The 144,179-nt window shown below is 43.1% G+C and overlaps 4 protein-coding genes across 6 annotated transcripts in view; 1 reads left to right on the plus strand and 3 right to left on the minus strand.

Moving 5' to 3' along the window:
• Nucleotides 1-12,659: 12,659 nt before the first annotated feature.
• BTBD17 (BTB domain containing 17) lies at nt 12,660-22,015 on the plus strand. Its single transcript, XM_075846247.1, has 3 exons — nt 12,660-12,783; nt 18,176-18,452; nt 19,646-22,015. The coding sequence occupies exons 1-3, from the start codon at nt 12,699-12,701 to the stop codon at nt 20,724-20,726; spliced, it is 1,443 nt and encodes a 480-aa protein (XP_075702362.1). The 5' UTR covers nt 12,660-12,698; the 3' UTR covers nt 20,727-22,015.
• Nucleotides 21,766-74,270, minus strand: KIF19 (kinesin family member 19). Its single transcript, XM_075846246.1, has 20 exons — nt 73,942-74,270; nt 65,734-65,814; nt 58,667-58,777; nt 39,724-39,811; nt 38,014-38,150; nt 35,615-35,740; nt 35,052-35,246; nt 33,499-33,645; nt 33,238-33,360; nt 32,140-32,296; nt 31,870-32,044; nt 31,593-31,791; nt 30,326-30,596; nt 29,217-29,338; nt 28,871-29,040; nt 28,201-28,306; nt 26,850-26,934; nt 25,468-25,865; nt 25,027-25,177; nt 21,766-24,367 (listed from the first exon to the last, which is right to left on the minus strand). The coding sequence occupies exons 1-20, from the start codon at nt 73,978-73,980 to the stop codon at nt 24,204-24,206; spliced, it is 3,045 nt and encodes a 1,014-aa protein (XP_075702361.1). The 5' UTR covers nt 73,981-74,270; the 3' UTR covers nt 21,766-24,203.
• A 17,643-nt stretch (nt 74,271-91,913) lies between these two features.
• Nucleotides 91,914-115,239, minus strand: DNAI2 (dynein axonemal intermediate chain 2). Of its 2 annotated transcripts, none has more exons than XM_075845464.1 (14): nt 115,163-115,239; nt 105,816-106,003; nt 101,076-101,237; nt 98,722-98,843; nt 98,104-98,246; nt 97,895-98,008; nt 97,137-97,276; nt 96,669-96,791; nt 96,080-96,303; nt 94,080-94,215; nt 93,791-93,937; nt 92,777-93,013; nt 92,293-92,331; nt 91,914-92,049 (listed from the first exon to the last, which is right to left on the minus strand). In XM_075845464.1, exons 2-14 carry the CDS (start codon nt 105,996-105,998, stop codon nt 92,044-92,046), a joined length of 1,776 nt encoding a protein of 591 aa, XP_075701579.1. In that variant the 5' UTR covers nt 105,999-106,003; nt 115,163-115,239; the 3' UTR covers nt 91,914-92,043. The 2 variants fall into 2 exon arrangements, with proteins under 2 accessions (XP_075701579.1, XP_075701578.1); XM_075845463.1 differs by lacking the exon at nt 115,163-115,239 and adding an exon at nt 106,788-106,872.
• Nucleotides 115,240-119,826: 4,587 nt separating this feature from the next.
• TTYH2 (tweety family member 2) overlaps nt 119,827-144,179 on the minus strand; it is a 68,277-nt gene continuing 43,924 nt past the window's right edge. For both annotated transcript variants that reach the window (XM_075845297.1, XM_075845298.1), the window contains exons 3-14: nt 140,196-140,307; nt 137,480-137,700; nt 136,442-136,537; nt 131,480-131,552; nt 127,771-127,840; nt 127,621-127,676; nt 127,448-127,540; nt 126,508-126,600; nt 126,187-126,329; nt 125,311-125,496; nt 124,646-124,724; nt 119,827-120,701 (exon numbers count right to left, since the gene is read on the minus strand). In XM_075845297.1, coding sequence (XP_075701412.1) covers nt 120,621-120,701; nt 124,646-124,724; nt 125,311-125,496; nt 126,187-126,329; nt 126,508-126,600; nt 127,448-127,540; nt 127,621-127,676; nt 127,771-127,840; nt 131,480-131,552; nt 136,442-136,537; nt 137,480-137,700; nt 140,196-140,307 — 1,303 coding nt within the window. In that variant the 3' untranslated portion in view covers nt 119,827-120,620. The remainder of the gene's footprint in view (nt 120,702-124,645; nt 124,725-125,310; nt 125,497-126,186; nt 126,330-126,507; nt 126,601-127,447; nt 127,541-127,620; nt 127,677-127,770; nt 127,841-131,479; nt 131,553-136,441; nt 136,538-137,479; nt 137,701-140,195; nt 140,308-144,179) is intronic.

Consider the following 144,179-nt stretch of genomic DNA (forward strand, 5'->3'; position numbering starts at 1 on the left):
TGTAGAGCTCCTGCGTATGAAACATGGAGGGAACACTGGGGTCAATGGTGGTTTTCTTTCTTTTATTTAACCCTACAAAAACTACTGTTGACCACATTCTTTCACCCAGGGCAAATATCTCGATACCCTGGCCGAGGCAGAGTGGCAACAGGACTGCTATAAGTCGTGTGATGACAGCGGTCCTGGCACTGAACTACTTCCTGATACTCAATCACAGTGTTTTACCTGCAATCATCACTAGGGGGAGTCGACTCCTTACAGATTTTTACTAGCTGTAAAAAATACATATGCAGTGAGCACCCCCTAGTGGTGGCAGAAGGCAGAAGGAATTTTACAATGTAACTTTAAGGCTGTGTAAATTTAAATAGGGCATTCGAAGCTTCGCAACTCAGATACATATAAAGATATTATGAAATTATGGGGGGGCGGGCATTAAAAATTCTACATTTGACTGAGCTTGGTGTGTGGGACCCATACTGATTTTTGCAATCGAGCCCAGTGTACACCTGAGCCAATATCTTGGCTTCCTGGACCAATAGGAGAATGACATGGAAGAAAGACGGATATCTTGGTTACTTTGCAATCAGGGCCGGCCCTGCTGAAGGGGGTGCCACTAATGTCCTGTCACCCGAGGCTAGCGACGTGAAGATTTTTAATATTATATTATTTATAAAGTACTGTATTCAGGAGTAGCGTACGAGGTTAGAATATCTAGATTTTTTTTATTTTATGATACTACAATTGATTACGATGTCTGTTTATATTCCTATTTATTTCTCTTATTTTTTTTTTTAAGCATCTACTGCCATCTAGTGGTAATATGTATATTATCATATTATAAGATTTTATAAGACTTGTCTAACTGGGTCACAGTAGTGGGGGTCTGGCAGCTAGGCTCCCCAATAATGTTGAGAACATAAGAGACCCAGCTCTGATTTCCAGGGAGAGGTGACCAAAACATGTTTATTATAAAAAAAATAAAAAATATCTTTAATTATTTAACCCCTTACGGGCCAGACATTTCTTGTTTTTTCACCATGGCATTCCGGATTGTAAAACTTTTTTTTTTATGAATGACTGAATGAGGGGTACAAGCAAAAAAATAAAATAAAATAAATCTTATTTTTTTTTATCCTGCTCATTGCTGTCCTAAGTTGAGTGTGTATGTATATATTTCAAGTATAGGTTCTTCCGCACATGTGGATAGTCATGCAGTTATTTTACCTTATTTTATTTTTTATAATGTATTTGTTGTGGGGGTTATTTATTCATTTTTTGGTCCCACAACGGGACTTTAGATTTTGTGCCTGGTGTCTATAAGGGCACACTACAAATATGCTGCAATAATCTTACATGATTGATCGCAGCACTGAAGGGGTGAACTGGCGGGATCAGAGTTTTTTCCGATGCTGGCAGTTGCAGCAGGAGTGGGGCCGCGTATTACAGACCTACAACTTTTTTTGGGTCCATTACAGTCCTGAAAAAATTGGGACTGTTGGCAAATATATTTTTTATGCCTCTGCACCAGCCTAGGAGACATAAGGGACATATAGTCCTCCTGGTTCAGAGAAGAGGGGGGGGGGGGCACTGGCCTCTATAACGTCCATATGCCCCAATGAGCGGTTTGCCAGGCAACCTCTTTAAAGCAGCTCTTCAGGGTTAGGACCCCAAAACTGCACCCCATATATCAGATTCCTGTAACCCTATGAGTATGTTGGGGTGTCAGGTGATTTCTGCGGATTGAAGCATTGCCTTGTATATCTCTTATCTGACCAGAACAGTGGGTTGGCAGGATGCCAGTCTCACCAGCTGGCATCTATGAGTAAGAACGACAGTGGAGCACTTGCATAGAGATATAGAGAGCAGCTGTCTGCTTTGGGTTGCGATGCTGTTTCTGGCATTGCAAACGCTGCCCGCAGGAGAGCCACATCTGACAGTGCCTGATCAATGGAACGCAGGGCACTCAGCACAAGAGGGCAACAGAGGACGCAGCCGTTAACCCCTTCATGGCACAGAACAACTAGAAATCTGAGAATTTGATGGTGGGGGCTACAATATGTATGAAAAAGTCATTTCATAAAGGGATTGTATGAGATTTATTTCCCCCAGTAATAGAACCACTCTTGTCTGGTATTGCAGTATTTACTTAAATGAGGGCTGAGCTGCAATACCAGACTCAGCCCAAAATCAAGAGTGGCGTTCTAGGACGTAAATATAAAAATGCTTAAAAACAGCCTACACACATACGTAAAGTGAATACATACAGCTACACACATACAACTATAGACATGGATACCAGGGGTGGGCGGTTAATTGCATTTTGGGAGGCACAATAATAACAAGTTGCCTCAAACATGAAAGCATAAAAGCGATATCCTGAACTCCACCCCTTCATCCGATTACTGTACATTGTGTACCAGCGAAAATTGCGCTGGCACTGAACAAGCAGGGAATTCAGGGAGATTTACGCTCTGAAGCCGGTAGAATAGTGAGTGCAGCTCTGGAGTATAATACTGGATGTAACTCCGTATCAGTACAGGATAAGTAATGTAATGTATATACACAGTGACTCCACCAGCAGAATAGTGAGTGCAGCTCTGGAGTATAATATAGGATATAACTCAGGATCAGTACAGGATAAGTAATGTAATGCATGTATACAGTGACTCCACCAGCAGAATAGTGAGTGCAGCTCTGGAGTATAATACAGGATGTAACTCAGGATCAGTACAGGATAAGAAATGTAATGTATGTACACAGTGACTCCACCACCAGAATAGTGGGTGCAGCTCTGGAGTATAATACAGGCTGTAACTCGGGATCAGTACAGGATAAGTAATGTAATGTGTGTACACAGTGACTCCACCAGCAGAATAGTGAGTGCAGCTCTGGAGTATAATACAGGATGTAACTCAGGATCAGTACAGGATAAGTAATGTATGTACACAGTGACTCCACCAGCAGAATAGTGAGTGCAGCTCTGGAGTATAATACAGGATGTAACTCAGGATCAGTACAGGATAAGTAATGTTATTAATGTACATAGAATAGAAGGGGCCCTATAACAAGCATTTCGATGGGTCCTGACTGTGCAGATTGTTCACACCCCCATTTGAGGAATTAAGGACATTGCAGACAGTGCCAACAAGAATGCGTTTATGTCTTCAAAACAACGGAACCCTTGCACAACTGAGACTAACGGAAACCATTGGCACCGGATCTGTCACCATTGAAATCAATGGTGATGGAAACGGAAACCTATGGTTTCTGTTTGTGTATGTCAGGGCTCCGTTCCGATGGAAAGCTCAGACGGAACGTAGCCCTAGCGCAGATGTGAACGAAGCCTAAGAAGTATGTAGGGTCCTTCAGTGAATACTCTCTTTGAAATACTGTCCTGCTCATGTAGGGGAAATTGATTACATTTTCACGCCTTGCTGGAGAGCAGAGTTAATAGCAGAGCAAATATCTGCTGTTCTGTGACATTCCCCCTGGCAAGAGACATGGGACGCCACCCCTGAGCCCGCTGCTGGCTCTGTCTGTATGAGGAGAGTTCAGTCCCAGGAGAGGATGATCCTGAGCTGACCCAGACTGTCCCCCTGGGGTGTGAGCTCCATCTGCTGCTGCGTCCTATGTGCAGCTGTGCCCCCCTATAACCGTGCCATCACATACGCCTTTATAATGCACTTATAGGCATCAATAAATTGACATGTTCATGGCCGCTGCTCTGTGTCATTCATTATACATACATCATGGGGTGAAGTTGCGGCCATCAGGGGCATAGCTCATAAGTGACAATTTTTGAGAAGAGACATCAGGGAGATTTTGAAAAGTGCCGCAAGAAGCTAATTTTTTTTTCTCTTATTCCTTACCTATTTATATAGGACACATGCACCAAAGTATTGCATCATAATCGCGAATAGTGAATGTGGCCCCCCCCCCCCCCCCGCACTCTTCATCACACCCCAAAGTGGATATACACCCTTAAACACAGACCCAAGACCCCTTTATACAGACACCAGATCCCTAAATAGACACAGGTCCCTAAATGCAAACCCCTAGAACCGCTAAATAAATACTGATTCTAGACCAGACCCCCTAAATAAATACAGACCTTTTCAATACAGACCCCAGACCTGTTATCACAGATCTCAGACCAGACATACTCCTCTTTCCCCGATCCTGCAGTCCTCCTCACTTCTGGGCACCGCTGCAAACAACGTCCTAATGCCCCCTCCGGTGTCAGGACGTTGTCTGCAGAGGTGCCTGCAAGTGAAGAGGACTGCAAGATCGGAGAGGGGGGGGGGGGGGTACATTTTAGAGGACATCTGTGAGATTTGTCTGCTCTTCCACTAAAGGGGGTGCAGAGGTAGCAGTTGCACCCGAGCCCAAAGGCCACTCTGCCACATAGGAGGCACCAGCAAGGCCAGCATTAGGGGGGGCAAACTGGTCAATTGCCCAGGGCCTCCATTCTCTCAGGGCGCCCTGGCCACTATAGCAGCTGTAAGGGACCCACAGGATGAGGGGGCCCATGCCGACCTGGCACATACCATTTATGGGCCGGGCGGCACAGGCCCCCTCATGCCCGGCGGGCTGTGTGTAGCGCTATCTACAAGGGGCGACAGTGTGTGGCGCTATCTAAAAGAGGGAGCAGTGTGGCGCTATCTAAAAGGGCGAGCTGTGTGTGGCGCTATCTACAGAGGACATTATTACAGTGGGGGCACAAGGAGGGCACAGTTACGGATAGGGCACTTTTATTGTGTCGAGCACTGAGGGATCATTATTACTATCTAGGGCACTGTGGATTATGAGTTTGTTTAGAAGATGGGGTATAGGAGGGGAGGATGCTGGAAAACAACATGTCTGTGTGTCAAATTCTGCAGAGACGAGTCATGGCTGGAATAAGTCGTCACAGCGGTCTGGGCTGGATGGAGAAAAAAAGGGAAAGCGAACGAATCTAATCAGAGAAAACATCATCTGTGAGTCACTAGATATAAAATGTGCTGTAATTTCTTATATCGTCTGCAGAGCTCCAGTGTATAACTGCCATCTACCACTATATGGTCATTATATAGTGGTAATATTGGTCTTTGTATATTGGTTTTTATTCAGTAACACTATGGGGTATTAGTCAGTAACAGTATGGAAGTATTATTTAGTCACTCTGTGGTTATGGTGTGGTGGTATTATTCAGTAACAGTATGGAAGTATTATTTAGTCACTCTGTGGTTATGGTGTGGTGGTATTATTCAGTAACAGTATGGTGGTATTATTCAGTCACTATGTGGTTATGGTATGGAGGTATTATTCAGTAACAGTATGGGGGTATTATTCAGTCACTATGTGGTTATGGTGTGGTGGTATTCAGTAACAGTATGGGGGTATTATTCAGTCACTATGTGGTTATGGTGTGGTGGTATTCAGTAACAGTATGGGGGTATTATTAATTCATTATGTGGTTATGGTGTGGTGGTATTATTCAGTAACAGTATGGGGGTATTATTCAGTCACTATGTGGTTATGGTGTGGTGGTATTCAGTAACAGTATGGGGGTATTATTCAGTCACTATGTGGTTATGGTGTGGTGGTATTCAGTAACAGTATGGGGGTATTATTCAGTCACTATGTGGTTATGGTGTGGTGGTATTCAGTAACAGTATGGGGGTATTATTCAGTCACTATGTGGTTATGGTGTGGAGGTATTATTCAGTAACAGTATGGCGGTATTATTCAGTCACTATGTGGTTATGGTTTGGAGGTATTATTCAGTAACAGTATGGGGGTATTATTAATTCACTATGTGGTTATGGTGTGGTGGTATTATTCAGTAACAGTATGGGGGTATTATTCAGTCACTATGTGGTTATGGTGTGGTGGTATTATTCAGTAACAGTATGGGGGTATTATTCAGTCACTGGTTATGATGTGGCGGTATTATTCAGTAACAGTATGGTGGTATTATTCAGTCACAATCTGGTTATGGTGGGGCGGTATTATTTTGGCCTTATATTGTGTTATTATTGGTAATATTGGTCTTATAATAGTGAGTTGTGTTCAGTAACACTATGGGGGTATTATTTCATCTAGTATAGTGGTATGATTTAATAACTGGTATATGTATATAGATAATTGTTTTGTGTGAGAGGGGGGACGTATGCTTTGGGGCTTACAACACTCCTGGATGCGCTAGAAATCACATCGCCTTCTGAATTGACAGCATTATTGATACAGTAATTCAGCATTCGGGGCCCCACTTTTACTTGGGCACCAGTATTATACATGGCACATGGTAGGTAGTTGTATAAACTAATTTTGCATGGAGAAAAGAAAGTGACCACTGCTGTGCACACCATTCATGCAAAGGCTCTGATAGTGTTCAGGGGCATAGCTATAGGGGGTCCACAGGAAGTAGTCGCACCCAGGCCCCTCTGCCACATAAGTAGACACCATTATTTTAAATTTCTCATGTTAGGTGGTGCCCCTGGTACATATTTTGGACTGTGGCCCAGTGGCTTTAACTTAAGCCTCTGAGAGTAGTTGTCAAGTTTTCAGCCCCATCCAGTTATAGTAGTTCTCCCCTTTTATACAATCCCTACAACGTCACTTGACAATAAGTTGATCACAAAGTGACCTCCTGCTGGGACCCCCAGCGATCAGCTGTAATCTTTGGAGAAACCTGGTTGTAAGTGTTCAGTTTCTCTGCAGCGCCACCACAGGAGAAACTAAGCATTACACAGTGTCCATTCACATCAATAGGTTGTCTGCGTAATGCAGGACAGTACAGGTCCTCTCTACTCTGGCCAAGAAATGAGGATCCTGAACATAAGACCCGCATTTATTAGCTCACAATTTCCTAATAGGGTGTATGAAACTGGGCTTTCTAAAGAAACACTCCAGGGTAAACCGATACACTTTGTTATGAGGTTTAACGAACACCATAAAGAGAATCCCTGTGTCATGCTCCACTCCCTCAGGGCATAACACAGTGGATCAGGTTTCCCAGAGTGTTCCTTTAAAGGGGGGGTTTATGGAATATACGCAGGAGAATTGAAAACGGTGATCCCAGCCGGCCGCTGAATCTCGGCGGATAATGACTGGAGAGGTGGCCATTCTTGCTCCGCTGTTTCAGTATCTCCCACAGAAGTGAATGGAGAGAGCTGCGCGCATGCACGGCCCCTCTCTCCATTCATTCTCCGTCTGGATGCAGAGGCCGTGGATATTCCTGTTAATATGCCAAGAATGTCTGAGATAGGAATACCCCTTTAAGCCACTAGCCATGGTGGATGCTGATCTGCTATTTATGACCTTTATTATCAATTGCATTTTAGCTCTACTCCATTAGGACCAGGGGCAGATTGGGAGCTTAAAGTGGCCCTGGAAAAAAATCTAAAAGTGGCCTCATGTTGTGGGTGGGGCCAGCACAAGTAGGCGGAGTCAGCAAACCGTTCAATGGGCCATATGTAGTTGATACTGCACTTTAAGTGCTGATGCCCCCTATAACTTCTGAAGTTACAGAAACAGCGTAGCTCGCTGACATTGCGGCTCCAGCACTGGACACCGGAAACGTAAGTATAAGAATTTCTTTGCTTTTTTATGTGTTACTAATTATTAATTTTTTTGTGTTTTTTTACAGGTTAGGTGGCTAAACTACTTCGGATTCGAGGACTACTTACGGCGTCTTTTTTAATTCTCAATAAAGTGGTTAACAAGCGTTGTGTCTGTTTTTTATTTCAATAAAATATTTTTTTTAGCGTTCATTACTAAGGCGGGGCTTAGTGTTAGCCGGTGGAAAGGCCAACACTAACCCCCATTATTACCCCAGTATCCACCGCTGCCAGGTGTACTGGGAAGAGCCGGGTATGATCCAGTACCTAACCATCTACAGTGATGGTCGGGCACTGGCGTGGGCCGCAGGCTAGTGTTAGAAGGCTGGAAAAGCCCAAAAATCGTGGCCCTTCCCACCCTGGTAAAGCTAGCCTGCTGCTATGTTGTATCTGGCTAGTTCTGAAAAATGGGGTTGACCCCATGTCATTTTTTTCTGATTATACATTTACATACATTTTTCATAGCCAGCCAGATACAACGCAGCAGCAGGCTAGCATTACCATGGTGTTTGGGCTTTCCCAGCCTAATAATACCAGCATGCGGCCGCCCCATTACACAACCATCACTACAGATGGTCGGGTACTGGATCGTACACAGCTCTTTTGGTACCCCTGGTGGCGATGGGTACCGGGGTAATAATGGAGGGGTGTTAGTGTTAGCCTCTGCACCAGCTAACACTAAGCCCTACTTAGTAATGGATGCGGTCAATGACACAGCGACCATTACTAAGGCGGTAGTAATATAGTTAAAAACAGAGAGATATAAAAAAAAAACACATTTTATTGAAATAAAAAACACCCACACAACCCTCGTTAACCATTTCATTGTGAATAGAAAAAACGCCGCCTTTGAAGTAGTCCAACAACTCAACCAGTCAAAAAACACAAAAAAGAAATAATCAGTAACACATAAAAGCAAAACAATTATTAGGGCATGGCCCCACGTGGCGGTTTTCCTCCGCAACTGTCCGCATCAATGCCGCACAGAATCTGCGTTGCAGATTCTGTGGCGGATCTGCCCAAAATGTGCAGTAAATTGATGCGGACTAGCTGCTGCGTATTGCGGTGAAAGTGCTTCCCTTCTCTCTATCAGTGCAGGATAGAGAGAAGGGACAGCACTTTCCCTAGTGAAAGTAAAAGAATTTCATACTTACCGGCCGTTGTCTTGGTGACGCGTCCCTCTTTCGGCATCCAGCCCGACCTCCCTGGATGACGCGGCAGTCCATGTGACCGCTGCAGCCTGTGATTGGCCTGTGATTGGCTGCAGCCTGTGATTGGCCTGTGATTGGCTGCAGCCGTCACTTAGACTGAAACGTCATCCTGGGAAGCTGGACTGGAGAAAGAAGCAGGGAGTTCTCGGTAAGTATGAACTTCTATTTTTTTTTACAGGTTGCTGTATATTGGGATCGGTAGTCACTGTCCAGGGTGCTGAAACAGTTACTGCCGATCGCTTAACTCTTTCAGCACCCTGGACAGTGACTATTTACTGACGTCGCCTAGCAACGCTCCCGTAATTCCGGGAGCCCCATTGACTTCCTCAGTCTGGCTGTAGACCTAGAAATACATAGGTCCAGCCAGAATGAAGAAATGTCATGTTAAAAAACCAATACGCTCCGCAGCACACATAACATGTGCATGACATCTGCGGACTTCAATGGAGATTCTAAATTCCGCAATGAAGTCAATGGAGAACTTCCGCAATGAGTCCGCAACCAGTCCGCCACTGCTCCGCAACATCCATTGTATGCTGCGGACACCAAATTCCGCACCGCAGCCTATGCTCCGCAGCGGAATTTTCAGCCTCGTCTAAACGAAGCCTACTAAAAAGAAGTGGAAGGCAATGGAGAAACGGGTCCGCTGCGGATTAACGCTGCGGAGTGTCCGCAGCGGAATTCAAGAGCAATTCCGCCACGTGGGGCTTTGCCCTTATACTTCCCTGTCCTGGAGCGATGGGAAACTTCTGACATCACTGCCCATATATGGATAGTGATGTCAGGAGCAGCGCTAGAGTCCCCGAGCAGAGTGCTAGTGCAGGCTCTGACCCGGGACTACGGTCCAGGGAAAGCTCCTGACGTCACTGTCTATATATGGACAGTCATGTCATCTCACTGAGCTACGCTGCTTCCATAATTCCCATAGTAGTGAATAGCAGTTACGGAAGCAACATAGCATGCGCGCTACGCTTTTTCCGTAACTACTATTCAGTTCTATGGGACTTACACAAACAACGTAGCTCAGCGAGTTACGCTGATTTCATAACTCCCGACCATATAGTCAGGAAGTGGCCGGTGGCCTGTGTACTATCCGTATATAGATATATGCCTGGACATTAAAGTTTAACTCCTTAATGACCGCCCACCGTCTTTTGACGGCAGGCGGTGCATGTCCTTTGTCTACAGCGACGTATTTTGGAGTCACTGTAGAAGAGGCTGATGAGCTCTCCTGTGTAACTTACAGCTCCTGATCTTAGAGAAGCCTCCTGAACACAGCTGGGAAAACATTCGGACAAGATCAAAGGGAACTCCCCGCTTTGATCTCGTCATCGGAAACCTGGTGGCAGGATCAAACACCAGGGAATCCCTCTGCAGTCAGCCCTGGGGACCTACAAGGACCCCAGGGCTGTCTGTTCCATTTGCTTGCTATTCGGGCAGACTATGTGCTGCCCGATCAGCAGCCTGTGTCATAGTGACACAGTGTAATGTATTAGCATACAGGAGTATGCTAATACATTACAAGTAAAAAATAACGTTAGAAATAAAGTTATCCCATAATGGGATTTTAAAAAAAGTAACAAAGAAATAAATAAATAATAATTTAAAAAAAGTAAAAATAAATAAATAATTATTTTGAATAAAATATATTTTGTTGCCCCGACATTAAAAACAAAAAACCTACATATATTAGGCATCTAAACAACTGCAATAAGATGAAGAATTAATCTAATGGGTTATTTAGTGTGAAACCTAAACGGAATAAAAAATAAAGAAAACCTATGCCGAGAATCGTTTTTTCTTATATTCACGCCGTAAAAATAATAATTTTCTACCTCCAAACTAAAGTAATGTTAAATAAAAACAAAATACACACATTTTTTTACAATAATCATTAAAATAAGTCTCGATACATAAAATATACACATTCAGTATCGTCGCAACCGTAATAACACATTATTAGCGTCATTCATGTTTACGCGGTTATAAAATAAAATAAAATCTGCTTTCTATCACTTATTAATGTGAGGCGCGAGGTGTGATGATGAATTTTGAACCTCCATGTGCCTCACATTAATAGTAATTAACCCCATCATGTACCTCAAAAAATTAACCCAATGTTGTCCATTATGACTGAGGAGCATGATGGGGTTAATTACTATTAATGTGAGGCACATGGAGGTTCAAAATTCATCATCACACCTCGTGCCTCACATCAGAAAATGGAAGAACTTTTTTTTATTATTATTGCTGGCAAAAGTATCGTTTTAGTATCGAGAATCGCAATCTAAACGAAGTATCGGTATCAAAGTCCAAATTCTGGTATCGTCGCATCCCTAATATATATATATATATATATAAACACACACATACACACATATACTCCTGTCTGCTGTGTAAATAGCTGGGGCCAAACATGATGTTCTCCTCACAGGCAGCGTGTGGCTGGCGGCATTATATGACGTCACATGTGACGTATAATGCAGCCGCCCGGGGCGAACGCGCTCTGCCTGTGCAGGAGACCGCAGTGCACACACCGCTCCCGTCCCCTGCGCTGCTCCTGCTGATTAATACATGTTACAGGCCTCACTGGCCCCGGCCAAGCCCGCTCCTGGTTCAGTACCTACATACCGTACAGTAGAGCAGCCCCTGCTCAGTGGAGTGGCCGGCCCACTGGGAAAATCCCCGGCAACCTACATGGCCAATCCGCCCCTGATTAGGACCCAGCTATGGTCAGTGACTCCAACGTAACTGCATTGCCTATTGGAGTCTGAGGTAGTCTGAAATCCACCTACTGTTTAATCAGCGGCTTAAACGGCTACTCTGCCTACCCCCCTGCTTTACACTGCAGATCTGCTTTTTCAGATTGGCTGCTGCATATAAGCACAAGCTCAGCAGGAAATCGGTGCATGGAGAACCCCTTATCCCAATGTCCCAGGAAGCAGTCGCTGATGAGAGGGTGTGAACCATGGACTGCTTTAACATTCACCCCCCCCCCCCCATATAGAATGCAGCATACTGATTGATAACCAGGTTTTATTACCATGTACTATTTTATCTGTCCTCCCATAATCCCCCGCACAGCAGCCCAGTTCCAGACACTCTCCTCTCTGGACTGCACCTACAGCACTCTTCATCCGGATACTCTCTGCTCACGAATAGAATGCAATAATTACAGTGAAGACTGACACAGCAGACAAAATGGAGTGGGTGGGGTTACTTTGCATTAGGAAGAAAGTTTATATGCCATTTGGGATCTGTGGAAAACCATATGACAACCCTCACTGGAATTTAATGGCTTCCATTAGTGGTGGTCACCGAGCACCCATATGGTGGACTGCGATAACGCAAGATCTCAGTTATCCGAGGCATCTCCCTACGGAAACTGTGTTAGTAGCAAGAGCTTGAACGTTTAAACTAATGTCATTTTATGAGCACAAAAATCCAATCTATTGTTCTCTGTTATCAGCCTTTTCAGACTAGGACGAGGCTTCAATGGGATTACGGACAGGAAATCCAGAAAAATACCTGCCCCCTCCCTCTATGATCTCTACTTATCCCCAGTGCTGAGAATATCTGTATACATAGGTGTGAATGAATGGGGTTAGTACGCCTTTAAAGGGACTCTCTTAGGACTGTGTCTCTTTAATACAAATGAGTCTTAATCTCCCCAAAGGGGGTGAAAAGATTCTGTTATATTCATTGTATCCCATGAGAGGATGGGAGAATGGAACTTTCATGGAATCCTGAACACGAACATTGGTTACCATGACAACGGGAAGACGCACCAATGACTGACAAGTGACAACCCGAGAGGACCGGCATGCTATATAAATAGGGAGAGCCCCGTTCCCTGGCAGAAAATGAGCAGAGGGGAAGTGTCAGGATGGAGAGGGGCATTCTCCTTGTCCTAGGAGGGACGTGCTTGGCCCTGACCCTGGTACCATTGAATTTTATTGCAGCGGAAGCAGGTAAGAGAATTGTACTCCTTCCTTATCATATGGCTTGGGGAACTAGAAGTCTCAGCAATCCAAGGCAATGGTCCCGACTCAGTCACATGCCATTTGGACTGTTCTATAACCACGTAATGTTTTATTCATGTGAATAACTTTGTAAAAAATAAATAAATAGGTTGATATATATAGTTAAAGCAATTAAAAATTATTCTGTTTTTGGTTAAAAAAACACATTATTTTTGTTTAGATTTTTTTAACTAAGAATTTTTTGTTTCTTTTCGAATCAGGTTTTTTACTTTTTTCTGTTTTTTTTTTTAATAAATATTTCTTTAAAGTGTTTTTGTTTTATTAGATGTTTTACTTGTTTTCTGTTTTTTATTAATATTTTTTTAAGTTTGAAGCAATCGAAGATTATTCTCGGTTTGTGGTTTAAATAAAAAATTTTGTATTGATTTTTTCTACTTCCTTTTTTGTAATCTTGTTTTCTTTTTTTATAAAAATTTTTGTACCTTACCTTATTTTTTTCAGCTATTTTTTTTCTCATTTTTTTAATATTAGAAATATTTCTTTACTTTTTCATGTTTATAAATATTTTTTCTGTTCTATTTGAAATCGGTATGTTCTTTTTATTAATTTGCCTTAGTCATTACGTGTATATATATATATATATATATATATACACACACACACACACACACACACACACACACACACACACACACACAGAATTCAAAGGCTCATATACATATATATTTATCTCAGAAAATGTGCCCAATTTTTTCTTTTTTAGACTGTTGCAATATTATAATGTAATGTATCATTTTACATATATATATATATATATATGCGGTAAATAAAAAAATAAAATGGTGTAGATGTACGACAGGCCAGACCTCCCGTGTGACAATTTGGAAAAACGTAACTATCAGTCCCTCACACCGGTCCCTGTGGGGCTCACATATCGATTATCATTAGATAATGCCTGTTTTGGTGGCGCACTGTTTTCACTCTCTTTGGCAGGGAAGGAGTTAAGAGGAGGGTTAATCCCATCACCAGCGCATTGTGCCATCCTTCCGCCAGTCTGAATGGAATCTTAGGACAGGCCTGATGGGCGGCTACAAAGTTTGTGTTGCCTTCTGTGAATAGATCCTGAATAAGTCTTTGTACGATGTCCAGTTGACTCCTAAAGCCAAATTGTAAAGGAGCGGAACAAGGGGAGAGGAGTGGTGGGCAGGGGGAGGGGGGGGGGGGGGGGTGCCCGTTCCACCACCACCACGGAGATGGACTGATTGAATGAATTCGGTAACTGGGTTGGAAATCTCTTTTGTGCTGTCACTTACGAGATGTAAATGAGTTTCTGGCAGAGACGGAGCTGAGAGAGGATTGTGCGGCCGGAGATATTCAGCCCTGGGAACATAGTGGTGACGGGGCGGCTTCCTCCTTTTTAGAGGGCAGTAGAAGGGGCATGGAGTCTAAAAATAATCAGTTGTCTCATTTCTAGGTATATGCAGTAGGGATTATTTTGTCTGTCTGAATACGGTCTGAGAAAAGGCAGACTATAATGATCCTCAATGAGAAGACCGACAAGAGGTCAGTGGTTGATCGGCTGAGAGGGATCAACTGATCGGCTCACCCACACCAATAAGGAGTATGGGGGAGGGGGCATTTATTGGCTAGCGATTAGCATAGCACTTTTGGGGTATCTTATAAACTCTAAACAATGAATGATGTCATTTAACCCTATAACTGTCTGACATGTAACCAGCCTGCGGCTCTCTAGTTGTTGCAGAACTACAACTCCCAGCGTGCCCTGACATCCATACTAATAAACCTGTGTTCCAGGTCTAACACTAGTTTTGCCCAAGGAACCCTAAAAAAAGGTCCAGAACCAGACAAGGAACCCTTACCTTATAGTCATCTCCAAGACCCCTATTTTGCGGTGGTACCGGCAGCGTACATGGTCACTATATGGCCTATGTTATTACCATGGGGCAAAATATATAGCACAGGGCAGGACGCTTCTTGCAGGTTATGTGTTTCCCGAGGCAGCTGTGGGTTACTTGGATAAGGAACAACACACCAGAAACCTATCTGATAAACGAGGTAAACAGAGTAAACCAGGGGCGTACACAGGAATTTGTCAGGGGTGGGAGTTTTATGGGTAAGGTTATGCATATACATCGTGCACACTCATCTACACATACTTTATAGACACAGTCAGTGCTCATAATAAAGTGAATAAAAGATAACCGCCATACAGAGCACATAGACAAAGCTGCCACACTGTACACATAACTTATGCCACTATACAGTGCTGCCATACTGTACACATAACTAATGCCACTATACAGTGCTGCCCTACTGTACACATAACTAATGCCATTATACAGTGCTGCCCTACTGTACACATAACTAATGCCACCATACAGTGCTGCCCTACTGTACACATAACTAATGCCACCATACAGTGCTGCCCTACTGTACACATAACTAATGCCACCATACAGTGCTGCCCTACTGTACACATAACTAATGCCACCATACAGTGCTGCCCTACTGTACACATAACTAATGCCACCATACAGTGCTGCCCTACTGTACACATAACTAATGCCACCATACAGTGCTGCCCTACTGTACACATAACTAATGCCACTATACAGTGCTGCCCTACTGTACACATAACTAATGCCACCATACAGTGCTGCCCTACTGTACACATAACCAATGCCACCATACAGTGCTGCCCTACTGTACACATAACCGATGCCACCATACAGTGCTGCCCTACTGTACACATAACCGATGCCACCATACAGTGCTGCCCTACTGTACACATAACCGATGCCACCATACAGTGCTGCCCTACTGTACACATAACCGATGCCACCATACAGTGCTGCCCTACTGTACACATAACCGATGCCACCACAGTGCTGCCCTACTGTACACAACTAATGCCACCATACAGTGCTGCCCTACTGTACACATAACCGATGCCACCATACAGTGCTGCCCTACTGTACACATAACCGATGCCACCATACAGTGCTGCCCTACTGTACACAACTAATGCCACCATACAGTGCTGCCCTACTGTACACATAACTAATGCCACCATACAGTGCTGCCCTACTGTACACATAACTAATGCCACCATACAGTGCTGCCCTACTGTACACATAACTAATGCCACTATACAGTGCTGCCCTACTGTACACATAACTAATGCCACCATACAGTGCTGCCCTACTGTACACATAACTAATGCCACCATACAGTGCTGCCCTACTGTACACAACTAATGCCACCATACAGTGCTGCCCTACTGTACACATAACTAATGCCACCATACAGTGCTGCCCTACTGTACACATAACTAATGCCACTATACAGTGCTGCCCTACTGTACACATAACTAATGCCACCATACAGTGCTGCCCTACTGTACACATAACTAATGCCACTATACAGTGCTGCCCTACTGTACACATAACTAATGCCACTATACAGTGCTGCCCTACTGTACACATAACTAATGCCACTATACAGTGCTGCCCTACTGTACACATAACTAATGCCACCATACAGTGCTGCCCTACTGTACACAACCAATGCCACCATACAGTGCTGCCCTACTGTACACATAACTAATGCCACCATACAGTGCTGCCCTACTGTACACATAACTAATGCCACCATACAGTGCTGCCCTACTGTACACAACTAATGCCACTATACAGTACTATAGTACAGTATGGCTTCCGTTTGTCTCTTGTGCACTGGACCCATCATTTTGCCGGAAGTAATAGTGTAGTCGTCTATGCTATTTCTTCTCTGTTGCTTCTGGCAAAACGACGGGTCCAATGCACAAAAGAGACAAACGGAAATCATGGGCATCGGCTCCGTCACCATTGAAATCAATGGTGATGGAAACGCAAACCTCTGGTTTCCATCGGTGTCAGTTTGTGGCTGCTCAGGGTCCGGTTCTGATGGAAAGCTCCAATGGAACACCAGAACGGGACCCCAACGCAGATGTGAATGAAGGTGGTCAGCACATATATATTCCGCATCTTTGTAATATATTGTGATAACATTTTGGGCTGTTTTCATTTACTTTTTCAGTTCATTTAGTATTCCAAAAAATAAACAAATCATCCATTGCTTACTGGAAACCATCAAAAAGCAGGAGCTAGTTGCTGCTCACAGATCTGATTATGACTGTATATAGCTTATCTTAATAGCATATGGATACTGCTGGTCATTAACACATTCTTATCCAAATAATCTCTAGTGAGCACTGCATCCCCTTTATTATTGACTCAGGCACAGCACCATACATTCAGTTGTGGTTGTGCCTGGTACTGCAGCTCAGTCCCACACACTTGAATGGGACAGAGCTGCTGTGAGCTACAGTACCTTCAAGGGGTTTTCTATTTTGGACTACCCCTTGCTGTGTATCACACCATTCGGAACAACCGCCATTACCTAATGTTATGAACTACTCACAGTGTGAAAACATTTTTATAGGACCACTCCAGGCAAAATTGATACACTGTGTAATGCATAGTGCAAGGACTGAGGGGGCGGAGCATGACACAAGGATTCTCTCTTTGATGGTCTTTGAATTCCTGTGCCATGTGACACCCACTTAGGGCCTGCAATAGGCATAATATGTTGTATCCGTTTTGCCTGGAGTGTACCTTTTATTAATACCGATAGGGTTTGTTTTTGGGGTGGCAATCTGAGAAATTGCCCTGCACCCTGTTTTGTAGGGACCCCGAAGGATGGAAACCCCAGGAGCAAACTAAAACCAGCCTCATTTAGCCGTATATTGTGGTATTATTCAGGAATTTAATTGTAGTATTATTTGGAACTATATGGCAGTATTATATGGCCTCTTGAAGGGACAATTATTTGGAAAGTGCATGTTACTTGGGCAGTATATGGTGGTATTATGTGGACTGCATTTGGAGTATTATTTTTGTACTATATGGCAATATTATCAGATCTCTTATTTGGGTACTTCACACTATTTGGCACTATATGGTGGTATTATTAGGGATTGATATGGGTATTGTCTTGGCACAATGATAAGGTCTCTTTAAGGGAGTATTAGTTGGCTACTGCATATTATTTTAGCACTATATGGTAAATTATGTGGACTTTGTATAGAGTATTAACTTGGCACTATATGGCGGTATTACAGGGATAACTTGGTACAAAATAAACTATAAATAGCCAATGGGGGGTCCCCACTTGTTGGGCTCCATTCTCTATTTAACTGGCCCCGATCACCCACCGTGGCTCTTGGCCTCCTGGTAGGCCATCCTTACTTTCTTAGGTGGTTTATGGAAGGGTAATTCCTTTAAAGGCACAGAACCTAAATATTTTCTTCCTCCTGCAGCTCACAAATCCGATGCAGGCAGTGATGCAGGAACCACTCTCATTAATCATTCCTCCATGGTCATCCAACGCTTGCAGGAGCTGCTCCAGAACGGCAACTCCAGTGACAGCACTTTACGTATACGCACCACCAACTCGGATGAGGTAAAGATCATCCACACTCATCAGCTGCTGCTTATCCTACAAAGTGATGTCTTTGAAGCACTCTTAGGGAACCAAAGTGTGGTGACCCTACTAGAGCCGCCGGAATCTGCTGTTCTTTTTGAGAAATTCATAAGGTAAATTTTTAAGTACTTTAATAAAATATATACAGTGATAAATTGAAACTACTATGGGAACAAAGAGACGGAAACCATCAACAAGCTGCTGTTGACAGATCAGATTCTTATTTAGTCTCTCAATGTGGTAATTTGAGTCTATGAGGGTATGTTCACATGGTCAGTATTTGCCTATGGCAAATCCAACGTGTATTTTACAAGAGGCTGACACTTGGATTTTTGTTGCAGATGTGCTGCGGATCCGACAACTATTGGCCCCATTGTTATTTAATGGGCTAATCCGTGGCTTTTCCGTGCGGTAAATTGAGCATGCTGCAAATTCTGCACAGATTTTTCTGCTGAATGTGAATGGGGAATTAAACACTATTCACTAGCATTGAATTTCGAATGCGAGTGGATTTAATGAGGGTTTAGGTGTGGAATCTGCAACTAAATCCTGAACATGTGAATCCAGCCTAAAAATGTTTTGCTATGAATAGACAGTCTGATTAGCTCATTAGCAGGGGTCGGATTGACATTATACGACCTCCTCTACACATAAAATACCTAATACGGGTTTCAGATATTGATATGTTAAAGGGGTTCTCCGTTTTGGACAATCCCTACTTGTTAGAAGGTTCGCTCGACAATAAGCAGATGGCAAAGTGTCCTCCTGTTGGGACCCAAATTGATCTGTTGTAAGTTTTTTGAAAACCTGTCAGTAAGTGATCAGTTTGCCTACAGCACCACTACAGGTGAAACCAAGTATTACACATTGCCCATACAAATCAATGGGTTGTCTGTGTAATGCAGGACAGAAAAGGTCCTCCAGAGCGAGAGATGCTCCTTTTAACGGTTCTCCACTCTGGCCAAGAGATGAGGATCTTGAACAGAGGACCCCCTTTGCTAACTCAAAATTCCATAAAAGGCTGTTTTCAAATGGAGTTTTCTAAACTGGACAACCCCTTTAAGTAGACAAATTGGATTTTCATGTCTTAATGAGCCAGGCCGTCCTATGTAGTCACACAAGCCATATATTTTTTAATGAAAATAAAGCCATAATAGGATCCATCAATAGGATCCACAATACTTGCTGATGGTTTCCAGGCCCCAACTAATAAACTCTATGTTAATCTACCTGAGAGAGGACAGTCAACAGTAAATCGTGATAAGCTAGAATAAAGGTAACACACGTGTTCATGTCTCTCTTTTAGGTATTTTTATTGTGGAGAAATCTCAGTCCAGTTAAATCAAGCCATACCACTGCATCGTTTGGCCAGCAAGTACCACGTCTCAGCGCTACAGAAAGGTGTCGCAGATTATATGAAAACCCATCTTGCCAGTGAGTCATCTCAAGGCCACGTAGTAAGTTGGTACCATTACGCGTTAGGGATTGATGATGAAACATTGCAGGAAAGCTGCCTGAAGTTTTTGGCCTGGAACCTTTCCACTGTGATGAGTAGCAACGAGTGGGTGACCGTGAGCGATGACCTCATTGTTTCCCTTCTACAAAGATCTGACTTGGTGTTGCAAAGCGAGTTAGAATTATATGCTTCTGTTGAAGAATGGGTGAATAGGAACAACCCAGAGGTTTCCATAATTGAGAAGGTTCTGAGGTCTATCAGGTACCCCATGATTCCTCCAAGTCAACTTTTTCAAATTCAGAAGCAGTCAATGTTGTTGACGTCCTACCAAAAGGTTGTCCAGGATCTCCTGTTTCAAGCCTTCCAGTTTCACTCCGCTTCCCCTCTACATCTTGCAAAGTATTTTGATGTCAACTGTAGCATGTTCATTCCTCGGAATTATCTATCCTCATCCTGGGGCTCCCAATGGATCATTAACAACCCTGCCAGGGACGATCGAAGCCTCAGCTTTCAAACTCAACTAGGCCCAAGCAATCATGACACCAGTAAGAAAATTACCTGGAATGCACTCTTCTCTCCACGTTGGCTTCCAGTCAGCCTCCGACCGGTCTACTCAGAGTCCGTGTCTAGTGCTTCTCAATCAAACCGTCTAGAAGAGGGAAGGCCACGGCTGGTGGTCACATCTGCCATGAGTGGAATAGATTTTGCTGGAGTGACTTTCCAGAAAACTGTACTGGTTGGAGTAAGAAGACATCAAGGCAAGGTATTTGTCAAGCACGTCTACAGTGTCCACCAGAGCACCGATGAAGTGTCGGACTTCTTGGCTCATGCTGATCTGCAGAAACGGACCTCAGAGTATCTGATCGACAACTCCCTTCATTTCCATATTATCATCAAGCCTATATACCATTCTTTAATCAAGGCCAAGTGATATGGATTTTTGATAGTAATCACCTAATCTCGGGCAATGATGCTCAGTGCAGAACCCAGACATTACCATGGACCTTTCCTTTTACAAAAACTTGGATCTCTCTCCAACATGGTTGACTAAGATCTACTCTATTTAATCCACACCTCAGCATCACCAGGTCTCAACTGCATTGATTTCTGAAGTTGCCACCACTATACAGACTCCAGTTGATCTTGGACCAAACACTGCGAGGTGTACATCTAAGATATATTGTGTTGGATTTTAACCAACTATATTGTGGAGCTACCCAACTGCTTAATACAGTTGTGGTAAAAATGATAGATGTTTTAAGGTTCACATACCCTTCCACGTGTTTGGTCTGGCCCGATTACACCAGTGAATTTAGTGCACCTACTTACTGCCATTGAAAAATGTTTTTGGTGGGAAGAGCTGAGACCTCCACCGAGTCATAGGACGGCATGAACCATAGTCTTTTAACAGTCCCATAGATTTCAATGGGAGATGATCTTCATTCAGAGCTATAAACATTTCCGGGTGAAGCCAACAGAAATCAAAAGTGGCACGGCACTCACCAGAGCACCATAGCTCCTGTATCCTACTGATCAGTGGAGGCCTCAGCTCATAGACCCTCACCGATATGACATGTCAGATGATGTATAAAGGTACATTTTTAAGATAAAAGGATAAAATGTTGGCCTATAGACCAGTGGTCTCCAACCGGTGGCCCTCAAACTGTTGCGAAACTACAAATATCAGCCTGTCCTGACAGCAACAGTCTGTCAGGGCAGGCTGGGAGTTGTGGTTTTGCTACAGATGGAGAGCTACAGGTTGGAGGTCAGGGCATTCTTGGAGTTGCAATTTTGCAATGGCTGGAGAGTCGCAGGTCTGCTGTAGACCAATTATTTTAATATGATATTGCTTTAAGTTCCCTTGATACAGACACTGAACCAGAAGGGGCTGCTGTGAAGTATGAGGACTTGCTGCCTCAGAATACCAGCCAGCAGAAGCTCAGCAAAAAATGCAGCCTGGACTCCAATGATGTCATTGAGATTATTTTATTCCAATTTAATTTATATAAAAAGACAGTCAACAAAAAAAATCAGTACAAAGAATACAAAGTTCTGATCCAGACACTGAAGAAAAAAAAACAAAACTTTTGGAACCCTTTTGTCTCCTCGCACTAGAGAGGACAATAAAAGTGCTCGACATGTAAGGATGTTCGGTCTTGGATAATGTAGTTCCTGTTTATGGGTTTTAATGGGTTTATAATAAAACGCATTGGTTTACAATGGTGTGAAATTCTTTAACATAATAATTTAGAGTTTAATACATTTTAATAAATAATTTCCCTGGTGGTCTAGTGGAGCTTAGAGGTTAATATTAATATCATTTATGGTGAAAAAGTTAATCTTAAAGGGGTTAATGTGGTGAAGAAGTTGATGTCCTGGTGGAACCAGTACACTAGTGTATTACACAGTGAGGACGGACAGCGGGGTGTTCCAGCAGTAGGACTAAACTGGAAACCAATTAGTATCTTGGTGTAAGGGGGTTAGGGGTTAATATTAAAACCACAGTTTGTCTAGCTTGATGTACAGCCTAAACCATAATATCCCTGTGGATATCGGTGGTTTAGGGATTCATATGAATACTCCTGGTGGTGTAGGGTGGTTTAAAGGACCACATGGACATTTTTTGTGGATTTGGGATTGAGATTTTTGTCACAAAGTTGTATTGGAAGTTCTTATTGATAAACCATACCAATTGGAGTACATGCCACCATATTAAGATGTTTGGCCCCTTCCTAGGCCAAAAATGTATCAGCTGGCCACTTGTATACCTTCATACCCAGGCATTAATAGGGTGGTTTAGGGTTTATAATCCATAAAATCCCTGGTGGTATAGGTTGGTTTAAAGGTAAATATTAATATCCCTGGTGGTTTAGGGGCAAATTCATTATTTCCCCAGTGGCCTAGGGTGGTTTAGGAACTAATATGAATATCCTTGATAGTTTAGGGTGGTTTAGGGGCTAATCCTTAATGTCCCTGGTGGCCTAGGGTGGTTTAGGGGCTAATTCATAATTTCCCTGGTGGCCTAGGGTGGTTTAGGGGCCAATTCATCATTTCCCTGGTGGGCCAGGGTGGTTTAGGGGCCAATTCTTCATTTCCCTAGTGGCCTAGGATGGTTTAGGGGCTAATTCATAATTTCCCTGGTGGCCTAGGGTGGTTTAGGGGCCAATTCATCATTTCCCCGGTGGCCGTGTGTGGTTTAGGGGCCAATTCACCATTTCCCTGGTGGCCTAGGGTGGTTTGGGAACGAATATTAATATCCTTGGTAGTATAGGGTGGTTTAGGGGCTAATCCTAAAATGTCCCTTGTGGTTTAGGCCTGGGATTTAGGGTACAGGCTCCAGGTGACCAGGCCTAACAATGCCAATTCTGACATTGTATTGTAAGTCCTCATTGTCACACCATACCTAAAGCAGTACATGCCACCATAGCCCTTTTCCCCGGCACATATTCACCAGCTTTCCACTTAAAAACCTTCATCTTTAATTTCAATGACGCAACAGGTGTATGTAAAAAAGACCAAAAATAAATAGACTGTATAGGAGTGAATTCAACCTCCCGATTATTATTGTAAATCATTGTTTCAGTGTCGACATATAGAAACTTTGACTTAACAGTAGACGTTTCACAGCAAAGTTATAGTTAATTTGCATAGTACCAAGGTTTCATAGACCCTGTAGAGGTATCCAGCCCATTTAATGGTTGCCCACACTATACACAATAGTTTAATTGTCATCTCCTCAGGCCTCAGCCCATTGCATATATGAGATGAAATGCTCAACAGCATCATCTTGAGATCGCGTGCTCGCCAACACATTGGCACGGAGAAGGAAAAAGTTGCTTCTTGTGTTAATACCATAATGCCCATTAGTACTTGTGTCCAATGTATCCAATGTGCTGGATAGTTCCGAACTGACGGAATACAGCAATCCATGTGGAATAATCCAGGTCATAATACAAAAAAAAACAAAAAACGCACAAAGTTTACACTAAATCTACAAAAAACGAGAATTTGATAAATTGTAGAAGGTTTTTTGTGGGTTTTTTTAAATACATTTTTTACTTTGCCTGGAAACTATAGTGATATCCAATGAGAAGCAGGCACTCTATGGAACAGAATAGTCGGTCAATTCTACATAGCAGCAAGTAAGAGTCTCCACTGGTACCCAAGTGGCATTTGGGTATTTCGGAAATCTGTATCCCCATAGACAAGAGACGTAATACGGTTCTGCCAGGGTAAGGATTTATGAAAATACCTTTGTTGAATGCAAGATTTCCATACTGGTGAAAAAATGCCCATCTCTCACTTTAACCTTCGGCAAAGTTCACCAGTGGTCAAAAATTTCCAAAGCTGGTATATATTGGGGCAATGCTCATCGGTCCATTGGCCCTAGAGGAACGTTCCAACTTTTTTAATATTTCCGTACCCGTATCTCCTTTCCATTGATGCCACCAGCGTTTCCAGTGTTGTAGTTGAATCTTGGCCGCTGGTTGGTGGGAATTTGCTTCTTGGTATTGCCAGGCTGGTTGTGTTGGGATCCTGCTCCTTGATGGTCTCCAGCTTTAGCCATATTTCCTGCGTAGGTTACAAAGAATGTTGTGAGAATACATGGCATATTAATTGCATATGTCATTAACTTCTGATCAATGGGGGAAAACTGATGGGACCCTAATTATCTTAAGAATGGAGGCCTTCATACCAGGCAAAGAAAAGCCCAATTAAAGAGTACACACAAGACCTGTCTAGACCCCTCTCCACTAATCATGTTCTTCTTAAACCTTGCTGCCAGATCACACAAGTTCCATCTACTTGGACCCACGGGTAGCTGAGGGGGCCCACATATTGCCCTTTTGTGACAATGCAGAAGATGAAGACCAGTAGTGGACCCACAGATGAAGAAGTCAGTAGAGCACATTACTCTCCAATAAATTTTCTACCAATTGTTCGGCCAAGAGCTCTGGTTCATAGAGGGGAGTCCTGAGGGGGAGCCCACTCTATTACATCCATGTGCCCAAATACGGCAAAAGGACAGGTGTGTCCTTACGGGACAACCCCTTTAACGGACATTGTGTAGCTTGACACCGTGATGTAACTAGGGATAGATTAAATCGCTAAGGCACAACATGTAGATTTTTTAAGTCATTCAACGGCTTTCTTGTCATATTGAGTAGGAGTTCAGTCGGAGCCACCGCTTTCCCTGGGATGTCTCTATATGGACTTGATGTGACACCCACCAGCCTGGTTCTGAGGAAGCTTGACCTGTGCTATAGGCAACACAATTTTCCCGCGACTGTTGATGTTCTGAGGGATGTTACTCTGGATCTTGTGGTCCGAGTTGCTCTCGAGGGCTCGGTGTCGAGAAGGATGGTTCTTTGGTCGCACCAGCTACACAAACAAAAGCGGCAATAAGTTAAAAGGTCATGTGGTTGCAAAGTGGGAATTGCCCAAGGTCCTTATATCCTAGGAGGCCAGCTACAGGATGGGACGCTCAGAAGCAACTCAAATTTACCATTGACCCCTAGACCACCAGGGATTTGGCAAAAAATTTTTGCTCAAGGACCCTTTTCTATAAAAGCAGCACTGTCACTTCGGATGATAATTTGGGCTCGAAAGAGTAGGATTATTTTTGGTATCTGATTGGAATTGTTTAATATAGGAATTTTGTATGTCCTTACCCCTTGGCCAGTGACCTCAAATGACCTTGACCTCTTTTTTCTGCGCTTAACTTCTAACGACTCCTCCCTTTTCTCCAGTTTCTGCGCTCCTTTCTTTTGTGCTTGGTTCCAAAGTCCTGGTGAATCTCTCCGTTGGTTGCCTCCTCTTCCTACGGCTATTATCTCACCAGTGCTGGTGGAGAGGTTGTCTTCACTGGCTGCGTGGTGGAGTGGAGAACTTGGTATTTGCTGATCTCTGAAAGGATTGTCCTCACTCTCGCTCAGAGAATGGACCGACAAGTTGCTCCTCTCTTTCATAGGTTGAAGTAGTTGTGGGCGGTCATTTTCAATAACTCGGTAGCGTCTCCGGGCCGCCTTCACAGAAATGCTTTTAATGCTGCTTAGAATCTCCTTTTTCTCTGATTTAAAAAAAAAAAAAAATCTAAAAGTTTCATCAACAGGTCACCACCAAACACCCCCTCCTCCATCATCATGAAATCAAGAAAGCCATAGACATTGTCAGCTTTACATTTTTTTAAATCAAACAAGGTCTTGTAATATCCTAGAATTCGTACATCCCCGTGGCCATACCCAGAGGTTTAGTTTAAAGTTTTGCCCCCCAACCCGAAACGGTCACGTCATTTAGTAAACAACTGCCCTCTAATATGCCTGGCCACGTCTCTCGGCCGATGACGACATGTTCCAGCATTTCTTTTTGATTGGCGAGAGGAGGGTGGTAAGAGCTGCATGTGACGGCCAGAAAACAGAGACATGGATGGTGGGGAACTATTCACTGTCTGGTCACATCGAGGATACTTATGTCGTAACCCACAGAAAGGGGGAGACCAAGCTGAAATTTTAAGATTTCAACCTGGACCAGGTCATCAGTGGTCAATACAAGATGGTAGGTTACTATAAATGGCATCTGTTGAAGTTTTTGGTGGTAAGGTGGAGGGCTTGGGTCTAATAGGATCTCTAGCACTGGACACCAGAGGTATGTCTCGGGTCTTTTGCCTGGTGTATAGCGCATTGTGGGCCGAGTGGTTGCAGGAGTCACGTGTTCTTGTTACAGCGCCACACCTGTTTATGTGTTGTGTTTGGTTTTGGCAGCTCCATTAAAAGTAAATGAGCTGTAATACTACATACAACCTGTGGGCAGGAGTGGCACTGTTTTTAAGACGAAAACAGCCATGTTTTTCAATTCCTGTACAACCCCTCTAATGTAGGGTACAGGGTGGAGATTGTGATTTAGGGGTTAATGTGCAGAATGCGGTTATAAGGACTCTGGGGAGGCCAGGTGCTTTTATGTTATTTCCTCTTGGTCATTGTAGGAACTGTACTTTGCGGTAAGTTTGTGTGGTGGCGTTATATAGACCACTAATCCCCAATCTGGTGCCTCTTACCTTTCCGTGTTAATGCAACCTTGTCACTGTTGTCAGGAGAGGAGTTTATGTGGGTGCTTCTTACTAGAGTATCACGTGGAAAAGACTGAAAAACAATCAAAGAATCAGAAGAATAATGTGTAACCAAAAGTTTTATCATTGGAATCACAGATACATTTAATAATTCCCCTAATAGGCCTTAAAGGGATTGTTCACTGTGGACAATTTTATTTTGTTAGAAAGGTTCCCCATTGATGAGATTATTTAACTGCTGGATCAGCCAGTGATCATCTGGCAGCAAGTGTTACATTTCCCTGCAGTGCCACCGCAGGGGAAGTTAGGCATTACATGGTGTCCATTGATATCATTGAGCTGTCTGTGTAATCCATGAATGTGCCGCATCCGCCAGAGAAAGAGACGCTCTTTGTAATCACTCTTGCTATTAGATGAGGGCCCTTAATGGGGGTCCTCCCTCTAATGAGGTTTCAAAACTAGACTACCCCTTTAAATCGTGACTGTCGTAACTTTAATGATTCGAGAAACATTTCTAAAGTTAAAATGTTTTAGAAATAAGTTTCAAGGCTTTTTTTTTTCATTCTGAGTGTCCCTCCCATTATGCCTCAGGTTTAAGTTTAGACTTTTTAACCTGGGAGGAGCTTTTCCCTACATGTATTTTGGTCTCTCCATTGAAAAATTAAATGTTACTAAGTTAGCATTAAAGGGCTAGCATATCCACAAGGATTACGCTGGGGACTCCACCAGTAAGTAAAATGGCAGTCCCATAACCGCTAATTGCTGATGCAAATCAGCCGCTTGTAGCGTTGGTTAAGCTAGCTCCTCTCCTTTGGAGTCTATTTAAGTTACGACAAGAGCCAAGCAAGCAGCTCGCAATGCAGTAGACGGACGCAAATAGAGGTTAGGAGACCCCCTTTTAACTACCTATCAGGCATTTATGTCATGTCAATACAACCCCTGTTCTTATGTTATAGAGGGGTACCCCTGCTTGGAAGCCCCTTGAGGCAGAGCCACTCACTAAGACAAGCTCCGGCACGGATGTACCTGGTCCATTCATGTATTAGATGGTCAACCCGTCATTTGAATGGCTGCCTCAAATACTTAATTTGGCTGGACAATATTTCCTCGGTCCTCGTAAATCTGACCACATTTTTTAATCCCATAATGAACGGTGCCAGAGGTGTCTGGGAGACTCTAATCCCCCATCTATTATAATATCAGGTGAGTTTGGCCGAGCCAACCATGCGTGTTAAACGGTGGAACCTGACGTGTAGTAATCGAATGTCTATTGCCTACTAAGAAAATAACCCGGATGCCTCTTGAACATAAATGAGCAACGGCAAAAGTTATTACCGACCTCTTTGCGGACCATCCCATTCACGTGTATCGGAGGTGGAGTCACCACTGTGGAGTTTTTAAAGTGCCGAGCACGGGGACTGGTTTTAAACACTTTATTTGCATCACTGGTGAGAAAGAGAAGACATGAAATAAAGGATTACATTTCTTCACCTCCAATAAGAAATAGTATCTTGAACAGATGCCGCAAATACAAAAACTCACTACAAAAACTGGCCAATGAGGGATACATATCTACCATATAATAGGGACTGTTACTTTAAAAGTGGTCCCATGATGAGGTCATCATATCATATAGATAACAAGAGATTACCATGGACGTTACTGTTTCTTCAAGGATTTGTCCACTTTTTTTCAACTTAGATTAATTGTCCCCCTCGAATAAGCGAATGACAAATTGGTGGACTCTGACTGCTCTAGGTTACCTAGCAGGAACCATTAACACCATTGGGTCCTACTCAAAGAAAGACCAGCAGAGCATCAACTTAAAATGTACCATGCTCTACTGACTACTTCAAGGAGTCCAATCACTGGGCTCTATCTCCTACAGAAGGGGGATCGGAGAGTGCCTCCAGTTGCTGGTCCTTTGGGCAATAGTTGACTGCCCAACCAAATCTAGTAAAAATTAAGGAAGAAACAATCAGATCTGTGGCATATATTGAGTGTCCAACCTCTCAGTCTCGGACAGAAGTCGAGGAAGTATTCTCCTGTAGGACTCCCTATTATTCAGATTTCTGTTGTCTGATCCAAACGTTCGGACACTCTCTTGGTCGGAGTCTGGTTCCTGGGACGTCTCTTCCGCTGTGATCTGAGGAATTTTCGGCAAAGAGTTCTGGCTATCCTGCAGAGACAACATTACAAGATGTTATGGAAGAAGAAACTTTAGATCTCTTGGCTCTACATTACCAGTGGTGGATTGTTTAGGTAGAAGGAAGGTAACTCCAGACTCAGATTTGATGCCCTTGGGTCTTCACCAAAACAACTTCCTATAGAAGAACATGATTTAGACTTACTTACTTTTAGGGCCATAACAGAAGTTCTGTCAATTATGGTTATTCGGTCCAAAGTGCCGTCTTCCAGTTCTCGCAAGTAAAGCTCATACAAGTCTTCCAGACGGGGAGGAACAGTCAGGTTGTGATCTACAAGTAGTTCAAAGATAAAAGAAGAATATTTTAGGGAAAAATTATCAACCCAATAAGAACAAGCCACATAGCAAGGTGGCAAGTAAGTTTTGGAACCTATGGGAAATTTAATTTAGTCAAGCAATTGGCCGCCTTGAAAATCGCTAGATATTTCTATTTTCGAGGCAATTGGATAGATTTAGGGACGAGGGATTGGGTGCTCAGTCAAAGGAGCCATAAGTTGGACCAAGTCTCCCTAGCACGGCAGGTAGAGTACGGAGGAGGTGGTGAGTTAGGAAAATGACAAAAGCCGTATGGCCTTCGGTGATGGGAAGTCTATGGGGTGGTGGGATAGTGTCTTCCCCGGAGTAAGGTGTGTTGTAGGTGGTTCGGCGGGAAAAGGTGTAGGTTCAAGAATTAAAGGATAGCGTAAGGGGTGGAGTGTGAAGAGGGTTTGAAGGAAGGTCAGTACTCACTTTGGTACGGAAGACCATGGTGAGTTAACTACTAGCTACACGTCAAGGTGAACTCGCACATAGGGGGACACTAGGCTGTGCAGCAGGTCCCCAGGATATGTAGGGCCTGGTCAGTCACAAAGACCAGACGAAAGCCGGCAACTGCCCAGTTGGGTTAGTTGCAGCAGGCGGGCATAAGGGCCTGGTTCAAGGTTTTGGGAGATAATAGCAGGAAGTCGCCAGCCCGGAGAGAGTTGAGTTGCGACATACAATGTATTTAGAGTGTTTTCTGTTTAAAGAAAGATAGCGCATGCCACAATTTTGCCAAATGAAGACTGTGGGAGTGTGTTCATTTACTGGGGTAAGGGGACAAAAGTCTCTAAGGTTAGAGCACTCCTAATGTCACTTCCGTTCCCCAGTGAAGTAAAAGAAAAGACTGACCCACCGTTATCCCTAGTAGTCCATGTTTAGCTTTGGTTGGCCAAAAGACAACCTACAATTTGAGGGGAAGGTCCTTCATACGTATTTGGAACCTAATGGAAGTCCTTACCAGAAATGATCCGTCTCTGCTGCTTGATGATCTCATCACATAGACACCGATGTTGTTCAAATTTCTGCACCATGTAGTTCTTCTGCCGTATCATGTTGTCCTTGAGCAACGCGTGGGACTGCATCTCTGTATTTTCAATCTCCAGTTCATGGACTTTACACAAGAGGCTTAAGACCTCCCTCTGCTCCTCAGAGCTAATTCTCTTTGGTAAAATTTCCTCCAGTCTTCTCGCTCGTTGACGGATTTCCTTAAATCGCTTCTCCAACTCCATCTGGAGAAGACATGATAGAACCTGAAGGACAGACACCATGCCAACACACACAGAATATGGAGCATTATAATAGTCCTTATATACAACTTCTACCCTAAAGATCAGAGTAGGGATCATATACAAGTCAATAAACTTGCCATATAGTTCCTTCATTTTTTTTTTTTAACTCCATTGCTTATACAGAGCCCGCAGGTCCTCCTGCTCCCCAGCTGTGGTCTGTATAAATCTACACAGAGTATCTCTACTGCTTCCATAGTTTTTCCTAATTTCACACCACCAATAAGCTCTTGTAGGTTGCCCGTCATTGTAAAGATTTAAAGGGTATGTACACTTTGCAACCATTTTTTTTTTCGGCTACAATGCCGTAAACAAAAAATACGCAACTTTGCAAAGTCTTCCGTTTTGTGTTTACAGCTCTAATGCAGGCCTATATGTTACCATGACTAGAGACTACAAACAAACCCTCTGTGTAATGTGACCCTGCAGTCACGTGTTATTTTCCTTTATCTAAAAAGGAGACAGAGGAGTGGAGTTGGTTGCGAAGCGTACACATCCACAGCGTGCAGGACGATCGGTCATTTATAGAAGGCCGATTTACTGCGGTTAGTAAATTATTCCTACTTGTAACTACTCTTTTTTAACATGAGGTTACCATTAAAATGTAATACTTTGCTTTACTTATGCTTTACAATCTTGATTTATATCTTGTACTCCAGTCACATCCAAAGCTACATTCAAACTACTGGTCTCTTGTTTGCTCTCAAGTTGCAGAAACTCACATCTCATTTCAGGTCCTTTTCTGGGCAATGCGCCACTGTGGTGCAATGTGGGAAATGTACAGTACAATGTACAGGGTTAGGGGTGTGTCTGTCAGCGCAATGCTGACAGATTCCAGGTGCCAATCAGCGAATTTTCAATGTACCTCCAAATATGACTGGAGTGGAGGGCACTCACTGATCAAATATTTAGTAACTAAATTGATGCTTATACTGATACCTTCTGGCGGCGTAGCTTGCTTTGATCTACTACCAACACGTGAATGTTCTCTCTGGCCGTCGTCACCTCTGGTGGTTCCATGATGTCAGACTGGTCATCTCCCGTGTCGGAGTCCTTCTCGCTATCGTCTTTGCCATAGGATTCCCTCCTCAGCTCTTCTCGCCACTTGCGGACTCGACGTGTCTTTTCTTGCTCCCAGCTGTAACCATAAGATGAGATCAAGTCTTTGCTTGTGGCATATAAAACTAGTTAGAAGTAGGTACAATGCTTCACCTACTCGGCAATGATGAGGAAATGGCGGGAAGTCTCCATCTGTATTTCCACGTGGTTGTTCTCCAGGTCCATTAGCTGTTTGCGGATGTCCATCTGTTCCCTAAAAGCCTTTATCAGCTGTTCCCTGAGCTGGTCCATCTCCCGTCTGTCATAGGGCAATGTATGGAGCTGAACCTCGGCTGGTAGACATAAAATCAGATGTTTTAGGGTGGCTCTAAGGTTTGACGTCAACTTATTACTTAGATTTACCTGCCCAAAAGATGACAAGAATTACCTTGGATGTTGCGAATATCGCTCCTCTCATTCCTCATCTGCTTCAAGCCCTGCTCATCAATCTTCTCCTTGAGTCTCTTGATCTCGTTTCTCAGGTCTGATATGATACTGGTGTACTGGGCGATGTGATAGGAGACATTGAGAAGGTTGCGTTTCACCTGGTGGATAGAGGAAGAACCAGTATTTATTGTATCTATATCAACCGATGCTCCATCTTGGAGTAATTTTAACCATTATATAAGAGACCTGTATCATGACATATTTCCCAAGCTCAGTTCCTTGGATCCGTAGTGTTTTTTTAGAAACTGGTGGGAGGTTCCTCCCGATGACATGGTCATTATCACTGTCAGAATACTTACCTGTCCCCGATCCATCACTACCTGAGCCTTCAGAAGAAAGCCACAGCTCAGGTCCACACCAAGTTTTGGAAGAGGTTGCAGAGGTCATGGATGACGTCTTCGGGAACCCAGAAGATACAGTAAATTTTTGCCCTTTTTTTACAAGTCCTGTGGTGGTGTGTTTCTAGAGTTTCCGATTATCTTGGATGAACTTCTTGCTACTGACCCCGCTTGACCCTGACCTTGGTCTTGTCACTTAACTCTGGTCCAGCAGTGTCTCCTATCCAAGTAATATGCCTGACCAATCTGTAAGAGCCACTCCAAAATGCCAGCTACAGCGGTCTACCTCCAGCCACCAGTCTTTCCATCCAATCCTGGCATATTGACCTACTGTGTCTACTACTGGGGTGTCTTCTTGGGCAGGCGAGATCTAGCTAGGAGTCACTACTCTTGTCCTTCAGATCTTGGCTCCTCTCAATTACTCTAGGGTTTGGGTACTTTATAGAACTGAAAAAAGGTCAGATGACAATTGCAGAATACAGGTGAATGGGCTGTGGCAATGCCCACCAGTGCATTGTTACAGTACCTGAGTGTGTATAACCTACGAACAACGACTAAAAGGCAAAATTGGAAGGAAATTAGATTTTCCCATCACCAAATTACATAGATAATTTCCACCCATGGAGCAATTCCAGAAATAGGTACTGGTTCCAAACAATATCCACCATTTCGGCCTTTAAAGTGGGTACTCCTATACATACCCGCGTCTTGATATTTTTGGCACGGTCAGCGTAGGTGAGAGTATTCCGGGACTCCTCGAAGGCACTGCTGGCCGGACTAATATGAGCGATCATCACAGTGCGGCTATTCCCACCCAGAGAATCCTGAAGACAAAAACGAGTGTGAGTAAGGGGATACATCGGAATCTAAAGTTTATTTTGGACCTCAGAGCTGACAATCTAGATGGAAGAGAAGACACTGCTGATCAATAACAGTTGATTGGTTTGTTGAATGGACTATACCTTCAGAAGTCTGGTCAGCTTGCTGTCTCTGTAGTTGACGTACTTATTTCCCCCTCTTTCACTGAGGGCATTGATACAATTGCCTAGGGCCAGCAGGGAGCGGTTGATGTGAGCGCCTTCCTTCATCCGCTGACCCCGGTTCTGAGTCTGCAGTAGAAAAATTAAATGTAGTTTGGTTATAAATCAGCAAAATCATGGGAGGTTCTAGGACGGTCACTGATAATAGGAGAGGGGGGGCTGGCTCTACTGTGGGGGCACTGTAAATAGCACTATTATGGGGTCACTGTAGCGTGCACTGTTACAGGGTCGTTGTGGCTGGCACGGTTATTGGATCGCTGTAGCTGGCACGGTTATGGAATCAGTGTAGCTAGTACTATCATTGGCTAGTACTATCAATGATCGCAACAGTACTATGGCACTGTTGCAATGATTGTTATGGGCGCAGTGCTGGCTCTGTGGTGATGGCACTGTGACAGGCATAGTTATGGCAGCACTGAGGCTCTCACTGTTAGGGGGGGTACTGTAGAGGCCGGCTCAGTTCCGGGGGCACTGCGGCCGGCTCAGTTCCGGGGGCACTGCGGCCGGCTCAGCTCCGGGGGCACTGCGGACGGCTCAGCTCCGGGGGCACTGCGGACGGCTCAGCTCCGGGGGCACTGCGGACGGCTCAGCTCCGGGGGCACTGCGGACGGCTCAGCTCCGGGGGCACTGCGGACGGCTCAGCTACGGGGGCACTGCGGACGGCTCAGCTACGGGGGCACTGCGGGGAACACTTATGGGAACACTGTCACTGTTACGGGGGCTTCACGTCCAGCGCTAAATAATTTGCCATGGTGCACATTTCATGCCATCTTTCCTGCCTCCAAAACTTGTGACATATAATTAATTGGCTTTCTAAGAAACGTGTTTGTGTAGATGTAGATAGACATGAGACCAGAACCAATAAAAACGTATATATTCTGTGCAAAAACGTTACAAAACATATTATTTCTATAGTAATAAAACAATACAGGCCTAATACACTCACACAGCGCAAAGTAATACTGCCTAGACCCACCAGGTGGCGCTGTATAACCGTGTAATTCACATCACTATGGTCAGGGTTAGACGGATCAGGGAGAGTGTCAATCCTGAGGAAGGTGTCCGGTTTCTAATAAAAGGGCACGTCCATTAAAAACTTGTTACAGAGGAACAGGGAACAAATTCTCTAAAGCCTTTTGTCCGTGAGGGATGTTATGCTACAATGTGATATTAATAGGCGCGCTCTCCCCATAGTCATATAACACATTTATGCAGCGCCGCTTTGTATGTAAATTTATTCATAAAATCAGTCGCCCAATGGGAAAATAATTAACATACATGGAATCCATGATATGAGGAATGGTCTGGTTAACATATGTAGATCAGGCATCTATATAGGCCGAGTATTTTGGGATTTTGCTCCCTACTCTTTATGGGATATGCGGTTTATTATACTATGTACACGATTGTTTGCGATTTTATTACATTGGTTACAGTGTGATCCTAGGACTTTGGATTACTCGAGCACACGTTACCTGCGAAGCCCTCTCTGACCCGGCCAGGTCTATCATGAAGAGTCGTCCCACGCGGACCTCCTGTGTGATGTTCTTGATACGGTTCTTCTGCCGGACAGTCACCTGGAGGATGGCGTGAGAGCGGGATGAGGTTTTATTGGCCGCAGTGGGTTCCTGGGTCCTCTGCTTGTTTCCTTTCATTAGCAGCTGCATGATCTAGATGGACAAGAAGATATAAGTCCTCCATTGTCTGTAAGGACTTCCCAGTATAGAAGTGCAAAAAGGGGCAATTGGCATGGGCCTCTAATATCTGGGCCAGAGTGATTGCCACATCATGAGAAATTGCTATACATTAACCACATTCCCTATGGCACGATTATATGGGCACCGTATGGTGGCATTATTTTGGAGTGATCTTTTTGTTGCTCTACAGAGGTATTTTCTGACATACAGGGATATTATTTGCGCACTGGATGGCACGGAGGAAGGGGACCCTCATAATATATTGCCCAAAGTCCCCTATGGGCCTTTATGGGTGCTGCTTATATAAAACTAGAACCAAATAAAATGTATCATCATGGCACCTCTTTGGCGTTGATGGTGGACACCTCGGTAATCCCAGCAACTTGAATTACTCCCTTTGAGTCCTCTCGTAGGTCCAGGTAGCCCAGCGCTGGGTTCAGTAAGTCTCGGATCATTTCATTGTAGATCTGTAAAATGAACAAGATGGTTTGACGCAACCAGGGAATACAGCAGCCATTGGATTTACAGTTTTCGTCCCTTGTCACCCAGCTTTGCCAGACTCCAGAGTGGTAAATGTGCCTCGTTAAGCAGTTATTTTTTTGCACATGGCATGGCACATCAGGACACTAGGAAAGTAGGATGACAACCCGCGTAATAGCTGTAATGGCAGAAAAAGATATAACAGAGAAATGGGAACAAATGTTTGTGTGTGTGTATGTATGTATGTATGTATGTATTTCTGTATGTATATGTGTGTATTTCTGTATATATGTATGTGTGTGTATTTCTGTATGTATGTATATATGTGTGTGTGTATTTCTGTATGTATGTATGTATGTATGTGTGTGTGTATTTCTGTATATATGTGTGTGTGTATTTCTGTATGTATGTATGTATGTATGTATGTATGTATGTATGTATGTATGTATGTGTGTGTGTGTGTGTATTTCTGTATATATGTGTGTGTGTACTTCTGTATGTATGTATGTATGTATGTATGTATGTGTGTATTTCTGTATATATGTGTATATATATATATATATATATATATATATACACACATATATATATATATGTATGCATGTATGTGTATTTATATATGTGTGTATGTATGTATATATATTTATGTATATATGTATGTATTTCTGTATGTATGTTTGTGTGTGTTTCTGTATGTATGTATATATGTATGTGTTTCTGTATGTATATATTATGTATGTATGTATGTATGTAATGTATGTATGTATGTATGTATGTATCCTCAAATCCTCCAAAATACGAGACCGCACACCTGGATAGTGAAAAAAGTGGATTTATTCATCACATGCAACATTTCAGCCCTACTCCATGGGGCCTTCCTCATGCTTGTACCCCATGGAGTAGGGCTGAAACGTCACATGTGGTGAATAAATCCACTTTTTTCACTATCAATGTGTGCGGTCCCGTATTTTGGGGGATTTGACATTATATATATATATATATATATAGATGTATATGCGGAGACAGGGGTATACAAATTCTGCTATGGGGGTTCATTGGTGGTGGTCCCTGATGGTGGCTTTTTAGAAGCGATAGATGAAAACTGACGGTCAATATCCTCCTGGTGACAGTGTCTTCAGATGATGTCCTGCTTGGCAGTCATACATGAGTGACACTATATGGCAGCTGAGTGGTAACCTGATCCGCCATCTATGTCATTTACTTCTCACTTTACACCAATTTCTTGCGGTTTCCCAGCTCCCTGTTTGTCTTCTTGGTTGCTCCAGACTATGTAATGTGTAAATATTGCACAGGCCATAATGTCATCGCCGCCACACGAGATGAAGCACATGCGAGGCCTGTCCTATCCATCACCATGGGAATTATCTGTCCTACTCACATGGAGGATGCAGCCAAACAAGTGTTATCAGCGCTTGTCCTGTAACAAGAGGCGCAGGAAGGAGGGCAGATTGCAGCTATGGAGGCTTTATCTGGGTAAATCTAATCCCCACCACTCTCGATGTGAACGGCCTGTCCTTACTACTACAGTACATTATGTTATGTACAGAGCATACATCCTGATGGAACAGGTGCCAAGCCTTAAAGGACATAGCAACACAGCATCATTACAGAACCTACAGCCTGAAGGGGCACTTAGGGCGCTCCCGAATACAGGTACCCCAGGAGCCAGCGAAAGCCACCCAGTATTATTCAAGAATTGAAATGTAGACATTTTTGGAAACTACATAGCAGTATTATGCAGGATGTATGTGTCAGTATCCCGGCACTATATGGCAGTATTATGTGGGCTGTATATGTCAGTAGTATCTCGGCACCATATGGCAGTATTATGTGGGCTGTATATGTCAGTAGTATCTCGGCACCATATGGCAGTATTATGTTGGCACCATATGGCAGTATTATGTTGGCACTATATGGCAGTATTATGTGGGCTGTATATGTCAGCAGTATCTCGTCACTATATGGCAGTATTATGTGGGCTGTATATGTCAGTAGTATCTCGGCACCATATGGCAGTATTATGTTGGCACTATATGGCAGTATTATGTTCGCACTATATGGCAGTATTATGTGGGCTGTATATGTCAGCAGTATCTCGTCACTATATGGCAGTATTATGTGGGCTGTATATGTCAGTAGTATCTCGGCACCATATGGCAGTATTATGCGGGATGTATAGATCAGTAATATCTCGGCACTATATGACAGTATTATGTGGGCTGTATATGTCACCACTAACCTCTAAATAGGACATGAGGACCTCATACTCCATATCATCACTGGTCTCCTCAATGGCTTTAAAGAGATCATTCAAGGTCCTGATATATATTCCAGGTTCCCGGTCTGTGCCCAGCATAGTGTAGGTCTTGCCACAGCCTTATGCAAAAGTAATTGAACCGTGATTATTAAATGGACAAGAGAATTAACAAAAAAAAAAAAACACATCAGGAACTCAACAAATGGAGATTGGAAGACATCAGATCACCTCGGACAGTGCTAAATATAATCGCTAATCAACCTTTTTCGGTCTCAGTAGAGTTATAAGTTATAAAAGGGCATACATATCATAGCATTTCCCACTGCATCTGCAATGGGGCTTGTTGCCAACAAAAGTTGGCCCCATCACCATTGTACTGGGGGCCCTATCTCCACAAGCACCACAATGTTACCAATAAGGAAGGAGGAACCAACCAACGCAAGGGTCATCCCACCCTTCTCTCCTACAAAGGATGGAGGAGAATACGCCAGCAAGTGCTATGACCTCCACTTCCAGGCAACGGCATATGTACCATAAAAGTAGACCACGAACTTGCTATGGGGCCCTTGGAGAGATGGGGCCCAGCCCTGGTTGTTCCATATATTTTTCTATTGCTTTTAGGTCTTGAGAAGCAGTGCAAGACTCCCCTCTCCAGACAAACTTCTCGTTATCAAACAAAGGCTTGTGGAATTGCCCCAAGGGGTATGGTAAGGGCATAAATTAAGGGGAAAACCATAGTCCCATCTATACTCTGTGGGAAAACTGGGCCCCCTCTCGTCCAGGTACACACCGCTCCCAGGATATTGGGTTTGGTTATGTTCAGTACCAGACGGGGCAATGGGGCTTCTTGTCCACTATATGTGCCCACATATATTTTTATCTAAAATGTGCTCAATAGCAGTATAGCCCACATTATGGCTGCACTGCAATGTATGGGTGTCGCTGCTTTGGGTTCCTCAAAGGGGCCCCAAATCAATTTGGCCCATCTCCCATCCCAATCGTCTGTCTTACACTGTACAAGCTCTACCTCTCCACTTCTTACCTACAAGGCTTGGAGGAACAGATGAACAAGTCTTCAGCATGGGGGATTGCATTGCCATCACCCAGCACGGGGAAGGAAGCCCAGTGGTGTAGCTATAAGGGGTGTGGCAGCAAGTGATCACAATTGGACCCTTACTTCTGGGGGCCCATAAATGCCCAATGGCTTGTTGTAAGCAGCATGGCGGCATTATTTTATATACAGATTATTACTAAATGTTAGCTCCTTATTGGGCCCAGTTTTCACACTTCATGCTTTGAATTTTGAGGGCCCCATTTTCATTTTCGCCGTGCGGCCCCAAATCCCCTATGTATGGCCCCGGCATAGAATATTTGACAGTATAAATTGGGTTTCTGCAGTGGACTATTGTACGAGACAGACAGTTTCCCTGTTCAGTGCAAAAATATGGATCCCGCAGGAATCGGTATCGTCTGTCTTGTTGCCTTAGTAACAGAAGATGCAGGTTATCTCGGAGAAAACAACGTGTTCACACATGAATAAGCTTCTTGTTTAACCTCACCTGTGCCAACCGAGCGATATCGCATTATGCTGGATGGTAAACATTGTGTGCTATACCATAGATTCACTAAGCAAAGCTAGAAGCGAACCAGGAATGGGGCACCGCGTGCCTCTAAGCAAATTCAAACACTCACCAGTGGGGCCATAGGCAAACACAGTGGCATTGTAACCCGAGATGACTCCTTCAATCAACCCTTTGGTGGTGAGACGGTACACCGTGTCCTATCAGAGAGTAAAACAATGGATTAATAGCTGATCTTCAAGCCGATCTTCCATTTCTGAAGGTGGCCATAAGCTTTATATAGAATTCGGCTGGCTCCTCTCATCTCCTGCAGGAACAAAGGATCGGGCATGTCAAAATCAAATCCAACGTCTGGCATCGGGGGAGTCGGGGAGACCTCCATACACAGGAGACAGTCCTGCCGAAATTGGGCCCCTTTATTTATATCAGTTTCTTCCCTTGAAGGTTTTCAACAAGACAGCCGGTGGCAACAGGACATGTCCGCCATCACAGCTCCCATAGAGGTAGTCACTCAGTTTTTCCAGAATACCAAATGGCTAAGATAGGGAATAACAATGAATTGCTGGATAAATAGGAAGATTTGCCATTGTGGAGTCAATGAAAGCTGAGCAGCAACCCCTGTGGGAGCTGTAATGGCGGCCATCAGTGACTTCTCTAGAACCGGGCCTAAAGTGTCAAAGATTTTTGGGGCGATAGTCACTTTTAACTGTATACAGTTTGAAACTACAATGTGGGCAAGGTAGCGGTTGTCTCCCTCCCCCGCCGTCATCCTCATCTGTACCTGGCACAGGCTGGCGCGATTACATCATTGCGCCAGCCTGCATCATGCTCCAAAGCACACAAGCCTGGGAAGAGACGGCCTGCGGCACACCCAGAAGAGGGATACTACGCGAGATCGGGGGGTTAAGAAGATGCAAGGCACTATCGGTCAGGCAATATATCTCTTTTGAGGAGCACTATTTGTCGGGCAATATATCCCTTTTAAGCCACTGCAAAACTCTATATCCCTTTAGGGCACGATCTGTTGGGCACTATATCCCATTTGGGGGCACTATATAAGCCTTAGGACCTGTGCCCATGACCTTTAATATCCTAGCATCGTCCCTGGCAGCCATATTGGTGGTCATCCAGCTTTTCCAGAAACAAATATAACAAAAAAATGTCTAAATTGAAAATAAAGAAAAAAGGACGGGCCAAGTACTTAAAGGAGATTTCATATGGTATCTTGGCATTATATTAACAATCAGCCTGAATACTTCAGGCATAAGGAAGCAATCTCATGGCAATTATGTGCTTAAGATATTATCATAGCTTATCCAGTTTGTATGTAAGGACCATTAACACTCGCTAGAAACTCCCAGAGCAAAGCATAGAGTGATATTTGCCAGGGCTTTCTAATTACAACGCTTCAGAAATTATGATTTACAAGGACATACAGCTGAATGGAAAATAATATATATATATATATGTATATATATATATATATATATATATATATATATATATATATATATACACACACATACACACACACACACACACACACCTTATATTTTAATCCCCCCAAAAATTAAAAATTTGTTTTTTCATGGTTATTATTCATTCATGCAAATTTTGCCACTAGAGAGAGCACGTGTGAAATGTTTCCCATTGAAAGTATAGGACAAGATCAAAAGGCCATGTGGTGAAAAATTAGTTGTCATAAATTAAAGTTATGGCCATAGTCACAGACAATGTACAGGAGATCTACAGTGACGATCTAGAACTAGTGGAAATTAATGTCACCAATCTGAAAATTTATCGGACCTGTTCAATTATTATTGCGTGTTAATCACCAATGCATTTATGGTTAGCAGATTATGAATTTCCTATATGGAGGCAATTTCTATAATTAGATATGATAATCCCAATTGTATTGGATTATTAGATTAGATTATTAAAGAGCTAGGAAAAAGTCTTAAAGAAGTTGTCCACTTTTGACAATCCCTTTCTGAAAATCAGATGAGCACAGGTGTCCCGCTGCTGTACCCCCAGCAATCCGCTGCAATCTGCGAAGGAACCAGCAATAATATAAAACAAGATTAGGTTTAGAAAACCATACCCAATAGAAAACCCAACAATAAATGCGATATCAATATCACACGGTGCCAATTCTGAAAGATATATATGTAAAACAAAAAAGAAAAACTATATCAGAAATATAACCAGGCACTCTTGGGTCATTGAAAAATTATGAAATTTTATTTATTATTAAAACTCCAATTATTTAGAGAATATAAATGTATTCACACAATTTAAAACATTTTTGTCTCCTGGCCAGGAAAAGGTTACATACAGATACAAAATATACTAATAAGTAGGAAGCATAGATGTACACCTTGTTTTCCCCACAAATCGGGGTAAATGGCAAGAAAATAGATCCCAGAAAAAATCGCTAGGTTGAATTCACACCTGCGTTTTTTTCCCTTTGCACATACTTATGTGTATTTCCTCCAAAAAATGACAGCAATTCTTGTCAAAAGAGCGTGTAGTAGATTTATGAGGAAGGCCTTCCCATATATGAAAGAAGCATACCCCTATAAAAATAAAGCTGTCATTCAGTAAGGGGTTTGTATTTTTTATTTGTGTGTGGCTCTCATTCCTCCCTTTCAAGGATCAATCTTGCCTCAGGGATCAGGGGTAATAGACAGTCTATTTCTTAGACCATTACGGTCAAAATATATTCCTCCCGATCCTTATAATAATCACAGAGAGCTCCGTTCTTAATGATTTTATACTGCTTTTACCTTTAAACATGCACAAAGAGACGTGGAAGAGCAGCAGGCACAATTTGAAGCTCCAATGCCTCTCACCAGGTGGTATTCAGGTGAGATTCCGCCCATAAGCTCATACCTTCCTTCAAGCCTTTAGGATTGAGTTCTTCAATATAGGCTTTATTACGTCTCCGACATGCAAGGTTGCTCCACAGAAACATGTAGAGGTATTAGATCCAAAAGAAAGAGGGGCCCACACTTTCAAAAAGGTGATTTTCCAAACCATATAGTATCCATATAGTATCCTTTTTCGTGCGATGTTCCCAACACGGCCAGGGATTCACAAGGCAGAGTCTCGACGTCACTACCCGCCTTGCTTGATTAGGTCAGCTGACGCGTTTCATCCCTTATCGGGATTTCCTCAGAGCTGTCTTAGCAAGTCCAGCCAGATTCAGTGCATTTATAGGGTCCAACGTGCTTTCATTGGATCTATAGTTGGGAATAAAATATCCTGTACCGAAGGTCTATACTATTGCAAGATTACCCTCGTATTCCTTCAACGAAGTGACAACAATAATTTTCTTTCTACATCAAAAAATATATGTTAAGGAAAAAACTGACAATCAATTAGTTCGATATTAATGAACATTTTAATCCCTATATAGATCGTGCATAATCAGTAATGTCCCTCATACGCTAATATATATGTGAAACTCGAGTTTTGGAGAAAATTACTTCCTGCCTAAATAAAGTTAAATAATATTACCCAAGTTATACATTTCATATTTCACATATTTTTTGAGATGTTAAATACAAATATTTTTCCTTTTAATAAAAGAAAAAAGAGAAAAAGAAAAACTTTTCTTTCCATATTTTTACATAGAGAGACATAGATACGAAGAGCTTTTAAATATTACATTTTTGTTTATTACATTTTTATTTAGTCAAGATATTCAAGCCCGTTTTTTTGCAAATAACCCATAAATATAGTTCCATTATATGAGTAAATTCTCAATTTTATGACAAAAAATATGGGTGGAGTTCGTTGAGCCCTCCCGGGACAGCAGGGAGGGGGCTCATACCCAAAAGGGCAACAAAGTCCCAAGTCCCCACTAACCCCGGAAGGAACACGAAAAACCCCCACACCTCCAAAAGTCTAAGGAGACATCAAGGGACAAAGTGTCAATCAACGTACACAACGTATTTTAATCCCTGTATAGATGGAGGACAGTCCATGGTGTGCCCTCACATGGAAATACATATGGATCTCTAGTGTAGGAGAGAGTTGTTTACTACCTGAATATACTTTAATGCCATTACAAAAATTGTACATTTTATATTGCAAATTTTTACAAAGAGATATATATGGGTAAAGTCAATAAGCATTTCATACTGAGTATCCAAATACTTATGCCAGTTATTCTATATGAAGTTTCCTTGAGCCATTGCTCCATAGGTATGATTCCACTCCATCTATGAATTATCAATTCGATGACCGAAGAACATGCGGACGGAATCAAACCAACGTTCCAGGGAAGGCAGGGAGGGGGCTCTTATACCTGGAGGGGCAACAGAACCCGGGTCCCCACCAATCCTGGGAGGCAAGCATATAATTCCCCACACATTCAATCATCAAGGAACAGGATAAATGAACAATCCATAAAAAATCAAAGTATGTACTTAGATGGAATGAAGTTCTCTATTAACCCCCACTACCCATTAATCCTCGGATATGTCACTTATGTACTCCTCCTCATATGAAGAAACTCCTTAGTACGAGGGGAACAAAAGGGAAGATAAGTCATTTATCTGAAAAGTGGCCTGTTCTATATTTATGAGCAAAACCCACCCCATCAGTTTTGCCTTTTGGCCCTCAAATTGATTATTCCAAGAGATATTCCATACTTCTTGTTAATCGATGAGAATTACCGAGTATGGATCCAGTCAATCATGCGCCCCCTAGGATCAAAAAATTTTTTTCATATCTTTTTATCACATCATGGGATATATATGAAATGGGAGGGGGCCGGAGGAGACCTCTAAAGACGCTGGAAAACAGCCATCCCAGAGGAGGTCCACATGCTACCTCCCAAATGGAAAATTAAAGAAACATATTGAATTTTATTTCATTGTTTAATCCTCTAGGGTTTAGGGTACCCAGTGTATAGATCCACATGGTCTCCTTCTGTAAAAGTATACGATTGCGATCACCTCCTCTTCTATCCCCAAACAGTTGGTAGATCCCCATGAATTTTAGGCCCGCAGGTGATTGCTCATGGTGTGTTTTAAAATGTGCTGCCAATGGATTTTTTATATCTCCCTTTGAAATATCCAAAATGTGTTCATTTATGCGTATGTGCAGTTCTCGTTTGGTTTTCCCAATATATTGTTTTCCACAAGGGCAGATAATCGAGTACACAACCATCGTGGAACGGCAGTTAATATAATTAAGGACTTTAAATTCCCTTTTGTGTTCACTATCCGAGAAAGTATTTGACTTCAGCACGTATTTACAACATCTACACGAACCACACATGAACATTCCCTTGGGGCGTTTTTGTAGCCATGCCTCATTTTCTGGAGTTCTTCTCTTGAACTCCGAGCTGACTAGTATGTCTCTCAATGTAGGGGCCTTCCTGGGAACCATACTCGGTGTATCTCCAACTATTTGATTAATTTTTTGGTCCAAAGTTAAATGTGGCCAGTTTTTTATCATCAAGTTACGCAAAATTTCCCAATGGGACCCATATCTTGAAATGAATCTAACTCTCTTGTCCTCATTATTCCTTTTATTTCTTTGAAGGATTTCCTGTCTATTATGTCTTAATGCCCTATTGTATCCCTTCTTGATTAACTTCTTGGGGTACCCCCTATTCTCAAAACGAGACGATAGGTCTTCTGCTTCATTCTTAAAGTCCTTTAATTCCGAACAGTTACGCCGAATTCTAAGGAATTCACTTATTGGGATCCCCCTAATCTGAGATACAGGATGGTGACTACTTGCTGCTAATAGGGTATTACCCGATGTTGGTTTCCGATATGTAGTTGTTTTCAATTTGTTTTCCACCTTATAGATGTTAAGATCTAGGAAACTAATAGTATCTTTACTATGAGTGAATGTCAAAAAGATATTTAAGTTATTTATATTCAAATCCTTGATGAACTCTTCCAGTGATTCAAGGGAACCCCTCCAACACAACAGGATATCATCCATGTATCTAAGCCAAGTTCGGGCACACTTCCTAAAGAGGGGGTGAGGGTACACAATAAATTCCTCCCACCACCCCAGATGTAGGCAGGCATACGATGGTGCACAAGAGGACCCCATAGCTGTTCCATGTGTCTGGCGATAATACTTGCCATCAAAGGAAAAACAATTATGATTTAAAATGAACTCTAACATTTCTATAATAAATTCGTTCTGATGGGCCCAATCACCCCCCCTCCTCTCCAAAAAGTGTGCAGCTGCTCTTAAGCCAATGTCATGTGGGATCGAAGTATACAATGATTCTACATCTAATCCAACAAGAAGAAAATCCTCATCGATTCTCAGATTATAAATTTTGTTAAGGAGATCTCCTGTATCCAATACAAAAGAAGGAAGTGTACGGACAAAGGGTTTTAGTTTCTCATCTATGTATTTTCCAAGGTGATCTGTCGGGCCATCACAGCCCGAAATAATGGGTCTGCCCGGGGGAGTATTCCTGTCCTTGTGCACCTTTGGAAGTACATACATAGTGGGCATTCGTGGCTCTCTCACCTCCAGATATTGTAATTCATGTTTGTTTATCAGACCCTCATCTAACGCAAATAACAGCTTCCTATTCAATATCTCAGCTATATTGGTCAATGGATTATCTTTTAGAAGGATATACGCATCGGTATCTAGCTGTCTTTTAATCTCACCGACATAGTCCTCCTCCTTGAGAAGTACAACATTTCCCCCTTTATCACTGGGTTTTATCACGATGTTTTTGAAATTTTGCAATTCCTTCAGAGCCTTTCGTTCCCTTTTTGTTAGGTTGTCCTCACACAGGAGGGAGGACCAGTCGATGAGACCAATGTCCCTAAGCATTGCCTCCAGAAAGGCATGTGTGCATCTATTTGAATAAACGCTAGGCATTGTACTGCTTTTTTTACGTAGTCCTGTATATTCTGGAATGAGATCCACTAGATCTCCTATGCCTTCATTTGAATCCCCACATGGATTACTCTCCCTCCATAATTCATTTAAGTCCACCAATGTGTTTAGATCCGATAGTTCCAAATTGGATACTATATCGCATCCAGTTGTCTCACGCTGTGATGATAAATCTATGTCTTTGTTTCCATTCTCCCCCTCCTTCTTTTCCCCATGCCAAAGTCTCAAAATAATTTTTCTCAAAAAGAGGTGGAGATCTTTGCAAATTTCAAACTCCTTTCCAGGAGTGACGGGTGAGAAACCCAAACCCCGATTTAAGAGGGAAATATGGTCTATTGAGAGGGGGAGATCTGTCAGATTTATTATGTTATTTTGATTATCTTCTATCTTCCCCTGCGTTGTCTTGTATTGGGTCCTCCTTTTTTCTCTACTATTCTTTCCTCTCCGTATTTTCCTTTGTTTCGATCTCCTAAAAAAGATACCTTTGATTGTGTCTCCTCCATTCTGGAAAATTTTCCCATTTCAGTATCACTAGATGGGTCACTAGTTGTTTCTCCATCTGTTGACATAAACGTATTCCTTCTTATCCGAGGTCTACGTCTATTTTGTCCTTCCTTATTCATTGAGAAGGAGAAGATTTGTTTTTGTTCAAAATCAAAGGTATCCCTTTGGAATTTTTTTCTCTTTCGGGTAGATATTTCCCGAAGTTCCCTTTCCACCTCTTTTTTAAGGCTATCATTTAATTTTTGGAAATCTGGGTCATTACAAAAGGCATCTAATTTTTTCACGCTCTCTTCAATTTCGATAGTGAGCGAGCCCAACATAATTTTCTCCTCCTCTATTAATAAATCCATCAAATTTTTTGAATGCCTTAAGCATTCCTCATCCCATTTCTCCAGAAATAATTCTCTTTTGAAATGTGACGCTGGAGTTGTGCGTCTGCGTAAACCTCTTGGTGTTATATTTGATGTTTTATAGGCTTCTAAGCTCTGAATATCCCATTTACGTCTCAGATGACTTAATATTAATTTACGATGATTTTTAAAGAGGCCATATATGTCTCTCCTTAAGTCCTCTATATTTTTATTTAACTCACAATTTAGTAATGCAGCAATCTGTGCATCTACCTCCGTATCCAGGCAATATGCCATTATGAGGGCACACCACTGACTGTACGTCCCCAAATGAAAATAAAGAAAAACAAAATCTATTATCAAGGGTAAGCAAGAAAAGTTGGAGGGAAAAAAGAAAAACACCCTCCTATAAACTTATATAAAACAAGATTAGGTTTAGAAAACCATACCCAATAGAAAACCCAACAATAAATGCGATATCAATATCACACGGTGCCAATTCTGAAAGATATATATGTAAAACAAAAAAGAAAAACTATATCAGAAATATAACCAGGCACTCTTGGGTCATTGAAAAATTATGAAATTTTATTTATTATTAAAACTCCAATTATTTAGAGAATATAAATGTATTCACACAATTTAAAACATTTTTGTCTCCTGGCCAGGAAAAGGTTACATACAGATACAAAATATACTAATAAGTAGGAAGCATAGATGTACACCTTGTTTTCCCCACAAATCGGGGTAAATGGCAAGAAAATAGATCCCAGAAAAAATCGCTAGGTTGAATTCACACCTGCGTTTTTTTCCCTTTGCACATACTTATGTGTATTTCCTCCAAAAAATGACAGCAATTCTTGTCAAAAGAGCGTGTAGTAGATTTATGAGGAAGGCCTTCCCATATATGAAAGAAGCATACCCCTATAAAAATAAAACTGTCATTCAGTAAGGGGTTTGTATTTTTTATTTGTGTGTGGCTCTCATTCCTCCCTTTCAAGGATCAATCTTGCCTCAGGGATCAGGGGTAATAGACAGTCTATTTCTTAGACCATTACGGTCAAAATATATTCCTCCCGATCCTTATAATAATCACAGAGAGCTCCGTTCTTAATGATTTTATACTGCTTTTACCTTTAAACATGCACAAAGAGACGTGGAAGAGCAGCAGGCACAATTTGAAGCTCCAATGCCTCTCACCAGGTGGTATTCAGGTGAGATTCCGCCCATAAGCTCATACCTTCCTTCAAGCCTTTAGGATTGAGTTCTTCAATATAGGCTTTATTACGTCTCCGACATGCAAGGTTGCTCCACAGAAACATGTAGAGGTATTAGATCCAAAAGAAAGAGGGGCCCACACTTTCAAAAAGGTGATTTTCCAAACCATATAGTATCCATATAGTATCCTTTTTCGTGCGATGTTCCCAACACGGCCAGGGATTCACAAGGCAGAGTCTCGACGTCACTACCCGCCTTGCTTGATTAGGTCAGCTGACGCGTTTCATCCCTTATCGGGATTTCCTCAGAGCTGTCTTAGCAAGTCCAGCCAGATTCAGTGCATTTATAGGGTCCAACGTGCTTTCATTGGATCTATAGTTGGGAATAAAATATCCTGTACCGAAGGTCTATACTATTGCAAGATTACCCTCGTATTCCTTCAACGAAGTGACAACAATAATTTTCTTTCTACATCAAAAAATATATGTTAAGGAAAAAACTGACAATCAATTAGTTCGATATTAATGAACATTTTAATCCCTATATAGATCGTGCATAATCAGTAATGTCCCTCATACGCTAATATATATGTGAAACTCGAGTTTTGGAGAAAATTACTTCCTGCCTAAATAAAGTTAAATAATATTACCCAAGTTATACATTTCATATTTCACATATTTTTTGAGATGTTAAATACAAATATTTTTCCTTTTAATAAAAGAAAAAAGAGAAAAAGAAAAACTTTTCTTTCCATATTTTTACATAGAGAGACATAGATACGAAGAGCTTTTAAATATTACATTTTTGTTTATTACATTTTTATTTAGTCAAGATATTCAAGCCCGTTTTTTTGCAAATAACCCATAAATATAGTTCCATTATATGAGTAAATTCTCAATTTTATGACAAAAAATATGGGTGGAGTTCGTTGAGCCCTCCCGGGACAGCAGGGAGGGGGCTCATACCCAAAAGGGCAACAAAGTCCCAAGTCCCCACTAACCCCGGAAGGAACACGAAAAACCCCCACACCTCCAAAAGTCTAAGGAGACATCAAGGGACAAAGTGTCAATCAACGTACACAACGTATTTTAATCCCTGTATAGATGGAGGACAGTCCATGGTGTGCCCTCACATGGAAATACATATGGATCTCTAGTGTAGGAGAGAGTTGTTTACTACCTGAATATACTTTAATGCCATTACAAAAATTGTACATTTTATATTGCAAATTTTTACAAAGAGATATATATGGGTAAAGTCAATAAGCATTTCATACTGAGTATCCAAATACTTATGCCAGTTATTCTATATGAAGTTTCCTTGAGCCATTGCTCCATAGGTATGATTCCACTCCATCTATGAATTATCAATTCGATGACCGAAGAACATGCGGACGGAATCAAACCAACGTTCCAGGGAAGGCAGGGAGGGGGCTCTTATACCTGGAGGGGCAACAGAACCCGGGTCCCCACCAATCCTGGGAGGCAAGCATATAATTCCCCACACATTCAATCATCAAGGAACAGGATAAATGAACAATCCATAAAAAATCAAAGTATGTACTTAGATGGAATGAAGTTCTCTATTAACCCCCACTACCCATTAATCCTCGGATATGTCACTTATGTACTCCTCCTCATATGAAGAAACTCCTTAGTACGAGGGGAACAAAAGGGAAGATAAGTCATTTATCTGAAAAGTGGCCTGTTCTATATTTATGAGCAAAACCCACCCCATCAGTTTTGCCTTTTGGCCCTCAAATTGATTATTCCAAGAGATATTCCATACTTCTTGTTAATCGATGAGAATTACCGAGTATGGATCCAGTCAATCATGCGCCCCCTAGGATCAAAAAATTTTTTTCATATCTTTTTATCACATCATGGGATATATATGAAATGGGAGGGGGCCGGAGGAGACCTCTAAAGACGCTGGAAAACAGCCATCCCAGAGGAGGTCCACATGCTACCTCCCAAATGGAAAATTAAAGAAACATATTGAATTTTATTTCATTGTTTAATCCTCTAGGGTTTAGGGTACCCAGTGTATAGATCCACATGGTCTCCTTCTGTAAAAGTATACGATTGCGATCACCTCCTCTTCTATCCCCAAACAGTTGGTAGATCCCCATGAATTTTAGGCCCGCAGGTGATTGCTCATGGTGTGTTTTAAAATGTGCTGCCAATGGATTTTTTATATCTCCCTTTGAAATATCCAAAATGTGTTCATTTATGCGTATGTGCAGTTCTCGTTTGGTTTTCCCAATATATTGTTTTCCACAAGGGCAGATAATCGAGTACACAACCATCGTGGAACGGCAGTTAATATAATTAAGGACTTTAAATTCCCTTTTGTGTTCACTATCCGAGAAAGTATTTGACTTCAGCACGTATTTACAACATCTACACGAACCACACATGAACATTCCCTTGGGGCGTTTTTGTAGCCATGCCTCATTTTCTGGAGTTCTTCTCTTGAACTCCGAGCTGACTAGTATGTCTCTCAATGTAGGGGCCTTCCTGGGAACCATACTCGGTGTATCTCCAACTATTTGATTAATTTTTTGGTCCAAAGTTAAATGTGGCCAGTTTTTTATCATCAAGTTACGCAAAATTTCCCAATGGGACCCATATCTTGAAATGAATCTAACTCTCTTGTCCTCATTATTCCTTTTATTTCTTTGAAGGATTTCCTGTCTATTATGTCTTAATGCCCTATTGTATCCCTTCTTGATTAACTTCTTGGGGTACCCCCTATTCTCAAAACGAGACGATAGGTCTTCTGCTTCATTCTTAAAGTCCTTTAATTCCGAACAGTTACGCCGAATTCTAAGGAATTCACTTATTGGGATCCCCCTAATCTGAGATACAGGATGGTGACTACTTGCTGCTAATAGGGTATTTCATATGGTATCTTGGCATTATATTAACAATCAGCCTGAATACTTCAGGCATAAGGAAGCAATCTCATGGCAATTATGTGCTTAAGATATTATCATAGCTTATCCAGTTTGTATGTAAGGACCATTAACACTCGCTAGAAACTCCCAGAGCAAAGCATAGAGTGATATTTGCCAGGGCTTTCTAATTACAACGCTTCAGAAATTATGATTTACAAGGACATACAGCTGAATGGAAAATAATATATATATATATATGTATATATATATATATATATATATATATATATATATATATACACACACATACACACACACACACACACACACCTTATATTTTAATCCCCCCAAAAATTAAAAATTTGTTTTTTCATGGTTATTATTCATTCATGCAAATTTTGCCACTAGAGAGAGCACGTGTGAAATGTTTCCCATTGAAAGTATAGGACAAGATCAAAAGGCCATGTGGTGAAAAATTAGTTGTCATAAATTAAAGTTATGGCCATAGTCACAGACAATGTACAGGAGATCTACAGTGACGATCTAGAACTAGTGGAAATTAATGTCACCAATCTGAAAATTTATCGGACCTGTTCAATTATTATTGCGTGTTAATCACCAATGCATTTATGGTTAGCAGATTATGAATTTCCTATATGGAGGCAATTTCTATAATTAGATATGATAATCCCAATTGTATTGGATTATTAGATTAGATTATTAAAGAGCTAGGAAAAAGTCTTAAAGAAGTTGTCCACTTTTGACAATCCCTTTCTGAAAATCAGATGAGCACAGGTGTCCCGCTGCTGTACCCCCAGCAATCCGCTGCAATCTGCGAAGGAACCAGCAATAAGCCTTCAATTTGCCTGCAGTGCCCACACAGGTGAAATTAAGCATTACACAGATTCTATTGAAATAATTGTGCGGTCCATGTAAAGTAGGTACACACTTGGTCCTCCAGAGTGAGAGACGCTCTTGTAGCCATTCTCAGTTCTACATAATTTGAGTCCTAAATGAGGGACTACCTACTTTTAACCCTAAATTCAATCATAGCGTGTTTGAAAATAGGTTTTCAAAATCAGACAACCCCTTTAAAAAAGGTAAAATGCCCACTCTTCCACACTTCAACCATGATTAGATACTGGGTTCAGATCAAAATCTTTGGAGACCCTTGACCATATATGTAACGGACCCTCTATCATTTTGTTTTTTTGGCCATATTGTGCCTAAATAATCAGTGCCATACAGTGAACATATAACACGCATACACCTTCAAAATAATACTATATTACTAGGTATGAAGTGTACAATAACCACGTAGGGTGAAGAAAGGGTTGTGGAGGCCTAAATGGTGACGGCTCAAGGGTAATTGCCTATTTTGCCCATGCTATAATCCAGACCGGGCAAGATAAGCATGGTGTCGTTGTTGGTAAGATGCAAAGTTTCCATTGCAGAATCAATGGAAGCTACAGATACTAGCAGGGTGATATTTCGGAGTGGAGTTCGGTATACCAGAGCATTGCTTGCATGAAGGAAGCAGTAAAAGTAAGGAGTAACAGATTTGTTTGTATTGTCAGTTGACCACTTCCAAGCACAGTAATACACAATGACAAGTAGAAGACTCTCACATACATCAAGGTGCAAGTCTCGAGAATAATGTAGGTGAAGAGGTAACACAACCCAAAGCACAAAGAGGCAACATGATCCCATCAAGGAGGTAACATTATCTCCAAGAAGTCTTGTGTTTCCTCTCTCCTCATTCTTAGCTCAGAGACTTCTATCAGGACATCTCAGTAGACAAGACGGCAACAGTGAAGGAAAGTAAAAGTGTAATGGAATAGAAAGCGAAGACTAATAATGAGAGTAAACTGGAATGAAGGAAAGCAGGGCGAGCGAGTACAAGACGGACAATAAAGAGGAGGACAATGACCAACCAGGGGGGTGCTAAGGGAATGTGTGACTTTGGAGAGGAGACAACAGGAGGCAAAACTGTAAATCAAGAGGTCACCTCCACACATGAATGAGCCCAAAGAAAAACAAAGCAATCTTGAGATTACGAGCAGGACATTGCGCCTCTCTGGAGGTATTTTACGTGTCTGTATTTTTATAAAAGAGCGATTTAACCAGAGTAGTGGAACGGTAATGGAGGTAACTTGGGTAACAGAGGGATCAACAACTTTGTGTTTTCGAGAATACCCATTTAGGGACATTCAACGTTTGCCACAATTTTCCTAGCATACTTTAGATGAATGATCCAAAAGATCCTTACAAGATAACATTGAGCCAAAACATTGGAGTTTTGGCCTAAAACTTTGATGCACTTGTTACCCGTTTCCCCCTTCACCAAGATAGTTGTTACCAAACAGGATCCCCCATTGCTCTAATTATACTAGCCTTATTTCTTCAAAGGGTGAACTATGCCTTAAAGGGGTTCTCAAGGCAGGTTAATGAGATGTGCAATAAAAATGTGATCAGTGGTTTTCCTTCATTTGGGATTTTCCCCGATCCCTGGGGCTTCCATATCCCGTCAGCATCTGATAAGTCAATATTCCCAATTTTACAGTTTAAAATGGATTTATTTAAGGCTGTCCTGGGTCTCAAAGCTTGGACTAGAGATGCCAGCATGGTAAACCCACATAATATGGGAAGTTAAGCTAACGCAACTGTTGAAAAGTAGAGCGGAAAATGAGTCAATTCTACAGTCAGCCTTGAGGAACCCATTGATGGCCCCATCTTGCTTTGGGCCCCCTAAACTATCAGCCCTTCGGTACTTTCAGTGATAGAATCAAACTAGGCACTTTAACATAAGTCTGGCTTATGCAAATCCAACTTAAAGTCTGATACTATGAATCTAGTCGAGAACTTTTGGTTTCCCTTCTCAGGGGGGGGGGGGGGAAGGATTGGCAGACATCTCAACAACCATTGATAGTGTGAGTCATCAACCTGTTAATGACCATTCTTTGATTATAGCCAACACAACTTGGAAGCCACCACTTTGTAGACTGGACCAATATTTCTGATGAATATAAGTTATGACATCATTAGGAATCGAAGGTCTTACGGTGGTCATTTACCGGCATATGTCTCACCAATACTGATGTTTGGTGAGATGTCTTAAAGTTCTCAGACTGCTATCTGCACCCATGCTATCTGGTTATTCTTATGTGAACAGAACACAATAGGCAAACAAGGGGCCCAATTTACCATGGGCTACAATCACTTATTACCCACCAGTCACAGGATGGGAGCTATGAAGGCTCAATAATAAAATGAAAGGGACCTATATAATAGGCAATGATGAGCCAATATGGTGCCCTCTACTTCACATAAGTGTTAATGCCCCGATACACCCCCCGTGGGACAACTTAATATATGGCATGGGCTTGAAGGGGTCACTGTACTTTAGAGGAAGTAACAAAGCCTCTCTAGGGTGCCCAACAAACTACTGTGGCCCTGACTATTTGCCCAAATGGGGCCCAGATATTTCTAATGAAGACTGTGTCCTAATAACATTTCCCTAATCCTAACCTTGCCTTGGGCGATACCCAAAGCCTTTCGAAACCCCTTTCGAAATTGCTTGTCATCCTAATCCCTAAGCAAATGCTGAAAATAATAGAGGACACAAAAAAAGAAAACGTCAAGGTTAGGATGAAAAAAGTCAGACAAATGTAAGGTCAGGTTCATCTAAACCAGGGGTGGGCAAACTTTTTGACTCGCGGGCCACAATGGGTTCTAAAATTTGACAGAGGGGCCGGGCCAGGAGCATTTGGAGGGAGTGTTTGGGCCGGATATACTAAAGCATTAAATGTAGTGTGTGCAAACCTCATAGCACAGTAAGAACACTACAACCCAATTTATTAACTGTCTTTCAAATGTGAAAAATAGCCCTTATCAGTTAATAAATTTGTCTCAAGGAATATGCAAGATATGGCATTTACATACTATTTCGCAGATACTGGGAGGAGGAAATGTAAATAGATTAAAATAACATACGCACTGTGATTTATCAAGAAAAAAGTTCTGTTGACTCTGTAAATTAGCTGCCAACCTCTGAGCAGTAGCCGCCCGTTCTTGTGTTGACTGCTTGCTAGCATAGTTTGCATGCTTCGTGGCAAAGTGACGGCTGATATTGTACTCTTTGAAAACCGAAGGGCTTAATGGTGACGTGAAACGAAGTGAAAATTAAAGTGAAATAAAGAGAAATACGCGCCACATTAACAACGGTCAATGTGTTTTGAGTGCGCCATCTATTGGGAAAACGTGGGCATTGCAGGGAAAGGGGAAAAAAAAGGAGGTTTTTACTATAATTTGGACAAGTTCGGCGGGCCGGATTAAAAAGCCTAACGGGCCGTATGTGGCCCGCGGGCCGTAGTTTGCCCATGTCTGATCTAAACAGTCAGAGGAAGGAACTAAGCCAATAACAAGCCATGTTGGTAGAAGAGTTCTTGTAACAAGCAGTCTTAGGGCAGTCATGTCCCTATCTAGTAGTATCAAGGCTGATGAGAAACCTCAAGACACAAAGAGTAGACATGACATTCAGTAGAATTACAAACTACAGAGAAACTTCTTCTTGTAGAGGTGGGTCTTTTGGAGAGGTTTCACGGTACATGGTCACAAGCCATTAAAATATATTTTCTTACTTAAGATTGATGGCATATTGCTAGGATATGCCATGAATGTCCTATTGGCGATTGTCCGACCACTGTGGCAAGGAAGCGCCATGCCCCTTGGGCTCCCGTCTGCTTTTCTTGGTAACATTAACCATAGTGGGCCAACCATGCAGCCTTTAAGAAAAGCAGAACAATCAAATGTTTGGCCAGTTGATCTACTGAAGATATCAAGTGTTCTCCTAAGGTTTCAGAAGAAGGACTTGCTGATTCCCGGACTGGCTTTATTATAAAAAGGGGTTGTCATCACAAGACACAAGGGTCTTATTGGCCAAATTATCAGTGTTCCTGTTACTCACCTTGTCTCGTAACCCTGCTTACATCTGCCGGCCAGGTCCAGTCTTCCTGACAACCGGCCCGCTCTGATGAGGTCATGCCCAACCACAAATTTAAAAGTAGATTCTGCATGGTATCACTGCCGGTGTCTTGAGGTATATTCCTTATCACTAGTTTTTAGTCTAACGTCTTGACCCTGATCCTGACCTTAACCTCATCTCTGGATTAAGCCACTTGTCTTGCCTTTTCTAGTTTTGCCATCTGGTATTTTTAGTTAATCTCCTTGTTGACCCCTGGCTGCTCTCCTGGTTACATCTCCATCTCCTCCTCTGGCTTGTTACATCATTGTCTGTGCTACCGGTATTGACCCCTGGCTTCGTTCTAACTCCACTTCTGCACCTGCTCCAGACGTCCCTACAGAATACATACCGCCAATCAATGACTTATTAAGGGCCCATTAAAGGAGTATCCGGCCGGGAAAGACCATACCCTATTGCGGGGGTTCTAGGGAGGTTCCTTAGACTCTGCACCTTAGTTTAGTCAGCGCTAAACCGATTGCGGCATAAGGATCCACTTCTTGGGTGAGAGTTACAAATGTGACTAAATTAGATTGTCAAAACTTCATATCACCCTTGGAGGAGATTCCTCATGTGCTTCAAGGAGGAACGGGGTAAGGGAGTGACAACTGCTCAGAGCATATTTTTGCCTCAGAAAAGTGGTTCTTAGTACGGTCCAATCTGGCTGGAGTTCCCGATTCCCTTCATACACATGAAGCGATATAAACATTATTATGGGCCTGGTAGACATTAGTTCAGTACAAGCCATGAAGCAGTTAAAAAATAATTAGCAGCCGTGAAGACACCAGGGAGGCAGCAACTGAGGAATCATTCCTGAAAGTCACATCTAATGTTCACTCTCTCTAAATAGGCCACCTGAGCCCCATGTCCTTTGTACGTACCTTACAGTATGTAGCGAAAAGAAGGTTTAGTGCCTTGACAGTCATTTCTCAGTCATTATTATATAATTGAAATGTCAACAGAAGACTCTGAGGGTGGAAATGGATGCAGAAGACCTCCTGGGAGATTCACCACCAACCAACACAGGGCAAGGTCGAACATGACAAGACTGTACCGATTTGAATACAATTATCGGTGGGGCTAAGCATTGATGGGTCCATCAGGATGTTCTATATGTAGGCAACATTTTTGTTAGCTGTGGCATTGGATTAAGTGCCATCAACATAGCCTGAACGAGCGGGGTGAAAGTGCCCACAAAAAGCCATAAAGGGGGATGGTGTTGTCCACAAGTCCAGCGATGTCGGGAGGTTTGGTGAGGGTTGGAGGTGAGAAAATAGGGGGCCTAATGGCGGGAAGTAGATAGGATAGGTGATTTGGAAAGAGGATTAAGTAGCATAGGTGGATTAGGTGCCAGTGTAGGGTTTAGAAGTATTCTTCTGTACTCACAGGGTGAAGCAGGTTCCACCCTCTCCGCCTTTGTTTTTAGGAGTATGTTTTTTGTTGTAAGGTGGGATTGCAGCACCAAATGCACGGAGTTGGTAGTTTTGGGACAAGGTGAGAAACACAGGCTTTATAACCGGGTTTCTCGTCAGTGGGGGGACACAGGGAGTGTGACAGGGTCCCCAATTAGGTGAGCGGACACTGCTGACTATTAGTTGGTGGAAGGGCCGTGGCAGGTGTTCCTCGGCACAATGTGGGAGTTCCTGCGATCTGTCGGATTGTCTAACTGTGCTGTTAAATGTGAATGGTTGCACTCTTGATGAAATCACTCAAGGTCATGTAATTGCCCACAGAAGGTCACCAGCTGTGGTGGCACAGAAAGCCATACATCCAACTAGCGACTTGAAGCTGAGGTCTAGTGGTGGACACCCAGTATTCGCATAGTGGTTGACAGGCATGGCCTGTGGACTTACTCAGCTGCCATGATCTATCCTCTATAATGACAGGTCCAAAAATATTCAGATCTGGAGTTACTTACGAAAAACAAAACTGAGAATGGACCTAAGAAACTTCATCCAAAGGGCCAGCCATTTGGATTGTGCTCCTTCGGAAGATACCTATTGAATAGTCATTGGAGCCTCATCACTGGTTTGTCACTATATTAGTAATGCCTAGAAGCATAACTAGATCAAACTTGTCTTCTCATCTACTAAAAGGTTTTGTCATTTTGATAAATTGTTACATAAACATATCTGCGGGATTTCTATAAAAGAAACCTAAAGGATCGTACCTGGGTTGCAGAGTAGTCAAACGCCACATCAAACATGTAGGACTTCTCACGGGAACGGTTGGCTCTCAAAATGTCATCTGGGTCTTCCATTGGATCCATAAGAACCACCATCTACAAGAAGTTATTATATAGGTTGATAACATTGTACAACGGCACCATGGTAAACGTTCTGAAAATTATTGTCCACCACATGGGCCTGTTGAGGGCCCGTATGGGAGGAGTGGCAGATTATGCAGCAAATCCAGTGTCTGATATTTTTGAGTTTACACCCTCTCAGAATTTATTTCCACCTGGATGGTCCAGTTAAAATCTGACCGGATGTCATCTTAAGAGTTAGGGGCCAGAAGCTTTAAAATCTTGACTTTTCTTCCATACCAACATTTTGCCCTAATCAAGTCCATAACAAGTAACCATAGGGCCCAACTCCCCCATGGCCACCACAAAGTCAGTTCAGTAAATGGAACGGTTATGATAGTTATGGTCTTCATGTGGTCCTCGCTTTATTGGACCCTTTCCCTGCACAATTTAGTGTTCCTCCTCATCATCATGTTTCCTTCTCCCTTCCACCTTTGAGGGTCCCTTTAAAGTTGAGGTGTATCCCCATAGCCAGACACTAATCCAACTTTTGTACCCTTACCCTGAGTGACACCAGTCTATGGTAATACTGTACACACATTTGGCTCCTTTAAGAGGTGAGCATAATGCGTCAAGTGTTCCTCAAGCCAAAAACATCTATTATTTAGAGGAGAGCTTCACGTTCGTGTATGAGTGGGTACTTTGTGAGCAGATGGCATTTGGCTGCATCGTCTGTAAATTCTTCTTAGTCAGATAACGGATTATTCTAGAACTGACGCCAGTTTGAACAGACACAGTCTTGTGCCGGTCTCAACCCTGGTACATCCAAGTGAAGGTAACCAGACAATGGACACCTTCACTCCATGACCAGATGGTGTTACCTCAGCGAAACCTGGAACAAATGCAACTATTTAACTCGGCTCCAGCTGTTAACGGAGGAGATAAACATGTCCTCCTGAAGAGAGAGAGGAATTTTAGGGAGATTTTCCTTGTTTCATATATTGAATAAAAATACAGCGATGGATTTTCTGGCTATGTCATGTTGAAAGTAAAAATCGTACAACCAGGTGTAGATAGACAACAGGTAGGTAGACACCGAAGTACAAAAAATTGTCTATTATCTCAGAGTGTTCGCCTATCATCTCAGCGACCTGCAATACACATCAGCTCCCGGAACGGACTTATTAGCTCGGAGAATGACTTTGCATTGGGTATGGACTTTTTAGCTCCGGGCATAGACTTATTAGCTCCGGCCACAGACCTATTAGCTCTGGGGTTAGCATATTTAGCCCATTATTAGCTTTGGTCAATAACTTATAAGATCAGGGTATGGACTTATCGGCTCCGGGCACGCACTTATCGGCTCCGGGCACGCACTTATCGGCTGTAGGTGCTGACTCATTAGCTCTGGGTATGGAACGATTAGCTCTGGGTTTGAACCTATTAGCTCTACGTGCTGGCTTATTAGCTTTGGTCAATGACTTATTATCTCCGAGTATAGACTTATTAACTCCCGGCACTGACTTATTAGCTATGGGTATGGACTTTTTAGCTCTATGTGCTGATTTATTAGCTCCAAGTCTGGACTTTTATCTCTGGGTGCGGACATTAGCTTTGGTTAATAACATATTAGCTCCCAGCACTCACTTATTCGCTCTAGGTATTGACTTATTCGCTCCGAGTACGGACTTATTCGCTCCGAGTACGGACTTATTCGCTCCGAGTACGGACTTATTCGCTCCGAGTACGGACTTATTCGCTCCCGGCACTCACTTATTAGCTCTAGGTATTGACTTATTAGCTTCAGGTGCTGATTTATTAGATTTGGTCAATGATTTATTACCATTAAGCACGGACTTATTTGAGAATACTGTTTTAATATCCAACAGTGACGTATCTGTTCTCCATAGGACAGTGATTAAACCTGTAAATTGTATTACTCCACCATATAATAGGAGAGAGAGAAACAAGAAGAAGCAATATCAATATAGGCGGGATTCACACGACCGGGTCGTTCCCGAGCCCGTGTGTCGGCCGGTAAAATCGTCCATTTTGCCCGGCCGGTTTGCATTAAGTTTTGCATCCGTGCCGGGCCGGGCAGATCCGGACAGTGACATCAGCGGCAACTCCTGAAGGGGAATCCCCATGTGTTCGGGGATTCCGCTTCAGGAGTTTCCCCTGATGTCACTGCCCAGATATGGACAGAGACATCAAGCGCTCTGTCCAGGAGCGGAATCCCCGAAAACACGGGGATTCCGCTCCTTCAAGGAGCTAAAGTGCGGCTAGCACATAGCAGAGCGGGGAGATACCTCCCCGCTCTGCTATAGTGGCGTCGCTACAGTAGTAGCAGCCGCAGCAGCAGCAGCAGCTGCAGCTGCTAGCGGCGCCATCGAAGGTGTCGCCGGGCCAGGGTGCTTTTCAAGCAGGGGAAGGGAGCCAGCGCAGCGCTCCCTTCCACCTGCTGTACACCCCGGCCCTGCCACACAGTGTACAGCGATGCCATTCGTCAGAATGGCATCAACTCCTCCTCCTCACATGCACTCTGCGCTGTGAGGAGGAGGAGATAGAGCGCAAGCTCCGGAAAACCCAGCCATCACTCGGGACACATCCCGGTGATGGCCGTGTATTACCCGGCCCCATAGACTTCTATGGGAGCCGGGCGGCCGGGTACCCGGGCGAAGATAGAGCATGTCCTATTTTTTGACGGCCGGTTTTCGCGGCCGTCAAAAAATCGGTTGTGTGAATAGCCCCATTAGGGGTCTATTATTCCTAATCCAGCCGGGTGCCGGCCGATTTATGAACGGCCGGCACCCGGCCGGGAAACCCTGCCGTGTGAATGAGGCCTAACGGTTTCTATAAGAACGCCAGTGAATGAAGATCTAAATTGGTTCTTGGGTATGTTTGCAGCTTTGGTACAAACTATAAGTTGAAGAATCCATAGACAGATGGTCTTCTACTCTATAAAGTGTAAGTGTATAGAAGCTAAATCTGGACATAGACCTATATAATAGACATATATAATATATACAATGAGCCCTTATAGTGATAATTGTTTCGTTGATGTTACCAAAACAAATGGGAGCGGTTAACTGAAATCCTCTAATCCTCTTAACTATCATGATGAGACATCTTGTGGTTAACATCTCGTTTCTACACTTCTGGCTGCTTACCTCTTACAAATAAAGGCCCAGTTGCCTGAGCCTAAAGCCTTGACCTCCGCCTCAGTTAGACATTTGACCAACCACCACCCACCAAGACCAGTCTTGCAACCATCTAAGACACTTTTTGCCCGATACCATTCTTTGGATATCTATCTGCACATCAGTTGTCACCTATAGAGGACAACTCCACTTGAGAGAAACTGAGGAATCTGACCGACAAGTCCAGGACATCTACTAAGGGTTAAGTGTGAAGAACACACCCAGGTTAAACCAAAGACAACCTTATTGAGACACAAGTGATCCAAGTCATACTCTAATCCTTAAGAGATACAAAAGGTCCACAACCAATACAAGTCTTATGGAGACACAAGGGGTCCACATCCAATATCAACCCTTTAAAGAGATAAGGGGGTCCACATCTAAAGCTAACCTTACAGAGACACAGAGGGTCTGCATCTAACTCCAACCATCTAGTGCACACCTAATGCCTATTCTTTAGAGACACAACGGGTCAACATCCAACACCAAACCTTTCGAGAGACAAGGGGTCCACATCCAATGCCAACCCTTTAGAGGCAGAAGAGCTCCACATCCAAATTCCAATGGAAAGCGACACAAGGGATGCAAACCCAATGCTAGCATTGCAGAGACACAAAGGGTTCGCATCTAACCCTAACCATCTAGTGCACACCCTTTACCAATTCTTTAGAGACATAACAGGTCCACATCCAATGCCAAAGCTTTAGAGAGTCAAGGGGTCAACACCCAACTTCAAATGGATAGAGACACAACGGGTCCATCTCCAAAGCTAACCTTACAGAGACACAAAGGGTGTGCATCTAACCCTAACCATCGAAGGCTCACCTAATACCAATTCTTTAGACGCACAAGGCGTCTACATACAATTCCAACTCTATAAAAACACAAAAGGCCCAGATTCAACGCAAAACCTGTGGCGACTCAAAGGTTCCAAAGCCAACTTTTAAAAAATACAAAAGGGTCTACATTCAATGTCAAACATTAGAGATACAATGTGTCCACACCCAACATCAAACCCTATAGAGATACAATGGGTCAACATCCAATGTCAAACCTTATAGAAATACAATGGATCCACATCCAACATCAAACCCTTTAGAGATACAATGTGTCCACACCCAACATCAAACCCTATAGAGATACAAAGGGTCCTGATACCATATACGATCCACCTTACCTACCATCAATGCTCTATTGTTTTGCACTTGTTATACTCCGTACACCACCTGGCTGTTTATTTTAAGAGTTTCTATGGCAAGACTTAAGACAACATCTCTTTAATTATCCTTTGCAGATCACAAGGAGCTGTAGTTGTTGTAAGATATCACAAGAAGCCATCTGGTTTTTACTTGGGTGGTTGTGTAATCCCCGTCTCGATTCTTACACCTTAAGGGTCTTATATCTGCCATATGTTACGGAAGCGTGGTAGGGGCACTAGAGCATGCCCGTAGTGACAGAAGGAAAGGCTGATCTGCACAGATCTACTCACACCCTGAGCATTGTATCGGGAAATCAGATCTATGGTTTAATTCATTAAGACGATGAAAAATTTATTTTACTTGGCAGCATTTTCCAAAATTGTCCACTCCCTTGCCATGTGTCTGTCTGGAAGTCCTTCAGTTGTATATGCGTATAGAGCATTTCATAGCATTTTTAGGGGAAAACCAGACAAAACTGGTCTTCCTATATGTCATACCATACCTGTATACGATCCCAAAATGTTCAGATGACTCCCGAAAAAGGGGAGACCTCCTGGTCGCCCAGATGAGCCAGCAAATCTCCTGGGCGCCACATCCTGTCTCAACTCTTCTCATTCCTGGTTTGTATTAGTTTAAGGCTTCAATGTCTGTATTTAAGGGGTTTGTATTTGTTTAATAGGTCTGGTCTTGGGTCCGTATTGGTTTTGGGGTCGGGGGGGTCTGTATTTGTTTAGGCTGTCTAGTCTGGAGTCTCTAATCGTTTAGAAGGTCTGGTCGGGGGTTAGGGGTGTGCAACAGCACCCAGAGTTGAAGAGGAGCGGTAAGTAAATGGAGGAGTCTGATCTGGGGTGTGAATTTTGGCGTCTGGTTTTAGGTCTCAATTAACTTTGGTGTCTGGTCTGGAACGTGTATTTGTTTAGGGGGTCTCGTCTGGAGTTTTTAATTGTTTAGGTGGTCTGATCGGGGATCTGTATTAGTTTTGGGTTTCTGGTCTGTAGTCTGTATTTGTTTAGGGAGTCTCATCTGGAGTCTGTGCTTGTTTAGGGGCCTAATAGGGGGTGTATTTGTTTAAGGGGTGTTCGGCAGCACCCTGAATTGAGGAGGAGCAGTAAATAAATAAAGGAATCTGGTCTGGAGTCTGAAATTTGGGATCTGGTCTTGGGTCTCAATATACTATGGTGTCCGGTCTGGGGTCTATCTGGGGGTTTTATTTATTCTACGGTCTGTTCCGAGATTTCAATGAATTTTGGCGTCTGGTCTAGGGTATATATTAATTACGGGGTCTGGTCTGGGGTCAGTTAATTTTTGATTTATCTGGTCTGGGGTCTGAATTTTTGGGGTCTGGTCTAAGGTCTCAATATTTTCCTTGGGGTCTTGTCTGGGGTCTGTGTTTATTTACAAGTCTATTTATTTAGGGATCTGGCCTGAGGTCTTAGTTAATTTTGGGATCTGTATTTAGGGGGCCTGTTCTGATGTCTGTATTAGTTTAGGTGGTCTGGTCTGGTGTCTGTCTTAATTCTAGGGTGTGATGAAGGGGGTCACATGCACTTTAAATGCCTCAAGTTGGGCGCATGCCCTATATAAGTTAAAAATGTGCGCCCTTTAATACATAGAGTCCAGGAGCTCGGACCACCTCTGATTTCCAGAGAGAAATCTCCGCATTTCTCTATGGATTTATTGGATTAGGGGGGGGGTGTAGCTCCCGGGGGCAGGTGGCACCTGTAGCAGGTAGCTCTATTGAATGCAAAGACTATATCTGACAATCTTTTTCATCTTCAGCCTGCTACTGTATGTCCAGACCGTTACCATGGCAGTGCCGTCCTCTGCAGAAAAGCGAGTAGCTATCAGCTGCCATCTGTGCCTCTCTCCTGTCTTCTGAACTGTCTGGCTCCGTCTTATGTCTACGAACACTCAAGACCGGCCACATTCCCAATTCATTGACTTCACTTGTTTCTACTGACCTGTGCCTCATGCCTTTTTTTTTTTTTTTTTTAACCCTGTAGGGTCATCAGTTTGTCGCTGCAATGTCATACACAAAGAGGTTTTTCAGGATCAACTTCCCTCTTCAATCCCCCTCTTGACATCCTAAACTGTGGGCTCCAAATTATAACAGCACTCAAGGGGTGCACTGATTCCTGACTGTCGTGGGCGTGCACAGAGGGCGTGCTTCTCACTTTCAGGATGGTGGCGGAGGCGTTGAAGGTTGGTTGATATGCGGTCAGATAAAGCTTTCAGGGTGCTATTTGTAGAATTTGAAACCCCATTTTATTAATCCCATATACCATTGTGACTCCACATACAACAATACCGTCGATTGGTAAAGAAAATCTGCAACTACAAAGATTTCCCAAGTTAAGTGTGGGCTTTCCAGTTGGGACCACGCTAACCAACATAGTGCTGACCAGTAATAGTGCCATAGGTGAAAGCTATAGTGACCAAGTCATCAATACTGTGCTAAGTCTGGACTCCCATGAAAACTACCAGGGATTATTGGCATTTTAGAAGTATTGATCCGCCAGCCCATATTTTTGAACCGTGATTGCAATCTTAACTAATATACCCCAGTTACAATACACAACTAAATAGGCCTTACCTGTTCATCCACCTTGTGGGCAATGATGGTGGCTCCTTCTACCATCTCAGTCTCATTGATCGGCCGGACACGGAGGGCAACCTGTTGTGGCAAAAAAGAAATATAATTGGTATGGAACAAATCACCGGTGTCTGAATAAAGATGCGTGAGCCTTCAAATACACTCACATAAAACACTACAACTCCCATCATAACCATAATACAATTCTAATATAATCTACACATAGAACATTACACCTTCCAACATGACCAGATTACTTGGTATACATATTACACTTCTATTAAATATAGAATAATACACAAAAATATAACCACTATAATTACTGCTCCCTATATACAAGAATATAACTACAATATTACTGCCCCTATATACAAGAATATAACTACTATAATACTGCCTCCTATATACAAGAATATAACTACTATAATACTGCCCCTATATACAAGAATATAACTACTATAATACTGCCCCTATATACAAGAATATAACTACTATAATACTGCCCCCTATATACAAGAATATAACTACTATAATACTGCCCCTATATACAAGTATATAACTACTATAATACTGTCCCCTATATACAAGAATATAACTACTATAATACTGTCCCTATATACAAGAATATAACTACTATAATACTGCCCCCTATATACAAGAATATAACTACTGTAATACTGCCCCTATATACAAGAATATAACTACTGTAATACTGCCCCTATATACAAGAATATAACTACTATAATACTGCTCCTATATACAAGAATATAACTACTATAATACTGCTCCCTATATACAAGACTATAACTACTACAATACTGCTCCTATATACAGGAATATAACTACTATAATACTGCCCCCTATATACAAGAATATAACTACTATAATACTGCTCCTATATACAAGAATATAACTACGGTACTATAATAGTGCTCCCTATATACAAGAATATAACTACTATAATACTGCCTCCTATATACAAGAATATAACTACTATAATACTGCCCCCTATATACAAGAATATAACTACTATAATACCGCCCCTATATACAAGAATATAACTACTATAATACTGTCCCCTATATACAAGAATATAACTACTATAATACTGCCCCTATGTACAAGAATATAACTACTATAATACTGTCCATATATACAAGAATATAACTACTATAATACTGCACCTATATACAAGAATATAACTACTATAATACTGCCTCCTATATACAAGAATATAACTACTATAATACTGCCCCTATATACAAGAATATAACTATTATAATACTGCCCCCTATATACAAGAATATAACTACTATAATACTGCCCCTATGTACAAGAATATAACTACTATAATACTGCCCCCTATATGCAAGAATATAACTACTATAATGCTGCCCCCTATATGCAATAATATAACTACTATAATACTGGCCCTATATACAAGAATATAACTACAATAATACTGCTCCTATATACAAGAATATAACTACTATAATACTGCCCCCTATATACAAGAATATAACTACTATAATACTGCCCCCTATATGCAAGAATATAACTACTATAATGCTGCCCCCTATATACAAGAATATAACTACTATAATACTGGCCCTATATACAAGAATATAACTACAATAATACTGCTCCTATATACAAGAATATAACTACTATAATACTGCCCCTATATACAAGAATATAACTACTATAATACTGCACCTATATACAAGAATATAACTACTATAATACTGCCTCCTATATACAAGAATATAACTACTATAATACTGCCCCTATATACTAGAATATAACTACTATAATACTGCCCCCTAGATACAAGAATATAACTACTATAATACTGCTCCTATATACAAGAATATAACTACTATAATACTGCCTCCTATATACAAGAATATAACTACTATAATACTGCTCCTATATACAAGAATATATCTACTATAATACTGCCCCCTATATACAAGAATATAACTACTATAATACTGCTCCTATATACAAGAATATAACGACTATAATACTGGCCCTATATACAAGAATATAACTACTATAATACTGCTCCTATATACAAGAATATAACTACTATAATACTGGCCCTATATACAAGAATATAACTACTATAATACTGCCCTTATGTACAAGAATATAACTACTATAATACTGCCCCAATATACAGGAATATAACTACTATAATACTGCCCCCTATGTACAATAATATAACTACTATAATACTGCCCCCTATGTACAATAATATAACTACTATAATACTGCTCCCTATATACAAGAATATAACTACTATAATACTGCCCCCTATATACAGGAATATAACTACTATAATACTGCCCCCTATATACAAGAATATAACTACTATAATACTGCCCCCTATATACAAGAATATAACTACTATAATACTGCCCCTATATACAAGAATATAACTACTATAATACTGCTCCTATATACAGGAATATAACTAATATAATACTGCTCTTATATACAAGAATATAACTACTATAATACTGCTCCTATATACAGGAATATAACTACTATAATACTGCTCCTATATACAGGAATATAACTACTATAATACTGCTCCTATATACAAGACTATAACTACTATAATACTGCCTCCTATATACAGGAATATAACTACTATAATACTGCCCCTATGTACAAGAATATAACTACTATAATACTGCCCCCTATATACAAGAATATAACTACCATAATACTGCCCCCTATATACAAGAATATAACTACTATAATACTGCCCCCTATATACAAGAATATAACTACTATAATACTGCCCCCTATATACAAGAATATAACTACTATAATACTGCCCCCTATATGCAAGAATATAACTACTATAATGCTGCCCCCTATATGCAAGAATATAACTACTATAATACTGCCTCCTATATACAAGAATATAACTACTATAATACTGCTCCCTATATACAAGAATATAACTACTATAATACTGCCCCCTATATACAGGAATATAACTACTATTATACTGCCCCTATATACAAGAATATAACTACTATAATACTGCCCCTATATACAAGAATATAACTACTATAATACTGCCCCCTATATACAAGAATATAACTACTATAATACTGCTCCTATATACAAGGATATAACTACTATAATACTGCCCCAATATACAAGAATATAACTACTATAATACTGTCCCCTATATACAAGAATATAACTACTATAATACTGCCCCTATGTACAAGAATATAACTACTATAATACTGCCCCCTAGATACAAGAATATAACTACTATAATACTGCTCCTATATACAAGAATATAACTACTATAATACTGCCTCCTATATACAGGAATATAACTACTATAATACTGCCCCTATGTACAAGAATATAACTACTATAATACTGCCCCCTATATTCAAGAATATAACTACAATAATACTGCCCCCTATATACAAGAATATAACTACTATAATACTGCCCCTATATACAAGAATATAACTACTATAATACTGCCCCCTATATGCAAGAATATAACTACTATAATGCTGCCCCCTATAAGCAAGAATATAACTACTATAATGCTGCCCCCTATATGCAAGAATATAACTACTATAATACTGCCTCCTATATACAAGAATATAACTACTATCATACTGCCGCCTATATACAAGAATATAACTACTATAATACTGCTCCTATATACAAGAATATAACTACTATAATACTGCCCCCTATATACAAGAATATAACTACTATAATACTGCTCCTATATACAAGAATATAACTACTATAATACTGCCCCTATATACAAGAATATAACTACTATAATACTGCTCCTATATACAAGAATATAACTACTATAATACTGCTCCCTATATACAAGAATATAACTACTATAATACTGCCCCCTATATACAAGAATATAACTACTATAATACTGCCCCTATGTACAAGAATATAACTACTATAATACTGCCCCTATATACAAGAATATAACTACTAGAATACTGCCTCCTATATACAAGAATATAACTACTATAATACTGCCCCTATATACAAGAATATAACTACTATAATACTGCCCCTATATACAAGAATATAACTACTATAATACTGCCCCTATATACAAGAATATAACTACTATAATACTGCCCCTATATACAAGAATATAACTACTATAATACTGCCCCTATATACAAGAATATAACTACTATAATACTGCCCCTATATACAAGAATATAACTACTATAATACTGCCCCCTATATACAAGAATATAACTACTATAATACTGCCCCCTATATACAAGAATATAACTACTATAATACTGCCCCCTATATGCAAGAATATAACTACTATAATGCTGCCCCCTATAAGCAAGAATATAACTACTATAATGCTGCCCCCTATATGCAAGAATATAACTACTATAATACTGCCTCCTATATACAAGAATATAACTACTATCATACTGCCGCCTATATACAAGAATATAACTACTATAATACTGCTCCTATATACAAGAATATAACTACTATAATACTGCCCCCTATATACAAGAATATAACTACTATAATACTGCTCCTATATACAAGAATATAACTACTATAATACTGCCCCTATATACAAGAATATAACTACTATAATACTGCTCCTATATACAAGAATATAACTACTATAATACTGCTCCCTATATACAAGAATATAACTACTATAATACTGCCCCCTATATACAGGAATATAACTACTATAATACTGCCCCCTATATACAAGAATATAACTACTATAATACTGCCCCTATATACAAGAATATAACTACTATAATACTGCCCCTTATATACAAGAATATAACTACTATAATACTGCCCCCTATATACAAGAATATAACTACTATAATACTGCTCATGATATCAGAGCGCCATGATACAGCGGCCAGCCGCTATAAGCACCACTAGAGCTCGTCTATACAGTTTTCCAGCACGGCTCAGTGCCTGATGAAGGTCGCTTTTGACCGAAACGTCGCACTCTGCCACTGGCATTAAAAACAAAATAAAAAAACCTTTTGTTTCAAAAAATTGGTGTGCCGGATACTCTTTTATACTCAGGCCCTGCAAAAGGCATAACACGTTATATACAAGCTTTGCCTGGAGTGTTCCTTTAATTATCCCAAAGTCCTGCATGGCACATCCGCCTAGTTATACAGTTATTTGGGAGCAGGAATCGGCAGATTTGCTATTGCAGAATCTAGGAAAGGTGGGTGAGATCTATGGTGACCATATTGGTTGCCACCCAGCTTTCCCAGGACCGGATGCTTTTTTTTCTGGCTTTAGAAGTGTAAAACCCCGAGCCCTTTGTCCAGGTAAAGTGGTTTGTTAATTACAGTCTCTGTATCTGCAGTTTGATGCCAAACATAATTATGTGTCATTATTTTCCGGTTCTAATCCTGTAGTGAGACCCCCAGCAAGGGATTAACCTGCACAGATGGACACAATGACTTAGCAGAGGCCTGTCGGACACGCCATACGCGGCTCAGACACGCCAAGGAGGAGATACCACTAATGCCAGGACTGCCAGCGACATTAACCCACTCAGAACCTGATACAACGCCAGCTTGAGGAAGAACACACAGGTGAACCTATACTTATATATGGGAGAATTGCATGTAGGGCAATTCCCCAATACACTTCTATTATCAGAATCGCTGACCAAGCGAGTTCAATCACATCTCCATCTGGTCAGTAACCCTGGCTGTTTTATGTCAGTCTGTGTCTGAGGTGACTATGACCTCCTGCCACTTCAGGGACAGGATTAGGATATTGGGGAATCGCTGTATATGCCATTCCCTATTAATAAGTGTAGATTCCCCCCAGCCCGGGGTCACACAGAGACGGGTAGTGCAGCTGAGAATGCCACCCCATGTGTTTGAGTACCTACCTATGGTGATGAAATCAAAATCATATGAAATTGTGAATTGTCACTTGTATGAACTGAAATGCGCGGCCACTGAATAGAGGATCACCAGCATGTGTGCCCTGTGTGCCCCCCGGGTAGAGAACAGACATCCGAATATTATAACAACCAACATATTTCACAGTACCTTATAGTCAGGTGGAGCAGTATACATAGTAACTATCCAGAGAGTGGACATGTCTATAAGTGCGTATATGAGAGTGTGGCGATGTATATAAGAGTGTATATATGAGAGTGTGGATATGTATATAAGTGCGTATATGAGAGTGTGGATATGTATATATAAGAGTGTATATATGAGAGTGTGGATATGTATATAAGAGTGTATATATGAGAGTGTGGCTATGTATATAAGAGTGTATATGAGAGTGTGGTAATGTATAGAAGTGCGTATATGAGTGTGTGGATATGTATATATAAGAGTGTATATATGAGAGTGTGGCTATGTATATAAGAGTGTATATGAGAGTGTGGTAATGTATATAAGTGCGTATATGAGTGTGTGGATATGTATATATAAGAGTGTATATATGAGAGTGTGGATATGTATATAAGTGCGTATATGAGAGTGTGTATATGTATATAAGTGCATATATGAGTGTGGATATGTATAGAAGTTTGTATATATGAGAGTGTGGATATGTATATAAGTGCATATATGAGAGTGTGGTAATGTGTATGTGTGTGTATATGTATATTAGTGCATATATGAGAGTGTGTATATGTATACAAGTGTGTATATGAGAGTGTGGATAAGTATATAAGTGCATATATGTATATAAGTGTCTGTATATGTATATACGTGTCTGTATATGAGAGTGTGGATATGTATATAAGTGCGTATATGAGAGTGTGTATATGTATATAAGTGCATATATGAGAGTGTGGTAATGTATACAAGTGCGTATATGAGTGTGTATATGTATATTAGTGCATATATGAGAGTGTGTATATGTATATAAGTGTATATATGAGAGTGTGGAAAAGTATATAAGTGCATATATGTATATAAGTGTCTGCATATGTATATAAGTGTCTGTATATAAGTGCGTATATGAGAGTGTGGATATGTATATAAGTGTATATATGAGAGTGTGGATAAGTATATAAGTGTCTGTATATGAATATAAGTGTCTGTATATGAATATAAGTGTCTGTATATGAATATAAGTGTCTGTATATGAGCGTGTATATGAGAGTGTGGATATGTATATAAGAGTCTAAATATGAGAGTGTGGATATGTATATAAGTGCGTATATGAGTGTGGATACGTATATAAGAGTGTATACATGAGAGTGTGGATATGTATATAAGTGTATATATGAGAGTGTGGTAATGTATATAAGTGCATATGAGAGTGTGTATATGTATATAAGTGTCTGTATATGAGAGTGTGGATATGTACATAATTCTGTGTATGTGTGTGTGTGTGTGTGTGTGTGTGTGTGTGTGTAAAAGAACATGTATATATCTAGAAGTGTGTATATAGGAGAGTGTGTGTGTGTGTGTGTGTGTGTGTGTGTATGTATATATATATATATATATATATATATACTGTATATGTATCTAGTTATAGAAGAGTGTTACGTGTATACACGCAGATATACCTTTATATACACTCTCTCATATACTTATACATGCATAAGCTCACATACGTTATATACACACATCGATGTACTGTACATATGGTCAATTTCACATACACAAGCTTTCCTATGTATATCACTGTACATATAAGTATTTGAGACTATACATACGTGTGTATCTGAGAGTGCATATATGTATATGAATGTGTGTATACAAGAGTGTATATATAACAGGGTGTACATAAGTATTGGAATATTTGCATGTATCTATTTGAAATTGTATATAAAAATATATGTGTGTGTGTGTATATATATATATATATATATATATATATATGTATATATATATATATATATATATATATAGGAAAATGAGTATGTATATAAGAGTTTGTATATATGAGAATGTGTGTGTATATGTGTGTGTGTATATATATATATATAAAACACATATACACACATAGTATGCAAGCGTATCTGGTATTAGTGTGTAGCAGCTAGTGGACTCTTTATGTCATTTACATGGAGTTCCAGTTCTGCAGTTGGTAGCGGGTCACTGAGCAGTGTGTGTGTATATATATATATATATATATATAGGGGACATCAATAAAATGTTAGGGATGGGGGACGTGTAGATTTACCGTCAGCTGCTGGTCCTTGGACTCTCCTCCGTCCTTCATGGCTGGATGTGGAATGAAGCCCAGCAGGGAAGGTGCAGCGGCTTTATCCGTACATGTCACAGCTCACAGCCAACTCTCCAGGCGGAGATGTGACCGCAGCCCCTACCACCCCCTGTACGCTGCCGCTCTTATGGAATAATACATGTGTGACAATATGAACATGGAGGCAGAGGGGCGCAGGCATGTGTGTGGAGAGCTGCAGAGGGCAGCAGGAGGGATGGCTGAGGAGTTCACCAGGTTCCTCTCACTCCTTCATCTGCTCTCATGGATTCCCTGGAGATCTCGTTACCCAACACAACAAACCAACCCCAGCTGTCACTGCAATGAGCACATGCGCCCTCTTGTGGCCTCTCTTAATACTGCAGCTCATTAGAACTAGCCTGTGTAATAAACTGTGATTACAATATGGTCAAGCTATTGTTCCATGTTATCAGTCGTCTTAAAAGGTATACTCACAGGGGTCCAGGGAGCTGAGATATGGGCTGCTGTATGCAGGATCTACATAATCTAGGTAGTCACCAGTGAATTTCTTTCCCTGTGTTAAACGCACAGCTAAATCAATCAGTGCAAAGACCCTGCAAACAGCAGCCCAGATCTCAGATTCCCTATGAGCGGGACTTGGTTGGAGTAGGACATTAGGTTTACATTAAGTATGTGGTGTGTGATATATAACTAATATACAGGATGTTATTAGGGAAAAATTTGATAGAATTGTGACAAGTGTATGGGACTGACCTGCAATACCAGAGATGATCCAGGGGCAAGAGTGGCGCTGTTTCTGGAAAAAACAAATCAGATTTTTTTTTTTTAATTCCCATCACATTATCAATATCAGACTTGTCTCAATTATATTACAAGATTATGTTTGGCTTTGACTTGTAGGAAATGTTCTGGGATTTACATTGTGCCAAAGAAAAAGATATTAACGTAACAGAAAACTGAGCCAGATGGGACGCTGATGTCATAAAGCGTGGGCTCATCACATGTCTGAAGAGGGGTTTACAGAGGACTGCACTAGATCATTAATATCCAGATATAAAAATTTACTATTAATTACAGCTTCATGTTTATAGAAAATGTCATAGAAAATTGTATAACCTATTCAGATTCAAAAGTCTTGTACAAAGGAGGAGTATTATAGTAGTTATATTCTTATATATAGGGAGTAGTATTATAGTAGTTATATTCTTGTATATAGAGGGCAGTATTATAGTAGTTATATTCTTGTATATAGGAGCAGTATTATAGTAGTTATATTCTTGTATATAGGAGCAGTATTATAGTAGTTATATTCCTGTATATAGGGGGCAGTATTATAGTAGTTATATTCTTGTATATAGGGGCAGTATTATAGTAGTTATATTCTTATATATAGGGAGTAGTATTATAGTAGTTATATTCTTGTATATAGGGGGCAGTATTATAGTAGTTATATTCTTGCATATAGGGGCAGTATTATAGTAGTTATATTCTTGTATATAGGGGCAGTATTATAGTAGTTATATTCTTGTATATAGGAGCAGTATTATAGTAGTTATATACTTGTACATAGGTGCAGACATATTATAGTAGGTATATTCTTGTATATAGGGGGCAGTATTATAGTAGTTATATTCTTGTATATAGGGGCAATATTATAGTAGTTATATTCTTGTATTTAGGGAGCAGTATTATAGTAGTTATATTCCTGTATATAGGGAGCAGTACTATAGTAGTTATATTCTTGTATATAGGGGGCAGTATTATAGTAGTTATATTCTTGTATATAGGGGCAGTATTATAGTAGTTATATTCTTATATATAGGGAGCAGTATTATAGTAGTTATATTGTTGTACATAGGGGCAGTATTATAGTAGTTATATTCTTGTATATAGGAGCAGTATTATAGTAGTTATATTCTTGTATATAGGAGCAGTATTATAGTAGGTATATTCTTGTATATAGGGGGCAGTATTATAGTAGTTATATTCTTGTATATAGGGGCAATATTATAGTAGTTATATTCTTGTATTTAGGGAGCAGTATTATAGTAGTTATATTCCTGTATATAGGGAGCAGTACTATAGTAGTTATATTCTTGTATATAGGGGGCAGTATTATAGTAGTTATATTCCTGTATATAGGGGGCAGTATTATAGTAGTTATATTCCTGTATATAGGGGGCAGTAGTAGTTATATTCCTGTATATAGGGGGCAGTATTATAGTAGTTATATTCCTGTATATAGGAGCAGTATTATAGTAGTTATATTCTTGTATATAGGGGGCGGTATTATAGTAGTTATATTCTTGTATATAGGAGCAGTATTATAGTAGTTATATTCTTGTATATAGGGGCAGTATTATAGTAATTATATTCTTGTATATAGGAGGCAGTATTATAGTAGTTCTATTCTTGTATATAGGGGGGCAGTATTATAGTAGTTCTATTCTTGTATATAGGAGCAGTATTATAGTAGTTCTATTCTTGTATATAGGAGCAGTATTATAGTAGTTATATTCTTGTATATAGGGGGCAGTATTATAGTAGTTATATTCTTGTATATAGGAGCAGTATTATAGTAGTTATATACTTGTACATAGGGGCAGACATATTATAGTAGGTATATTCTTGTATATAGGGGGCAGTATTATAGTAGTTATATTCCTGTATATAGGGGGCAGTATTATAGTAGTTATATTCTTGTATATAGGGAGCAGTATTATAGTAGTTATAGTCTTGTATATAGGGGCAGTATTATAGTAGTTATATTCCTGTATATAGGGGCAGTATTATAGTAGTTATATTCTTGTATATAGGGGTAGTATTATAGTAGTTATATTCTTGTACATAGGAGGCAGTATTGTAATAGTTCTTTTCTTGTACATAGGGGGCAGTATTAGGGCAGATTCACACGAGCGTTGCGTTTTTGCGCGCGCAAACAACGCGGCATTTTGCGAGCGCAAAAACCATTTGACAGCTGCGTGTGTCATGCGTGTCTGATGCGCGGCTGCGTGATTTTCGCGCAGCCGGCATCATAGAGATGAGGCTTGTCGACGCCCGTCACTGTCCAAGGTGCTGAAAGAGCTAACTCATTCAGCACCCTCGACAGTGAATGCCGAACACAACAGCGAAAAACCTGTAAAAAAAAAAGATAAAGTTCCTACTTACCGAGAACTTCCCGGCCGTTGCCTTGGTGACGCGTCCTTGGTGACGCGTCCTTGGTGACGCGCCTCTCTCGACATCGGGCCCCACCTCCCTGGATGACGCGGCAGACGAAGTGACCGCTGCAGCCTGTGATTGGCTGCAGCCTGTGCTTGGCCTGTGATTGGCTGGAGCTGTCACTTGAACTGAAGTGTCATCCCGGGAGGTCGGACTGCAGGAAGGGGACAGGAGTAATCGGTTAGTTAGAACTTCGTTTTTTTTTACAGGTTCATGTATTTTGGGATCGCAAGTCACTGTCCATGGTGCTGAAACTGTTTAACTCTTTCAGCACCATGCACAGTGAATCTCTCCCGACGTCGCGGACCGGAAATTTTTTTGCCGGGTTCGGCCAAAACGAGTTTGGCCGAACCCGGTGAAGTTTGCCTCGGTTGTCGGGGTTCGCTCCTCGCAAAGACACTCCGTTTGGATGCTTGGAAACAGAAAAGCACGTGGTGCTTTTCTGTTTTCATTCATCCTTTTCACTGCTGTTGCGCGAATCACGCTCGTCCCACGGAAGTGCTTCCGTGTGGTGCGCGTGATTTTCACGCACCCATTGACTTCAATGGGTGCGTGATGCGCGAAATACGCAGAGTTATTGAACCTGTCGCGCTTTTTGCGCAGCAGACAAACGCTGCGCAAAAAGCACGGACTGTCTGTACTGCCCCATAGACTTGTATTAGTCCATGCGTGCCGCGTGAAAACCACGCGGCCCGCACGGACCGAATACACGCTCGTGTGAATCCGCCCTTATAGTAGTTATATTCTTGTAAATGGGGGGCAGTATTATAGGAGTTATATTCTTGTATATAGGGAGAAGTATTATAGTAGTTATATTCCTGTAAATAGGGATCAGTACTATAGTAGTTATATTCTTGTATATAGGGGGCAGTATTATAGTAGTTCTATTCCTGTATATAGGGGGCAGTATTATAGTAGTTATATTCTTATATATAGGGAGTAATATTATAGTAGTTATATTCTTGTATATAGGGGGCAGTATTATAGTAGTTATATTCTTGTATATAGGAGCAGTATTATAGTAGTTATATACTTGTACATAGGGGCAGACATATTATAGTAGGTATATTCTTGTATATAGGGGGCAGTATTATAGTAGTTATATTCCTGTATATAGGGGGCAGTATTATAGTAGTTATATTCCTGTATATAGGGGGCAGTATTATAGTAGTTATATTCCTGTATATAGGGGGCAGTATTATAGTAGTTATATTCCTGTATATAGGAGCAGTATTATAGTAGTTATATTCTTGTATATAGGAGCAGTATTATAGTAGTTATATTCTTGTATATAGGAGCAGTATTATAGTAGTTATATTCTTATATATAGGGAGCAGTATTATAGTAGTTATATTCTTGTATATAGGGGGCAGTATTATAGTAGTTATATTCTTGTATAAAGGAGGCAGTATTATAGTAGTTATATTCTTGTATATAGGGGCGGTATTATAGTAGGTATATTCTTGTATATAGGGGGCAGTATTATAGTAGTTATATTCTTGTATATAGGGGGCAGTATTATAGTAGTTATATTCCTGTATATAGAGGGCCGTATTATAGTAGTTATATTCTTGTATATAGGGAGCAGTATTATAGTAGTTATAGTCTTGTATATAGGGGCAGTATTATAGTAGTTATATTCCTGTATATAGGGGCAGTATTATAGTAGTTATATTCTTGTATATAGGGGTAGTATTATAGTAGTTATATTCTTGTACATAGGAGGCAGTATTGTAATAGTTCTTTTCTTGTACATAGGGGGCAGTATTATAGTAGTTATATTCTTGTAAATGGGGGGCAGTATTATAGGAGTTATATTCTTGTATATAGGGGCAATATTATAGTAGTTATATTCTTGTATATAGTGAGAAGTATTATAGTAGTTATATTCCTGTAAATAGGGATCAGTACTATAGTAGTTATATTCTTGTATATAGGGGGCAGTATTATAGTAGTTCTATTCCTGTATATAGGGGGCAGTATTATAGTAGTTATATTCTTATATATAGGGAGTAATATTATAGTAGTTATATTCTTGTATATAGGGGGCAGTATTATAGTAGTTATATTCTTGTATATAGGAGCAGTATTATAGTAGTTATATACTTGTACATAGGGGCAGACATATTATAGTAGGTATATTCTTGTATATAGGGGGCAGTATTATAGTAGTTATATTCCTGTATATAGGGGGCAGTATTATAGTAGTTATATTCCTGTATATAGGGGGCAGTATTATAGTAGTTATATTCCTGTATATAGGAGCAGTATTATAGTAGTTATATTCTTGTATATAGGAGCAGTATTATAGTAGTTATATTCTTGTATATAGGAGCAGTATTATAGTAGTTATATTCTTATATATAGGGAGCAGTATTATAGTAGTTATATTCTTGTATATAGGGGGCAGTATTATAGTAGTTATATTCTTGTATAAAGGAGGCAGTATTATAGTAGTTATATTCTTGTATATAGGGGCGGTATTATAGTAGTTATATTCTTGTATATAGGGGCAGTATTATAGTAGTTATATTCTTGTATATAGGGGCAGTATTATAGTTGTTATATTCTTGTATATAGGGAGAAGTATTATAGTAGTTATATTCTTGTATATAGGGGCAGTATTATAGTAGCTATATTCTTGTATATAGGAGCAGTATTATAGCAGTTATATTCTTGTATATAGGGGCAGTATTATAGTAGTTATATTCTTGTATATAGGGGCAGTATTATAGTAGTTATATTCTTGTATATAGGGGGCAGTATTATAGTAGTTATATTCTTGTATATAGGAGCAGTATTATAGTAGTTATATTCTTGTATATAGGGGCAGTATTATAATAGTTATATTCTTGTATATAAGGGCATGACGACGTGGCGGAATTGCTCTGGAATTCCGCTGCGGACAGTCCGCTACGGAAATCTCCAGCGTACACGTTTCTCCATTGCTTTCCACAGCTTTTTATTGAGGTTTGTTTACACGTTGCGGAAAACTCCGCTGCGGACCATAGGCTGCGGTGCAGAATTTGGTGTCCGCAGCATACACTGGTTGTTGCGGACGTGTAGCGGACTTGTTGCGGACTCATTGCGGAATTTCTCCATTGACTTCAATGGAGAGTCAAAATTCTGCAATGAAGTCCGCAGATGTTATGTAGATGTTATGCGTGCTGCGGAGCGTATTGGTTTTACGAACATGAAATTTTTTCATTCTGGCTGGACCTATGTATTTCTAGATTTACAGCCAGACTGAGGCACCATGCACACTAACGTAAAAACGCCCGTAATCACGGGCCGTTATTACAGCACGGGCAGGCCCATAGAAGTCAATGGGGCTCCTGTAATTAGGGGTGACTACGTGTGTGCACCAGTAATTACGGGAGCGTTGCTAGGGGACGTCAGTAAATAGTCACTGTCCAGGGTGATGTAAGAGTTAAGCGATCGGCAGTAACTGTTTCTGCACCCTGGACACTGGCGTAGCTATAGGGGTCGCAGCGGTTGCAATTGCGACCGGGCCCCGAAGCCAGGGGGGCCCACGGCCCCCCGCACCACATTAATAAAGTGTTACTATAGTAACTCGGGCCGCGGGCCCCTGTTACTATAGTAACATACTTTACTTACCTTCCTGGTTCCGGATCGCAGCGGAGGTCCTGACGTCAAGCGCTGTGCGCAGCGCATGACGTCACAGCGCTATGCACCGCGCACAGCATCGAGACGACAGAACTCCCGCCGCGGCCGAAGAGGAAGGTAAGGTTAGCCCTGACTGGCGGGGTCCGACTCCCGGGACCCGCCAATCAGCTGTTTTGAAGGGGCCGCAGCACTCGTACGAGAGCTGCCTCCCCTTCATTCCGGTCACTTCATTCCGGTCACACTGTGAATCCGTGTCGGCGATTCACAGTGTGAGCGAGTAGTGAAATGAAGGGGAAGCAGCTCTCGTACGAGTGCTGCGGCCCCTTCAAAACAGTTGATTTGCGGGTCCCGAGAGACACATCAGCTATTGATGGCCTATCCTGTGGATAGGCCATCAATGTTTAGGGACTGTACAACCCCTAAGCCTACGATGTAGCAGGCTTAGGGGGCCCATGAGACAGGATCACAGATTGTGTGATCCTGTCTGCTGGGCCCTGTATCTAAGCCAATCACATGGTAGGCTTAGATACATGGCCCATGCGTGATCCTGTCTGCTGGGCCCTGTATCTAAGCCAATCACATGGTAGGCTTAGATACATGGCCCATGCGTGATCCTGTCTGCTGGGCCCTGTATCTAAGCCAATCACATGGTAGGCTTAGATACATGGCCCATGCGTGATCCTGTCTGCTGGGCCCTGTATCTAAGCCAACCACATGGTAGGCTTAGATACATGGCCCATGCGTGATCCTGTCTGCTGGGCCCTGTATCTAAGCCAATCACATGGTAGGCTTAGATACATGGCCCATGCGTGATCCTGTCTGATGGGCCCTGTATATAAGCCTACCACACTGTAGGTTTAGATATAGGGCCCCAGCACACAGTAATCTTATACTGTATAAGATTACTGTGTGCTGGACCCTGTATCTAAGCCTACGTTGTGGTAGGCTTAGATACAGGGCCCCACAGACAGTATCACACATGGGCCCTGTATCTAAGCCTAACACACGTGTTACTAATCATTTTTTGTGTGTTTTCTTACAGGTTCGGTCGTTGGACTACGTCGGATTCCAGGACTACTTCGATGACGGCTTTTTTTTTTATTATCAATAAAATGGTTAATGAGGGTTGTGTCGGGTTTTTTTTATTTGAATAAAATATTTTTTCTATGTCTTTGAGTTTTTTTTTTAAACTATATTACTACCGCCTTAGTAATGGCCGCCGGCTGATTGACAGCATCCATTGCTAAGGCGGGGCTTAGTGTTAGCGGATGCAGAGGCTAACACTAACCCCCTTTATTACCCCGGTACCCACCGCCACCAGGGGTGCTGGGAAGAGCCGGGTACCATCCAGTACTTGACCATCTGTAGTGATGGTCGGCCACTGGGGTGGCCGCAGGCTGGTATTATCAGGAGGGGAAAGGCCATAAACAGTTGCCCTTCCCACCCTGGTGATGCTAGGCTGCTGCTGCTTTATTGTATCTGGCTGGTTATGAAAAATGGGGGGGAACCCACGTCATTTAAAAAAATAAAAATAAAAAAATAATTGGAAAGAACGATGTCGGGTCCCCCCCAATTTTCATAACCAGCCAGATACAACACAGCAGCAGCAGGCAGAATTACAAGGGTGGGAAGGGCCACTGTTTCTGGCCTTCCCCAGCCTAATACTACCAGCCTGCGGCCACCCCGGTGCCTGCCCGTCACTACAGATGGTCGGGTACTGGCTCGTACCCGGCTCTTCCCAGTACTCCTGGTTTCGGTGGGTACCGGGGTAATAATGGGGGTTAGTGTAGCCTCTGCACCGGCTAACATTAAGCCCCGCCTTAGTAATGGAGGTTGTCAATCAGCCGGCGGCCATTACTAAGGCGGTGATAATAAAGTTTAAAAAGATACAAGCACATAGAAAAAATATTTTATTGAAATAAAAAAACACAACCCTCATTAACCATTTTATTGAGAATAAAAAAAACGCCGTCATTGAAGTCCTCGTATCCGAAGTCCAACAACCGAACCTGTAAAAAAACACAAACACAAAAATAATCAGTAACACATAAAGAAGCAAAATTATTATTCTTACCTTTCCTGGGTCCAGCGCTGGAGACGCAATGTCAGCGAGCTGAGTCCTGTATCTAATCCAATCATGTGTGATACTGTCTGCTGAGCTGTGTATCTAATCCAATCATGTGTGATACTGCCTACTGGGCCCTGTATCTAATCCTATCATGTGTGGTACTGTCTGCTGAGCTGTATATCTAATCCTATCATGTGTGATACTGTCTGCTGGGCCCTGTATCTAATCCTATCATGTGTGATACTGCCTGCTGAGCTACTGTATCTAATCCTATCATGTGTGATACTGTCTGCTAGGCCACTGTATCTAATCCTATCATGTGTGGTACTGTCTGCTGAAACCACTGTATCTAATCCTATCCATAGTTTATAGGGTCGTAGTGCTATAGATATGTTATGCTGTCTCCTATACACACATTTTTTTTTGGGCGGACACATATGTATTGGGGCTATTTCCCTGACATTTTAAGCCCTGAGGGTATGTTCACACGGCAGCGTCTGTTACGGCTAAAATTACGGTGCTGTTTTCAGGAGAAAACAGCACCGTAATTTCAGCCATAATGGCATGTGCAGGCGTCTTTCGCTGCGTCCATTACGGACGTAATTGGAGCTGTTTTTCTATGGAGTCCATGGAAAACGGCTCCATTTACGTCTGAAGAAGTGACAGGCACTTCTTTGACGCGGGCGTCTTTTTTACGCGCCGCCTTTTGACAGTGGCACGTAAAAAAAAAATGACCGTCGGCACAGAACATCGTGAGACCCATTCAAATGAATGGGCAGATGTTTGCCAACGCTTTTGAGCCGCATTTTCGGACGTAATTCAATGCTAAAACGCTCGAATTACGTCCGTAAATACGGTGTGTGAACCCAGCCTTAGTGACGCCCCCGGCTGCTAGTGCTGCATTGTTGGGTCACTTAGGAGACCCAGCGATGCAGCTGAAAGCTGCGGACCGTCGGCCATGAGATGTTTGCAGGGTGGGGGGGGCCAGTAAGAATTTTTGCATCGGGCCCATGAGCCTTTAGCTACGCCCCTGACCCTGGACAGTGACTTCCGATCACAATATAGATCAAGGTGTAAAAAAAATAGAAGTTCATACTTACCCAGAACTCCCTGCTTCTTCCTCCAGTCCGGCCTCCCGGGATGACGTTTCAATCCAAGTGACGGCTGCAGCCAATCACAGGCTGCAGCGGTCACATGGACTGCCGCGTCATCCAGGGAGGTCGGACTGGATGTTGAAAGAGGGACGCGTCACCAAGACAACGGCCGGGTAAGTATGAAATTCTTTTACTTTTACTAGGGAAAGGGCTGTCCCTTCTCTCTATCCTGCACTGATAGAGAGAAGGGAAGCCTCTTCCCCTCAATACGCAACGGCTAGTCCGCATCACTTTAATGCCCATTTTAGGCAGAGCCACAACAGAATCTGCAACGCAGATTCTGTGCGGCATTGATGCGGACAGTGGCGGAAGAAATACGCCACGTCTGGTCATGCCCTAAGAAGCAGTATTATAGTAGTTATATTCTTGTATATAGGGGCAGTATTATAGTAGTTATATTCTTGTATATAGGGAGCAGTATTATAGTAGTTATATTCTTGTATATAGGGGCAGTATTATAGTAGTTATATTCTTGTATATAGGGGTAGTATTATAGTAGTTATATTCTTGTATATAGGGAGCAGTATTATAGTAGTTATATTCTTGTATATAGGTGCAGTTTTATAGTAGATATATTCTTGTATATAGGAGCAGTAATATAGTAGTTATATTCTTGTATATAGGAGCAGTATTATAGTAGTTATATTCTTGTACATAGGAGCAGTATTATAGTAGTTATATTCTTGTATATAGAAGCAGTATTATAGTAGTTATATTCTTGTATATAGAAGCAGTATTATAGTAGTTATATTCTTGTATATAGGGGGCAGTATTATAGTAGTTATATTCTTGTATATAGGAGCAGTATTATAGTAGTTATATTCTTGTATATAGGGGGCAGTATTATAGTAGTTATATTCTTGTATATAGGAGCAGTATTATACTAGTTATATTCTTGTATATAGGGGTAGTATTATAGTAGTTATATTCTTGTATATAGGGAGCAGTATTATAGTAGTTATATTCTTGTATATAGGGGCAGTATTATAGTAGTTATATTCTTGTATATAGGGGGCAGTATTATAGTAGTTATATTCTTGTATATAGGAGGCAGTATTATAGTAGTTATATTCGTGTATATAGGAGCAGTATTATAGTAGTTATATTCCTGTATATAGGAGGCAGTAATATAGTAGTTATATTCTTGTATATAGGGGCAGTATTATAGTAGTTATATTCTTGTATATAGGGGCAGTATTATAGTAGTTATATTCTTGTATATAGGGGGCAGTATTATAGTAGTTATATTCTTGTACATAGGGGCAGTATTATAGTAGTTATATTCTTGTATATAGGAGCAGTATTATAGTAGTTATATTCTTGTATATAGGGGCAGTATTATAGTAGTTATATTCTTGTATATAGGGGCAGTATTATAGTAGTTATATTCTTGTATATAGGGGGCAGTATTATAGTAGTTATATTCTTGTACATAGGGGCAGTATTATAGTAGTTATATTCTTGTATATAGGAGCAGTATTATAGTAGTTATATTCTTGTATATAGGGGGCAGTATTAAAGTAGTTATATTCTTGTATATAGGGGGCAGTATTATAGTAGTTATATTCTTGTATATAGGAGCAGTATTATAGTAGTTATATTCCTGTATATAGGAGGCAGTAATATAGTAGTTATATTCTTGTATATAGGGGCAGTTTTATAGTAGATATATTCTTGTATATAGAGAACAGTATTATAGTAGTTATATTCTTGTATATAGGAGCAGTATTATAGTGGTTATATTCTTGTATATAGGGGGCAGTATTATAGTAGTTATATTCTTGTATATAGAAGCAGTATTATAGCAGTTATATTCTTGTATATAGGGGGCAGTATTATAGTAGTTATATTCTTGTATATAGAAGCAGTATTATAGCAGTTATATTCTTGTATATAGGGGCAGTATTATAGTAGTTATATTCTTGTATATAGGAGCAGTATTATAGTGGTTATATTCTTGTATATAGGAGGCAGTATTATAGTAGTTATATTCTTGTATAAACGGGCAGTATTATAGTAGTTATATCCTTGTATATAGGAGCAGTATTATAGTAGTTATATTCTTGTATATAGGGGGCAGTATTATAGTAGTTATATTCTTATATATAGGAGGCAGTATTATAGTAGTTATATTCTTGTATATAGGGGCAGTATTATAGTAGTTATATTCCTGTATATAGGAGGCAGTATTATCGTAGTTATAGTCTTGTATATAGGGGCAGTATTATAGTAGTTTTATTCTTGTATATAGGAGCAGTATTATAGTAGTTATATTCTTGTATATAAGGGGCAGTATTATAGTAGTTATATTCTTGTATATAGGGGGCAGTATTAGAGTAGTTGTATTCTTGTATATAGGGGCAGTATTATATTAGTTATATTCCTGTATATAGGGGCAGTATTATAGTAGTTATATTCTTGTATATAGGGTCAGTATTATATTAGTTATATTCCTGTATATAGGGGCAGTATTATAGTAGTTATATTCTTGTATATAGGGGCAGTATTATAGTAGTTAGATTCTTGTATATAGGGGCAGTAATATAGTAGTTATATTCTTGTATATAGGGGCAGTATTATAGTAGTTCAATTCTTGTATATAGGGGCAGTATTATAGTGGTTATATTCTTGTATATAGGAGGCAGTATTATAGTAGTTATATTCTTGTATAAACGGGCAGTATTATAGTAGTTATATCCTTGTATATAGGAGCAGTATTATAGTAGTTATATTCTTGTATATAGGGGGCAGTATTATAGTAGTTATATTCTTATATATAGGAGGCAGTATTATAGTAGTTATATTCTTGTATATAGGGGCAGTATTATAGTAGTTATATTCTTGTATATAGGGGCAGTATTATAGTAGTTATATTCCTGTATATAGGAGGCAGTATTATAGTAGTTATAGTCTTGTATATAGGGGCAGTATTATAGTAGTTTTATTCTTGTATATAGGATCAGTATTATAGTAGTTATATTCTTGTATATAAGGGGCAGTATTATAGTAGTTATATTCTTGTATATAGGGGGCAGTATTAGAGTAGTTGTATTCTTGTATATAGGGGCAGTATTATATTAGTTATATTCCTGTATATAGGGGCAGTATTATAGTAGTTATATTCTTGTATATAGGGGCAGTATTATATTAGTTATATTCCTGTATATAGGGGCAGTATTATAGTAGTTATATTCTTGTATATAGGGGCAGTATTATAGTAGTTAGATTCTTGTATATAGGGGCAGTATTATAGTAGTTATATTCTTGTATATAGGGGGCAGTATTATAGTAGTTCAATTCTTGTATATAGGGGCAGTATTATAGTGGTTATATTCTTGTATATAGGGGGCAGTATTATAGTAGTTGTATTCTTGTACATAGGGGAAGTATTATAGTAGTTATATTCTTGTACATAGGGGCAGTATTATAGTAGTTCAATTCTTGTATATAGGGGCAGTATTATAGTGGTTATATTCTTGTATATAGGGGGCAGTATTATAGTAGTTATATTCTTGTATATAGGAGCTGTATTATAGTAGTTATATTCTTGTATATAGGGGCAGCATTATATTAGTTATATTCTTGTATATAGGTGCAGTATTATAGTAGTTATATTCTTGCATATAGGGTGCAGTATTATAGTAGATATATTCTTGTATATAGGGGCCAGTATTATAGTAGTTATATTCTTGTATATAGGGACAGTATTATAGTAGTTATATTCTTGTATATAGGGGCCAGTATTATAGTAGATATATTCTTGTGTATAGGGGGCAGTATTATAGTAGTTATATTCTTGTATATAGGGGCAGTATTATAGTAGTTATATTCTTGTATATAGGGGGCAGTATTATAGTAGTTATATTCTTGTACATAGAAGCAGTAATATAGTAGTTATATTCTTGTATATAGGGGGCAGTATTATAGTAGTAATATTCTTGTATATAGGGGCCAGTATTATAGTAGATATATTCTTGTATATAGGGGGAAGTATTATAGTAGTTATATACTTGTACATAGGGGGCAGTATTATAGTAGTTATATTCTTGTATATAGGGGCAGTATTATAGTAGTTATATTCTTGTACATAGGGGGCAGTATTATAGTAGTATTATGTTTATGGCTGGCTTAAGATTGTTAGTTGTTTCCGGAACAAATATCCAGTGTCTATGGAATGTTTTTTTTTTTTTTATAAGTCAACCTTTAGCAGTGACACTGGGGGAATGTAACAACATTTCTATGCCAAACGTCACAAACGGCCCAAAATTTGAAAAAAATGTTGGACTTCTGGACAGTTTTCTCCGCGTTTGTCACTTTATAAAAAGTGAGCGGTGCTTAGCGAAAGGGGAGTCGTCTCCACGGCTTGACGCACTTACTATAAATTACGCCAGAACCTGACAGAAATTAATGCCCGCTCATTGCTGTCGAATATTTCATTTTGTGGCACACGGACAGCCGAAAATGCAACAAATTTATTAAGAGGCCAATCCCTCTGAAAAAAAGGTATCGCATCTTACTGCAGCTTGATTTTTAAATATATCTCTCCAATAGTCTTTCCTGCTGGTTGAATCCCACAATGCACCAGTGAATCTGTCAGAAGTTTTGAGCCCACGGCTCTAGCTTTCTCCTAATTTAATTGAATTTAGGCTGTTCTTCAGTAACAATTAACTCTTCTTGGGCCCTGCCAATGACAATGGTTCTGCCTGGACATCGGAACTGCTAGATCAGCTTTACCGTAACCATAGATCTGCCAAGAAAGTTCTGACTGTACATCGGGTCTGCCAGGTTGGATCTGCCTGTAACTTCAATTGACAACAGCCCGATGTGTTCTTGGTGGGGATAGTTGATTGGTCAGAAATCCACAAGCCGAAAAGCTGTTCTCTAATGTCTCTGGTCGGCTTGGCAGCCCAGTAAGGATAAATAGTTGGTGGAGATTGATTCCTACGTGATTCAGACTCTACGACTCCCAATACATCTCAGTCTTTTCATTGTCATTCAATTTGGTTGCTACAACTATCAAGAACAATGCTTGTCCCGAAGCCCAAATCTGCACCTATTGCTGGAATATCTGTCCAAGTGACCCGGTGAGGGTGAGAGATAAATCACGGCTTTCTGTTACTGAACATCCGGATGAGACATAAATCAAGTAGGGTTTGTACAATAGTTACGGCCTTCCCTACACACAAAGTTGGCACCATCTTGAAGTCATTTCCAAGGACCTTTGGCTTCTGAGCGGATGTATCTAAGCCTATTGTACCGGAACTAGAGGTGTAACTTGAAGCTTCTGGGCTCTGATGTAAAATCTGTATCAGGACCACCCGACCCTGACAAGCTCTGGGCTCCCGTTAGGTATCAGGGCTCATTGCACCTACACTTTGGGCCCTCCTATAGCTACATCTCTGAATAAAATGTACAAAAAATAGGAGGATATCAAAAGGAGGGAGCTATAAGAAAGACTTCTCCGCATCTGGGACTTTTTCAAGGACCACCCACCACAATATGGCAGTATTACACAGTAACCATATCACTGCCAGTCCTAAGACAGACACAGGGGGGCTGGCTCAAAGTCAAACAGCCTCCTAAAAATAATAACGAACATAATAAATAAGTGGATTAAAAAAGAACGTAAAAATAGAATAAAATAACAGCAAAAACCATAGGGCTCCAAATGGAACATCCCTTTAAGAGGTTTTAAGTCAGTAAAACAGGCCTTGTTGCCCATAGCAATCAATTAAAGTGCAGCTGGTGATTGGTTGTTATGGGCAACAAGGCCCTAGAAACTGATAGTAAAAAAATTATTGGCATATTTTAAAAAAAAATAAAAAAAAAAAAAATTGACATTTTTGTTTTTGTGTAATTTTTTTTATGCCTCATGTCCCACATTTTCTAGTTTGGCCTGAGGTTTATTTTGTCAGAAAGATACGCTATATCCTATGCCGAACAGTCGTAGAGCAGCCCTGGCCAGGTCAGACCAGGTGTACATTATAGATGCGAAATTTTGGTAAAATTTTAATTTGTGAATTTGGCGTACGTTCGCTCATTTTTTAAGTTTTCTGCCAACTCTTTTTTTATAAGCGTGCCGTAAAATATGTATAAAAAAAATAGGCCAATTTGGAGCTCTTATATTTTGCATGTGTCGGATTATTATCATTACGGTTAGGAGAGACGCAGATGGAGTAGCACCCGGGACAATGCAGATGGCATAAAACAAGCCGCGTGTTATTGTTTACCTTGTGAATGGAGCCGGGATTAGCGGGATGAGAGCGGCCGGAGGAGATTGCTGAAGAGCCGGTGTCAGGTGCAGTAAAGCAGATTGTCTCGGAATAGCTCCTAACATGTCACACAAAGGTCGTGTTTGGATAGAGCTGAATCTCTAATGAGGAGAGTCACTGCTAATGGGCATTCAGCTGCCTGCTTGGGTGGTTGCCTAGCAACGAGCGCCACTGCCAATGGGTGACAACACCTGATGTCCATGCTCCTGTGGCGATTTAAATCAGTTCAGGAATAGAGTATTGCCGATTCTGCCCCTTGCCTTTCCGAAGGAGGAGAATTTCTGGGCCCTCGGCCATCAAAGGTCATGGTCCCCTTATCAACCCCTTTTGCCAATGATAAATTGTGCCATAGTGTGATGTAATGGGACAGGGGGGCCTTTGGGCTTCTTCAGGCATCATGACCCGGGTGTGACTGCTGACTCTGCACCCCCTATTGCTACAAACCTAGACAGGGTACAATTGTAGAAAACTTCCAGCCGTGAGAAATATTAGGTTTGTATAGATTTTCAGTCTCTGGATGTCAACAAGAATGTTCTCATTCACTGACAGCAAGCAGAAGTCTTGAAAACACAAAGTATAATAAAAAGTTGCCTACAGTTGGAGTATTAGCTTAGTTATTACAATCCCCTGTACAAAACCATCTTCCTTTCCTGTCTTTATTATAAACATTTTAGAAAAACCAAACCAGCAGGGGGCAGCAGAGAATTTCAAGATATTGCAGCCTCAGAGTTTACAGGAAACCAGCAGAATTCCGAATGCAGCTTTGGATGTGAATGGTGTATAAGATATAATGTAACGGATATTGGAAGCTAACCAGCTGGGTATGGTCATTTTGAGTCGCAGATATTACTTTCTTTATGTTATTTGTTTTTTTAAATTGCAGTTGTGGAGGGCTGGCTTTCTGCTTATCAATGAACCAGCAGGAGGCAGCAAATAGATATAAGATAACACCGTTAACCAGCAGAATACTCAATGCAGCTTTGGATGCGATCGGTGTATAAGACAATGTAACAGATGTTGGAAGGTGATCAGTTGAGTATTGTCATCATGATCTCCAGGCTTTTCCTTCTTTATGCCATTTTAAATGGCAGTAAATGGTTATTGGAGTTGTGGAGTGCTGACTTTTTGCTTATCCATGATTTGTACACTAAACCAGTAGGGGGCAGCATAGAGATATAAGATATCGCAGCCTTAGAGGTGGCAGGAAACCAGCAGAATTCTGAATGCAGCTTTGGATGCGATTGGTGTAATAAGTTATAAGGTATTTGATGATGGAAAGTGACCAGCTGGGTAGCGCCATTTTCATCTCCAATCTTCCTTTCTTTATGCTTTTATAAATGGCAGAAAAATGGTTTTCTGCAGTTGTGGAGTGCTGGTTTTCTGCTTATCAATGCTGAACTGAACCAGCAGAGAGATATAAAATCACAGATCTGAATGCTGCTTTAGCTGTGAATAGTGTATAAAACATAATGTAACTGATGTTGGCAGGCGATCAGCTGGGTGGTGCCATCTTGACCCTGTTACTTATGTTCTTGGCACACGTTTACAATCAAAATCAATAGTCCTGCACCCAACAATTATAATAATAATAATAATGTATAAAATCACAAATTATTGCAATAAATTATTTATTCCCACATTGAAAATACAAAAACGGTGAATATATAATAATGTTTTATAGAAAATAAGATTCTATCATTGCAGTCTCTTATGGGTCAGTTGTGGGGCAATATGAGCTGGGTCAGGCCTGTAAAGAAAATAGTGAGAGGGTTTAATGTGGGTAATGGTGAAGGGCACAGTTTGCCCGGGTAAACCAGACCCCTAGGTCATTACAACTCACCCAGCTTTCCCAGACTACCAAATATCATTAATACTATTCTGGAGTCAGGGAAAGCTGAGTGGAAAACCCTTGTGGGAGGAGCAATGGCGGCCATATTGGCAGATACCCAGCTTTCCCACATGCAGACATAACTATGTATGTAGAACTGACCTGTGAAAAGATCTCCTTCTCCTCCGACACTTCCTTTTCCTGTGGATGATATCAACATCTGATTTATAGGGTGACTAATACAAGTCACACGTGTATGAAAACGTTATTGGAGGGTTAGCCTGGTATGGCTGATAACAGAGACCAATGTATGTATGTATATATTTCCGTTATGATTTAGTCCCTAAATAAAACCACTACTTGTATGTTGGCAGTGTTTTTTTACATACATTCTCAGTGGGATCGATTGGTCCTGTCTGGAAAGGGGTGTGTCCAATCCCTGTACAGAACAGACATGACGAATCGATCCTGAAAGGAGAAAATACAATCCAGTAATGTGAGATTGGTGTTTTGGACACTAATCTGAACAGAATCCTGTGTCCAATTGCTGGCAGCTTCACTAGTATATGTATGAGCGCCAGGAGGGGGCGCTCTTCCATTCAAAATCAGTATTTTACATGTCCTAACTGACTATAATAGGTAATACCTGGTCCTCCTCTCCTTCCTGCTTCTTCATTTCTTGCTCCCGTCGCTTGCGCTCAGCCTCGATGATCTCAAAGAATTCCTTCTCAGCCTTGGAGATCAGCTCCTCCATGTTCTCCTCCAGTTTATCTTCCTTGGTCTCCTCCTCTTTGCCCGGCTCAGCTTTGCTCCGCTCTTTCAGACGCATCTCGCGGTGCCGAGCCTCCAGGATCTTCTCTCGTTTCGTCTCTCGTTCAAACATCTAGGATATAAGTTTTAAGAAGTGAGAACGTCCAGTGCTGCCACTTATCCATGTAGATCCTCTTAAAGAAGAAGAAAATCTAGTCTATCTCCCCTAGACTATATTGGGGAGTCCAGGGCAAATCTCCGATCCTCTCCTCCAGTCTAATGTATGCAATGAGATATAAGATGATCGGTGGGGTCCCAGCAGTATGGATATGCCAAAAATTTTAATGGTTGGAATACCCCTTTAAATCTAAAAATAAAGGGCCATTTCTGTAGCAGATCTCCTTCCTTCTAACACAAGGAATTGTAATGGATAAGAGCGATTTCTAGTAGTACCCACATAATTGTAACGGCCCATCTCAAGGAAATGAATGGTGGACTTCTATGATGGAACAGTGGGCAAACATGATTGTGATCATGGGTCTGAGTATGGAGAGAACTACACCGGCCACTGTGGTAAATGTGTAAATACACCCTTTTAATCCAGAGCTACATTTACTGTTCTGCTGATTTTCATTGGAAACAGTCAGCAATCTTGACCGCAATTTTAAAGAGTTTCTATAATGTAGGGGGACAGTTCATTCTTCCTACATCAGAGATGACTGTACGTTGCTTGGCGTAAAGACTACGCTGCAAATCACTAGATCAAGCTCTGCGCAGAGACTGAACAAGCAGGGAATGCTGGGAGATTTCAGCTCTGAAGCCTGCAGAATTATGAATGCAGCTCTGGAGTATAATACAGCCTGTAACTCAGAACATGATGGATCAGACGGATCTCCCATCAGAGGATTACCGCAGTCGCAATGTTCTTCTCATTTCGTTGTATGGTGCACAGTCCAGGAGACAGTTCCAGCAGTGTTGTCAGACCCATCTTGGAGCCGCAAGCTACAAACCGTCCATTATCTTGTAAGCAGAGGCTGTAGAGCGCCTCATCACACACCTGCGGGAGGAAGACAGAAGACACCTTCAATGTGGGTCAATGTCAATAGTCCGTACGACCCCTACGACAGCTAGTAGCCCTAAGGTTCCCAAACTTCCTGTGAATACCCATGCCCTCTGTGTACCCACCACCCAGTCAGTACCTTCAGGCTCAGTGAGGGGTTGTTCTGCTTGAATAAATAGTCCCAAACATCCAGGGTCCCATCCATCTTGGTGGTGAGGAACACAGATGGTCGTACTGGACTCCAGGCGGCATCTGTGAGGTAACTCGTGTGATACCTGGAGGAGGAAGAAGCAGAGATCTGCTGGGTATAGGACATGGCACTCAGCCTGGGTTACACAATGACTTTTGTATATAAATTCACAGCCGAATAAGATTTTTTTTTTATGAGTTTCTGAAATGTTGAAACTTAATCTGCCATGTATGATCTTGGCTGATGGTAGGTACGCATGACCAGTTGTTGCCCGTAATAGAGCAGGGCATGAACTGGAGCTTATTGGGGGCACGGCGGCGGTTACTGGGAGTACTGTAACTGCTACTGAATGTACTATGGCTATTATTGGGGGTACTGCGGCGGTTACTGGGTGTACTGTAACTGCTACTGAATGTACTATGGCTATTATTGGGGGTACTGCGGCTGATTCTGTGTGTATTATGGTTGTCACTGAGGATACTGCGCTGTTACTTGGGGCACTGTGGCTTAATGGCGGTACTGTGGCAGCTACTGGGTCTACCGTGGTTGTTACTTTGGGCATTGCCGCTGTTACTGGGGGCACTGTGGCTGATTCTGTGTGTATTATGTCTGTCACTCGAGATACTGCGCTGTTACTGGGGGCACTGTGGCTTAATGGCGGTACTGTGGCTGCTACTGGGTGTACTATGGCTATTGGAGGTACTGCCGCTGTTATTGGGGGCACTACGGATGATACTGTGTGTACTATGGCTGTTTTTGGGGGTACAGCGGCTGTTACTGGGGGCAATGTGACTTATTGGCGGTCCTGTGGCTGTTACTCAGAGCACTGTGGCTGTTACTCAGAGCACTGTGGCTGTTAGGGTATGTGCACACACACTAATTACGTCCGTAATGGACGGACGTATTTCGGCCGGAAGTCCCGGACCGAACACACTGCAGGGAGCCGGGCTCCTAGCATCATACTTATGTACGATGCTAGGAGTCCCTGCCTCGCTGCAGGACAACTGTCCCGTACTGAAAACATGATTACAGTACGGGACAGTTGTCCTGCAGCGAGGCAGGGACTCCTAGCATCGTACATAAGTATGATGCTAGGAGCCCGGCTCCCTGCACTGTGTTCGGTCCGGGACTTGAGTCAGAAATACGTCCGTCAATTACGGACGTAATTAGTGTGTGTGCACATACCCTTACTCAGAGCACTGTGGCTGTTACTCAGAGCACTGTGGTTGCTACTGGGTGTACTTTGGCTGTTACTCTGGGTATTGCGGCTCTTACTGGGGGCAATGTGGAGGTTACTCGGGGTATGTGGCTGCTACTGGGAACACTGTGGCTATTGCTAAGGGTACATTGTCTGTACTCGGGGCACTGTGGCTGTTAGTGGGGGCACTGAGGTGGTTATTCAATATAATGTGGCTGTTATTTGGGGCACTGTGACTATTACTGGGGGCACTGTGGCAGGTACTGTTGTTGGTACGGTTATGAGGGCAGTGGATTGCACACTGCATCTATATGTATCTTTGTTGGCATGGACCTCAACAGCTGGTGAGACCTCAGTAGAAAACGTTTGAGAAGCTGTGTGTTATATCTGTATATTTCATGCCAAAAACATGAGCAGATCTTATCAGAGGAGAGTAAGAATAAGGTTTTCCTACTTTTGAAAATCTTTTTACCTCCATTTTTGACCTTATCGCTCCTATGACTCTTGCTGGCTCAAAGAGGAGATAGCGTTAGGGAAAGCGCGATGTGCCGGCCTTCTCATCCCTGCTGGATGGGCTTATAAGGGAAAGGTAAGCCACCAAATATGCCCATTAGTCTGTGTGGTGAATTATTTTTCAACCTCTACCCAAACATTGGCACATTGTGAGGAGGGGAGCCTAGAGGGGGGGATGGGGTTTGAGTGTAGCTCCACCGCAGTCTCAGTATTACAGTTCATTTAGCTAGAAGCTTACTTAGTCCACATGATGGAGGACTCTCGAGAGTCTTCTGACCAAATCCGAGCCGTCCAGTCTCCTACGGTCAGGAAATTTTTGGGGAAAAATGGATTCCTCTGTATAGCGTAGATGGGGCCATGGTGACCACTGTAAGTGCACACAATTTTTTCAGCCGGGGTCTTAGCCTTTCGGTTGCAGGATATCACCATGCCTTGTTCTGTTCCCACCATAAACTTGGTTGGCTATGATAAAAACGAGAACACAAGTAACAAACTGGGCCTATTTATGTAAAAATAACAAAACCCAATCAGTGATTGGCACACCGCCTGTGACATACATGCTGCTGCACAGGGCACAGTCTGCAGCCTCTCCTGTGCATTTTACAAAGTCTTACTCTGGCATCCTGCTTCCAATTTATAATAATCTATATAACTATAGCTTTTGATAGATCTGGCCGGACCGATTCTTGTGATGCCTAGGCAAGGCATCATGGGACTTGTAGTTACCAGAGCTGCTATCTAATGACAATGATCTGTACAATCAAGATGGTGGAAGCTGGATTACCGGTATATCAACCCTTAACCCTAGTTATGTATCAGGCACTTACTATGGTTGGCTCAAACTCTAGGGAAATGCCTCCTAAGGCCAATTCGAGGTTCCCTTTCTTTGTGATGTCCAGGATCAGTTTTTCTGTTGGCTCGCCCATCTTTCGTATGTCCCACCATAAGACCTGTAGCCAAAATGTACAAAACAAAACATTAAGTCATTTCTAGATATGGTATTTTTTTATGACAATGAGGCCTTAAAGGGATTTTCTGTTATGCATAACCCCTTTACATGGGACAGGTCCCGGGTGACTAGCTCATCAGAGGGTGATCAGGGGGCACTGCTGTTATAATTATGGGGACCGCATGGTACATGCCTACTTGCCCTGCATGGACGCAGCCGGATAGTGAGGCAGTAGCTGGTGTACATGATGGGCAAAAAAGGGCCAGGCTCTTCATGAGCTGTTTGGGGGCGGGTCCAATGTTAATAAAGTTTTCCCACAACGAACAAAAAAATTTCTACCAGTCACCTGTCCATCCGTGGACGTTGAGAAGCACTCAGTGCCAGTTTTTGACTGCAGCCATATGACCTTGTACACGGGATCGCGGTGACTATGTTCGATGACAGACAGCTCCACCGGCTGCCCCCCTTTCCGGGTGTCCCAATAAGCTAGAAAATGACAGGAGGACATTATAGAGATAATGAGTTTGATTAGACGTTACTGGGCAACCACAGTGAGAAGGTCCATACCGTAAGAAAGGGCACCTACACATCAGTCCCGTAGGTGTTCCATTCTGTGCCAGTCCATGCTACTTAGAGGTCCACGACCTCCTGGACAAAACAGTTTTCTACCCGATGATTGGCCGCCATGTCTCATATTAAAAGTAGTGTCCTATCATTAATACTAATGTCCTATCATTAAGTCTGAAAATGTAAGATCCAGCTTTTTTGTAATTTATTTTCATAACCTTGTTGCAAAGTGGAAACCACCAACAAGCAGGTTTGCAGCTGCTGAGGGATTTTACTTTCTCTTTAATTTTTTTGGGGGTTTCATGGGGTATTCAAGGCTTCAATTCGTTTTTCAGAACTAAAGAACATTCCCAGGAGGACTCCTGTTTGCACGCAAAGTATTAAAGGCAGATAATAATAATAATAACAACAACAGATCCATCAGCAGCAGCCTGCCTCCTTGTTGATGGTTTCCACTTCTCTACACTGAAAATAAAAATTTAGAAGTGCTGGTGCAGCTTATATCCAATGGAGAAGTCCCTACAATCCTCGACTTACTGATCTGTCCATTGTAGCAGCCTCCGACCAGGATGTGGGAGTCTTTAGGGTTGTATTCCAAGCTGACTAGGGGTGACACAGGCTTCAGAGTCAGCTCCGGCTTGTTCGGATTCTCTGTATAAAAAGTGAGGGGAGGGGCATGAATAGATATTAGTATTTTTTGGATTCACCCAATTTAATATAAACTGTAAAAATGAAACTTTTCTCACCAATATCCCAGATATACGAGTCATAGCTCATGTCTTTGGGTGCCCTCTGGAACTCCAGACAGGAATAAGCCACGGCCAGCTTCCTACCGCCATCAGGGTGCCAAGAGAGATTGGTAGCCGTGCGTTTGATCTCATTAGGGTCCCTGTTGGAGGAACAAAAATATTATATATACAAATGTGTGAGTGTATACATGGCATAAGGATGATTTCGAACAGTGGTCTCTAATCAGAGGCTCTCCAGCTGTTGGGAAACTACAACCCCGAGCATGCCTTGACAGCTGGGAATTGTAGTTTAACCACAGCTGGAGACGACAGACAAGTGCTACCCCACCAAATACCCATTTACAGGCCTACAACATTGATTCTCTTCAAACCAAAAACAAATTTATATTGGAAGAGGGCAATGCCCGGGCACTGGCCACCTAGGCGAGTCTACCCTCGTAAAAAAAAATAAAAAAATTTGCCCTCATTGCCTTGCAGTGATAGTGATAACGAACCTGGGCACCAAAACTTAGCTCTTAAAGAGGTTTGACTTTCTCCGCCCCATACATAGAGGGTTATATTGGTACTGCATTAGTGTCAATTAGCTGCGGTAAAGCTCTGCATTATTTGTTATACCTGAATACATTAATGGTTTTTGCAGAAGGCGCCTCGTCCATTCCTTCCAGCTCCTCTTCTTCTTCGAAGTATTCCTCATAAATATTGATGGCGTTGTTTTGTTTTATGCAGTGCTCCATCACCTTGTATGACAAGACAACACGTTGTAAATCAGGAACCATTGCTTTCAAGCTTTACCTATCTCCTCACTCTGTGGTTAGAGGGATGATGATTAGATGTCTAAGTATTTCCTGTTATGTCAGCGACAATATATCTAACAGGGGTGTTTTCGGGAAAGCTAACAAGCTCCTATATGACCTATTCCTAAAACAGAAGCTTTGATAGGACCAGCAAGACTTGACCAGAGTGGAGAGTGGTTACAAAAAGTGTCTCGCTCTGGAGGACCTGTCCTGTCCTGTATTACACAGACAACACATTGATATGAATGGACACTGTGTAATGCTTAATTCCCCCTGTTGTGGCGCTGCTGGGAAACTGAACACTTACTGACAGGTTTCCCCACAGATCACAGCTGATCGCTGTGGGTCCTAGAAAGGACACTGTGTGATCAGCTCAGACGCGTGCTAGGGGTTTAGCACTGGGGGGGGGGGCAAAATACATCTGAGTGGGTCCTAACCCAGTGGACCCTCCAACACATATTTACAACTCCAGAGGCGCATTCGGCAGGGTCAGGCTTATTTAAACAGTGTAGTGTGCTGTGCTACCATAGAAGTGAATGGGTGTTACCGAAACAGCGTAGCACAGCGAGCTACACTTTTTTTGTAACGGATACGCTACTTCTGTAACCTCCATTCACAGTATAATGCTTCCATAGTGGCCCCCACATAGAATAATGCCCCTATAGTGCCAACCACAAAGTATAATGCTTCCATAGTGGACCTCACACAGTATATTGCCCCTACAGCTGTTCCCACACAGTATAATGACCCTTAGCTTCCCTTGTATAGTAGAATTCCCCCATACAGTATAATGCCCCCATATCTACCCTCATACAGTATAATGCCCCCATATCTACCCTCATACAGTATAATGCCCCCATATCTACCCCCATACAGTATAATGCCCCCATAGTTGCTCCCATATAGTATAATGCCCCCATATCTACCCTCATACAGTATAATGCCCCCATATCTACCCTCATACAGTATAATGCCCTCATAGCTGTACCCATACAGTATAATCCCCCCATAACTTCCCCATACAGTATAATACCCCATAACTTCCCTCATACAGTATAATGCCCCTATACCTGCCCACATACAGTATAATGCCCTCATAGATGCCCCCATACAGTATAATGCCCCCATAACTGCCCCCCACACAGTACAATGCCCCCATAGATGCTTCCATACCGTAACAGGTGCGATGACGTCACTGCACCGTGCCTGTCTGCGATGAGCCACTCACGGTTACTCAGTGAATGCTGGAGCAAGGAGCTGATAACTCCTTGCTCCAGCATTGGATACAACTGTATCTGCGTCCTGAGGACGCAGATACAGTTGACACCGGGACATGACATCGTGGCCCAGCCGCCCCTGAGCCCCACCATCTCAGTGGGCCCATGGCCACCACCCCCCCTGCCCGCTACACCTCATCAGCTTATTGTCAACGTACCCTACTAACATGTAGGTATTTTTCAAAGTGGAGAACCCCTTTAACTCAGAATGTCCTAATTTTTTTTCTAAACCAAACCACCCCTTTTCAAGAAGTAGCCGCAGCTGCGATCAGCTGATCGCTGGGAGTGAAAGAAGCCGGACCGGCAGCGATCGGCTGTTATTGCCTGAGGAAGCTGCGGCCAACCACACACTTCCTTTGCAGTATTACATGCCGGACATTCAAAGGCATGGACGTCCATGTAAAACAAGGACATGCTGAAACAGCTCTCCGTTCTGGTACATGGGCTTAAGTTGGGAGCCCGCTCTATGTCATGCCCTAATAGCATATGGATGACATATCTATATACTATTAGGGCAACAAGATCTATGGAGACAATCACAAAGATGATGATCATGTGAATGAGAAGCTTGAAGACCCAAACAGATGATTGGACAAACTGGAGACACACTGGTCATATGGTCACCAAGTGTTGATATTGGTGGCATTACTGCCCGAATGGGCCCAGGTTCCGTCTCAACCACCGCGAGAAGACAACCCTACAAAGAGCTGCCAGTGGAGTAAATCACTTCAGGTTGGAGATCTTCACTTGGGTTGATCCTCAAAGAACCTTATTAATGATATGACCGGTGCCTCACGCTCTAGTGCCAATTTCATTGGACGCTAATGGACCTATTAGATTGTTTTTTTTTGAGATGTGAAGCCGTTTCGACCATCTCTGACCAGCAGGACATCCTTACACTGCCCAGCTGAGTGATGGTGGTGACATAATGGTCGTCTTTCTCCACTTTCTTCCTGTAACGAGCGGTTTGTTCTATTTCTTGTGGGTTAATGTCTTTCGGCCAGCCGCCTTCCACGTGGTTTATTCCTCTCGCCTCCATTGCAAATCTTTCTGTGTTCACCTACGGAGGTAAAACGTAGAAGGTAAGTCTGAAAATCCACACACTACGTCCACCACAACCACCGATTTTATTGGGAGACCCTTCAGCTATTCTCAGGGATATGGAAATCTCCAAGTTATGGCAAAGGGGGCACCGTCAGAAAAAGGGCTGCAGTCCACCCCATTCTTCAAGTAATCATTGCGGGTCATGGACCCCACCCATGATATCTTCTGACATGTCCCAATGTCTGGTGACCTGAGTTCCTGCCTCATCCGAATTGCTTGATATCCCACAAACATCTGGAAATTTTTGTGTTTTGACTTAACCCCTTCATTTTCCCATACGAAGAGCGATGCCCTAAAGACTTCCTACCAGCTGGATCTCCGCAAGGAGAATGCGTATCTCCTGAGAGCCCAAGGGAAGAGGAACGATTTCTCTAGGGATCATGTTGTGGAGATGATGCACCAAAGGTTCTTCTAATGGGCCCATGTTCTGACTCAATCAACAAGAGAGGACAACCCCATTGGAGCAGATGACTTCACGTTGGGGTTCTTCCTCAAATAACCCTATTAATGATATGATCTGAGCAAATTTCATAGGAAGGCAATGAACCTGAAGGATCCGCATGTAAACAGGGGGATAACATACAAACCCATGTAGACGTGGCCCCTAGTTGGGTTTGAACCCACAAACCCCAATGCCGTAAAGCAACAGCGCTAATGCCCAAATTGCTTTGGCTGGCAGCCCTAGAGCCGACGATACTGCGTCCCATTAATCTCAGCTTGGGTAAACGGAAAACCAATCGCTTTGAGATTTCTGCCAACTAACAAAACTCTCCGTAGCGTAATTAGCAGTAACTACTTAATGACTGGGACATGATTAACTTATTAACATCGCTAATTAGTATTTAGTGTAATTGCTTTTTGCCAATCAATTACATAGTCCTTGGCTTGATTTATACCCGTCTTGCTGTAATCTTGTCCCCCTGGCATTAGATAAAACAAGGCTGCCAGCTGCTCGGAGTGGCATCCAGAAGTGATATGCTGTGATGTATCCTGACTGGGAATAGCTCTGTGCCATGAGTCGCTGACAGTCATAGTACAGAGGACCCTCTTATGTGACATAGGCGAACAAGAAAAGTTCCTATAAGATCTGGGTATGCCCTACTGGTTGGTCTCTGGGCACTATGGTTGACACTATGATATGGGCACACTTTTTATGGACGATAAGACTGACACTACTATGTGTGCACTAAGGCTAATATTATTACAGGGGGACTAGGATGGCATTATTGTATTGGAGGCTAAGACTATTAAATGGGCACTATAGTAGACACTATTAAATCAGCATTAGGATGGCACTATTATATGGTCACTGTGGCTAACACTATTATTTGGGCACTAAGGCTGGCACTTTTATATTGGCATTAAGGCTAAAAGTATTAAATGGGCATTAGGCTGGCACTATTATATGGGCGATATAGTTGACTATTATATCAGCATTAGGATGGCACTATTATATGGGAACTGTGGTTGACACTGTGGGTATTAAGGTGGCAATATTATATGGGTAATATGGGTAGCACTATTATATTGACATTAGGGCTTACACTTTTATACGGGAATTACAATGGGAATATTTTATGGACACTATAGCTGGCCCTATTATATTTACATTAAGGCTGCCACGATTGTATGGGAACTAAGGTTTTATTCACCATTTGACACTATAATGTGGGCACTACAGGTGATACTAATATGTGGGTGCTACAGGTGAAACTTATGTAGGCACTACAGGTGACACTATTATGTGGGCACTACAAGTGATACTATTATGTGGGCACTACAGGTGACACTATTATGTGGGCACTACAAGTGATACTAATATGTGGGCGCTACAGGTGACACTATTATGTGGGCGCTACAGGTGACACTATTATGTGGGCGCTACAGGTGACACTATTATGTGGGCGCTACAGGTGACACTATTATGTGGGCGCTACAGGTGACACTATTATGTGGGCGCTACAGGTGACACTATTATGTGGGCGCTACAAGTGATACTATTATGTGGGCGCTACAGGTGACACTATTATGTGGGCGCTACAGGTGACACTATTATGTGGGCGCTACAGGTGACACTATTATGTGGGCGCTACAGGTGACACTATTATGTGGGCGCTACAGGTGACACTTATGTGGGCGCTACAGGTGACACTATTATGTGGGCGCTACAGGTGACACTATTATGTGGGCGCTACAGGTGACACTATTATGTGGGCGCTACAGGTGACACTATTATGTGGGCGCTACAGGTGACACTATTATGTGGGCGCTACAGGTGACACTATTATGTGGGCGCTACAGGTGACACTATTATGTGGGCGCTACAGGTGACACTATTATGTGGGCGCCACAGGTGACACTATTATGTGGGCGCTACAGGTGACACTATTATGTGGGCGCTACAGGTGACACTATTATGTGGGCGCTACAGGTGACACTATTATGTGGGCGCTACAGGTGACACTATTATGTGGGCGCTACAGGTGACACTATTATGTGGGCGCTACAGGTGACACTATTATGTGGGCGCTACAGGTGACACTATTATGTGGGCACCACAGGTGACACTATTATGTGGGCGCCACAAGTGACACTATTATGTGGGCGCTACAGGTGACACTATTATGTGGGCGCTACAGGTGACACTATTATGTGGGCGCTACAGGTGACACTATTATGTGGGCACCACAGGTGACACTATTATGTGGCGCCACAGGTGACACTATTATGTGGGTGCTACAGGTGACACTATTATGTGGGCGCCACAGGTGACACTTATGTGGGCGCTACAGGTGACACTATTATGTGGGCGCTACAGGTGACACTATTATGTGGGCGCTACAGGTGACACTATTATGTGGGCACCACAGGTGACACTATTATGTGGGCACTACAGGTGACACTATTATGTGGGCGCTACAGGTGACACTATTATGTGGGCACCACAGGTGACACTATTATGTGGGCGCTACAGGTGACACTATTATGTGGGCGCTACAGGTGACACTATTATGTGGGCGCTACAGGTGACACTATTATGTGGGCACCACAGGTGACACTATTATGTGGGCGCTACAGGTGACACTATTATGTGGGCGCTACAGGTGACACTATTATGTGGGCGCCACAGGTGACACTATTATGTGGGCGCTACAGGTGACACTATTATGTGGGCACCACAGGTGACACTATTATGTGGCGCCACAGGTGACACTATTATGTGGGTGCTACAGGTGACACTATTATGTGGGCGCTACAGGTGACACTATTATGTGGGCACCACAGGTGACACTATTATGTGGGCGCTACAGGTGACACTATTATGTGGGCACCACAGGTGACACTATTATGTGGGCGCCACAGGTGACACTATTATGTGGGCGCTACAGGTGACACTATTATGTGGGCGCTACAGGTGACACTATTATGTGGGCGCTACAGGTGACACTATTATGTGGGCACCACAGGTGACACTATTATGTGGCGCCACAGGTGACACTATTATGTGGGTGCTACAGGTGACACTATTATGTGGGCGCCACAGGTGACACTTATGTGGGCGCTACAGGTGACACTATTATGTGGGCGCTACAGGTGACACTATTATGTGGGCGCTACAGGTGACACTATTATGTGGGCACCACAGGTGACACTATTATGTGGGCACTACAGGTGACACTATTATGTGGGCGCTACAGGTGACACTATTATGTGGGCACCACAGGTGACACTATTATGTGGGCGCTACAGGTGACACTATTATGTGGGCGCTACAGGTGACACTATTATGTGGGCGCTACAGGTGACACTATTATGTGGGCACCACAGGTGACACTATTATGTGGGCGCTACAGGTGACACTATTATGTGGGCGCTACAGGTGACACTATTATGTGGGCGCCACAGGTGACACTATTATGTGGGCGCTACAGGTGACACTATTATGTGGGCACCACAGGTGACACTATTATGTGGCGCCACAGGTGACACTATTATGTGGGTGCTACAGGTGACACTATTATGTGGGCGCCACAGGTGACACTATTATGTGGGCGCTACAGGTGACACTATTATGTGGGCGCTACAGGTGACACTATTATGTGGGCGCTACAGGTGACACTATTATGTGGGCACCACAGGTGACACTATTATGTGGGCACTACAGGTGACACTATTATGTGGGCGCTACAGGTGACACTATTATGTGGGCACCACAGGTGACACTATTATGTGGGCGCTACAGGTGACACTATTATGTGGGCGCTACAGGTGACACTATTATGTGGGCATTAGAGTGGCCCTATTATATTAGCATTATGTCTGGTACCAATATGCGTGGAAGTCGCTACCAGCAGATTGTGACGTGATATTGGAGATTGACGAGTTTGTGTTGCTTGCGACACGTTCACCATTTTGATAAGTTTGGCCCAATTTGCGCCTGGATACAGCGACAACGTACAGCGACACCTGCAGGTTTACATGAGTATTACACCACATAAAATAGAAACGATCACAGCGTGCTCATACATGTTACCTCGTGCTCGGACATGTCGTGGGCGCACTTGATTCCAATGTCACAGGGATTTCTCTCGATAAAGTTCAGTGCCTGTGAAGGGTCGGGCAGTATATCCACGTGCAGCTCCGCTGGGCGATCTGAAAAGTTGCATTGTCGCCCAAATTCGCTGCGTTTACGCGTGTAGACATACACGATCTCCATGATGCCTGGAAAGAACAAAATTTAGATATTAAGTTATAAGATCCTTGAGTCGTCCTCTTCTGAGAAGGTCTATTCATCCGCTTCTTAGTACTATCTGCTCCTGGGAAAGCTGGGTGGCAACCAATATGGCCGCTATTAGATATTCTACAGAGGATCTTAAATAATAAAAGTGCCTAGTTACGTGATGATACAGGAATAGAGGGGTGTATAACCGCATAGCTACACAGATTTGCCATTCAGGAGTCTGGGAAAGCTGGATGACAACCAATATGGCAGCCATTGGACATTCTACAGAGGATCTTAAATAATAAAAGTGCCTAGTTACGCGATGATACAGGAATAGAGGGCTGTATAACCGCATAGCTACACAGATTTGCCATTCAGGAGACTGGGAAAGCTGGGTGACCAAAGGATTGCGACAAAAATGATGAAAATTATCACATTAAGGAAAAATACCCCCTAACGACTAAAATAACAGCGCGATCAGGACCACACATTGGCGTTGTCGCGGTTTGCTGTGATCTACGTGTGGCGGTTTTTGGGCGTTTCGTCCCTCATGTGATCAGACATATCCTAGGCACCCCCTACAGATCCTATTGGCCTGTATGGCAACGGCATTACCCTTCTAACTGAGCTAAGAACTACAAGTCCCAGCATCATGGCTTGCTGGGACTTACAGTTCCACATGCTTATCCCTGCTGTTATAAAGAGCCCGTGAAATGATAAGGACCCAGAAACCGAGCAGCTGACTATAGAGATGTGTCATGAATATCCCGCGATCCCCATTACCTCTGCTGTGGTCGGTCTTTTTTGTTCCCGGGACGACCCACTAGATTAGTTGTTTACGGTATCCTAGCAACACAAACGCCGGAAATGTCTGTGCTCTCTACTGCGCGTGCTCAAGAAGCATTTCCGCTTCCATAAGCGCCATTTTGAATGGTGGCAGTCGGGAGAGTGTATTTTTAAAAACGCAAGAAAAAAGCATAATACAATCCGTAGAATTGTCAGTCAGGGGAGGCGATTTATATTGCGTTTTATGCCATATGACTTTGATACTCATTTATTGCGCTCAAGGGAACCCTCATGTAGTCTCGTTGCTGCATGTAGTTATCTAATGCGCCGCTAGGTGGCAGTACAGCTACACTAATTTTGGAATAATTGGCAGGAATATAAAGGATCAGATTATTCAACGTCTCATAAGCCTTGAAATGCTATGGAGCAATGTGGTGGTCACTGTTGTGGGGTCACATTTATGGGGGTGCTTTCACGATCAGTCATGAGAGTAGTTAGGGGTGCCCTCTGACGGTCACCTGTATGGGAGTGTTGTGGACCCTTTGGCTGCGGCTGTAATGGGGGATGTCACTGTTATTGGGACACTATGGCATCTGAAAAGTTTGCTGCATATAACTGTTGCTCTATTTCTTTTCCAAAAGTTGGGTGCGACAGTGACAGGAAGAGAGATGCACCACAATACCACCCCACCCCCACCCCCACCCATCGCAAAGAGGGACAACTGATGCAGCGCGGCAACTTATTTTCCTGGTAAACCACGTCTCTAACCCCGCCCATACACAACCGGTCCAGGCCACACTATAATGCCCTATAGAACCCCCCCCCCACACACACACTATAATGCCCCATAGAATCCCCCCCCCCCACACTATAATGCCACATAGAATCCCCCCCACACACTATAATGCCCCATAGAACCCCCCCACACTATAATGTCCGATAGAACCCCCCACACACTATGCCTCATAGAACCCTCCCCCACACACTATAATGCCCCATAGAACCCCCCCCCCACACACTATAATGCCTCATAGAACCCCCCCCACACACTATAATGCCCCATAGAACCCCCCACACTATAATGCCCCATAGAACCCCCCCACACACTATAATGCCCCATAGAACCCCCCCCACTATAATGCCCCATAGAACCCCCACACTATAATGCCCCATAGAACTCCCCACACTATTATGCCCCATAGTGCCTCCCACACGGTGTAACCCCACAGCTGCCCCATACTGTATAACGCCCCCACAAATTCCCCCATACAATATAATGCCTCCACAAATTCCCCCATACAGTAGAATTCCCCAACATCTGCCCCATACAGTATAACGCCCACACAAATTCCCCCATAGCTGCCCCATACAGTATAATGCCCCCATAGCTGCCCCATACAGTATAATGCCCCCATAGCTGCCCCATACAGTATAATGCCCCCATAGCTGCCCCATACAGTATAATACCCCCATAGCTGCCCCAAACAGTATAATGCCCCCATAGCTGCCCCATACAGTATAATGCCCCCATAGCTGCCCCATACAGTATAATGCCCCCATAGCTGCCCCATACAGTATAATTCCCCCATAGCTGCATCCACACTGTATAATACCCCCATAGCTGCACCCACACACAGTATAATGCCCCCATAGCTGCACCCACACAGTATAATGCCCCCATAGCTGCCCCCACACAGTATAATACCCCCATAGCTGCCCCCACACAGTATAATACCCCCATAGCTGCACCCACACAGTATAATGCCCCCATAGCTGCCCCCACACAGTATAATACCCCCATAGCTGCACCCACACAGTATAATGCCCCCATAGCTGCACCCACACACAGTATAATGCCCCCATAGCTGCCCCCACACAGTATAATGCCTCCATAGCTGCCCCACACAGTATAATGCCCCATAGAACTCCCCACACTATAATGCCCCATAGTGCCTCCCACACGGTGTAACCCCACAGCTGCCCCATACTGTATAACGCCCCCACAAATTCCCCCATACAATATAACGCCTCCACAAATTCCCCCATACAGTAGAATTCCCCAACATCTGCCCCATACAGTATAACGCCCACACAAATTCCCCCATAGCTGCCCCATACAGTATAATGCCCCCATAGCTGCCCCATACAGTATAATGCCCCCATAGCTGCCCCATACAGTATAATTCCCCCATAGCTGCCGTCACAGTATAATACCCCCATAGCTGCCCCCACACAGTATAATGCCCCCATAGCTGCACCCACACACAGTATAATGCCCCCATAGCTGCCCCCACACAGTATAATCCCCCCCATAGCTGCACCCACACAGTATAATGCCCCCATAGCTGCCCCCACACAGTATAATGCCCCCATAGCTGCCCCCACACAGTATAATGCCCCCATAGCTGCCCCCACACAGTATAATGCCCCCATAGCTGCACCCACACTGTATAATACCCCCATAGCTGCCCCCACACAGTATAATGCCCCCATAGCTGCCCCCACACAGTATAATGCCCCCATAGCTGCCCCCACACAGTATAATGCCCCCATAGCTGCACCCACACTGTATAATGCCCCCATAGCTGCCCCATACAGTATAATGCCCCCATAGCTGCCCCATACAGTATAATGCCCCCATAGCTGCCCCATACAGTATAATGCCCCCATAGCTGCCCCATACAGTATAATTCCCCCATAGCTGCATCCACACTGTATAATACCCCCATAGCTGCACCCACACACAGTATAATGCCCCCATAGCTGCACCCACACAGTATAATGCCCCCATAGCTGCACCCACACAGTATAATGCCCCCATAGCTGCACCCACACTGTATAATGCCCCCATAGCTGCACCCACACTGTATAATGCCCCCATAGCTGCCCCATACAATATAATGCCCCCATAGCTGCCCCATACAGTATAATGCCCCCATAGCTGCCCCATACAGTATAATGCCCCCATAGCTGCCCCATACAGTATAATTCCCCCATAGCTGCATCCACACTGTATAATACCCCCATAGCTGCACCCACACACAGTATAATGCCCCCATAGCTGCACCCACACAGTATAATGCCCCCATAGCTGCCCCCACACAGTATAATACCCCCATAGCTGCCCCCACACAGTATAATGCCCCCATAGCTGCATCCACACTGTATAATACCCCCATAGCTGCACCCACACAGTATAATGCCCCCATAGCTGCCCCCACACAGTATAATGCCCCCATAGCTGCCCCATACAGTATAATGCCCCCATAGCTGCCCCCACACAGTATAATGCCCCCATAGCTGCACCCACACAGTATAATGCCCCCATAGCTGCCCCCACACAGTATAATACCCCCATAGCTGCACCCACACAGTATAATGCCCCCATAGCTGCCCCCACACAGTATAATACCCCCATAGCTGCACCCACACAGTATAATGCCCCCATAGCTGCCCCCACACAGTATAATGCCCCCATAGCTGCCCCCACACAGTATAATACCCCCATAGCTGCACCCACACAGTATAATGCCCCCATAGCTGCCCCAAACAGTATAATACCCCCATAGCTGCCCCACACAGTATAATGCCCCATAGAACCCCCCCCACTATAATGCCCCATAGAACCCCCACACTATAATGCCCCATAGTGCCTCCCACACGGTGTAACCCCACAGCTGCCCCATACTGTATAACGCCCCCACAAATTCCCCCATACAATATAATGCCTCCACAAATTCCCCCATACAGTAGAATTCCCCAACATCTGCCCCATACAGTATAACGCCCACACAAATTCCCCCATAGCTGCCCCATACAGTATAATTCCCCCATAGCTGCCGTCACAGTATAATACCCCCATAGCTGCCCCCACACACAGTATAATGCCCCCATAGCTGCACCCACACACAGTATAATGCCCCCATAGCTGCCCCCACACAGTATAATCCCCCCATAGCTGCACCCACACAGTATAATGCCCCCATAGCTGCACCCACACACAGTATAATGCCCCCATAGCTGCCCCCACACAGTATAATGCCCCCATAGCTGCCCCCACACAGTATAATACCCCCATAGCTGCCCCCACACAGTATAATGCCCCCATAGCTGCACCCACACTGTATAATGCCCCCATAGCTGCACCCACACTGTATAATGCCCCCATAGCTGCACCCACACTGTATAATACCCCCATAGCTGCATCCACACAGTATAATGCCCCCATAGCTGCCCCCACACAGTATAATGCCCCCATAGCTGCACCCACACAGTATAATGCCCCCATAGCTGCACCCACACAGTATAATGCCCCCATAGCTGCACCCACACAGTATAATGCCCCCATAGCTGCACCCACACAGTATAATGCCCCCATAGCTGCCCCATACAGTATAATGCCCCATAGCTGCCCCATACAGTATAATACCCCCATAGCTGCCCCAAACAGTATAATACCCCCATAGCTGCACCCACACAGTATAATGTCCCCATAGCTGCACCCACACAGTATAATGTCCCCATAGCTGCACCCACACAGTATAATGCCCCTATAGCTGCACCCACACTGTATAATACCCCCATAGCTGCACCCACACAGTATAATACCTCCATAGCTGCACCCACACTGTATAATACCCCCATAGCTGCCCCAAACAGTATAATACCCCCATAGCTGCCCCAAACAGTATCATGCCCCCATAGCTGCCCCCACACAGTATAATGCCCCATAGAACCCCCCCCACTATAATGCCCCATAGAACTCCCCACACTATTATGCCCCATAGTGCCTCCCACACGGTGTAACCCCACAGCTGCCCCATACTGTATAACGCCCCCACAAATTCCCCCATACAATATAATGCCTCCACAAATTCCCCCATACAGTAGAATTCCCCAACATCTGCCCCATACAGTATAACGCCCACACAAATTCCCCCATAGCTGCCCCATACAGTATAATGCCCCCATAGCTGCCCCATACAGTATAATTCCCCCATAGCTGCACCCACACAGTATAATACCCCCATAGCTGCCCCATACAGTATAATGCCCCCATAGTTCCCCAATACAGTATAATGCCCCCATAGCTGCCCCATACAGTATAATGCCCCCATAGTTCCCCAATACAGTATAATGCCCCCATAGCTGCCCCATACAGTATAATTCCCCCATAGCTGCCGTCACAGTATAATACCCCCATAGCTGCCCCCACACAGTATAATGCCCCCATAGCTGCCCCCACACAGTATAATGCCCCCATAGCTGCACCCACACAGTATAATGCCCCCATAGCTGCACCCACACACAGTATAATGCCCCCATAGCTGCCCCCACACAGTATAATGCCCCCATAGCTGCCCCCACACAGTATAATGCCCCCATAGCTGCACCCACACAGTATAATGCCCCCATAGCTGCACCCACACTGTATAATGCCCCCATAGCTGCACCCACACTGTATAATGCCCCCATAGCTGCACCCACACAGTATAATGCCCCCATAGCTGCATCCACACTGTATAATACCCCCATAGCTGCATCCACACAGTATAATGCCCCCATAGCTGCCCCCACACAGTATAATGCCCCCATAGCTGCCCCCACACAGCATAATACCCCCATAGCTGCCCCCACACAGTATAATGCCCCCCATAGCTGCACCCACACTGTATAATACCCCCATAGCTGCACCCACACAGTATAATGCCCCCATAGCTGCACCCACACAGTATAATGCCCCCATAGCTGCACCCACACTGTATAATACCCCCATAGCTGCTCCCACACAGTATAATACCCCCATAGCTGCACCACACAGTATAATACCCCCATAGCTGCACCCACACAGTATAATGCCCCCATAGCTGCACCCACACACAGTATAATGCCCCCATAGCTGCCCCCACACAGTATAATGCCCCCATAGCTGCCCCCACACAGTATAATGCCCCCATAGCTGCCCCCACACAGTATAATGCCCCCATAGCTGCACCCACACAGTATAATGCCCCCATAGCTGCACCCACACTGTATAATGCCCCCATAGCTGCACCCACACTGTATAATGCCCCCATAGCTGCACCCACACTGTATAATGCCCCCATAGCTGCACCACACAGCATAATACCCCCATAGCTGCATCCACACAGTATAATGCCCCCATAGCTGCCCCCACACAGTATAATGCCCCCATAGCTGCACCCACACAGTATAATGCCCCCATAGCTGCACCCACACAGTATAATGCCCCCATAGCTGCCCCCACACAGTATAATGCCCCCATAGCTGCCCCCACACAGTATAATGCCCCCATAGCTGCACCACACAGTATAATGCCCCCATAGCTGCACCCACACAGTATAATGCCCCCATAGCTGCCCCCACACAGTATAATGCCCCCATAGCTGCCCCCACACAGTATAATGCCCCCATAGCTGCCCCCACACAGTATAATGCCCCCATAGCTGCCCCCACACAGTATAATGCCCCCATAGCTGCACCCACACAGTATAATGCCCCCATAGCTGCCCCATACAGTATAATGCCCCCATAGCTGCCCCATACAGTATAATACCCCCATAGCTGCCCCAAACAGTATAATACCCCCATAGCTGCACCCACACTGTATAATACCCCCATAGCTGCACCCCACACAGTATAATACCTCCATAGCTGCACCCACACTGTATAATACCCCCATAGCTGCACCCACACAGTATAATACCCCCATAGCTGCACCCACACTGTATAATACCCCCATAGCTGCCCCAAACAGTATAATACCCCCATAGCTGCCCCAAACAGTATAATACCCCCATAGCTGCCCCCACACAGTATCATGCCCCCATAGCTGCCCCCACACAGTATAATGCCCCCATAGCTGCACCCACACAGTATCATGCCCCCATAGCTGCCCCCACACAGTATAATACCCCCATAGCTGCACCCACACTGTATAATACCCCCATAGCTGCCCCAAACAGTATAATACCCCCATAGCTGCCCCAAACAGTATAATACCCCCATAGCTGCCCCCACACAGTATCATGCCCCCATAGCTGCCCCCACACAGTATAATGCCCCCATAGCTGCACCCACACAGTATCATGCCCCCATAGCTGCCCCCACACAGTATCATGCCCCCATAGCTGCCCCCACACAGTATAATGCCCCCATAGCTGCACCCACACAGTATAATGCCGCCATAGCTGCACCCACACAGTATAATACCCCCATAGCTGCACCCACACAGTATAATGCCGCCATAGCTGCACCCACACAGTATAATGCTGCCACACAGTATAATACCCCCACAGCTGCACCCACACTGTATAATGCCCCCATTGCTGCCGTCACAGTATAATGCCCCATCTGCTGTCATACAGTATGACCACATAGCTGCCCCATACAGTATAATGCCCCCATAGCTGCCCCATACAGTATAATACCCCATAGTGCCTAATAAAAAAAATATTAAAATAAAAACTTACCTAGCCCCGTTCCCACGATGAGTGGATGAGATCCCTCTTCTCCTGCGCTCTGTACTATGAGTGGCTCAGCGCAGACAGGCGCAATTACGTTCCTGCATCGCGCCTGTCTGGGGCGAGCGGCTCACAGTCGCTTCACAGTGAATGCTGGAGCAGGGAGCTGACATTTCTTTGCTTCAGCATTGGATTCTCCTGAGGACTCAGATACAATTGACTACAGGACATACCGCCCGCATGTAGGCCGGTTTCTTAGTGAACAATAACGGATACAACAACTTTTCCTCTAATAAAACTTTACTTGGATCACAACAATACAACGGTGCTTCTTCTTTATGGGAGCAAGCGGACGTACTGTGGTTGGGGACATCGATCCCGCTGGAGTCCCCCTGGCAGAGGTTGTTCCTGAACCCACGTTACTCCGCGCGGCCATCTATGCCCCTCTGACAGGTACAGCGGGAGCGACCCACTATTACCAGAGGTCAGGAGATACACTTCCGTGCTACTAGCTGAGAACTATCCGAACCTTCCGGCACCACCGCCGGTCCTTGCGCCGCTAACCGCTATCTTTCACGGTATATCCTCGCTTGCCCTCAGCCGATAGGGATCGGACACGCCTAGGAACGCAACCAAGATTTTGGGAACAGGTGCGAGTCGGTTATTTGTCCATCGTCACCCGGTCCCTTTTTTTACGGTCGGTTCCCAATAAAGGAACTTTTCATCCATTTAAACAGTTTAGCACAAATCTCTGCTCAACATCAAAACATATTCAGGCCTAGAAGAGGAGCAGCGGTGAGAGAACGACACACTATTCCAGATTCATCAGCGAACACCGTCCTCTGAAGTCATTCCCAGCAGTGTAATGTCCCACACAGACGCCATTACCAGTGTGGGCACCAGGTTACACAGGGCACTTATCTCTGGTGCCGGCCAGCTCCATGGCTTCGCTCTCTTCCGGTACAGTTTCCCCCCTGGCACCTCCTCTGGTGGTCCTCTCCTCTCTTCACCTCCCAGGCTGCCTCCCTCCTCCGTCTCCTCGCTTCTCTCTGCAGCATCCCTCTTTCTCCACCAACACTGTCCTTCTCTTCATGTCAGACGGGCCTGTCCCTTCAGTCACTGGTCCTGAAGTGACACCTAGTGGCTGTTAAAAACATGGCAGGCATACACTAGATAAGGGCCTGTTCACATCACCGTTCGCTTTCCATTCCGGGGTTCCGTCTGAGGTTTCCGTCGGGTGAACCCCGCAACGGAAAGTGAAACCACAGCTTCCGTTTCGGTCACCATTGATATCAATGGTGACGGAAACATTGCTAATGGTTTCCGTTTGTCACCATTAAGGCAGGTTTCCGGTTTTCCGACGGAATCAACAGCGCAGTCGACTCCGCTATTGATTCCGTCGTTAAAACGGAAACCTGCCGGAATAGTGACGAACGGAAACCATTAGCGATGTTTCCGTCACCATTGAGATCAATGGTGACCGAAACGGAAGCTGTGGTTTGACTTTCCGTTGCGGCGTTCACCCGACGGAAACCTCAGACGGAACCCCGGAACGGAAAGCGAATGGTGATGTGAACAGGCCCTTACACATATAGTAGGTGCAGATAAAACAGGAGCAGCCATCACCCCAGACAAGAGGGAACACAGAATGAAAGCACCAACAAACATGACAGATGCACAGGGAAGACCGTTCAATTTAAAAGGGCAGTATCACCCCCTTACACGGAATCTGGGACTGTCCCGCTGAATCCGGGACATATGGATACACTGCGGGGGAAATATATTAGGACTGGTGCATCATACGCCAGTCAAACTAATGTATGTTGGCGGAAAATAAACCCGATGTATTAAGAGGTGCACACTTTTAATATATTTGGAGCATCTTTGTCTGTCCGTGCGACAGAATCGGAAATCTAAATCGGCTATGAGCAGGTATAAATTTGCGCCAGTTTCTGACGCAAGTTATGACAAATCTGTTTGGGTAGTGTCCTCACCCCCCCCCCCCTAGGCTAAGCCCCGCTACTTTTTCTCACTAAGTGGCAATAAAAAGAAAAGATCTATGGCGTGCGGCAAGATTTGCAACCGTTTTTATGCCAGAAAACTGGCGCAAATCTGTGGATATATTTTCCCCTGTGACCACCAACAAATAGAAGTTTTTTTTATCATAGCTGTCCTTGCTGCCCATAGCAACCAATCAGAGCTTAGCTTTCATTTTTCCAGAGCAGTTTAATAAATAAAAGCGGAGCTCTGATTGGTTGCTATGGGCAACAAGGACAACTATGATAAATGAGGCCTACTCTGTATAGCGACCTGCAGACTATTTCACCATAATATACAAACCCCATAAATAATAGCCGGCACACCAAAAAGTGGGGGTCCTGCCTCGCCTCACCCTGTATATTTGCACCCCACCATGATAACCCCGTTCCCCCGGACGTCCATTTTTTATGGGCGATGCTACATCCTGTGAGAGCTGACAGCCGGTCACTACCAATTAGTCTTTACCTGTGGGCGAGATATGTCTGCCCCATGGCACGGGGGTCCTGAATATAAATCAAGTGTATGCCAGTGCATCCTCCCACATATAATAAAAATACTGGTATAACGGGCCCTAGTGTGTAGGTGGTATGGAAAATAGGTGTAGTAGTCCTCGAGTTGTCCTATTCTGTTCAACCATTTCTATGAAAGCTCGGTGACAACCAATATGGCCGCCATCACAGCTCCTACAGGCGTCGTCACCTACCTTTTCTCATTGGCAATTCCAAGGACACTGGGTGCCCACAATGGTGGGAGTTCTATTTGCGGCCATGTTGGTTGTAACCCAGCTTTCCCAGAAACAGATAACACGAAGAAATAGCTGAACAAACCATTTTGACAATTCAAGGATTGGAGTCTGTTTTTTTTTTTCCACATCAGATACCAGCCAAAGATTTCTGCGGAATGGTCACCCAGCTTTCCTTGAGTCCTGAATATGCCTAGCGATGCAGAAATACAACTCCCGCTCCTATGTAGACAGACGCTGTTCAGGACTCGAGGAAAGCTGTGAGATTTCTTTATTGCTGCATAAGTAAGAAGAATGGTCATTCAGGACTTTGGCAGAGCTGGGTGACAAACCACAAAACGACCAATACAACTCCTACCGAGGTGCTCACTCAGCTTTCCTGGACTTACCAAAGAGGAAAGGTAGCTGCGACCCTCGTGGAAGTTGTAAGGGACGTCATATTGGCTGTCACCCAGCTTTCCCAAAGCCTGGAATGACAAATCTGCCTTCGTATCCAGCAATAAAGAAATATTACAACTTTCCTCGAGTCCTGAACAGCATGTCTGTCTACACAGCCGCAAGAGATTTATTCTTACATCATGACGACTTCTTGCCATCCAGGACTCCAGGAAAGCTGGGTGGCAAGCACTGGGGGAAGTTAATTTCTAGCTATAATTAAAAAAAAAAGATGAAAGATGAGCCACCTATTTGGTCAAGTTGTTAAAACAGTCTGTCCAGCCATTTTTAGTTATCGGTTTCTGGGAAAGCTGGGTGACAGCCAACATAACCACCGATACAACTCCCACCAGGGTTTGCACCCAGGTTTCTTGGACTCGCTAATAAGGAAAAGTAGATAACCCCAACCCCGTGGGAGCTGTAAGGGATGCTATATTGACAGACACCCTGCTTTCCCAAGCTGCTGAATGACAAATCTGCTTACTTGTGCAGACATAAAAAAAATCTCCTGGAGTCCGAACAGAATGCCTGTCTACACAGCAGCAAGAGAGGTTATTCTGCATCACTAGGCCGACTTGCCATTCAGGACTCCAGAAAAGCTGAGTGACCACCCTTGTGGGAACTTTAATTTATAGCTTTCCCAGTGTCTGAATAGGAGAGGAAGAAACATCGCCATATAATGAGTCCTCTTGACTGGAGATCCCCTTAAAGGGGTTGACCAGGATTAGACAAAACTTTCTTCCAGAAACAGCGCCACACCTGTCTCTAGGTTGCGTCTGGTATTGCAGCTCAGCTGGAGTGAATGTGGCTGAGCTGCAATACCACACACAACCGGTGGACAGATGTGGCGCTGTTTTTGGAAGTAAGCGACCATATTTTTCTAATCCTGGACAACCCCTTTAAGATGTTGCTTGGTATCTTGGATTTCCTCCATATTATTCATTATTTAGTTTGATGCCACCATCTACTGTTCTCGCTGCAGCATTGGAGGAACTAGTGATTCACGCAGAGAACGCTAACGGAAGGTTTGACTCGCTGTAGAATCTTATACCTGCCGACAATACGGATGTTTTGTTTTTCAACATTTTTTCCCTTCACAAGGAAGACAGCGGCTTGTTAAAAAATTAAAATATTTATTGAAGTTGAATTTCTGCAAAGCAACAGGCAGGAAATAGAAATCTACATATAATACCTCCAGTCACATCCAAAGCTGCATTCAAAATTCTGCTAGATTCCGGTCAGTACGGAGGCTGCATGACTTCACACCTTACTGCAGCCTCTGCTGGTTCAGTGTCTGTACATGCATTGCTAGAGACTTAGGAAAATGTGTCTCAAAGCACCGGAACAGGTTAGGACAGCCTGACTGCAGCTCTGGATGCGACTGGAGTATGTATATGTATGTCTGCATATGTAGAGGCCCATGTCTACTTGTTACATCCGGGTTCTACATAGGCTGCATTCACGGAGTTCTGCTCTTGAGGAACGACATAAGAATCAATATAAACCCAGAGTAACCCAATAATTGGAGGTCAACAATGCAGAACTAACTCCTAAGACTCCAGGTAAGTGTGTCAATTAGGGTGAGTGAATAAGTAACGCAATAGCGCCACCCGATGTTAGGTTACTTTCCTAATTGCAGGTGCCCCTGCAATAAGCGGATGATAAGGGGGGTCTTAGCTGCTAGTGACACCCAGACTAGGAGTTTGTGGCAGGGGAACGGCCATGGTAATGTTCCTTCTCCCAACAGCACTCCTACAGGGAAAATTAAGTATTACGGGGCATCTATTAGAATAAGTGGATGCCCATGCTGCCCCCTGGCTGTCTGCTTTATGGGATTAATGGCGATTTTGGGATTCTCTATTGTTGCTTAGCAATGGGCATACACTAACTGCTATACAGCCCCTAAAGGGCAACTCCTAAATATTCTCCTATCTGTTCAGCTCCACATTCATAGTTCATAGGGGGCAGAATTAAATTAGTAAATACTGGTATCTATTCTACCAGGAGCGGAATGGGATTGAAAAGTGATAACCACAGCGCAGAGGGCGACAATGAACACAGGAGAAAGCCCCTGCCAGGACAAAGTCGAAACTCCGTGCTCCATCCTAAAGCATGATGGGAGTGACATTTAGAATAATAGAAACATCTATAGAAAAAAAAAATCCCGAAATGTCTACCATAAAGCTTAGGAAAGTATACGACACCATTGAATCCAATACGATCTGTAACTGGAATTACCCTTGAACGGGTTGTATGAGGCAGCGCCACACTTGTCCACAGGCTGTGTTTGGTACTGCAGATCATATTTTTTTTTTTTTAATTACCATAGACAATATTACATTCAGTCCTTAAACGGTTTATTTCCAGGGGCTGGAAGAAAGACAAGTTTGCACGTAATAAAAAATAAAGCAGGTGCCCCAAAAAATTGGGCAGCATTTTTTTAAACAAGTAAAAACAATACAAGTAGTCACCATATATCAGTCTATACAGCTTCACCATCCTTGCTGCGGGCAGATACAGTAAAAACCCAGCAGGGGATGATCATTGTACATAGAAAACATACAGTTCTAACTCAGTCATACTTTTGAGGGTCAGTTTGAGATCTTGCAGGGGTTCCTGAGCCCCTGCAATACTGATATGAGTTTTAAAAGAAAAAAAAAAAAAGTTCAGTTGCTGTTACCCCAGTCGGCCAGCAGATGGCTCCATAGTGCCAAGCCATTAAACCTCATCCACTTTATAAAGTATTTTAGGGTCAGGTGGATATACAATCCTACAAGCAGTTGTAGTATTCCTATTCTAGTATTCTCTGTACGCTGGGCATACTGTATATAAATATTGCTAGTAATAGGGAAGGTGTAAACCTACCCCACCCGGCTCCCCCAAAAATGTCCTACACCCCAGTTTTCAGTTAAAATTGCTATACGGCATTTCTTTCCGAGTCGTGTTTATGAGCATAGTCCAGTCCCCTTTTTCCTTTGCAGGAAAGGATTTTCCTGTGGTCCGATGGCCCGTGTGTCCTCCTTATCAACCAAATACCATTGCAGTTTCTTCTCCATTAGAACTTGGGGGGAGGGGAGACGTCCACAGGCCGCACCACGAGCAGAAAAGGGGATCTAGGGCTGGGAGGCGTTAGGCTGGATACTCATTGCCATAAATACTGGATGGTTCTTCATTGACGGAGAGATAAGTTGCCCTCATACTTGGAGAATACTGGAAAAAAGAAATCAGAATGAGGTAAAATTCGGATATAACATACAGACGTGAACCATTCACAAGACATAGGGGGGACCAATATGGAGACCATGAGAATAATGACTCAATGAGCTATCAGGGGTCTAATAGTAAAACAGAATGGGCCCCATCCCCTATTATACTTCATGTCCATCATTAACTTATGATTTATTCCATAATATATCTGTATAGGGGGCGCTCTGTTCTTCTGATGCAATGATAAAATTCTGCCTACCTGCAGCCACCACTAGGGGGAGCAAGCTAGTATTGGACTCAATTGAAGCTGTATTACTGTATGCAGTGAGCTCCCCCTAGTGGTAGCTGCAGGTAGTCACTATGACAAGCAGGAGAAGTAGTTTAGTCTGGTGTCCACTGCCACAACAGGCGCCATGATGGGACGTACCATCACACCCCGACATCACGTTTGCCCAATTGCCATCTCAAAGGAGCCTGAGCCACTGTGTAGATGCAAAATTATGGCGGCTGGCACTAGCCCTTATTACAGTCTCAACTCCGGCCTAATTGCAAATGTATTAGCGCAGCACCGTGTGGGGGAGGGGGTAGATTGGTTTAGGGCTTTAGACCTTGGTAAGTAGCTGGTGATCTATCAGACCTGTCTACACTACATGCTACTCAGCTGCATAATTGAGTCCTTAACCCTGGGAAAACCACAGCACTTAAACGTCCTATATATTTAATGGACCGGCTAATAAACTGGAGGCGGTGGGAAGGAAGGGTCTGCTATACGGTCAGCCTGGAAAAACACCCGAGGCCACAGAAAGAGCAAAGCAATCATCTTAAGAACATAGTGTAGATGGATCCAGGGTTACGTCATCCCTAAGCTGAAGTCTAAGGTCAGCGCTAAATGAAGAGCTCACTATGTATTCCTATAGGTGAAACATCTCATATATAGCATAAAGGTGTGTATCGCAGTCTGCCACTAGGGGGAGCTCGCTGCATATGTATTTATACTGCTCCCATAGACTTCAACAGGAGATGTATTAATATATATGACAGAAAAAAAGCCATACTTACTGATACAAGGGCAACCCCAATTGCCAGCTCCCAGCAGGATGCAGACAAGCACAATGCATTGTGCTTGTCTGCATCCTGCAGGGAGCTGGCGACTGAGCTTGCCCTTGTGAATTGTTTAAAGTAAATATTTGTCCCCTTTTTTCTATTGTTTATAAATATATATGCAGTGAGCTCCCCCTAGTGGCAGCTGCAGGCAGCCAGGATTTTAATATATGTATCTCTATGGAAGAGGAGGATTTGGCGCTGTGTATCAGAAAAAAAATGGAGCTCTAACCTATATAATAATCTCATGTGTCACGAAATTAAACAGCGTGAACCTATTTACAATAAAGCTGTGCCAGTAATATGCTGGCACTGTTTCTGCAGGGGCACTCTCCTGCCACTCAGTAGTGTTTATGGGGGCCCTTCGCCTGTTTATAGGGGTCTGGCCTTTACTTAGAAGCAACCATAAAATATTGATAATGAATCGCTTAAATAACTCCTTATTATAATGCTAATAGGTGAATGGTGGTGAGGAGGGGGCAGTGTCTGTATATAGCTGCACCGGTTCTTGCCCTTCTATAGATGCGTTTCCAGCTCCCGGCATAGAAACCAATGCGGATGTGTAGACTTTTATAGTATATGGACTAGAGATGCCATAAAAGTCTTTTTGAGGGGTCCTGACCAATCCAGAGAATGCTGGGTGCCATATGTTCATTTTATAAGGTGAAGTGGCACTCCCATTCTCGGGATCGGTAGGGGCCCCAGCAGTCAGACTGTTACTGCATATAAATTTGTGCCACTTTAAGACCTTCTTCTGGGGAAACCATATGATGATCTTGTAGGTGGATGGACAGACGGGGAGGAGGCAGGTGCTCAGGGCACATTACAGACAGTGATACAACTTACGTTTTACATTACAAAGCTCCAAAACAAGCATGCAAAAACAAAAGATGGATTAGCAGGCAGAATACATGTGAACGAGCAGCAAGAAAAATTACTCAAACCATCCAGAACATGACACATCCAAGGGTTAACGCTGGACACCAGGTACATTACCTTTAGGGGCTTTATAGGGCTCCACCTGACTTCCGTTTAAGAAAAATCTGATTAAGGGCATGACCACACATGGCGGAATTCCTCCGCAACTGTCCGCATCAATGCCGCACCTAATCCGGGTTGCGGATTACGGCTGCGGATCTGCACAAAATGTGCAGAAAATTGATGCGGACTAGCTGCTGCGGACTGCGGGAAAAGTGCTTCCCTTCTCCCTATCAGTGCAGGATAGAGAGAAGGGACAGCACTTTCCCTAGTGAAAGTAAAAGAAATTCATACTTACCGCCCGTTGTCTTTATGACGCGTCCCTCCTTCGGCATCCAGCCCGACCTCCCTGGATGACGCGCCAGTCCATGTGACCGCTGCAGCCTGTGCTTGGCCTGTGATTGGCTGCAGCCGTCACTTAGACTGAAACGTCATCCTGGGAGGCCGGACTGGAGACAGAAGCAGGGAGTTCTCGGTAAGTACGAACTTCATTTTTTTTTACAGATACATGTATATTGGGATCGGTAGTCACTGTCCCGGGTGCAGAAACAGTTACTGCCGATCGCTTAACTCTTTCAGCACCCTGGACAGTGACTATTTACTGACGTCTCCTAGCAACGCTCCCGTCATTACGGGAGCCCCATTGACTTCCTCAGTCTGGCTGTAGACCTAGAAATACATAGGTCCAGCCAGAATGAAGAAATGTCAAGTTAAAAAAGCAAGACGCATCCGCAGCACACATGACATGTGCATGACAGCTGCGGACTTCATTGCGGAACTTTGAATCTCCATTGAAGTCAATGGAGAAATTCCGCCATGAGTCCGCAACCAGTCCGCCACTGCTCCGCAACAGACAGAGCATGCTGCGGACACCACATTCCGCTCCGCAGCCTATGCTCCGCAGCGGAATGTTACGCATCGTCTAAACGAACACTGCTAAATTAAAGTGAAAGTCAATGGAGAAACGGCTCCGCTGCGGATTAACGCTGCGGAGTGTCCGCAGCGGAATTTAAGTGAAAATCCGCCATGTGTGAACCCGCCCTAATAATGCCGACTGACATATGGAAAGTCCTGGTGTGACGGCGGACAGGCGGCTATACCCAATTTTCTGCTGTCTCAGTTGACCCAGGTTGAATAAGCAATGAACCAGGGGCAGAAAAAGGCCTCAACCCACCCCTTCTACTTCTGCTGTAGTAATCAGATTTTTGGGTTATTACATGCCCTGCCGATTTCTCTACACATCTTTTACTCAGAACAAACCTCAGACTCTGGTTAGTCCAGGCGGTGCCATGTTCAGATTGTCCCGGTTACGATATGGAAGACAAGTTGCGGCTGGGAGCATCTCAAGGTTAATAAATTGGGATACCAAGGGGGTGTTTGAGGTCAAGTCAAAATTTGGGGGTTAGGGAACTAAGCTTAAAAGTCGAAGTACGTAAATACAACTTAAAGGGGCTGTATGGCATTAGAAAAACATGGCTGCTTTCCTCCAGAAACAGCGCCACCCTTGTCCATAGGCTAGGTCTGGTATCGCAGCACAGCTCTATTCACTTGAATTGGGCTAAGCTGCAATACCAGACACAGCCCAGAGATGGTGCCGATTCTGGACGAAAGCAGCCAGGCTTTTCTCATTTCCTACAGACCATTTAAGTAATAAGCAGCTGTTGATAATAAATTTGTCTATTGGAAACATTGGGTATTTACAAAAAATGTCATCTCTCGGGGAGGGGGGACTGTGCCCCAGGTTCTGGGTGCAGAAGTGTGGCACCAACATGGCCTCGATACGCCTCCGATATTCTGTATAAATAAGCCAGGTACAAGTTGTAAGGAGTCGGCTACAAGAAGGATTTGGATTCAGAGGCCCAGCGTACCGTGGGTGGGGGCGATCCTCTCCCAATCAGCGGAACGTTCTCGTAGCGAGGATTACCACCAAAAAGAGCAGCCTGGTTCCTTTAAGACAAAGCAGAAGATACGTGGATTTAGTCAGAAAGCAGTGAGTAAGGGGCAGAAACGATTCAAATACCCTATCAGAGAGTAATGGGTTAACAGATAACAGGTGGGATGTTCGGGGCCGCCATCTATTAGCTAGATAGAACAGTGGGGGTGCAGGAGTGTCTCTCACTCTGGAGGACCCGACCTGTCCTGCATTACAGACTGACAATTCATTTCAATAGGATCACTGTAATGCTTCATTTCCCCTGTGGTGGCGCTGCAGGAGAATTAAACACTTGCTGCTAGGTTCCAGCAAAGTTCACAGCTGATCACTGAGGGCGGGGTTACAGTTGTATTTCAAGAAGGCAAATTGGAAAAAATGCTGCAGCCTACAGATGTAGCAGAGCTGAATTTTCCATCCGTGTTTTGTGGAATTGATGAGATAAGTCGGTGCTACGGTGAACCACCTTTAAAAAAAAAATCATCAGGAAAAGTTGCGCGAAGTGACAAACTCAGCACTGCTACATCTGTATTTGATCTCCTTTCTATTTTTTTAAAGGGGTCCCCCTATTTTTTAATCTCTACATTCCCATATATTCCTTACATGTATTCGGCAACTGGTGCGTTGGAGACGGGTTGAGTGGGTGGCTGTAGACTGGCCTGGCTGCCCAGACTACTGCTGTAGCTGCAGAAACTCCTCAGCTGTGCCCGGTTGGGATTGTGCACCGCTATACGACGAGCTTGTGGGTTAAATGGATCTGCCTCGTCGATGTCGTTGTAATCTCGGTCTCTGAAACAAAGACGACAAGTGGAGCTTAACGGTCATCAGGTCTCCTATACACAGCACACCTGTCTACTCCCTCTGCTCCCCCTCCCTTTTCCATAGACTTATATGGGCAGGCAATGAAGGGACACCCCCCCCCCCACCTTCTTCAGCCCGTCAATTCTGCTCTGTAACCAGGGACAGACAATGCTTGACAACAGGGGGGATTACAGGAAGGGAGACACCTAGTGGCAGTAATTTCACACATAATTTGCATGGATAAAACAACTAAATTTTAACAGTAAGTAATTTACTAATTCTATATTAGGTATACTAGTAGATTAACAAATTGTTTGAAAAGTTAGTGTCCATTTAAATTGAAGGGAATTTCTGTGAGCTGCAGTACCAGGCGCGGCCATAGTCAAATGTACGGCGCTGTTACAGTCCAAGAAAACCCCTCTAAGCAATGCTGGTGGGCCACAGGTTTGATTCCTGACAGGACATGAACTGCATAGAGATCCAACGTTTTCCCCAGTGATTTCCCTCTACAATCTGAGAACAGGGAAATTGTCTTAAAAGAGGTCTTCTGACTATTTTCAATAGCCTTTTAATACTTTATAAGGAGAAAGCATACCAAATGGCCCAAATACCACTTTTATTTGCTGCCCCCTTGAGTACAGTAGTGGAACAGCAGCCAGTGGTAATACAAAATCTCACCTTGCAACCAAATGCCTCCAGGCTTGTGGCACAGCACATACCATGGCGGTGAAGGCAAAAGCTGCCAGGAGAGAGAAGAGGCCAAGATATAGAAGTCCTTCAACTCCGTCGTAACAGATGCCAATAAGAGCTTCCAAGTAATCCTGACAAGAAGAGACCAGATATAATATAAGGTGATCCGGCCATTTCTGGGGCCTAATGCTTCCCGATTATTATATATCCTGGATTATCAGAAGGTCATAACGAAATCATAGTGTTATTTTATAAAAGTGACCCAGTCTGATGACGACACATTTGCCCCCCCCTGCCCCTCCCCCATACCTTATGGAGTCCTCGGCAGTCCAGCAGAGCAGTAAGCTGGTGCAGGTTAGACTCGGATGTGTTCAGCAGTAGTTGGATGCCCTGGAGATCTTTCTGGAAGAACAAGGTACGACATAGTGTTTTTATACTGAATGGATCAGTAAATTGTACCTTGCGCTTCATGCAAATACAGAACAACTATTACACAGATTATCATATAGTAAATGTAACGAAATCTCAGCTGTGTCAAGGCACAAAAAGACTTTCGTGCAATGTATTAGAATTATTGGCGAGGAAGAACAGAAAATAGAAGAAAACTTCCTTCCACCACCACTAGGGGGAGTGTAATGCATGAGGATTTATACAGCTCCCATTGAACTAGATAATAAATCTGTATTTAGAAAGATCACAAGCTCCCCCTAGTGGTTGCCGCAGACAGAATTATCACAATCTTTTCTCCAGGATTATAACATTGATCGCCTATCCTTATGATGGGCCATAAATATTTGATCGGCAAAGGGGCCGCGGCGGTCCTGGGAGCATTGCATACAAGCGACTGTGCCTGGGGCTACAGCCTGTCCCGGTGGTCAGAACCCCAACGATTAATGTCAAAAAGATACGCCATCAATGTCATAGTCCTGAAAAACCCCTCTGATATTTATCTTGGCTGTGTAAAGGTTGGAGACGTGACTGCTATGGGGTCTGTGGTGGAAAGGGGCCCAAAACTGAACAGCTTCCCCTACTTGTCTGGACATTGTCATAACAGCTTCCTGCAGCTGCCACAAGGTGGAGCTCACTGGAAACAGATTTATATGTCTCATTACGTTCAATACTAGCTGTCTAAATCCACATACCAATAGCTCCCCCTAGTGGTGACTGCACACAGCCAGAATTATTGAAGTGGAGAAGTTCTTTACATTGTATTGGATGAAAAACAATCGTATATAGTCTTAAGCCTTACCTGGGCAGTAGGAAATATGGGCACTGCAAACTGAAGCAAGCCTTGTATCTGGATTTGCATGGTAGTCAGCGACTTCTGGAAGACGTTCAGAGCCTAGGAAGAGAAATCGGGTAAGATTAAGGCTCCATGTACAGATCTGTAGTGATGTCTAGTCTTAGGTCTTCTCTATCTACCTGCTGGAAGGGATTCTTTAGACTCTGGCTGCAGTACAAGTAATAATGGACGACTTCTGCAAAGACAAACGCAACACATGGTTATTGGGCATCACGAGTGGCATCACGAGTACCAGCGAGACATCCTCCCGCCTACTGTCCGGACATTACCTGAACTGATGTGATCTTGTGTCATGTTCATGATGAACTTGTCAGGTGCCACGCAGAAATCACTGGTGCCCTACAAGACATAGAAGAGGTGGTTAATGCCAGGTTCATTCAGAGCTACAAAATCCAGAGGTCTCCAGTAATTATCGATCCTTTTCAGGAGTTACTTCGTTTTTAGTAAAGCTGGGTAACAGCCAAGATGGCCGCCAATTCAATTGTCTAGTACCCCGATTGGCATATTTGCCATTCAGGAGTCTGGGAAAGCTGGTCAGACTAGACTGCACATGGTGCCAAATGTGAGTGGCGAGGTGTGCCTTCCTCTAATGAGAATCTGTGACTATTCATTTTTATCCACCTGAATAAAATATTCTATTTTCCTCATAACCATGGAGGAAAAAAATATAATGTGCAAATCAGGCAAAACTGGAGGCCGGAGGTCAGGAAAACCAAGAAATTCAATGAGCAACGATTAGAAGATTTAGAGAAGGGCAGAAGCTGAATTAGACCGCAGGGGAATCCAAGAACACAGATATTATATACCCAGAGGGGAGCCGCAACGAACGACCGCTGCCAGGCACGTCAGAGATTGGTGTCGTGTTCCGGGTCCGCAACATGATAGACTTGACTTTGCAGATCGACCCAATCTTGAAGGAGACCTACCAGATGAACAGGGTACATTAAAAATGTGAAAACTGTTTCTTAATATCTCACTGCTAGGCTGAGATATTATTGCTTGAAGTTACAGGCCCAAAGCCTGAGGCTGCACTACTGAGAGTCTGATCACAACAGGTCTCGTCTGGATTTTTGTCCGGTGTAGCGTTGCCATTGAGAACTTGTGTGACCATCCAACTAAAAGATCTCCATGGCAACACTGCACCGGACTCAAATCAGAAAAGGACATTTGTAGCTGTATCAGTAGTGCAGCCTCAGGTTCCAGGCCTGTAACTTTCATTGATCATATCTCAGCCTAGAATTAAGATATTTAAGAACGGTTTTCACATTTGTAATGTACACTAAAGGGACTATTTTTGTTTCTTCTGGAAAGATTCCTTTAAGAGTAACGCATGGAACGACAACAGAGCTATCCAGGCAGGGAGAATAGCTAATCCAATGATCAGAACCTCTTTATATACACAAGCAGGGTTGGCTTTACTAAATGGCAAACTGGGCAATCACTCAGGGTCCCCATTTCCTGGACCCAAACCCATGATTAAACCTCATATAGTTATATTATTGAATTGTAGTAATATGTGGGAACTATATGGCAGTATTATGTGGGCTCTTTAAGGGGGTGTATTTTGCTGCATATTTGGGCACTATATGGTAGTATTATGTGGGCTGTACATTGGATTAGACACTCCTTTTTCCCCACACACAGCGCCACACCTGTCCGTGGGCTGTGTTTGTTATTGCAGCTTGTCCCCATTCACTTGAATATTGGAATACCATACGTAGTCTAAGGGGCCCTATTATTATGTTCCTACACAGATGAGTCACATTATTATGACCAGCAGATAATATCCAGAGTAACCGCCATGTGCAGCACTAACAGCAGCTAGACGGGCTGGGACTGACTCAATGTGCTGGTCGGTGGTCTCCGGTATTTGGCGCCAGGCTGACTGCAGAACATCCCACATTTTCTGGAGGGTGCGTGGGGGGAGGGTCCATACAGCGAACAAGACAATCGAGGTCCCACAGATGCTCAATTGGGTTGAAGTCTGGCGATCATGGGGCCAGGGAAGTACTTGGAGGTCTTGGTCGAGCTCTTCAACCCACTGTCGGACATTTCTAGCCGTGTGACACGTCGCATTGTCTTTCTGGATGATTCCATCTGCCCCAGGGAAGACAATCAGCATATATGGGGGGGGGGGACATGATCTGCAACAATGGATTCATACCCAAATCACATCAGAGCCTTCCACATGGGTGAGTGGCCCAATGGCTGCCGGGTGTTTGTTCTCTGATGTTTCTCGCCAACGTCCATCCGATGAAGCAGAAAACGTGACTCATCGGAGAAGACAACCTCTGTCAATCATCGGTGGTCCAACTCCGATACTGCCGTGCAAATTGAGGTATTTTTTTCCGCTGCACCTTTGTTAAATAAGAGCAGTGACCGTCCGTCTGCTCCGGAGCCCCATACGCAGTAGGTTCACTGAACCTGTTGTATTAGACACACGTCTGGTAGCCCCCCGGGTTGATTTTCACGGTGGGCTACTCCATGTGCTGTTCGGCCCTCGCGCACCTTCGTAGCCGACGTTCTACCTCTCACATCAATTGCACTCGGTGCTCCGCTGTTTCCACATCGGTTATTCCCAATGATGACATTTGTCCACTCACGATACACTGTCACCCCAGCAGCACGCGGACAGTTCACAAACCGCGCTGTGTGAGAAAAACCGCCAGCCATGGCCTGAAAGCCAATAATCAGCCCGTTTTGCAACTCTGATTTTTCACCCCTTTTACCCATGACAACGAGTGATATGTGATCAGACACCTTATATACCCACCAAGCCCACCACACATCACTGCCTTCATGGGCTACACGCTGCCGAATGTAGGAGGTGGTCACAATAATGTGACTCCACTGTGTAGACGACCAGCACTTCAGGGTGTACGGAAAGGACTAGAAGGAATTGTTGACATATGACGGAGGCCGCTTCATGGGAAGGTCATCGGTGCGCTAATCAGTTAATTGATAATCTAACTAACGTATTACCGGCTAAAGGTTTTATGTGCAATCAATAAGTCTCAAGACTTCTCACCCAGATGGTCCTCGCCGCCTCCAGAGGGTGAACATGACCCACGTGTCGGCTCATTACTGGTGATGTGCGACTCTGGGGTGACAAGATCCACTTAGGGACAGAAGAGCCGCAGATGGGGCTGAATGTAAATCTTATTTATTTCCCTCCAGTCACATATTTGGGAATCGCAAAGTCTGCTGAGCGCGACAAAGTGACTGATTGCCCCGTTTTATGGGCGCTGATGTCAGATTTAAGTATTTCTACACACAGCACCCCACTGAAACACCAATGTACAACTGGAGGGTACAATAAAAAATAAAGTGGAGTGTTTCATTTAAGAAAAGTTGACCGATTTAAAAAAAGAAAAAAAAAAGGTATAAAACGTAAAAAAATTATTCAGGCTCCCGAATGCATATGGGTTTGTTAAAACAAAAATTGTATAAATAAAAATGTTATATAAAAGATTTTTTTTTTATTATTTTTTTTTTTTTGGTAAATCTATACATACACCATATAATTAACCAGATTGATTCCCTTATAACCCTGCCTGATGAACGTTATCTCCAATTTTTTGGTATTTCTTCTATTACTTTTGGCTTCGATCATACAGAACCCGACATCCCGGGAGACCAGATCGAGGACCTCGACCAAGTGACTGAAGAATGAAATGGACTCTTAGAATTGCTTCGAGTTCCCCAGGGAAGACCAAGTGAATCTCCCATAATAGCCACTGACCTCTTAACACCTTACGATGGAGCAGATGAATTCTGGGAGTTTTTGAGGAAACGGCTGATGCGCGGGACACAGCTGAGCCATGTAATGTGTCAAGAGCCCTAGACCTGAGCGCTATACAGCGGAGCGGCCCATGTACGAGCCGCGTACCCTGCATTACATTACATAGAACGGGCTTGAAACAATGTAGACTGTCAAAAATCAATACAACGCACAAATGCATTAAAGAGTTAACTTACCACGGCAGACGACGTATCCAGGGCTAAGGACGCCCAGCTTAATAATATGGTCATCAGTCCAAAACTCAACATCCTAAGGAAAAAAAAAATATATAGATAAAAAAATACTGCATTATTATATCATGTTTCTTAACGTTTACTTGATTCTTTCTGTCCTCCATGCTTTACATTGCAGCTCTGCTTATTAATATTGGCTTCTGTGTATAAGCACAAGCCCTCCACTAGAATGTCAGGGCATGGGGAATAGATTTTTCTTTGTACTTAGGACATCAGAATTATAAAGATAATTTGGTTACAGCCCCCAAAAGGGAAAGAAGATCCATGGTGGGGGGGTCCTGGAGATCAACTAAAAGCAAAATACGATAATGATCATATAACTGGATAGAAATGGGTTTATTCCCTTTTATCCTTTGTAACTTGTGTGCTACGATTAAAGGGGTTGTATGAGATTATAAAAACATGGCGGCTTTCTTCCAGAAACAGCGCCACTCTTGCCCATTGGTGGTATTGCAGCCCAGACCCATTAAAGTGGGGCTGGGATTCAAAAACATCCAGATGAGTGGCGCTGTATCTAGAAAAAAGCAGCCATGTTTTCTAATCTCATGCAACCCCTTTAATCGTCATACAACCCTTAGTGATTAATGATTGCCCATACGCCTTTTTATGGTGGACATTAATGGGCCTTATTCTAGGGCACTGAGAAGAAAAAGAGTATTTGACCGTTTCTGCCTTAGCGATCGCTCTAGACACAGCGCTTATGTTCGCTGTGTATGCAATGGAGGCAGCGGCACGGCCTCCATTGGTCCCAGTAATCACGTGCTCGACGGGTGACAAGTAAAATAAAATATAATAAATGCTCAATCGTATGCAAAGCCCTGCTCAAAAACTGTGCATGTCATATGCCAAAAATGCCGTCCCCCAAGAAAAAGAGAAATTTAGGTTTTTACTTTAGCTCATTTAACAAAAAATGTGAATGTAAAAACATTTTTTATTTATTATACAACAAAAGTATCATATCGCTACAAAAGCTGCTGCTATTTGATACTTTTTCTTTTTTAAAAATGAATGCCCTTTTTGTCACGGAAAAAAAGATGCAGAAATTGAAAAAATTCACCAATACATGCTTAAAAAAACAAAACAAAAAAACAAAACAGCAGAAAAACGGTTGTGGTCATTAAGGCCCTAAGCATTGTGGCAATCAAGGGGTTACAAATTCGAGGTGCGAAACGCATCAGGTTTTTTGGGCATTTCTTGGGTAAAGAATCTGCAGAACATATGCCATGGTGCAGAGTAGACCTGATCGCGGCTGTGAGGTCCGAGGCCGCCCTGCCCGGCTCCTCTGCTGTATTATTCATGTGCGTTGCCGATCTCTGGCTCCTCTGCCATTAGTTGCTCTCTCCCGGTTCTCACTCTACATCCCAAATAAGAATATCTGAAATCAATGGGTGCACTGGAGAAAGCAGCGAGACATAGGAGCTTGTAATGAGAGACTCCCAGGAGGACCCCGGGAGCAGATGGAAACCATCAAACCCTTCATCTGCTCCTCTTATGGCTTGTTCCTCCTTCCCAGAGACACAAAAGACTTCCAGGATTCCTCTATAACAAGGCAATTATCATCCTATAAGCTGCTGGCCCATCACACGGACTTAACGACTCCTGGTATAATTAGCTTTAATATCTAAATTTAGATGTGTTATAAAATATGATTATAGACCTGAGTAAATAGCAAATTGCATAAAGGCCGCTCCACCAGTAGGAAAAAAAACAACAGCTGAGGATACGTTCACAAGTAAATCCAAATCTTAAGAGGGATACAACCTCGGCGATCAGATGATCACTGCAGGTTCGAGACATTTTCCCTGCAGCGGCCACTGCTGGGGAAATGTAGTATTACATGACGGCTATTTAGATGAATGGCTCTCTGTTCTGGCTAATAGAGGGGGATCCCCCTCTATGACATCTATATCTCCTACTAGGCAAATGGACAGGGGTGTCTTCAAGAGACACCCCGTTCCAATAACAATTCCTGTCACAGCTGAAATTCACATAAATGGTACAGAAAATATTTATAAAACAAGAATACGCAAAAAAAAAAATGCTTTTATACTGATCACTCCCATCATGCCTTAAGAGGAAGCACAGATTTTATATTCTCTCTGACCTGGGAGGAGCTTCCTTCTGAGCTCACCATCGCCCCCTGCTGACCAAAGGTCTTTGTACAAAATGCTAAGAAAGTCACCGTGCTCAATAGCGTCTCATTCACATGGTCAGGTAAAATCGGAGGCACAAGAATCTGAGATGGGGAGGGAAAAAAACAGTGGCACGTTCCATAAGATGCCGCATTATGACGGTAGGTAACAGTCCCTCACGGAGGAACCTCATGGCGGCACAGAGTACCTACAGATACGAAATACAGTATAGACTCCTCGCACACAGCATTGCTGTAACGTCTCACGGGAATATGGATCCTCTAAGCAGCAATCGGTTTGGCGCTGGCTAGACTGGGGTGCGGAGTCTAAGGAATCTCCTCGTTCTTCACCCTAGAAGTCCCACAAGGTATTATGGACTTTGCCAGTTTTCTAGGTCGTGGACTACAGGTTGGTGGCTGGTGCGCTAAGGGAAGCAGTAGTGTGGTCACGGATGGAGCCATGGGTCGACAACACGAGGATGGACCAGGATTCAAAACCAGGAATAAGACAACAGGTACCAGGCGACAAGTCCAAGGAGCGGGACTGAGAAAGTACCTTAATCTGCGCAAGAGACGGCAGGCCGATTCCCCTCCAAATAGACCGTCCAGCCTGATGTTAACAGCAAGTGGCAAAGCAACGCGGTCGGTGACCGGAAACAAGAAGTTGTATCCGTAATGAGTGTCCGGACCCCTGGGAATCGTTAGTTTCGGGTACTATTAACCTAGAGGTCATCATTATATGAAGGCCATTAGTAACACTGCGTCTTTAATTACCGCAAGTAACCGGGGAGACAATGGAGACTTGTTGATCAGTTTTGATCGTCTCTCTTCCACTAATGACCTCGAAAATGCCCATATTAACAAAACCGTAAAACTGCGGGCAGACAGAGCAAGCACTTTGCTGCTTTTATTGCAGATTTTCCACTTATTAGAAAGCAGAGTCTGTCGTCTGCCGCCGACTTCGCCCGAGACAACACGATGAAAGGTCCTCTCCTTGTCCAGGAGTTCAGGAAAAGTTTAGATAGGCCATCAATGCGCGACTGGGACCCCATGATCAGCAGAACGACCGGTGATGTCCATAGACATGTGGCTGCCTCTGGTACTGCAGCTCACACACTTCGCTCCCATTCACCCGGGACTGGGACCCCCACTAATCACATTCTGAAGGTCCCTCTTTATGTAATGATTTCAATGGGATTTTACTGGAGTTTCACGTTACATTTTTTCTTGGCCATTAGAGAAAGGTCTTAAAGAGGTATTCCGACCATATATTTATGTCTGAGAAAGGGAGACGGCGCCAGCAGGTCGGGGGGATGCGTGCGTTCCATAGGCTACAATGGAGAGTGCTGCGCGCCTGCCACTGTCAGTTATCTTGGTACACGCCCCCACTCGGCTAATGGGTGGCAATCCCAGAATTGAGATCCTCTGCCTATCAAACGTTTATGACACAGCCTATGGATACACCTCAAATGGCTATGGTCGGAGTGCCCCTTTAAGGCACAAACGATACATGTTCTAACCAATTTATTAGATTCCCATTGGTCCGTTTCTAGTTACACAGATCTAAAAATCGATACAGCTTAAATCCTCCGTCTTTCCGTTTATGGCTTTATTTACCGTGATCCGTCACCATTGAAATCAATGGGGATGGAAACGGAAACCTATGGTTTTCGTTTGTGTCTGTCAGGGCTCCGTTCCAAAGGAAAGCTCCGACGGAACGGAGCCATGACGCAGATGTGAACGAAGCCTAAATCCTTTTAACTGCAGCTTATCAATTGTACATTATTTCATTATGCCTTCTACTCCAGTCACATCCAAAGCTGCACCCACAAATCTGTTTGCTGTTAAAACAGTAGACCTAAGGCTTTGTGCAATACAGATCTCTACAGATGAGGTAAAGCGGAACTGCCACCTCTGCTATGTTGCCATATCTAGAAAGGGGACGCAGCTCATTAATCTATAGGTCTCCATTAAAATTATGCGACAACTGCTCGTTCATCCCAGATCGTCCTTTCTTTCTCCAATAAAAGTGATATTTTGTTTTGGGAGACTCAATAAATTCCTATGGCTGACAAAAATGCACCCCCAGCCTAACTGCTTCATTGAGATGCTTTTGCCGTGTATTGTGGGGGATTATTGTACAGCGTCTGTTGTAAACACCACAGCAGGGAATACCTGGTCTGGATATACACAGAGCCAGCAGGGGGCAGTAGTGACATGTGATCGCCTGCAACTTGAACGCAAACAGGAAAAAAAAATAAAAAAAATTGAATGCAGCTCTAGGTGTGAGTTGAGTATAAAGCAAAGTATTAGCATAATTACTCAATATTGTATCTAGCGAAATAGAAGAACTTTAAAAAAGACAAGTTACAGGTCATCACTGAGAAGAACTTCCTGTCTATGTCCCTATGACAACACTTCTGGCCCCTATGCTCTGTTCAGTGTTGTCATAAGGACATAGTATGCATCCAAATCAATATCACCATTCTCATCAATATGTACATAGTAAGTAGGTGAACATTGATATGGATGGATTTAGATCCACAAAAAGCTCCTATGACAATCCTGAATGTCAGGGCAAGGGAAGCAAGTGTTCGTAAGGAAATTCTGCTTATAGGTGGCGCTTTAATATAGAACTGGCTTTGTTTTTACTGCTATTCAATTATTCAAAATGATGTTTAGTACAGATCTATCACGTTATTCAGGAACCAGGAAGATCAGGATGAACATAGTTTTAGGTCCTGGCCAAATTTAGATCAATATTTCGTACTTACGTAACAAGGAGACACTTGGAGCGCTTGGCCAGTCCCAAACACGTCACGAGACAGATGACCAGGTCAAAGATGAATAGAAATAGATAAGAAAGCCATCTGAAAGAGAACACAAGATGTGTGTGACAACCTGCCTGGCCTAGATGGTGACCACCAAAGCTGCATCTAACAGCAGGGGCGCACTATTCTGTACAGAAGATTTCAGGATCAAACTTCATTGGGTTTATGCCGGAGCGAAGGAAGCCCAGAGCTGCACCAAGGCGATCACGCTAGGTTTTTGCAACATTGCCAGGTGTCGTCAGCAATTCTGATTGGCTGAGAGAAGCTGGCAGACAGGGCTCTATTCACAAAGCTCCTCCCTTTTCAGCTGGATGCCAGGCATGTGATGATAAAAAGGTAAAGATTCACTTTAAAGGAGTTGTCTCATCATTCACCTTACAGTAAATCGTGCTGCTCTTTGCAGCGGTTCTGGATAATAGAAAGGGGTCCCCACTCAGGGGACCAAATACCCTAAAAAGACATATGCACAGTTTGTTGTGACGGGTCAACCCCTTTAATAATTGTATAATGACAAGTTAATTGACTTGCGAACATACTTTGTTCTTCAATTCCTCACTTTTCCTTGCTGTCAGTGAATGAAAACAATCTTATTTAAATATAAAGGCTGAAAATCCATAAAAACCCGAATGCTTTCTCACAGCTCAGGGTTTGCAACAATGTATCTAGTCTAGACAAGTGACTCCAGACTGTTAAAATGTATAAGTGCAGGTTCAATGTATCAAACCATCAGGACCGGAGAGAGATTTGTGCTTCTGTGTTTAGCTCATAGAGGATTGTCTAGACTGGACACAACTGCAACAAACCCCTCAGCTGTGAGAAGTATTAAATCTGTATGGGTTCTCAGCCTCTGGATGTAAACAAGAATTTTCCCATTCACTGACAGCAAACAGAGATCTTGAAAATCGACATAAAATGTATACGTATACAATGGACTGGAATACCACTTTAGAGTCCGTTTCAGCCTTGTATTATCCTCCGCACCTGTAATACTCGATGATGCTGGTCTGCCGGGCAATCAAGGAAAGGCTGCCACTCGTCATCTGCCAGTTTGGTAGCGTGGAGAGCTGAGATACGACGTTATTGGCCATGATCTGCATGAATCGCAGGGTCTGGACGTAATCGCCATGTGCTGCAAATATCTCATTGAGACGCAACAGGTGCTGATCCAGACTTTCCTTCAGCTTGTAGCTGGTGCCAGACACCTGTTGGAAAGTCAGAAATCCATTAACAATAGCGCAGTGTGTCATCGGGTTCAGTGATCACAGCCCGCTGCATGTAAATACAGTATATAAAATTATATTTCAGGACCAAAACTAGTATTTTTGTACAGAATATCCCCCCAAAAATAATAACACAGTCCCTTTCAAGTGAACAGCTGCAATACCGGACACAGCCACAACGGTATGTATGGCGCTGTGATGATACAGCGATTCCCTGATCGGTGAGGGTTGCCGGGTGTCAGAAGACCACCAACGAAATATTGATGGCAGGAAATCAATATTAAAAGGTTGTATAGGAATAGAAAAACATTCTGCCGCATTCCAAAAACAGCAGCACAGGTTAAAGTCTAGGAACATGCCACCAATGTCTGATCGATGGTGTCCTACCTCCGGGACCTCTGCCGATCAACACAATGATGACAGTGCTTCTGCAAGCGCTGAGACCCCTCTGTTTACACAGGCAAATAGGCTCGGCCCCTTCATTATGCTTGTCCGTGGGGTCCCAGAGATCAGACCCCCCCCCCCTGAGCAATCATTATTGATCATCCGGAGGATAAGCGATCAGCGTTAATGTCCTGGAGAACCCCTTTATCTACTTAATGGCCCAGTGTCAAGTCAGAGCTGTGTACTCTCAGCCAATCAGATGTTTCTTTTCTGCTGTTCTCCCTTCATTGTTTTACTGTAACAATCAGCTGCGGCTGCATCCCCCTCCTCTCCCCACCTCAATGTCGTCTGACTGATTGATGGGTTTTCTGGAATTGCCGCTTTCTCTAATGAGATATATTATAAAGTTTCATGTATCCTCATGTACTGCTGATGTATGTCAAACAAAAATATTCTAAGTATAGATGCCCTTTAATGGAGACAATCTGATGCCCACAACTGGCATCTGAGGAGAATTACTGATATATGCCAGTTGCACGGACTACTCTTGATACAGGTTTGGATATTCTCTCTCCCTCCTCTTGCCAACTCCGAGTGGGTAATTCACAGGCTGCAGCTACTGAAATATCCCCAGGGGTTGAGGATTAAAATCGGATGGCTAGAAAGCAGTGGGGGAGGGAGTCAAGATGCCCAGCTGTTGGGTTAAAGCCGTGGGCACCACGGAGAGAAAAGGTGGGGGATGTGGCGCGGTCTGGAGAGAGAGGAAATGAGAGGTGAGGGCGATTACACGCAGACATAATAGGTTCTGCACTGGATACTGCCGTTCACATCCTCATGCAGGGGAATTAAACAGGCTTTTTGCTGGGAGCAGTCAGTCTATATAATGAGTAAATCGAATAACCCATAAGCAGTGATATCGGATGCCGCAAGCTACACTCGCTTACAGGAGTCGCCTCTGCAGCAGATCTCCGTGAAAGCGAGAATGTGTCTACTGTACAGGAGAATTACATATTGAGCTAGTGTGCCCTGACGCTACATCGCGGCAATCCTTGGTGGTTTGCCATTCAGAAGCAAGGAAAAGCTGGGTGTCTACTCATTTAGGACAATACGATTAATCACTCGGGTCTGTTTATGAGACTCGAAAAGTAGGATATGGTTTGGTTCGTTTTTTTCGCCTTAGAAACAGCACCACTCTGGTCCATGGTCGTGCCTGGTATTGCAGCTCAGTTCACTTAAAGGGCAGGTCCACTTTAACCAATAACCATTTTTTTCCTATGGTTTCAAAGCATCTAAATTGAAAAATGAAGCAACGTTGAACATTGTCTCTATCTGCTATCGTTTTGTGTCCGCAGCTCCTATCCAGATCTATTTGTCTCCATGGTAACAAACGACAAAGTCTGTGTAGTCTGATGCACCAGTCATATTGCTATCCATTTTTCTCCATCTTCTTGCTAACCTATCAAGTAGGGGACAGATAGGAGTGTGACTGCAGGATCAGACTACACAGGGTTTGCTAGTTGTCTGTTACCATGGAGACACAGATTTGAATAGGAGCCGTAGACACAAAATTATAGATTATTTTATTTATCACCATTCGAAAAGCTTTATCATTTTAGATACAGTGGAATAATTAAAAAAAAAAAAAAAATGGACAGCGAAAGTTGGACTATTCCTTTAAGTGAACTGAGGAACTGCAATTCCAGACACGGCCATGGTCAGGAGTGGTGCTGTTTTTGCATTTATTTTATTTTTTTTAAATCTTATAGAACCCCTTTAACAGCTCGCCCTTCTCTGCCTACTTATCCCAGTCTCTCCTCTTTCAGACAGATGGCTCCTAACAGACCACTCAGCGCTCCGCAACAGATTCCATCTTTCCATTAGTCACAGTCCATAGGAATTTCACAGAAGTGAATTCAGCTATTGTGCTGCTCAGTCCCCACTGCGTCTCCAGCCACAGCTGCCAATATAATCACATTTCGCCAGTCGCAAAAAAAAAATTAGCCAACGACATATGGAGAAATGCTGCACATATGTCCTCTGCGCAATTTATGGCCAGTGCTTAGAGTGGCACATATTCATTATTTGGCACTTACCAGAGTGTCAACTCCTGCGAGGGTATGATTGGCATCATCCAAGGAGTAGGTTAGCTGGTAGATGCCATCATTGGTCTCGCTGTTGCCGTAGAAACCGATGCCGACTGCAGCACTGCAAAAGACAAAAGTGCAGGGGGGTCAATATTTATCCCTGTGGTCTAACAATACAGTCTGTAACAATTTGCAACAAGTTACTAAAGATCAACACATCATAAAAAGTAAATGAAAGGTGAAAATGGTTTAACGGCCTTCAAAAGCGAATGCCCGTCACTACGGGCGCAGGCCAGGAGCAATTATGGAATAATAAGGCATCAGTTTGGGTAAATCAAGTCTTAAAGTGAAAATTTGCCTGTGCTCCATACTCCTCTAGCCTTCACAGAAGCCGCTTCCCGCCCCAGGCGACAAGTGGGGAAGCCACTTCCCGCCCCACACGAGAGGAAGCCAATTCCCGCCCCACACGAAAGGAAGCCACTTCACGCCCCACACGAAAGGAAGCCACTTCACGCCCCACACGAAAGGAAGCCACTTCACGCCCCACACGAAAGGAAGCCACTTCCCGCCCCACACGACACGAGAGGAAGCTACTTCCTGCCCCACACGACACGAGAGGAAGCTACTTCCTCCTGCCCCACATGACACCAGATAAAAACAATGAAAACCGGGTGGGATCCACTGTAAAAAGCGACACCATCTAGGCGAAAAACTTCCATGAGTCAGTCAGGTTTTTTGTAAAAGCTATATCATTCCTGAATAAACAATTCACAGAATTTAGAAGTAGCTTGTGTGCTCCATTAAAGTGGGCCCGTGTAATTCAGGGCTCCTGAAACAATGACACATTGAATGTCGCGGCGACCGTGGTCGGAAATCACAATATTGGCACACGGTGCAGTAAATCACGTAACTGTGCAGGTTGCCCCATGTGGAAATTAGCTGATCGGCTTCAACCGTTTATCTTGAAGACCGTCACTTTATTTCTTGCATAAACTCAATGTATGAAATTATTTACTGCACTGTGTGCCAATATTGTGATTTCCGACCACGGTCGCCGCACATTCAATGTGTCATTGTTTCAGGAGCCCTGAATTACACGGGCCCACTTTAATGGAGCACACAAGCTACTTCTAAATTCTGTGAATTATTTACATTCAGGAATGATATAGCTTTTACAAAAAATCTGACTGACTCATGGAAGTTTTGCACCTAGATGGTGTCGCGTTTTACAGTGGATCCCACCAGGTTTCCATTGTTTTTATCTACCTGCATCGACTCCCCGGCGAGGTTGGCACCCGATGCTTCAGGGATTACGACACCAACAGCATCCTTCCTAACTAGCTCGCACCGCACTAGTGTTGTGCCTATTCATAAACAAGCCCCTCTTTATTACACTCAGAGAAAGATATTCCTAAACCTGACGTACTCACCCCTATCTGTTCTCACTTCTCTAGCCTCTTTATATACCACATGACACGAGAGGAAGCTACTTCTTGCCCCACATGACACGAGGGGAAGCTACTTCCTGCCCCACATGACACGAGGGGAAGCTACTTCCTGCCCCACATGACACGAGGGGAAGCTACTTCCTGCCCTACATGACACGAAGGGAAGCTACTTCCTGCCGCACATAACACGAGGGGAAGCTACTTCCTGCCCCACATGACACGAGGGGAAGCAACTTCCTGCCCCACATAACACGAGGGGAAGCTACTTCCTGCCCCACATGACACGAGGGGAAGCTACTTCCTGTCGCACATGACACGAGGGGAAGCTACTTCCTGTCGCACATGACACAAGGGGAAGCTACTTCCTGTCGCACATGACACAAGGGGAAGCTACTTCCTGCCCCACATGACACAAGGGGAAGCTACTTCCAGCCCCACATGACACAAGGGGAAGCTACTTCCCGTCAGACATATTATCTCCCCATGGAGCTTTATATTTGTCACCTGGCCAAGCACAGAGCCTACAAGTCTGTGATTTTATGTAATCACTCCTGGCTCCCCCTCCCTCTGTCGGCTGTACATGACAACCAACCACTGTGAGTGAACCCTCCCTCTGATTGTGCTCTCCCTAGAAACCAATTACTGAGAGACACTTGACAGCAGCTATCTGGAGCTAATCACTACATATCTTGTATATTTACATCTTCTCAGTGTTGTGAACATGCCTAAAGCACATCCTTTTATATATTAACATTAGTGGTCTGTACCCTGTGGCTCTCCAGGATGCCATGAAAGCTGTACGATTTTTTAAGTCAATGTTTCCAATCACTGACAATAAGCAAAAATCTTGAACACAATAAGGAAGGCTATTGTTATGGCCGGAAGGGGATAAGTGAGCCCTAATCTACCCACCGCCCTGTCCCTGCCTACTTGCAACGACCCGCCCTAGGCGACGGGGTACAACTTGGCGGCGGTCCCTACGCTGACTAGGTGCAAGGAAATACAAACAGGGAACAAGCAAGGGAAGGGGCAGTAGCCCACGGAACACCGTGAGGAAACCAGAGTGGACAACGAGCCAGTCAGAATCAGGATGTCACGAAGTATACGAACGCAGAGCAAGGAGCAGGAAGCAAGCCAGGGTCAGAGCGAAGCAGGATAAGCGGAAGCTGTAGCAAGGCTGAAGCAAGGCAGTAGCAGGCTGGAGCAAGGCTGTAGCAGGGCCAGGAAACCAGGAAGAATCACAAGCAATGAGGAAGAGAAAACGGCAGGTATAAATGGACAAGGGGCGGAGCTAACTCCGACTGACCAGGCCGCGATAGGCTCTCCCACTCCTGAGCCTGCCACCCTGATTGGTGGGAGCCGGAGTCAGTCTAAGAGGTCCGGCCTCAGGTGTCGATTGATTAATCCTGGGAGTATCCACAGAAGTAGTGCCTGGCAGATCCTTTACAGCTATATAAGACTATGGCTACATTTGGCACTGTCTAGACCAGTGGTCAACAACCTTTGGCACTACAGCTTTTGTGAAACTACAATTCCCAGCATGTCCTGACAGTCTTTGGCTGGAATAATAAAACCTTTGGCTTTCAGGGCATGCTGGGAGTTGTAGTTTCACAACAGCTGGAGTGCCAAAGGTTGTTGACTCCTGGTCTACACCATGTCTCCTTCTGCACTCTATACAGTCCACCTCACCTGTTGGAAGGTGGGCCAGGGGGACCCCTTTTCTCCTGATAGGTAGGGGCCCAGAGGTGGGACTCCCATCTATCAGACATTTATAGCTTATCCTATAGATATGTCATAAACCATTATAGGGGGAAGTACAGGAGTGTAACCTATAGGACCAAACGAATACCGAGCACAGTCAAAATTTAGACTACTCAGTGTCAGGTGGACCAAGCAGAAAAGCAGAGGATCCTCCAAGTTCTGATATAATGCTGATTAGCCACAATAGGGTTTATGAGGTCCAGCAGAAGACCACCCCCATCTAATGCCAAGCTTGGAGCAGACCACTTTCCATCAGGGTGACTTCTTTTGTGTTAACCTCTTAGTCCTAATCAGGGAAACGACCAGTACATGCAATAAGCATGGTCTGGAGGGTGGGCCAAGCTACCCCGTACTGTATATAATGAAAAACTATTACAATTGCTTTGTAGTGTCTCATCCTCTACAGCAATGACAATGGATCTCCCCATTCTCTCCTTCCAAACGTCCCCGTCCATTCTGTTCAGGCACTGCCTGAATAATTCAGTCTTTTGTATAAAACAAAAAAAAGAAGGAGATAACGTACGCTGCTATTTTAAGGCATGGCTGCTAAAAACCGCCCTGAGGTTTTGTTATATAACAAGATCCCTCTGACAGCCCATTTGCAGGCTCGGAGCTGAACCTCCCTCCCCCCCTCCGAGTGATCCACGCCAGTCATCTCTCTGACATCAATTGCACCGATTCTTTTTCCCAGCAGTTCACACGGTTTGTGTACAAATAGTATATCAATACCCCAATGTGAGACAAACACTGGAAAAGAAGAATTATTGATGATCCCACACTGATG

The sequence above is a fragment of the Rhinoderma darwinii genome, chromosome 13 (assembly GCF_050947455.1).
Source record: "Rhinoderma darwinii isolate aRhiDar2 chromosome 13, aRhiDar2.hap1, whole genome shotgun sequence".
Lineage (NCBI taxonomy): Eukaryota > Metazoa > Chordata > Amphibia > Anura > Rhinodermatidae > Rhinoderma > Rhinoderma darwinii.

Coding starts and splice junctions, on each gene's coding strand:
- KIF19 (XM_075846246.1), bottom strand. CDS start 73,980: ATGAAGGACGGAGGAGAGTCCAAGGACCAGCAGCTGACG. Junction 32,045..32,139: donor CGATATTCGCAACATCCAAG/GTAATTCTTGTC, acceptor TATGTCTACCAG/CCGAGGTTCAGCTCCATACA. Junction 28,307..28,870: donor CTTCTGTCCGAGACTGAGAG/GTTGGACACTCA, acceptor CTTTCTCACCAG/TGATGCAAATAAAGTGTTTA.
- BTBD17 (XM_075846247.1), top strand. CDS start 12,699: ATGGAGAGGGGCATTCTCCTTGTCCTAGGAGGGACGTGCTTGGCCCTG. Junction 12,784..18,175: donor TTTTATTGCAGCGGAAGCAG/GTAAGAGAATTG, acceptor TTCCTCCTGCAG/CTCACAAATCCGATGCAGGC. Junction 18,453..19,645: donor CTTTTTGAGAAATTCATAAG/GTAAATTTTTAA, acceptor TCTCTCTTTTAG/GTATTTTTATTGTGGAGAAA.
- DNAI2 (XM_075845464.1), bottom strand. CDS start 105,998: ATGGAGATCGTGTATGTCTACACGCGTAAACGCAGCGAATTTGGGCGA. Junction 97,277..97,894: donor CTGCTACAATGGACAGATCA/GTAAGTCGAGGA, acceptor GTCATTTTCTAG/CTTATTGGGACACCCGGAAA. Junction 94,216..96,079: donor TCCTCCATCATGTGGACTAA/GTAAGCTTCTAG, acceptor TTCCTCCTCCAG/GTATCACACGAGTTACCTCA.